The 144,179-nt window shown below is 42.7% G+C and overlaps 1 protein-coding gene across 4 annotated transcripts; it reads left to right on the top strand.

Annotated features, from left to right (window-relative positions):
• The first annotated feature begins 47,755 nt into the window (after positions 1 to 47,755).
• LOC147451301 (uncharacterized) lies at positions 47,756 to 132,619 on the top strand. Of its 4 annotated transcripts, none has more exons than XM_086520283.1 (6): positions 47,756 to 48,023; positions 48,414 to 48,550; positions 131,133 to 131,237; positions 131,393 to 131,518; positions 131,668 to 131,790; positions 131,881 to 132,619. In XM_086520283.1, the coding sequence occupies exons 1-6, from the start codon at positions 47,771 to 47,773 to the stop codon at positions 131,950 to 131,952; spliced, it is 816 nt and encodes a 271-aa protein (XP_086376409.1). In that variant the 5' UTR covers positions 47,756 to 47,770; the 3' UTR covers positions 131,953 to 132,619. The 4 variants fall into 4 exon arrangements, 2 of the variants coding, with proteins under 2 accessions (XP_086376409.1, XP_086376410.1); XR_015189216.1 differs by having other exon boundaries at positions 47,762 to 48,023; positions 131,393 to 131,550; positions 131,881 to 131,937; XR_015189217.1 differs by having other exon boundaries at positions 47,762 to 48,023; positions 131,393 to 131,550; positions 131,699 to 131,790; positions 131,881 to 131,899.
• Positions 132,620 to 144,179: the final 11,560 nt, after the last annotated feature.

Below are 144,179 nucleotides of genomic sequence, written 5' to 3'. Positions count from 1 at the left end.
AAGCACAACTGCTATATTCAATCAACCAAGCATAGACCAGCGACCCATAAGCCATAGGGCATCGATGAAATTTAAAGAGAAATTCGACGTAGACCATGTTAAAAAAATCCATCTCTTTGTCTCTTGCCTCACCATTATAGATGACATCTCCCTCCCTCCCCCCCGCCCCTCCCCTTCTCTCTCTCTCTCTCTCTCTCTCTCTCTCTCTCTCTCTCTCCATATGCCAGCCTCTAGTTTTTTCCATTGGGCAAACTGCGAGCATCTTCATAGATTCTTACTAATAGAAGCACCTCAAAAAAATTTGTACCCTCTAGCTCTACCCTACCTCCCCGGCTTGCTCTATCAAGCGATGCCACTCCTCACCCCGCTCATCACCTAATCACCATCACCTATAGGATGATCTACTCTAACACAACACCTTGTCATCGTCATCTCCATGGTCGTTGCATCTACCACTATAGAAAAACGAGAGAGAGAGAGAGAGAGAGAGAGAGAGAGAGAGAGAGAGAGAGAGAGAGACAGAGAGAGAGAGAGAGAGTGCACTTCCATCTGCAAGTATAGGGTCATGCCCACAAGCATTAGAGAGAGAGAGAGAGAGAGAGAGAGAGACAACATGGTTTGCACCACATAAGCTAGACAACACGACGTGCTTGTCATTTGAGTCATGATATAATATTTAACAAAATCTCGTTTGTCCTCCCTAGTCGCTATGTCCTCTTGCAACGGCTTGGTTGTATCCCACCAGTTACTTGGCTTTCTTCTGCCTACCTGTTCCCATGCAGTTTCCTACCAGCTACATGCCCTGACATCTACTTCTTTGTGTGCTCGTCTGTGAGTTGCACGTGCCACATGAGGCAGCCTATATATTTCCTTTTGTTCCAATAGTTCCTACTATGCAATATATGGGTCTCTTTTTTTCGTGCACATTGCACCACACTCAATTTAGTACTCAATTGAAAGAAATATTTAACAATTGTAAGGGGACATAGCCCTAACGAAGCACTTAAGTTGATATACGACTATTTCTATCATGGCTTATATTTATCTCCATGAGTCATCACGACCTTTTACACATTAAGTGCCTTGAAGTATTTTACTAACTTATATCGTTGTTATCCACAAAAGATGCATTTTGATTTATTGATTTCCCCATGTATGTTCAATATTAAAAATGTTTTATAAGGGAATTTTTTGTGAATATGTTGGTATATGTGGGCACATGCCTGTGTGTGTGAGAGAGAGAGAGTGAGAGAGAGGTTCCTTTATCGTTCTCAGAACTCAAATACCCTATGGGACCAAAAGAAATGTATTATGTGAGAGTGCAGAGCTGATTTTTAGTGACTCTCAATGCTTGTGTGTGTGTGTGTGTGTGTGAGAGAGAGAGAGAGAGAGATAGATAGATAGATAGATTTTATTATCTTCCTCGGAGGTCAAATATGACCTATGGGACCAAAGTTACATGTGATGTAGTATGTGTACGGCTGATGAGTGACTCTCGATGCTCCAAAATTGTAGTGATGAGAGTCGCAATGGAGAGCCCACACTTTGGCTGGGAGAGGAAAGTGTGTAGGTCTAAGTTATGGCTGAAAATGTGAGAGAAGCAAGTTCGGATGTGATCAAAAGCTGAGCACTCTAGTAGTGTGTGGTACTCAGACTCTCGAACTTGCAGTGAGCATAATGTGCACAATCGATTTGACTCTTCTCCATTGCCCCAACGCCCTATCTCGCATCGAAGGAAATGGGAGCTAAGCCGAATTGCTGCGATAGTGCATATCGCGGACAAGGGAATAGGCTCAAGCATGTAAGTGTGAGTACGGTTTCCTCTCTCAGCGAAGAACATGGTTTTGTAGTTGGGGGCAATATAGGTGGTGTAATGTATGAAGCGTGACCCACCGGATTTCTCCCAAGCCGTAATACATTGGCGTTGTAGAAAAGCTTCATTCACTTGAGAGTCAATTGAAGCATCATGTAGCAAGTGTAATGCATCCCATCTCCCAAACCACTTCTTTATGTCTTGTATCCATCCCGTGCTCAAGATTTTGCTTTTATGCGTCTTTTGAACTTTTTTGCTTGCTTCCCATGCAATTGTAGGAAGTCGATGTGAGGGGTTTTGACGCATCTTTATCATGTACTCCACAACCCTTTCCATGCCCATAACCTCAATTGGAAGAGATCCCGACTCAAGAAGTAGGAGCATATATGGTGTTTGTGTCTTAACTTGGAGAAAGTTTGTAAGAAAACGCTTTTGGGCATTCTCAAACTCTTTCCAAGTAGACTTTGAGATGCTCCCACCCCACACTTCAACTCCATAAAGAAGAACCGGTGTCACCAATGCATCAAAAAGATACTTCTTGAGAACCCAACACTTGATGTTTCCCGCATTACACATGTTCTCAAATGCATAATATGCTCTCTTTCCCGCTTCCAAACGACGCATAGCACATTCATACCACTTGTGATTGGATGGAACCTCAAGGCCAAGGTACTTAAAGCTCTCAACAACTTCAAGTGTCTCGTTGTTGTACACAATGCATGGCTTCTCCTTATGGTTGGTTTTCACAAGCATAACCTTTGTTTTGGATTCATTTACAATCAGCCCACTATGCAAACAAAAGTTCTCAAGGACAACCATAAGCTTTTGTGCATCTTCTAAAGTGTGTGCTAGAAGCACTACATCATCCGCATACAACAAAAGCATGATTACCGCATTGCAAATAGTGACCTCTTCAATGCCTTCTTCTTGCATAAAGTCAAGTACCATTTGTTCCAATTGATCGATGCATAGACCAAAGAGAGTTGGTGACAATGGACATCCTTGTTTAACCCCAATAGTGCTTACAAAAATTTCTGAAATTTCTCTTCCCATGCGCAATTGACAAATCACCTTCTCATAGATTCGAGAAACCGCAAGCATAAACTCACTTGGCATTTGGAGTTCTTCCATCCTTCTCCACAAATTGTTACGTGGAATCATATCAAAGGCTTTTTTAAAGTCCACAAAATAACAATACAATCGCTTGCCTTTCAACCGACTTTCCTCCATGAGAACACGAAGAGTGACAAGATGATCAATGGTACTATGGCATCGACGAAAACCCGCTTGTCCCTTTGCACGTTTGTCATTCTCTTCAGCCCAATCACTCAATTTCATCTCCATTATGCACCCAAATAACTTTGCCATAAGAGACCCAATCATTATAGTCCGGTAGTTGCTTACATTCTTTACATCCCCTCCTTTATGCAAAGGCTTAACCCAATTAGTACTCCAATCATAAGGCATACCATGGTGAAGTGCAAGGTTGAACATATCACACATCCACTCATGGGTAAAATCTCCCGTCCATTTGATCATCTCCGGCTTGATACCTTGAAGATCTCCCGCTTTGCAAGTGGCCAACTTTTCAAGCCCACCGCATACATCCTCAATAGTAAAAAAAGACGGCATACATGGGAGTGAACCATAAAATGGCATTTTTTCAGTATTTTCTTGCTCATATAATTGCCTACAATGTGTGTACATATCCACTAGACTCAAGTTACCAAAATTCTCAACCCGCTTGCCTCTCAAATTTCTCCAAAATCTTCCACATGCATGTGCCTCTTCTTGGACTTGAAATTCTTGTTGCTTTACTTCCCATCTTCTTCTCTTCTTTTGAATCAATGCCTTGTATGTATGCAAATGACTTTGATAGTTGTCTTTGTCCATAGTTGCATCAAGCTTTATCAAGGACTTTCGAGCATCTTGACATTCTTTATCAAACCACCTTTTGCGTGATCTATCTTTGTTAATACCATGGAGATGCTTTATGGCAAAGCATTCTTCCGCACAAGAACAAATAGCTTTCTTGAAAGCTTCCCATTTAGTTTCCAATGGTGCATCACATTGAAGCTTTGTCATCCATAATTTTTGCTCAACCATTTCAATGTACATTGGTGCCCGTTTGAAATCCATACATAGTGATAACTTCTCTTTCCTTTGGCTGAGATTATCATGCTTAGTTGCTTCTCCACATGAAAGGTCAATACATAAGGTGCGAGGGTCAGATTCCGGGGTCCATTGACCAAACATAAAACTCTTTATGCGATACATGATGGCTTCAGAGAGTAGCATATAGTCAATCACACTATCCCCATTATGTCTTCTACATGTAAATCCATTGGTTCCACTCCACAAAGATACACCATTGGCAATGAGCATACCCGTGCTATTACACATGTGTAAAAGTAACTTTCCATAGTGATCCGGCTCTTTCTCATCCATTGAAGTACGATCATACAAGTGAACTTCCTCCAACTCCCTTGAAATGTATGGCATATCAAATTGTTGAGTATCATGTTGCAATGTTTTTGTGCGAGCATTCATATCCCCAAATACAATAACATCACCTTCACCTTTGAAATAAGCAATGTCCTCTTCCAAATCAAAAAATGGTTGATCTCTATCCATGCAAGCATAAAAGGGAGAATCATGATGAGGAATGTAGCAACAGGCTACAAAAATGGGTGCTCTTTTTGGTGTCATAATTTTCAGCCATACATAACGTTTGTACTTGTCATCTTTCACAATTGATACAAAATCTTCCAATTCTTTCTTAACCATACATGCTAACCCTCCTTGTCCTCTTCGTTGCTTGAGATTCTTTGACCACATCAATGAATGTACATTGTAATCCTCCAAGCCGTTAATCCTTTGTGTATCATGCTCCCAAGTTTCAACAAGAAGTACAACATCGGCTTTGCTTGTTAGTTCATCAATGCCAACCCCCGCATTCCATGGGTATCCATTACAATTCCAAAAGCATATTTTCAATTGTAACTCGGTCTCATAGGTCACGCATCCCTATTTGCTTGAGAGACTTGCCTCCTCCTTGGGCACATTTTCTTCATGAGAGATTTCCTTGTTTTTATTATTCTTTTCCTCATATGCCTTGCGACGCATATTTTGTTGCTTAATAGTGCGATCTTCACATACAAAACATTTTGTATTCCTCAAATAGATCCAACTATTATCAAGGATAATCTTTCGCTTGGTCTCATCCGGCATGGTGCATACAATTGGCCGTTCTCCCGAGCGAGGAGCTCCTTGCTTCCCCACTCTATGTGCTCCATAGACCATAACTCCGGACATGCCAAAGTGGGTTTTGAAGAAATCTTCAATAACAATGGCAAGAGAAGGAGGTGTCTGTAACTTCTCTTCGGGAATTCCACGAATAACAATGTTCTTGGAACGTCGCTCCCGTTCCTTCAACTCCTCCACATCTACATTCTCAACATTCTTTGTTTGAACCATAGCTTGCATGAGTGAGGAATTAGAAACCACATTGCTACCACATACATCAGCCCAAGACTTGTTTGTGCATACATTTTTCATGTCGCATACATCCCGGCTCATAGTGTCAAATTTCTCCTCTTTCAATACATGGTCATGCTCTACTTTGCTCATCCGCTCCTTCAAAGCATTCAAGTCCACAAGAGAGCGTTTACATTCCTTGACTTCCTCTTCAAGTTGCATCAAACGTGTTGTTTGCATCTCAAGTGTCCTCTTGAGATTCTCATTCTCAACCACAAGTATCCTTAGTGTGCCATTCTCCATTGCAAGTGCTCGTAAGTCTTCGCCTTGTTTGTTTACGGTCTCTTGCAATGATACCAAGTACGCCATGATCATGGTTTCCAACGTCGTTGGTTGGGTGTTTGTGTTGCTATCTCCACACTTAGGAGATTTTGGATCATTTTCCACAATGGTTGTGGACCTTGTTGAAGAAGAAGAACCCTTGCGAGTGCCGGAAGACATTGTATGTAAAATAGAAGATGAGAATCAATTTTGTTGAACTTGTTCACTTCGGAAATGCTGCTACAGAAATGCCTTCCATAACTCTGAAAATTTCTGTCTTTGCATCAATGCATAGAGGACTTTGTGCTCTTCGATTGAAGCTATAGATCACCCAAATCGGAGTTCGGATGAAGAAGTTATGATCAAAAGAGTGGACTGCTGTCTACTAGGTCAAAAAACGGCTGCACTGAGAGAGAGAGAGAGAGAGAGAGAGAGAGAGAGAGAGAGAGAGAGAGAGAGAGAGAGAGCCGTGTGTGTGTATATATGTAGGAAAGAGAGAGAGAGAGAGCGGTGTGTGTGTGTGTGTTTGTGTGTGTGAGAGAGAGAGAGAGAGAATGTGCCCACCTATAAAAGAATTTGGTTTTTCTTACATATGTGCGGATGCTTCTAGAAGTAGAGAAATATAATGAGCAATTTTTATAGTGTTTGCTAACTTTATGAAATTTCACATTAAGTATTGTTAAAATGTTCCAAGAGTGGATAATGCTATGTATGTTATCCTCTTTGATTGACAAGTTTTGCTCGATTTTTGGTTCGCTCGAAAAATCTTGCTCGGCTTTTAGAATTTCTTGTAATTTCTCCGAAATCAGAGCTCTTTTAACTAGGTCAGAGCAGACCCTTCATTCTTGCAGTGAGTTTTTCAGTAACCTGGTGGACAAAAGAATAAAATAGTGAAATGACAAGGAAAAAAGGTCGTTTTTAGAAAGAGAGAACAAGAATCTCTAGTATAGAATGGAATGGTCATGCTAGCAACCTTTCACCAGTCAGGTCAAAGGGGACCAGTGAGACTGTGTGATAGCACCTTTGCCTATTAGGATATAATAAATTATATTGTAATAGGTGTTAAGAACTAGAACTAAAATCTGAGAGAGAAAGACAAGTCAATCTCTCTTTTGTGTTTATTGTGTGTGTAGAAGTTCTAAGTAGATACATACACGCAAACGAACACTACTTGGTCATAGGCCAGTAATTCTAGGCAAATACAATGGATTTGTGCAATAATTTATGTGCATTTGAGAATAAATTTTGTTCAAGGTAATGAAGATAACAAAGTACAACATGGGAGAAAGTAATCCCAAATTCTAGGGTGATGCTGTTTCAAGGTAAGAGATACGCCATAAGTCGTCAACCACATAGAACAAAATGTTTTTATCAAAGAAGGTAGCCCTCACTTGCATCCATAGCCACAAGAAAACAATTCGTTAGCACGTGTCTGTACGCAAGTGATGCTGGGCATCCCACTTGTTATCCATGTCGCAATGAAAAAACAAACAGTTCTCTACTTGTATTTTGTTTTTTTGAAAACAGAATAAGAGTCCTTGGTTTTTAGCCAATCTATCCTAGAGAGTGAGATTCCAACAAAGCTACTATATATCAAGTTAATTCCATATTTATTTTATAAAAAATTTCCGATGCCTAGCCTTAGTTTCAAGAGCTTTAAAGAGATTATCAAAAAAATAAGTTTTTTTTAAAAAGAATCCCAAACTCATTCTTTAACCAGATCGGGGAGATATTTACCCCATAGGAGCAAGCACAAGTTAGCTCAAGACCTATAATCCTACACTAGATATTAGCTTTTCAATGGCTAAAACACCTCTTGAAGAGATGAAGGACAGCCTAGTTATGTATGAACGAAGTTAGAGCTTGATTTTATTTCATTTACAAAGCCTAAAAGGCCTCTATAGCATATTAGCGAAAGCCAAACCAACACACATCATAACGACACAGTAAGGTACAGGACCAACAGACCAACCAGAGGAGTCTGAAACATATGTTTGGATTTTTTCGATCTATACCACAACAATAATTAAGAACCAATTTAATCCTTTCAAATGCCATCATTATTAACAGTTGATTCTCTTCCTATGTCATAGTCGACATAATCTTCCATAAAGCCAGTAAACAAATTCCTATTTTTATCCTTGCTAACCAAGTACATATTAAAATCAATCCCATCAGTTGTTTACCCAATATTAAACAGAAATTGCAGATTTTTTCTTTTCATTATGGAAAAAAGAGCAGACAAATTAGAAAGTATGTTTTTATAGTGCAGGCCAAAGGTGCCATTCTCTGAAACACAACCTGCACAGCTGGGCAGGTCATAGCATCAAGCGAGAAAAGGGCCAAACAGTAAAATCCAGAGATATAGTAAAAAAACCAGAGATCAGCCGAAGTATTTTCCCAAAGTCATCCTCTCACTCGCCAAAGAGTAGCCATAATACCATTACCCCATGTTAAATGTCTAATATGTTCTGATAATATCACAACAAAACCAGTCGGGAAGGTCTAATCCCTAGGAAAAAGGCATTCAGCCAAAACCAAAAAAAAAGGCCAGAGACCATCACAGGCTTAGTCAAAGACCATCTCTCACACTAGAGAGTACCAAATATACCATCAGCCCTTTATAGATATCTACACACTAGCTAGAGATAATCATTTTTATACTCTTTTTCACAGCATCATGCGGGTATGCAATCATCCTCCTATGCATTGATATAATAAGAGCAAGTAAGGGTAAGTTTTAAAGGAGCAAGGCCTAGATTAATTTAAAGCCGGTGACCCAAACCATAACAGGCAAGATGTATCTAGTACCCATATGTCAGCAATATATACAAACCGCAAGTGGTGATCAAGCGGGTAAGTGATGTAAGAAGGCAAAAGTATTCAAGCTTAAACAACATAAAAAACACTACATTATTCGAGTATGTGATGCTCAACATCCTCTACAAATCTTTTCAATAATTGGCAGCACCTTAGTAACCAGAAGTTATATGACAGTGAATATTCTTATTTTTTAGAAACCTGGCAGCACCTCAGTAACCAAAGTTTATACAATAGTGAATTTTCTCAATTTCTTAAGAGATTTCAGCGGAAAAAACTTCCCCGACAGAGCATCATATTTAATCAAAACTTTGTTTCAATTAGCCAGAGTTTAAACAAACAAAGATTACTATTTACTCAATTTAAACACATTCATTTAAGCCAAACCAGTCCAACCCAATTTTCTTAAAGGCTACATGAGTGCCGAACAGATAAATAACATGTAGACTTGGAGAGGATGACAACTCCACCATAGTTTTCTCCATACTTTTAAGCAGGCTGAAGTCACAATAGCTTACAAGTTTTGAACGCACAAGCTGTAATCACAGAACAAAGATGCTAAGTGAGTATAGTACTCACCTGATGTAAATCAGTGAAGGTTTTATAGATGATGATGCCCCGCCGTAGCAGAAGGGACTCGAAATTTGCCAGGCATTCCCGTAATCAAGGTCGCCCTTAAAGACCCTATTTCCTGGGATTTGTTTTAGCACAAGATCCGGTCAAGAATAGCAAGTGTTGAGTCATAAGCGCTGCAATCGCGCATCTATGGACACCCTATATGCATGGAGAGGGTAGCGTGCGACCAGGCCAATGAAGGAGAAGCATTGCAGAAGATTACTAAGAATACATGCAATACAAGTGTTCAAGAGGTAAGGGATTTTTAGGGTATTGAAAGGCTAAAAATAATGACAAGCTTTGAACAATTTAAAAAGAGGCTACCAAGAAAATCCTTTATGGGCATCAATATTTTTGTAGCAGTAGCTAGTTTGAAATTTCTAGACTACTTTAGCTAAGTTGATACACGGCACTTAGAATTTCTTAAGAGGTATAGCCTCTAACTTTGGATTGTCACAGACGAAATATTACTCATAATACCGACTTATCGGTAAGATAGCCAATTGGGTAAGTTTCTAGAAGAAACATATGTCAAGCACATAGAGGTGAGTTAATGTAAAATTGGACCCAATAAGAGATGGCAAGTCGCGTGGGCTATTCGTACATATATTCATTAGGTTCAGGTAGCTATGTAGGTCTATAAAAGATAGGCATTTAAAACTTCAGAGTGCATTGTAATAGCCTTGAGTAAATTTTAAAGAGTTTATAGCCAACTGATTACAAGTTCCTTCAATAACTTGTCTTAAGCTGTGTTAGACACTTTATCTGCTATGACTTATAATCAAGATCAGGTAATAGAAATAACCATTACTCATCTTCAGTAGTCAAATGAGTCCATCAGGAGAACCACTATACTTCGTTATGAGCGTCTTTTATTCCCCCAATTAGGAACATCGGTTACGTAGACAAAGTGGTGGACATATCAGAATAGAGTGACGCGGGTGACCCTTTGGGGTTGAGAGCACTTCAGGAACATCCGTCTAGCAATGGTAATTGAAGCCCTGGGCTTGGCCTCAGTATTATTATGTGGAACATTTAATGAAACGTGGATTTTTTGAGCGGTTATACTTGCTAACGCAGTTTCTTCCACACCATAAGATTTTTTTGTATCGAAGTTTTGGCCAACCCCTCAGAGGATATTTTAACCACACACCCCGCACCAGGGAGTTTGGTGTAATTTTGGCCAACCGTATCTTACCTTTGGCTGAGCATCCAAACACGTGTTATTATTCTGACAGCTGCTTGTGTGATCATGTAATGGATGGTTTAATGGAGATCTAAAGGCGAAGGAAAAAAGGGGTTTTTTTTAATTATAAGCCAAGATTTTTCAGTCCAATTTATGTAGTGAAGCATGAGAAAGGACTCATGTAATTTTGTGTGTGTGTGTGTGTGTGTGTGGCCCACCTCCATCCTTGAGGAGAGGATCCACAAGGTGGGAGGTAGGGCCCACCATGTGGAACCCTACCCCCAACCAAATATGAACAATTTAGCGACAAAGATATCCAAATAATCAGTATGAAGTGTCCAAAGAGGCATTTATCATATGGAAAGACGTTACCATTTTGGTAAAAGTGGTGCCAATAGGGCTAAAATATATATTGATCACATTCCTAAAACAGCCCACTGATTGAGTATACTTTTTCAAAGTCAAAGAGGATCTGCTAGTCTAAGGCAATAGAACTATATGATACATGTGCTTGAACAAATTAGGAGCCGTGGCTGCAACCCATCCCTTTGGATTAGGTGGGTCAAGTCAAAAAAAATTATAGCAGATCTAAGCACATTGTATGGTGCTAACCCGACCAAAGGCTATGTAGAAACAAGTGTACGTGTGTTTAAGAATGATTTATTCAACAATAGTTTGATTTTACAAACTATTGAACCATACAATGGGACTAGAGACCAATCAAAGTGTAAATAACCAAACCTTATGTATACATTAGATAACAAGTAGATAAAGTTAAGACTACTATTGACATTTAGACTTCATGCTGACATATAGTGTCTTACATGTTATTATCAAAGAATCGTATACAAGGGTTATCCATCACTAATAAAAATAACCGAACAGTGGATGATCTTCTGTTATTACTGCAGTTTTCGTTGTAATCCACCATCCAAGAAACACAAGCCCGTCAAAACTGACATTACTTGGGAAGACAGGTGTCAACGACTCCCTCCCCTTGTTATTGGTGTCAAAATTACAACAAAAACTAACAACGTAACATAAATCAAATATTAAGTTTAGAGAAGGAGCCATTTATTTATGATAATAATTACATCATTTAATTCCAAAAAAGTCGGACAGCATCTCCTTTGTAAATTGGATCAATTCTCAAAAATCCAGTCTAATGCCATCTCATCCGAGACCCCACTTGAGGATTAAGTCTCTTTTAACCATCTTTAGACAAATTTCAAAATAAATTACAAACATTTGTTTTTAAAAATTATGCATTGATCCACCAAGAAAGGATAGCATCAAAAAGTAGTTTACAATTGTGAATTCACCACTATATACTTTCCTTCATCAAAAGTGAGTCCTTGCATATAAAGATATATCTTTATGGTTAACATCACTATTACTCCAAAATGGATAGGTTAGATCATCACAAAGCGAAATAAATTATGCCTCAAAAGATATATTTGTAATATTCTGTAGTCGAGCCTGAGTAGTCATCAAGTTGATCAATAGGCCAATAGAATCATCTCGTAAATATGACTATTTGCAGAGTTCCCATAATATAATTATAAGTGGGCAATACCTATAACATCAAACGGCTATTCATAGGTAAAGTAAGTCACTTCAAGATGATAGCAAAATAGCAGGATTAAAAAACACACAATGTTAAGTAGGTATCAATACCATCCCACAATCTAAGGCCAGCAATACTAGCCATACTTAGCAAGCTAAGATGCCTGCATGACGGCAAGTAGAGAAAATATCAAATCTTACTAAGACAACATGTGTGCACTTTCTCTGTGTGTGTGTGTGTGTGTGTGTGTGTGTGTGTGTGTGAGAAATCTCACCACCGTAGTCTGATATGTTGCTATGTCATGATAAATTTACATACACAAGTTACTGCGATGGTGGCAATCTGATCTGAGCCTAACATGCCAAGTTTCTCGACATAATATTCCTTAAATTAAGCACAGAGGATCCAATTTGTTGTGTGGGTGTTTGTGTGTGGTGTTGTATGAATGAGAGATTATGCATGCCTTAGGTAGCTAAGCCAATCAAGCTAGTGATCATGAAGGGGTAGGACAAAAAGTTTAAGAAAACCTCGTCATGAGATCCATCCCACATGCAAAAAGTGGATTAGCAAATCATTGGTGGGCATAACTTCATTTTGGAGTACCCATTTTCCTAAGGTTAACAACCATTTATAAGCTAAACTATGTACATAAAATTTTTTCCAGCATTTCCTTTGTATCTGCTCAGTCATTTTAAATTAAAAAAAAACCAGTCAATTTCATCTCCCATGAGTCCCTCACATGAGGTTGTATGCAAATCAGGCAATTCCACAAACAAAGGGTGTTTTTTCTTTTAGCTATCCAGCCTTGACAGATTCATGTCAATTAATTGGCCAAGGGTACGATTCAATCTCTATAACATTTGTCATAACATGAGAAATAAAACCCTCAATTAACATTAGTTTCAGCTGATTTTAATTAAACGTCAAAACACAAACAGTGTACACTTTCTCCAATTCATGAGCAGTAAAGGAATCTACCCCAATGTCAAAAACAAAGACCATAAATGTAACCCAAGAGTACTGAGTAGGTGCACTTGCTATGTTGTTGATGCTGGTATGTCTGGCCGGTAATTGCAAATGTAGATTTCAAAAAAGCCTCAATAAGTATACATGATAGCCAACTGTTTCTCAATCCCATGCCTGATGTTGATGAGGTCGATATTGTGGCTGATGAATGTAAAACCCATGTGCTTTGCTACATCTTGCTAGTATGGGAAAAGAGAGTGAAAACAAAATTCATGAAGAGGTTTGTTTAACCAAACAACTCTGTAGATAGCGTCAATCTCAGGAGGAAAGCTAAACATCAATTGCCATCCTTCAAGCACCTGTGTGTATGTATGTGTGAGGAGGGGGGGGGGAGAGAGAGAGAGAGAGAGAGAGAGAGAGAGAGAGAGAGAGAGAGAGAGAGAGAACGTGTACTTTGTAGATAGCGTCAACAACGAATAAATTCAAACATTAATTGCCAACTTTCAAGCTCCAATGTGTGTGTATGTGTGTGTGTGCGTGTGTTCCAGACATAAACACCAAAAAATTATTTCAAATTACAAAAGACATTAGATACTATGTCAATGAAAATGTGGTATAACTCCATTCATAGTATAGAACAGACTTTATACACAAGTCTAAGAGATTTAACACTAGAATGGTAACCTAACACGACATAAAAGTGTCCTTTCAGGGTTTTGGGAAAAAATTCCAAAACCATAGTAGATCCACTCATTTTGAAAAATCCTTTCATGAGCTTATAGTTCAATAATACTACATATGGAAAAAATGAGAAACTTGTAATTTTCTCATCCCTTGGTCACTACAAGTCTCCAAAGTTGATGGACCAGTGCATTTTGCCCAAAACAGCAATTTCTTACGGTTGACTGCATATAAATAAGAGTGGGGATTTTTGTAGGACATGAGATAAAATGCCCCGTTAACTTCAATGGGTTGGTGACCAAAACATATGGTTGCTTTTACCTCACTAATGTTTTTTTGGGCAAAAAAAATAGATACAAAAAAGTTGCATTTTTGCCATTCTGCGGACCTATCATCAAAGTTTCTATAGTCACGCTCAATACAGATACTATATACATGTTTTCTTAGTTCCCTTCGGGCCTTTGGATTCAAAAGGAGCCATGGAGCATGTCAAAAGGATAATGGATATCTTACAATTGGAACCTTGGGGGCAATGATAAAGTGCTAAATACAGCAAACATGAAAAAACTGGGTTTAGCATTATGACCTCTAGAAACCCATAGAAACTACTCAATATCTAGCCAAGTTTGTAGTCTATGATTAGATATGGTTACTACCTACAAAATACACACAATTGGCCTAAGAAACTAGCAATATTGAGAAAGTTATACTTGCTACTCTAAAATGTATCATATTCTTCAACAATCAAAAAACTCAACCATCATCATATACTATGCTATATAGCATATTAGGTCCCCAAAACTCAAGGAAGATTAGCTTTATGTCATACATTACACTTACACAATCAAAATTGAATTTGGATATCAAGAAAGCCACCAAAAAAAACATAAAAGTGCTAATTTTGGCCAAAAAACAGGATTATGCAATTCTTGTAAATTGGTCATAACTTTCAATTTTAACACTTAGCTCTCCCTACAAGCATCAAAACATGTTGAGAACTATGAAGGCCTAACCTCTAGCCATCTAAACCTCACAAACATGAAGTTTAGAGTGGTATAGTTGCCAACAATTGAAAAAAATCCAAAAACAGGACCCGTTTTTTCACACAGTTTAGGTTCAAAAATGTTGTGCAAGAGTAAGGTTAATGGTGAGATCGATACTCCAAAAGAAATGCTAAGTTTTTTTCAGATCATAAGGCAACTTTGTGGATATATAGCACCTAGAAATTCAATTTTATACTCTTCAAATAATTCAAGCAAAATGGTCACTTACCAGGACACAAAAGTGTCCAAGGACATAAAAGTGTCATGTTACCATTCTAGTGTTAAGAGTCAGAAGAACGTTAAGTCTGCCATCTTCAAGCTAGGTAACTTTGAAAACCATAATTGAGAAGGTAACCTTAATCTCCACCCATGGAAACCACACAAATTTCAGTTAGCATTGGCACCATATGCAGGTGATGCATGGGTATCCCACATGTTATAGATGTCACCCAACTAAAATGCTTTCAAAGAAAATAATACAAAATGTAAAGCTACTCAATTATTCAGAGATGGTATCATTTACAAGGCTAAACCCAATTAGAGCTCCTTTTACTTTGCAAGCTCTCATAAGATAAGGACGGAGACAAGTTTTATGAGGCGATTTAGCCCCGAAGTAAGCCACATATCCCTATTTTTTTACTTTGCAGAGTTTGGCATTAACTGCCGCTATTTTTTTAGGGTCAGTGATAGTTTTCATACGTGCAGTCAATCTATATGTTGGAGTCACCTGTTAGAAAACAAGATGTTAGTAAGTCCTACACATTCCAAGACAGTGTTGCAACACATATACGGTAGTAGGTATAAGAGATACAATCCTAAATCCAAGCAACATATCATAGGAACATTTGGTGGTACCAAATATCATCCCCAACTAGGAGACTAGTCACCAAGGCCCATATCCTTGATGTAGTGACCAACTACTTATACTACCATGGGTTGCTGATTGCCATTATCATCCGTAATCCATACCTTTACACAACCATACCCTCCACCATGTTCAGCCATGGTTAATAAAAACCAGTCCCCCCAACCAAATAGTTAACCATGTACGTCGAAGTAGAGCAATAATACACGGGATTACAAACCTAAGCCAGCTACAACCTTATTTGAGCAAGAAGGGACAACTTAAGGCCAGTAGTTCTAAATATATACGGCCACTTTGAGTAGCTACCAAAGGGAGCACAATCCTCAGACATCAAGGTCCTAATAGAGCAAGACTAGTAAGCTCATGATCAACCACAAAGCCCCAACCAAGACTGGCCAAATTGAGCAGATTTTTCAAGCAACCACCATACTAAGATGGCATCTACAATATTAGAGCAAGCATAGTGAGCACGGCATCCAACCCAGAAACATATCAATAGCGGAATACCAGCTGCATCATTTATTCAAAACACAAAAACTAATAGGTAACGGTATTCAACTCTCCAAAGGGTCAACCACATCAAGCATTTTTCTTCTTTTGTGCTAATGACATTACTCATCATATCTTAACTTAAATAAAGGCCCAAGGTAACAACTTCCAGTATTGCAAGAGGAAACCTTTTTTAAAAATCAAGCCCATGGCAGGTGCCAAACTATGCCAGGCCAAAGTTACACACCAGACAAGTACGTCACATTACCATATGGTTTCCATGACCAAGTGTTATGAAGAACATCACCCTTATTATTTAAGCTTTATAAGGCGCCAAACACCCAGCATAATAGGCTGCAATCCCCCCCACTTATGTTAAAACTACCCAAGCCAAGGATAGAACCGAATATGTGTATCAACAAAAAAAACCTGCACTTATGAAAGGGACACACAACCAAGGCCGCGGATACAGCTTTGAACCTCAATGTTTTAACAATTGAAAGCCTTCTTATAGGAGCATAAACCGACCAAGCCACATAAAAGGCTTGGCATAAGTGACATAACAGACTAAGTATGAGGAATAGCACCATCACTTCAAGTCAAGCAAACCTTACCATTCGGACATCAGTGAATACTGAAAAGATTTAGCATGAGCTTCCATACAAGTCCTCTATGTGCATGAGAAACCAATCAGAGAATAACACCATCATACTGTCATACAAGAATCCATTTTAATGCCAACATTCACCTGAGATTGAGTCGGCGCAGCCAGCTCCATAATGGCCTGCTTCTCCTTGCCCTGTTACTAGAGCAGCAGTGCGCCGCCATGTACAGAGGTAGACAGGGGGAGAGAGAGAAAAGGAGGGGACTATGGAGTAGGTGGTAGCCAACCACCGGTGCAATACAGCAGGCCCCTTCACTAGAAGTGGAGTTAAACCACGCCACATGTACACAGAAGGGAGAGAGCACGAGAGAGAAAGGGAAATGAGATATTAGCATAGAACTTCTAGGAGGGAGCCACCGTGGTTAAAGCAGAAAAAGCCAAGTAATGCAGAGTCATGAAACCCGCCACACTCACATAACCTCAATTAACTACACGATTAGGTACCGATATGGTCCCACCTTAGTAAATACAAGCCCTTATTTCAAAGCTTATCCTAGCACGGCAAAAGGTCCATCCAATTTTACAAGATATAGATACCATAAAGTCCTCAAAAAAAAAAAAAAAAAACACGAGCCGATAGTACACTTAGGGCACCCCCGGCTAATAGTTCCAACAAAATAAAATTTAGGAGATTTCAATCATGCTAGACCTAGCCATAAGTGTGTGTGTGTGTGTGTGTGTGTGTGTGTGTGTGTGTGTGTGTGTGTGTGTGTGTGTGTGTGTGTGTGTGTGTGTGTGTGTGTGTGTGTGTGTGTGTGAGAGAGAGAGAGAGAGAACGAGAACGTATACACAAACTGCCATAAGGAGCGGACTGAAGGATATGGTGTACAGAGGTGCAAAGAATCAGCACATAGCATCAATTGCGCAAAAATGGGGCTTGAGAATGAGTGCAATTCATACCATACTACGCTCTTAGAGCATAAGAACAGTCATTGGATACACATTTCAGAGAGACGATCGACATGTGTGTGTGTGTGTGTGTGTGTGTGTGTGTGTGTGTGCGCGCGCGTACTGTTAAAGCCTGCACAATCCTGTCGGTGTGGGTGTGCCCAATACTAAGGCCTGCTTGATGGCATGATGGACATCGTTATGGCGAGTAGAGAGCTATAGAGAGATTAAAAGGACCCATACCTGCCAAGGAGGATAAGGTCCCACGCGCGCGCGCGCGTGTGTGTGTGTGTGTGTGTGTGTGTGTGTGTGTGTGTGTGTGTGTGTGTGTGTGTGTGTGTGTGTGTGTGTGTGTGTGTGTGTGTGTGTGTGTGTGTGTGTGTGTGTGTGTGTGTGTGTGTGTGTGTGTGGTCGCGCATTTGAATCCCCACCACTACAAGGCAAAGGTAGGTATTGAGCTCACTAAATGGAGTCTAAGCTGGCACAAAAAGTTTCTGAGAAATTCAAGGGCAACTTTCCATTACTGGTGTTTCTTTATACCATATAGATTGTGCCTCATACCTACATGCCACTAAGCCCAATTGAAGACAATACAGAGTGAGTATGGCTCATATCCAGATATCACCATATCTAGTGCAGTAGGTATAGACTTTAGCAGATTCCATCGTTGATATAAATGCGAGATAGCATTACGAAACTACATATATTAAATTTCCAAGAGGGTAGCGGTGTTAGATCACATGCCATTTTTTGGCATGCTCCCAAGGGTAACACATAGAAAGAGATGGAGAGAAATAAAGGTGAAACCCAAATGACTCAATCAAGTTGTGTGTGTGTGTGTGTGTGTGTGTGTGTGTGGCCCTCCCCCATCCCAAGGGTAGGGTCTACATGGTGGGAAGCCAATCCCTGTCAAGGATACTCAAAATGAAAATACAGGATAGGGATTTCGAACAAGAATTTGGAATGACACAGAAATCTCTCATCAACTAAGGGTAAAATCAAATTGTCATGTTTAAATGTGTGTGTGTGTGTGTGTGTGCGCGCGCGCTAAGAAAAAGAGGAAAATGGTATAACCTTTCTATCACCCAATGTGGTAGATTGGTTATGCCATTTCCCTCTTGAATAACACGTCTTGAGTTTATGCCATTTCGCTCTTGAATAACACGTCTTGCAATAGTTTCCTATGACGTTAAAAAGATCTTATTCTTCTTCTTCTCGCTCGCTCTCTCTCTCTCTCTCTCTCTCTCTCTCTCTCTCTCTCTCTCTCTCTCTCTCTCTCTCTCTCTCTCTCTCTCTCTCTCTCTCTCTCTCTCTTCGTTTTTTTTTTGTCTCTTCATTGCTACAAGGATGACACAAGAGTTGCCTATCCAAATTGGAGGAACCCATTGGCAGTGAGGGAAGATTTGACAACACATGGTCCTTGACCTTGCACAAAGTTCTCTCTCTCTCTCTCTCTCTCTCTCTCTCTCTCTCTCTCTCTCTCTCTCTCTCTCTCTCTCTCTCTCTCTCTCTCTCTCTCTCTCTCTCTCTCTCTAAACTATGGTTGTCAAAGTGTCTGACATGAATGACATGTAGTGTGTACCCGTGATGATCATACTCATGTGCCTATGTTGGAAATAGGGTTACGAGAAACACACACAGCTTGGAGAAGATGAAGAAGCTCAAGGCACATAATAGAGAGTAGTATTGCTTAGTACACAATGGAAAGATAATTTAGCCCTAGAGTGATGGGCGTATATACAATGCACGGAGGGGAAAACCTCCTAGTGAGGGAAAAAATGCCCCGCCGGTCCTAAGTGTGTTCACACACATTGCTACTACATATGTATGGTAACAAATCCCCCCTGGGAGTGATGCGGAGAATGAGAGTTGGCACATAGTCTATAGGGAAGTTCCATGCCTTGAGTTCATGGTCAATCCACAAAGGGGAGTAAGCCCAAAGCTTTGCAAAAAGCTTTGAACTCCTCTAGAGGCAATGCCTTTGTGAACAAATGTGAAAGGTTGTCTAATATTGGGACATAAGCCAAGTTGATCTCTCCTACTGAGAGACTCTCTCTGACATAGTGATAATGCATCTCAATGTGCTTTGTGCGAGCATGAAAAAGTGGGTTCCTCGCAACTACTAATGTGCTCTGACTGTCAGTGTAGATGATGTTGGTAGTGGCATGTCCAACACCCAAGTCGTCCATAAGACGTATGTGCCATACACACTCAACCGTAGCTGTGAAGACTACCATGTACATAGCCTCACAACTGGAAGTGGCCACAATAGGTTTCTTCTTGCTCAACCATGATAAGCATGAGATGCCGAGCTTGAAACAAAAGCCACTTGTGGACACTTGCGTGTCAAAACAACAAGCCCAATTTGAGTCCAAAAAAGCATATAATATGTCAGCAATGACCCACCCTCGGGATAAAACAATCCAAGATGCAAAATGCCACTCAAGTAGTGAAATATCTTCTTGATAGCCTGCCAATTCTTAGACCCTGGGCTATACATAAATCTGTTGACCTTTGAGGCTGCAAACTAAATATCAAGCCTCTTATTGTATACATAAAGAAGGCATCCAATGCCAGTTTCATAAAGAGTGACATCAACAGGATCACCAACATCATGATAACTCAATTTTAGAATCGTTTCCATGGGAGTAGCAATAGGTTTGCAATCCTCAAGTCCAAACTTACATAGCATTGTTTCAATGTAGCTTGTTTGGAACAAGACAATACCACCATCACACTACTTAAATTGTATGCCCAGGTAATGATGCAATAGCCCCAAGTCTTTCATCTTGAAAATAGCATTCAAATTAGCCTTAAATTCAAAAATATGTGTCTCATTTGGTCTAATGATTAGCAAATCATCCACATAGAGAACATCAATGAGAAATACATCACCCTCATGCTTTACATACAAAGTACTTTCTGTTGGACTATTACAAAAGCCTCATTTAACCAAATGAGTGTCAGCTTTCTCATACCAAGCATGAGGAGACTACGTCAACCCATACAAAGATTTATTAGCACTTTATCTTCTTGTCCTTTTATGACAAAATTGTGAGGCTACGTTACTTTAACTTCCACAAATATATCACCATTTAAGAAAGCAGTAGCAATATCTGATTGATGTACATCCCATCCAAAATGATGTATCCATGCACATACAAAATGCACAATAGTCATACGACAAGTGGGAGCAAAAGTCTCTTCATAATCTATGCCTTTTTGTTGTGTATAACCTTTTGCAACAAGTCGAGCCTCACAGCAATCAATCTCACCATCCGGCTTATGTTTTAACTTGTAAACCCAACTTCATACCAATGGCCTTTTTTCCAAGAGGCAAATCACATAAAGGCCATTTTTTATTTTCTATAAGTGCATCATATTTTGATTGCGTGGCAATCATCCAATTTTTACAATTCTATGCTTCATCAAAAGACAGAGCTTCCTCTACATCACATATACTAGAAATAGCCAAAGCATAACAATCTGATGCATAAGATGCATGGCAAGAACCTAAACAAGTATGACTAGACAAAGGTGCATCCAATTTGCTGTCACACAAAGTATGCACCATCCATTTTGGCATACTTCTAGCATGTTGATTCTTAGTCCTTTCCACATCAAGTACATCTTGTACATCTGCATCAAAAATAGGTTGATCCATAGAATTTTTTGAACCCCCATAGGTTGTACAAATTGCCTCATTGCAATTTACACTCAACTTTCCACCACTGACAAGAGGCAACAAACTATCATAAATGTCATGTGAACTATATTGTTGTCTCTAGTACATGACAACAAGGGCTAAACAAAATCTTCCACAAACACAACATCTCGTGAAACCAAGATACTTTTTGCTTGCGGATGCTACATCCTGTAACCTTTGCTTTCAGTACTGTAACCAACAAAAATGCATTAATAGCCTTATCATCCTGTAACCTTTGCTTTCAGTACTGTAACCAACAAAAATGCATTAATAGCCTTATCATCCGATTTTTTGCACTGTATTTGTGGCACCAAAGCATAAGCTAAACAACCAATAATATGCATGTGATCAATACATGGCTTTCTCTCATGCCATGCTCCATATGGAGTCATAGATTGCAAAACTTTTGTAGGATACATGTTGAGTACATTTGTAGTACACATGATGGCCTCAAGCCTAAACGAATGTGGAAAAGCTTGACTCTTGACCATATATCGTGCCATCTCCGTAAGTGACATGTTCTTCCTTTCAGCAACACCATTTTGCTGAGGTATATATGGCACTGTACATTGGCGTTTTATCCCAACTCATGCTCCCCCCCTCGATCTGAACGGAGGGTGTCCATAGTAGATTTTGAGACATTTTCACCCATAGCCAAAAATCTCTTGAAGCGCATGAACTCTTCAGACTTAGCTTTAAGTGGATATACCCATGCATGCCTTAAGTAATCATCAATGAAAGTCACAAAGTATGGGTAATTGCCTAAGGACATAGTTTGCATAGGCCCACAAACATCACTATGCACAAGCTGCAACCTGCACATAGTCCTTACTAAACCATCCTTTGAATTTTGATCGCTGCATCTTACCCAAAATACATCCTTCTACACAAGTGCACTCTACACAAAATACGATCATAAGTGCACTCTACACAAATGCCCGCTCTGCGTCTACATCAGCATCACAATCTCCTTTCATAGAAGATTCTACAATAGATGCACTTGTAGTGGAACCAACCTCTTTCTTCTTGGCCTCTTTTGCCTTCAAATCAGGACACTACTTAATCAAGTGATCATTGGCCTTGCAATAATGGCAACACATCTTCTTTTTTCCCTTTTCACCAGAATTCCCCGATGAAGTTCCGCCAGTAGAAGCATTAGGAACAAGTGATTTTCCATTCGCGAAAGAACCATGAGAACTGGTTACATTGTTGTTACCACTTTTTCTTTAACAAAAGGCTATTCAATTTCACGATGTTTAGCCCTGTTATTTCTTGAAAGTGACTCTTGCAACAACAACGTGCATAATGCATCAAACTTGAAAACATTAGGATTTCCTTAGGTCATAAGTCTCCAGGTACTAGCAAGAGTCTAGTAATTGTCATATATCTACCTATCCCAAATGATTTTCTCATATTGAACTGATCATTTAATGTGGGGGAACAAGAGTTAGAATATAGATATGTGCTTTTAGTTCTATCTCAGCACAGGACCAAAGGGAGAGAAGTCTACATCTCATTGAGGGTCCAAAAAGGAGATGGTCTACCAAAGAACAATGAGCAAATAATGGAGCCTAAAAGACCTTAGGGTTAGCTTCATAAAATACCTCCAAAGGTAAGCGCTAAAAGTCCTCATACCTAGGACCTTTAGGTACTTTAGACCTTGGACAAGCTAGGCATGTGCTTGAGATGCTTGAACTGACTAAGGTGCTTGGGATGCTTAATGACTCACGTGTTTGAGGTGCTTGATGACCAAGGTGCTTGAGGTGTTCAAGTCAAACATGAACCCTACAAAGGAGGGGGCAAGCCCTAAAGGTAGGGGATGAGAGAGAAAACACACACACACACCCAAGGCAAGCCCAAGACTCAAGGGGCATAAAGGACACATGTCAATCCCCTAGCCATGTTGCCCTCATAGTGTGCCTGAATCCTATTGGATGGCCTTTAGGGAGGTCCAATGGGAATTTAGATCCATTTAAATAATTAATCAAGCCTCTCTCTCTCTCTCTCTCTCTCTCTCTCTCTCTCTCTCTCTCTCTCTCTCTCAAAAGGGGAAAGAAGGACACTTGTCCAAATGCTATCTCTATTGCTAGTTATGACCGCCTCTCTCTCTCTCTCTCTCTCTCTCTCTCTCTCTCTCTCTCTCTCTCTCTCTCTCTCTCTCTCTCTCAAAAGGGGAAAGAAGGACACTTGTCCAAATGCTATCTCTATTGCTAGTTATGACCAAAGCCTTTGATTGGCCAGGCCCTGGCATGGACCAATGGGGTGCAAGCTAGAATAAGGAGAGAGAGGGGTCAACCAAGGCAAGGAGGAGCTCTCCTTTTTTCACATTTTCACACACACTCACACATTCTCTCATATGTTGAGCAAGAACTTAATCTCCTTCTCCAACTTGAGAAGCAGAGAGCCTACACCAACACCTCTTGGCTATGGAATGCAAATCCAACCAAGAGTCAAGCTTCAAAGCAATGCTTATCATCGTCTTCATCTCCATTACAATGATATGCTATGCTCTAAGAGTAATGATATGTGAGGAGGCTACTTCTTTCTCGTAAGAATACATCTTCTTCTCTTCACTTCCCTCACTCCCTACTAGCTCTCTCCACCTGGTGTTTGAGGTCTTGGGATTGAGGCCGAGGATAAGTTCATGTTATTTGCAAGTTAATTAGGGACATAAAATTGGTGCATGAAGCTTACCTTCTTCATAGCATCAACAAGGTTTCAAGAAACACAGAGAATGTATTATACCAAGTTTCTCTTATGGGAGAATCTATAATACAAAAGCCTTTTGGAGGGGGGACCGGCTCCAAGTAAATTCGGTCCTCAATTGTTGTCAATTTCTCTAATTCTCTCTCTCTCTTTCAAGTATTGTTCATACCAAGCTAACTAGATATAATGTTTATTTTGCTACCTTCAATCAAGTACTCTCTCTATGTTCATTAAGAATTTTCTTAAGGAAATGCTCACTATTGTCACTCTAATTCTGCTACAATCAATGTTATCAGTCATAATCCTTTGCAGTAATAATCTGGCAATGCAACAAGGGCTGTCTGCAAAGGGAACTATCTGAAATGACTTCGCTTGCAGAGATGAGTTGCTTATTTATATCCTTGATACCAACAAGAGAGTTTTCATGTCATCTTCCTCATGCGTAATCTTCGATTCCAACTCTTTACGTAGCAATGCAATTTTAGCCTCATTGTGACTTGCATAAAGACCAGCCAGAATATCCCAAGCATGTTTAGTTGATTTAGCTGAGGAATCCCAAACTCCGAGCGAACTGTTTTGAGCAATGATAAAATCGAGCGGCTTAAATAGAGGCACTTTATGAAAACACACATAGTCAAGAGTTCCTGAAAGTCAATCATTTATGTAAGCCATTCATTTCTTCACTTGAGAGACTAAATAAATTGGCCCTAGACCTTCTAAAGATGGAAATTAAATTTAAGAATGGATATGCTAAGCAAAGGTAGGTGCTAGCAAGAATGACATTGAACTCCCAACTTAAGCATTGGTACCCCATAATAATGATGTATGTAGCCTACAAAATTATTGCAAAAGTTGCAGCCCTTAGGCTCTCCCCCCTTCTTAACAAAGTTCTCACCCCCCACCAACATGGATTCATCAAGGGAAGCTCAATCTATGATAACATCTTGGCAGCAATGGTCGGCATCAAATATGCTGCTTTCACTAAACAAGAGTGTATCCTACTTCAACTGGACCTTCATAAAGCCTATGATAGGATTACATGGTCATTCATTGAAGATGTCATGAAGTCATTAGGCTTTGGGCCACGGATATGCCGCTTAGTCAGCACTCTAGGTGCTAGTAGCCAATCAAAGCTCCTTTTTAATGAGAGAATTGTGGGTGTCTTTGAGGTTAAGAGATCCATAAAACAAGGATGCCCACTTGTCCCTCTAATGTTTGCCATTGAACCCCACCCCCTAGTTACATTACTGGAAGGCAGTGCTGCTAAAGGAGAGATTCAAGGTCTCTCTTTGCCAAATAATGAACAATTGTTGGCAAAGCTGTTTGCGAATGATTCCTTGCTCTTTCTTAAAGCCCGGAATTTATCAAGAAAGCTCAGAAAATTGTGCAAGTGTTCGCCTTAGCCTCAGGGTCAAAGTGTAGTATTGAAAAATCAAGGTTGATCTCTCTCTCCGAGAACGACTCGTTTGATCTGTCTATGTGGACCAGGGAGATAGTGTCAAAAGGAAATATTTTCAGACACCTGGGAGCCCCTCTGGAGGTGGACGTTAACCACAAGTAGAGATTCTTGTGGGTTATCGAGAAATTCAAGATTAAGATGCAAAGATGGGAGTTCGTGCTTCTACCCTTCCCTAGTAGAGTGAAGGTTATCAATTCTTTCATGCTACCGTATATAGCCTCAATGGTTCGCTACTTAAGCTAGCTAAATGCAACTGGAAAGAGTTCTTGAAACTAGTAAAGAGATTTCCATGGAAGAACAACATGAAAGACATAGTGCCCTGGCAGTGAGCAAAATCGGAGATGATTGTGAGACCTAAGGAGCAAGGTGGCTTGGGCTCCTTAACCCAAGCACTCATGCGGAGGCTCAACGTGCCAAGTTTGTGGTAGCCCTCGCTAAGCAACACCAGGCTTGGGCTATTATGGCTAAGGATATGATGGACAACTCCAAAATACACTAGCAAGGGGGGCAATGGAAAGGGAGAAAGGTGCATGACAAGCTATTGGCCCCATAGTGGGCCATCCTGCAAGTTGGGGGTGCGACATGTGAGCTTACTCAAAAACGTAACAGAGCAACGGTATCTTTGGAATGGGGAGAGGTGTTAAGGTACTTCTACAACTCTATATCTCAATGGTCCCCTTGGCTCTCCAAGACTGGAGGCATCCTTCTAACCCCTCTTTGGAGGGAAGTTGCCAGAAAGATTAATAACAAAGGAATTAGGCGTATAGGCCAATTGTGGGACTACATTAGAGGTTGTTGGAAAGATACAGATCAATTAGCTTTGACTTTAGCTTCAATGGGTTAGAAAGATTGTTGATCAACGGAGCCCTTGAACGGCTCGCTAGGTGGTATCTATCGGACTGTGAATCCAAGCTCGAGCGAAAAGCTTGGCACTTGCCTGTGAGACAGACACTTCCTTAAACCCCAAACTAAGGATGTTATCTTGCCCTTATGGAAACACGTGATTGGTTCTCCCCACTTAATAAATAGGGGGGGGAAAATTGGCCAAGTTCAAGGTGGAAGATAGTCGTCAAGAACATATGGTCCCCTAAATGGCCGGATGGAATGAAGGTCTTCCTATGGAAGGTGCTATGGGGAGCCATGTCAACTGGAGTAAAGGTCCTTGTCAATGGAATTGGGCCAGATAGATGCTTTCAATGTAGAACGGCTTGTGAAGACCTCTCTCACCTATTCAAGAAGTGCTCGACGATTTTGGTCTTGCAGACAAGATTTGCAAATGGGTCCAAAAGACCTAGAAAATAGAATTCTACAAGAATGATCTTTTATTAGGAGGGAAGACGTTCAAGAACCATACACTGCTCATTGCTACACAAATCGTGAGGTACTGCTACTTTAAACACATTTGGAAGATAAAAAACAATTGGATCTTTGAGAACTCCTAGAAGTGGCCAAGTTTGCGGAGATAGTCCAAGAAAGCAGGGTAACGATCATCGCCATTGGAAAGCAAAGAAACTCAGAGGAGTGGAAGAGGACCTTGGGGGCCTCAATCACATACGTGCAACAGCGATAGTGTAGGCTCATCTTTGATAAAGGGGTGGCTCCCTCATCATCCGATGTATGAAGTGGTCATGGCTTGTTACGAGCATGGCAGGAATATGTAATTTATTGGATCTATCAATATAATCCACTGACCATTGTGAGTTTTGTAATAAAAAAATGACATTGGACAACTCTTGAGCTTGTTCTTTCTTGTGTCTTTCGCTCTAAAATAAAAGAAACCTCATAGCTTTTCTATTGCCCGAAGGAATTTGGTAAGTTTGTGAAAATCAAATTGCTAATATGCTGTCTATAGTCCTTCCTATGCATCAACGCTAGACCTTGCAAACAACCCCCCCTTCCCCCCTACTTTTGCACTAAATTTGACTAATTTTCAAGTCTTTGCTTAATTATAGCGAACCTTAGTATTTTCAACTCTTTGATCATGGGGCAACCTTATTAGTCAACTATCATAAATATTTTAAGGTGCTGCAAATTGAGACCGTCGCCTATTTTTTTACTATTTGTTGACCAATATCAGTATCCTTGTTGGTTTTATTTAGCTTTTATGAGAAATCTACCAAGATCCCAAAAGATAAAATTGAAGGTCGATTGTAGGCAAGAAGTTATTGTTGCATCGATTACTGTATGCTTGTCTCACGATGTTTCTTGAAAGGGAGAATCTCAAAAAAATCCATTAAGATTTTGTTTGTCCACTTTTTCTAATCCCTCCCCCTCTCTCTCTCATTGTGCATGCAAAAAAAAAAAAGACCCCAGAGTCCAGACCCTTTGCTTGCATGCAAACAACCTCTCTCTCTCTCTCTCTCTCTCTCTCTCTCTCTCTCTCTCTCTCTCTCTCTCTCACACACACACACACACACACACACACACACACACACACACACACACACACACTCAGAATGTGCAGTCTATCTTTGATAACTAAGTAAATTCATGTGGAGTCTTACCGAGCACCGAGCAAACTTTACCGAGCGAACATAAAAACCGAGCGAAATCCAAGAGAAATGAGAGAGAGAGAGAGAGAGAGAGAGAGAGAGAGAGAGAGAGAGAGAGAGAGAGAGAGAGAGAGAGAGAGACCCTTAATTAGCCTTTCCGATGCCCCACCCTTAACAAATTATTCTCTCATTTTCATGTCCACATAATTATGAGGACTGGCACATTTTGACATTAGTTGAGGGTGGCCATTGAGAAAGACTCTAAAGCCTACAATGTACATTACATCTCAGCACCAAGACATCCCTCTTGAGTCTTAACCATACCGCGTCAGCGTGGAAGCATTTATGGCAATGTCCCATCCTGAAAACGGATACTTACTCTCAAAATTGTATGGCACTTGAAATGTAAACAAGGCCACAAATACAATAAAGGTCAAAAATTGGAAGAAGTCATTAACAAAACAAGACATTGAATTTACCTATCCCACGTTGACGCGGTATGGATTAGAGCCATGTCCCAAAAGGATTATGTGAATCTTTTGTTTGCTTTACAATTCCACAGATAACTAGTTTTTTGCACTTAACACTCCCACGCCACTGAGGCAATGTCCCATATGATGCTAAGTTCTCTTTGCAAGCTCAACAGATTGCATGTTTTTCAAGCACTTAACACTCCCACGCCACTGAGGCAATGTCCCATATGATGCTAAGTTCTCTTTGCAAGCTCAACAGATTGCATGTTTTTCATTTTTATCCCTCCCACGCCTATGCAGTACTAAGTAGGGTCAAGTCCCACACGATGCTTAGTTTGCCTCTCTACTCCAAAGGCATTGCTAATTTTTTTTGTTTAATTGATGACTTCATCAGTGAAGACACTTTCGTTAAACTATACACTTCTATTCTAAATTTGAACATTGGGTCCAATGTGTGGGAAAAACGTGTCTTAGCTTATTATGCGCCCTCTTTGGAATTTGAAAATACCGATTGAGAGCATGGAGAAAAGGACATACACCATCTGTAATAGCAAAAAATAGTGTAATTTTTTATGAAATCATGCAAAAACCTCTTAAATTTTCTCCTTGGAAACAAGGTAAGGGACTAATGTATGTTCCCTAATACAAAACGAAGAGTGGTGTGAAGGTTACTGTAGATGTATTATTATAATCCACTAGAATCTCACAAGATCCCTTTGCTCCTCACCTTTTGATGCAGTTTTCAAAAACCTCTGTGCAGTGTTCGAACACGGGTGTTGGATAATTACACTTAAATACACCAAGCTGACCATTTGATTGTGTTTGCATGATGCCAAAAATTCCACTTCTTTAATTCAGAATAACAGAAAGCTGTCACAGGGCTCCTCTTGCTCTCACTTTTTGCATGCATCCTCACCATGCATCGTCGGCACTCCCGTCTTCCTTGTCATCGCTCGCGTCTCGTCCTGTCGTCCCTCATCTGGATGCGACGGGGTCCCTTGTGTTTGGTCTCATACTGAAATTGGAGGTCATTGCCTTCCTCGCCCGCCGACGACTTGCATCCGGCTCAATGGCCATTCAAGCGGCCTGCAATGCCGCTCGCGTCCTTGACACAAGCATGCGAATAGCTGTCGACTCACCGAGGATGAATTCTGTGAAGATTTCCATTAATCTGAATTTCACTAATTTTTGTAATACACACTATTAATTTTGATAAAGCTAAGAGATCAAGTTTTTTGCCTTTTATCCTCCCGCACCGACGCGGTACTAATTAAGGGCACGTCCCAGGGTTATAACTGGCACTAGTTGTACCTCCTCTAGCCGTGCATCACGAAGATGGATTTCTACAAAGAGCATCTTCTCCAGCTTATGGAGCACGACTTTGAGGCCCAGATACATGGACACCCTTTTGTCTCAAGGGACACGATGTGTTATCAAGCACATTGCACTATTATTTTTTATAAATCTATATGTGATCGGGTTTTCGTTTTCTGCCGTTCACCCTCCCACGTCGACGTGGTACTAGTTAGGGGTATTAGTTAGGGGCACGTCCCGATGATATAGGTGCAAGCACATTGCAGTATTGATTTTGATAAACCTAAGAGATCAGGTTTTCGTTTTCTGTCCTTTACCCTCCCGCGCCGACGCGGTACTAGTTAGGGGCACGTCCCGGCTTTACAGGGGCAAGCACACACAGTTCCAACGCCAAAATCAAGGCTACCATCACGAACGTAAGCTCTGACCTGGTTCCACCTAGGCGCTGTCTGATCAAAACATACACGTAATCTTGCGAGCTACTAACCTCCGCGCACCTGATCAGTGGCCAATAACGGTGGCATTAATTCCTCAGCGCCCATAGCAGGTATATTATTACTGCCACTACTGCTAGCATTGCCTATGAGCTGGCCGGGTACGTGAACATTTTAATCCTGTCTCTGGTGATAATTCGCAGCTCCTGTCTCTGGCCCTAAATGTCCCGCGCCAACGCGGTATGGACAAGGGTCATGTCCCTGGAGATTAACGATGCGGAGCGCGTACCTAAATCTCGGCAGAATATACTAGCGTCATCCGTGCTTCAGCTCCCTAAAGAGAGAGACTGAGAGAGAAGGAGACGGCAGTGGCCACTGCTGTGCCGACTGCTTTTCATAGGTTTTCGAAACACTGTGAGGAGCAGCTACATCAGCAATGCGGCCCTCCTGCAAACAAAATCTTTTGTGTGTCATCGCTAGATTAGTATAGTCTCAGCCCATTCTCTTTTTGTTTTTCTCTTACATCCGCTGTCCCTCTCTCTCTCTCTCTCTCTCTCTCTCTCTCTCTCTCTCTCAGCCAGCTGTGCTGGCAAGAAAGCTGGGCCGAGCAAAGGCGAATGTTGTTTGGACTCCTTTGGAGTAAGAAGGCTAGACCCCAATGGATTCTAGCTCAAGCTGCCGACTGACTACCTGCCGCACATGATCTGGCAGACACTTTCCCTTCAGAGTGATCAGTGTTCGAGAAAAATCATTTGTTAAACGTTACACAATTCCTTCCATGGGTTTTCTAAAAGGAAAATTTGAAAAATCGAGTTAATTTTTTCTGCTGCTCTCACGTGGCATTTTTCAATTTCAAAGCTTCACGAATGTAAGCTGAGACACTTTTCCCGAACAATGCCAAGGGTCCCTTGTGCAGAGTAACTCTAGCAGTGTCCTTCCTGATTGCAGGCTAGGCTGCAGCTCCTTCAGCTCCACTATGCCTGTTGCTCCAATGTGAATAGCCGTTCCTTCTTAATTAGCGGAGACTCTAGCTATGTGATTCATGCTTGCTTGCTCAGGAACGAGTCCTTGATTTGCGCCTCCAAAGCCCTCGCACTTCAGCAGTAGCAGCAAGCTCTGTCATACATGTCTTCAGGTCACGTGTGTGTGTGTGTGTGTGTGTGTGTGTGTATATAGAGAGAGAGAGACTTTAAAGCACCTTTAATTTATTTTATTACCCTGCACGTTTAAGAGCCCAGTCTCACAAAATACTAGTGGCATTATTGGTTTTTATTCTTCTTCTTTTTTTTGGAAGAAGGTAGAAATGTATTAAAGTAAAGTAGAGATGAAAGACAGAGGACCGAGGTCCCACAGGTAGCGGGTGGGACATCCCCAAGTCCATGAAAAATATTACAACAATTGAAACATTGATCTATATCTGGTAAAATGGTAAAATTTAGGGACAATGGTACTACACTGCTTCCATCTGGTAGCCTTTGATGCAAGATACATTGAAATCTTCAGAGAGAGCATCTTGTGCTTTTCTACATAGCCTCAGAGCAGATTGTTTAAGCTCAAACATAAGGAGCCAAGTAGGGTATAATGAGGAATGTTTGAATACAAAGGCATTTCTTTGCATCAAAGAAAACCATAGTGTAAGACCTCTCTAGATATTCCCCTATTGATATTCCACAGAGGAATATCTAGTCCTTTGCAGTTTCCCAATATGAGATCCTGGTATTTCACAGCTTGAAGGTTGAGTTGACTGGTTGCTTCTTGAACAATCCTTATTACATCTGCATTGCATCTACAATTGAACCATAGGTGAGCACAATCTTCTATGGTTCTAGAGGATCTGGTGCATATCCCATCACTAACACCTGCTTTGAGAGCTTTATGGCCACTCCAAATACCCTGATGCATGATGAGACAGAAAAGAAAGGAGATAATTCCCGTAGTCTTAGAAATCTTGCAAATACCATGCATTTTGTGAGTATTAGCTGACTCTTTGGAAGACTAATGAATGAGAAACATTGAGAATGCAAAAACAAAAATGAAGGTCTTGAATCCTTTTTTTAAGGAAGGGAAGATTGTGCAACCAATGGGTTTTAAATTTCAACAGGTACCATGACCATGTGACAAAAAATTTACACTTCAAATCTCACTAAATGTCTTGATCGTATGCAAGAGTTGGCTCTAAGATAAAACATGGTTTTCTTCATGTGCCTAGTCCTTCCCGTGATAAATTCAGAGATGGAAAGTATGTAAGATGGAGGTCAAAATTTACTAAAGACTGCAGCATAGCTAGTGAGAGAGGTTATATTGGAGCCTAATGCGTCGTATGTTTTTCATGTTAGCACTCTTGTCTTCGTTCAAAAGGGGGTGTTGAATGATGTGACCATTGCAGACTTTCCTTGATGTACTTAAGAGGATTTTCACAAAAGAGACAACCAACACCTCTCATATGTGCCTTGCAAGCACATATACTTTGTGTATTTTTGTGTCCTTGGGTTGGACTCTATAGCTCATGAGTTTGTGCATCAAGCAACACTAACAAAAGTGGAGTTTTTCTAGGGATTGGGTGGGGTCAGAATTTTAGGGATTGGGTGCTTGGAGTTTTAATAGCTCATGTTACTTAATCAAATATGAATTTATATTATAGCAGCAACAACAATCACCTTCATGCATTGGAGTTTTCAATCCTCTATGGATTGACCATTTTGTTGGATTGCCTACACTTGAGATTATGATTGGGCTTAATCACAAAAGCAAGTTGTGTTACAACTCTCTTTACTTTCGCTTAGAAAAGTTACACGCTCGGTTTTTTTTGCTCGGTGTATGGATTTCCTCATTCATGTGATGTAGCCTTCACATAAAAAGACCTTGCTCCTTCTCAACAAGGTTAAGTGTTCACCACCATATCCACATCTAGTAGTGCCACCACCATCCTTAAGTGCGAAGATTGTTGGAGGCAAGGGCTATAGCGTGTTTTTTTTTACAGGCAACTCTCTCTCTCTCTCTCTCTCTCTCTCTCAATGTGCTTCTAGAAAACCTATGATGAGTAGGTGGCGGGAAGTGTTTCCATCCAATTCTTAACAGAGTGTGACCTTACTGGAGAGGTAGGACAAGATTGTTGTTGTTGTTTTGCGTAACACAATGAGGCCTTGCTAGTTGTGGGCTACTATTGGTGAAAGATAGGGTGAGGATCAAATTGCTAATCATCACCAATTTTCATTAACAACATATGTAGTCGTTTAGTTCAGCTTTCAAGGGAGAGAGAGAGAGAGAGAGAGAGAGAGAGAGAGAGAGAGAGTGTAAAAAGGAGACTCTATTCATTTTTTTAATACTCACAATAGTGAGTAGTATATATATTAAGTAGCAAAAAGAAATACATAAAAAGCCATGCTCAAAATGAGCCATGGCATCATGGTAGCACAACAAAGCAACAACCAGATCACGACCTTTTACATGGAGGCCTCACACGACCTTTTACATGGAGGCCTCACAGAGAAATACATAAACAACTATGATAACTATAGATGACCCTTAACAAACTAGGTAGAACATGGGAGGCCAACCTAGAACAAACAAAAAACTAATCCACATTGCATGCCAAGAGGGCAAGGCCCACAATCCCCATCACTAGTAGAGGCATCTATAGTTGCCACCAGGATGGCGCATCTACCACCGACGAACCGCCTACTTAGACGGAACCTTCGAATAGAGCCAACATAGTAGCTTGACCAACAAAAGCCACACTAGGGGCAGCAGTTGAACAAGATCCGGACAAGAGCACCTACAATGCCGCAAAGCAAAGTAGACCACCTCGAACTTGTAGTCTGTCGAGACCACCATGAATAACAGAGCCAATCTGCATTGGTGAGTGCTGGCGCAAATTCTTTAGCAATCTTTTTTGTAGTGAATACAAAGTGCTTGAAGATTTTTTATAAAAAAAAAGATTTTGTAGTGAATAAAAGTGATCAGAGAGGTGAATACAAAGTGCTTAGAGAGTTTTTTTTTTTGGGGGCAAAACTCACACATGTGAGTGATATTATATTAGATATGCCAAAAAATTACATTACATGCTTTGCTCACAAGCCGAGCCAGAGCAGCCACGAGACCATCAGTATCATTAAAAACCAAAACATAACCGCCTAGTTTTGAAGGCCCAACATGACCAACAGCCACCCATACGCATTGTATCCGAACCAAACCTTCCACACATGGTGAGCCAAGCGCTCTCCTGCGACACCACCCTGGCTACCATCCAATAACCGTACTCAAAGAATCCATGGCAAGCTCATCTCATCTAAGAGAAGGGTGGCCAAGCCCGATCTGCAAAAATACACCTTCAACTGAACCGCAAACACCATCAAGTGGGGAGCCAACAATTGGGAACCCCTGGCAAAACATCGCCTCACTCGTCCGCCCAATCTGAACAGAACCTAGCCCACCTCGACCACACGAACCACCTACGAGCCCCCCCAACCCAACGTTTGAATGTTGAGGCCATCGCATGAGCAGAGCAAGCTAGGAATTTGGGGAGTCTTCGCTCAAGCCATGCGCAAAGCAGATTTGCTACAAAAATATTTCTTAGTGAATTCAAAGTGCTTAGAGAGTTAAAAAAGATTGAATCAAAACAAAAAAAAGCCTCCTAAAGGATTTTTTTTTCTTTGAAACTCTCTAAGCACTTTGTAACAGGGAGGGCTATTTTAATTAAAAAACTCAATCTTTTTGGTAGTGAATACAAAGCGTGTATGTGGTGCAAACGATTTTTTGTGAGGAATTTAAGGGAGATGCCCTCCAATTTTGTTAGACCAAAAGTGAGAAAAGTCTAATTGAGTTGACACGGTGGGAGAGAGAGAGAGAGAGAGAGAGAGAGAGAGAGAGAGAGAGAGATTTAATTTTGATAGAGTGTAAGAGAGGTAGATTTTTTCGATGTTGGTGCACATTTTGTCAACTCGATGAGGGTCCAGGGGCCATACAACCTTGAGGGTGGTCCTCATCTATAGGGGAGGTTGTGGATGCAATGTTTTGCTCTGTACGTAGAGCTTGCATGACAAGCTCACACATGCTCTCTCTCTCTCTCTCTCTCTCTCTCTCTCTCTCTCTCTCTCTCTCTCTCTCTCTCTTTGCGTGCGTCGGACTGTAGACATGAAAAAGCTACAAGGCAAGGTGCATCCATGTGGGCACATCCCTCTTCTTTTGAGTATGATGTTGTTGCAACGGGTGGTGGGGGCAAGGAGCACATGCTTGCTTGTGGTCTGCGTCTCTCGGTCTATATGTTAACGATGGCGGTGCTGGAACGAGCCATCTAGCAGAAGGGAGGAGTGCTCACGACGGTTGTAAGAACATTCTTTCTTAAGAAAATGGCAAAGACAAAGGTGGGGGATAGTGCTATTACAGGTACATTCGTTTCGGATCGAGCAAGGACGGTGGTGGGACAAAAGGTATGAAGGAGGTTGGGAGCTCTACAATGAGCTAGAGGAATTGGAGGGGAAGAGAGGGAGGTTGCACTAGATGCATATGGGCGTGACGATGATGCAGGAAGCCCTCTTCTTTGTCCAGCCCTTTTCCATGTTCCGCACTATCTCCCCTCTCTTTGCACATATCTCATGTTAAGGGTAGCCCTCCAATACAAACTTTGAGGGCATTTTCTTCTTGGAGATGTCATTCTCGAAGCTCCGTTTTTACACAAGTCTCCACTTTGGACTCGCACCTCGAGCATGACAAGACGTGCTTTGAGGTCACGGTTTTCTTCCAAAACTTGATCAAGAGCTGCCTGAAGTTGCCCGGTGTGATCCGTTTTGCTTGGAGCTGCCAAAAGGGCAGCAAGCTTGGCCGAAGGATTTTTGGGGTGTTGATTGCCCTTGAACATCATGTTGAAAATCGGTGGTGTGATTGCACTCTGTGCTAAGGCCAATCAATAAGGCAGAGTATGACTCTTTATGTCAAAGAAAGTCTATTGTGGGGCACTAGTCTGCTGCCAATTATCTGTAGACCCTAATTGTCGTTGTACAGTAGCGCAATAGGTCAGCAGATCCATCTTGAGCGCCACACAGGCGACTGCGGCTGCAAACAATGCAGGGTTAAGTGCTCGAGAAGAGGGGAGGGGCAGAGCTGGTGGTAATACCCCCCCACAAGGATGCCCTTCGCCCAGGGGGAGGCTTTCTCACCTGCGTAGGGTTTGAAAGAGAGAGAGAGAGAGAGAGAGAGAGAGAGAGAGAGAGAGAGAGAGAGAGAGAGAGAGAGAGAGAGAGAGAGAGAGAGAGAGAGCTAAAGAAGAAAGCTATAGTCATGGTCCCTAGGTGGCATGTCCCCCTCTACTTCATCCTTGATGTTGAGGATGGGGCTCAATCACACCGCATAAGACAAGATGGGCCCATGTCATATAAATATTCACTCGGATTTTGGTTCGCTCGGAAAATGTCGCTGGGTGTATGGTAAGACTCGATTTAGTCGAGAAATTGTGAGATTAATAGTGTGCTTCACAGATAATGCAATTAATGCATGAGCATGCGCATCTTTAACATCCCAACAAGTCTGCTCTGTTGTAGGCAAAACAGCTCTAGCAGCAGCAATCCTGTCACCAAAACCTGCAACATCCTCAACAGTGCCTACATCCACAGGATTATGACGTACATCAATGCCCTACACAACATTCCAAATGCCCTTTGACACAAGAACATGTTGCATCATGTAAACCCACATTGGATAATTGTCCCCGTTCAATCTATCCTCAACAACAAACATCTTGAACACATTTGTGTTGTTGTTAGCCATGGCGAGTGCTTGCACCTAATGTGAAAACTGCCTGAAAAGAGGAGAAATGAAGCGGGATTAACACATGCTATATAGAACAACCTGAAGAAGACTGTAAGAGACCTGTTATGCAAAAAATAGCATTGACAAAAAATTTGCACAAAAGGACAAAATTGCCTACGCAATACTACTTGTAGTGAAAATGGAGGCTGAAATGAGCCCTAATCTATTTTGAGCATACCAAACTCTTTGAGCCGACCCGAAGTATTTGTTGATCTGCTGACACTCACCATAATCTGAGAAAGTGAGCATGATTGTGTTGGCGATTATAACTTATCCAACCTGGCTGCCTGCCTTGTAAGCAGGACCCTAACTACTTGTTCTTCCATGTGAAACCAATTTCTTGAGAGCTGTCCAACAGATGATCAAGTAGCACCTTGGTGCTTTCTCATTATCATTTATAGCCTGACCCAAACAATTAATCTTGTCTCAAATATCTTCAACCATGTTAAAATCTCCTACAAGGAGGCAGGGGTTAGGAAGGTTTTTAATTTCTTGGCAGGTCGTGGCCCTATCAATAATGGATTTGAAGCAGAAGTTGAAACAACAGTAAAGTTAAAGGGCTATCAGAGTGTAACAACTACCCAACTTCAATCAGTAGGTTTGAACTCTTTGGTCACAAGGTTGACATATTTTACATCAATCCCAATGGCAACACCTCCTCTTTCTTGAGGATGATTTGTACAAAACCATTTATAGCCACTTCCTAATCTTTTAAGATTGGTTATCAGGTTGGGACCTAAGACTTTAACCTCCTGCAAGCAAATAACATCAGGTCGAAGGTTAGTGTCAATGAGCCAATTCTTTTATGACATATGCCCTTGCTGTATTTGAAAGTCCTTTACAGTTAAGGCTAAATCCTTTGGAGGGAGGGCACTTCATGTTTTAATGTACTTTCAATATTTAGCCACAATTGAAGCTCTTGTGGGGTCCTTTGAAGACTCCTTCTTCCTCTTAGATTTCAATGCAATTGGGGTAGGGAGTCTTTCCTCTTTTGCTTGAGTCATCAGGATGTCCAAAGACTGAATAGGATCCTCAAGAATTTGGGCTTTAGTTTCTTCATCTTGAGCTGTCAATTGCTCAAAAAAGGTGGCTCCACTTGAGGCCTGAAGGCTGGGAGGTTGAGAGTTGGGAATGGATTCACCTTCACTAATCAGAAGAGGGGACATTTATGGCATCATTTTCGATGTTTCTCGGACTAGACAGAGGATCCTCTGTGTCCCTATTTCCATTGGAGATAAGTTCTTTAGTTGAAGGAGCTTGCTTACTGTTTTCACCACTTGGGCCCGCTTCATCCTTCTCTCCCTCATGATATGAGGGAATGTCATATTAGAAAGGGTCACAGACATCCGCTAGCAGTGAGCTAAAGCTATTTTTATTCATGTTCGAAGTTCCTAGATCCCTTGTTGTTTTTAACTATGTTTCTTTTTTAGACTGGCTGAAAGCTCTCAAAATTTTTCTAACAAGGTTCTTCACTATTCTCATAGGGCTTGAGATCAGGACAATCTTTTAAGTGTCCTTGCTTCATGCAATGGAAGCAGACATTAGGAAAATTCTTATAGGCTGCTCTTTGCAAGTGCAGGAGTCTTCCAATTGGGTCTCTAATAGGTACCTCTATCTACAATTTCTCATTCAATTCAATTTCACATTCCATTTGGATTTACCTCCCCCCCCCCCCCCCCCCCCCCCAAGCCCTCTGGACTAAAACTCTGCCTATAAAAGCCCCAATCTGTTTTAACTAGGCATAAAAGTCTATATGGAAAATCCACCCAAACTGGGGGTGTGAAGGGCTTTGAGCCCCTAGGGCTAAAACCTTTATACCAATTAAAGACTGATAAGGGGGTGTTTCTGATCAACCATTGTCCCTGACTCCACATTTGAAGGGCAGCATTTCCATCCTCACATAAATACAAATAATAATTATTTGGCAAGTATTGCACTTGCAACACTTCAATGTTCCTATTTTCCCAGTTTTGAGACATCCAATATTTGAGGGTTTCCAAAGAGGGCCTCACCCCATGGGAAAAGACCTATGACAATTGTCTCTTGAAGTTGCACATGCCATTGTTCAAATTCTTAGATAGGAATGATGACTCCTTCTTTAATAGTTTTCGACTCAGAGTGAATGCATAGGGGCTTGCATGTAATGGAATTTGCCTATTCAATTTGAGAATAGCGGAATTTAATGAGAGTACTTTCAAGAAATGATTTTGTGAGCATAGATGGTAGACATAATTAAAGATAGCAACATAATCATAGCAATTAGTTAACTTGGTATAGACAATAGTTTTGCAAGAGAGAGAGTTTAGAGAACATGACAACAATTGAGGACCGGATTTATGTGGAGCCGGTCCCCCCTCCAATAGGCATTTGTATTATGATTTCTCCCATAAAGAGAGACTTGTTACAATACAGTCTTTGTGTTCCTTGTGACCTAGGTGATGCCATGAAGATGGAAGGCTTCATGCACCACAAACATAACATAAACTTGAAGAAAGCTTTAACTATCCCAAGCCTCAGTCCCAAGACCTCAAACACCTTCGAAGGTGGAGAGAGCTAGCAGGGAATGAGGGTAGGGAAGAGGAAGAAGAAACATTTCGTAGGAGAAAGAATTAGTTCCTCACTTATCATACTCTTGTTGCTAGCATACATAATAGCATAGTAATGAAGAAGAAGGAGATGGAAAGCTTAAGCATTGAAGCATGGCTCTTGGTTGGATTTACACTCCATAGCCAAGAGTGTTGGTGTAGGCTCTCAACCTCTACTTGCTTGGAGAGGGAGCTCTTGCATAGCACACAATGAGAGTGATTGTGAGTGTGTGTGGGTGAGTATACCCCTCAAGCAAGGCCCTAGCTAGCTTGGGTCGACCCCCCCTTGTAGCTCATGCTTGAAGCTCATTGGACCCCTCCAGGCCTAGCCAATCACAAGCAGGATCCATTACAAGCAACATGGGTAGCCTTGGGACAAGTGTCCCCCTTTCCCCTTTGAGAGAGAGGACTTGATAAATGAAAAATCAATTAGATAATTCAAGTAATCTATCATTGGACCCCTTTGAAGCTTAGCCAATAGGCTTCAAGCAACACATGAAGGTAACATGGGTAGGGGCCTGACATGTGTCCTTGCTGCCTCTTCAAGTTGGGGCTTCCCTTGTGTGTGTGAGTGGGTGTTCTCTCTCTAGCTCCTAGGAAAAGGGCTCGCCCCCCCTCTTGTAGGAATGATTTTGACTTTAGGTGATCAAGCACCTTACTCATCAAGCATGACAAAACACTTGAACTAGGGGGTGTTCCCACAAGCATCTCAGGCAAGCTTCTCAAGGCACCTCAAGTACCTTAATCATGCAGCAAGTCAAGCACCTCAAGCATGGAGCCAGTCAAGCACCTCAAGCATCTTAATCAAGAACCTCAAGCATGACAAACACCTCAAGCATGAAAAGCACCTCAAGCAGGACAAGCACCTCGAGCTTGGGCCGGGTTCCCACCTCAAGCTCAGCCCTAGCTTACTTAAGGTCAAAGGACTTTTTACATACATTTATTGGAGGTCTTCAATGAAGCTAACCCTAAGATCTTATGCTCCATTGGTTAGCCTTGCTCTTTGATAGACCATCTCCCTTTTGGGCCCCTTTACCATTGGCCCCGTGTTGAGATAGATCTATAAGCACACACCTATATCTTAACACTTGTTCCCGTTTATTCTCCCATATTAAGTGATCAATTTAATATGAGAAAATCATTTGGGTTAGTTAGATATTAGATTTTATGACATTACCTCTCTCTTGAAATCATAGTCGTCCTCGACTATGAGGTAGAATAGATAAAGTCTTAGTCATTAGTCAATCGTACTTAGCGGGTAAAGGATCCCTTTTTACCCTACGACATCTTTCCAAGATGGATGACTAATCCATTTGGTGTTTGGGAGACATAGCTGCCGCAAGCATGTCTGCTCTTTTAGTCCATTTCATTCTCCCATAGTAGAGTGACAAATTCTACTTGGTGTTTGAGAGACGTCGTCATCACAAACATGATTCTAAGCATGCATACTAGTTAAATTTGTGCACAATTAAAAAGAGGACTAGTCATATAAGACAAAAACATGAGTTATTTAAAAGAAATTTGCACATTTGCTTACTCTAATGTAGCATTGTAAGCATTGACAAGGTTCATACTATCCTTAAGTTGTACTCCTTACATCCATTTAGCGGTGGTCGGTTCGTAGAATAAATGGAGTCCCCAATAGGTAGTGCTTCCATGTGTCTAGGGCATGTAGAACAGCTAAAAGCTCTTTCTCATAAATGCCCAAGACTCGTTCATCACCATTGAGCCTTCGGCTCTCATATGCTATGGCATGCCCTTCTTGAAGCAAAACCGCTCCAAGGCAATCACCACAAGCATCACATTGGACTTCAAATGGCTTTGAGAGATCCGGAAGCACGAGGACTGGTTGGGAAGTAAGCTTCTCTTTGAGTTTTTCACAAGCATTTTGCTCCTTAGCAGTCCATACAAACTTAACATTCTTCTTGGTTAAGTCGTGTAGTGGTCCTGCTACTTGAGAGAATTTTGCTATGAAGCGTCTATAGTATGCACACATACCAATAAAGCTTCTTAGCTCATGTAGATTCCTTGGGTTAGGCCATGATTTTATTACCTCTAACTTTGATGGATCCATACGAATACCATCGTGAGAGATAATATGGCCTAGGTATTGAATCTCTTGAAGGAAGAATTCACTTTTCTTTTGGTTGAGAAAAAGTTTGTTCTCCCTCAAGGCTTGAAAAATCACTTGGAGATGTTGCTTATGTTCCTCCAAAGACTTGGAGTAGATGATGATATCATCGAAGAAAACTCCAGTGAATTTTCGATATGGTCTAAACATTTTCTCCATCAAACGATTGAACGTAGCTGGTGCATTAGTCAAGCCAAAAGGCATGACTAGATATTCATAAAGACCAAATGTTGTGCGAAACGCGGTCTTTAAGATATCCTCATCCACTATCCTTATTTGATGATAGCCACTCTTAAGGTCAATCCTACTGAAGTAGGTAGAGCCTTGTAGCTTATCAAACAGATCTTCTACCCGAGGTACAGGAAATCTGTTTTTGATAGTGATATGGTTTAGTGCTCGATAGTCCACACACATACGGTATGTACCATCTTTCTTTTGCACTAAAAGGACTGGAGAACAAAAGGGAGAGGAACTAGGCCTCACCATCCCTTTGTCTACCAGCTCTTGTACTTGCCTCATGATCTCCTCTTGTTGAGCTTGTGAGACTCGATAAGGAGGTTTGTTAGGCGGTGAGCTTCCTGGAAGGAGCTCAATACGATGGTCATCATCCCCTCGTTTTGGAGGTAGGTCCATAGGGATATCATCGATGAACACATCTTGGAATCCTTTTAGAAAAGTAGACAAGTCTAACTCTTCTTGATTCCTATCATTTTCATTTGATGAAACATTATTAGCTTTTAGAGACTCTTTGATATAAATCATGTACGCAGAAACTGAGCTCTTCATTGATTTATCAAAAGAAAGAGGATTTACAAGTGGAATAGTGCGACCACGCTCACTAGCATCTATATACATGTTCTTTCCCCTGTAGGTGAAGTAAATTCTCCTTTCAGGGAACTTCATGTTGGCAGCCATGCGATCAAACCATGGTGCCCCTAGGATAACATCCTGATGTTGGAGGGGAGAGATGAAGAAGTCTTCTTTGTCGACATAGCTTTGGACATGAAGCCTCAACTTCCCAATCAAGGGAGTAACGGAGGCTTGTTGTCCCTTGAAAGCTGCATCAGCTGTTACTATATCTCCCATCTCAAAAGCTTGAATGCCCAACTTGGTGGCCAACTCTATTGATATGAAGTTGAGAGTAGAGCCAGGGTCAACAAGATGAGGGCATCATGCTCTCTTACCTTTCCCCAAGCATAGGAGAGTGATGATCCTTTGCAATGAGCATCCTCTTTTGGAGCTTCGATGGTGGAAGCCCTAGGAGTCTCATTGCGAGTATTCTTCTTGGGGCAAGAACAATAGCCATGTCCTTGCTCCCCACACTTGAAACACTTATGGTCCTTGCGAAAAGCTTCAAGCTCTTCAGGAGAGAGTTTGTTTTTACCTTTGTAAACTCCCTTCTCCTTGGACCGATTGTTGTTGTTGTTGTTGTTGGAAGTGCCTTGGGAATTATTTTGAGCATTGGATTTCCCCTTTGCATCATTTTTATCTTTGTTTTCCATGGGCTTGACATTACGTCTAGCCCCTTGATGGAAATTGATGCGTGAAGCAACCATGGTGTGGTGGATTACTTCGGTAATAGTACCGGGCCGTTGAGAATTGATATATTCGGCCATCTCTTCAGGTAATCCCGCACAGAATTGCTGTCTTTGCTCGGCAAAGTCTATCTTTTGAAAGACAGTAGCTTTGAGATGTAAATCCCAAAACTTATCTACATACTTGTTGATAGACTCATGAGAGAGGAGCTTCAAGCCGCGCCATTCGGTAAGAACTTTATCTTTAGTATCGCTTGGAAGAAATTGCTTCATGATGGAAACTCGTAGAGTTTTCCATGTCTTTGGGGCTTCTCCATTGCCACGGAGGCTAGCCCACCATTGACGAGCTGATTTTTGGAAGTGCATAGCTACATGGCGTAGCTTGGAGGACTCTGTGAAGCCCTCGTCCCCAAAGGCCGCATCAAATTGCTGGATGAAGGCCAACACTTTGTCGGTAGCACCAAAGGTGCCATCGTAGGTGAGAAAAGAGATACTCTTTCCTCCCTCCTTGAACTTCTTTAGCTTTTGTGACCTTCGCCATGCAGGAAATGATTTGCGATGTCCTCCCCTCTTGTATTCTCTAGGAGAATAGCCATAACTTTCATCGGAAGAGAAGGAAGGTGAAGAAGAAGGAGAAGAGGGTGACCTCTTCCTAGCCCTTTTCTTCCTTTGTTTCCTCTCTTGCCTTTGAGAGTGATGAGGAGAAGGACTATGGGTTGCTCTTTTCCTCTTGGGAGGAGTAGGCGATCGTCTAGACCGCCTTCTTCGTGGAGCCACATCTTCAGAAGAACTTAGACTTTCATTGCTTTCTTTCTCTTTGGATTCCTCCTCTCGAATGGGAGAGAGTCTTCTTTTGGGGGTCTCTTCAAGAGGCCTCCTAAGCTCTCTCTCCTCTTGGAGAGGAAGGGAAATTCCATAGGCACGAAGTTGTTGAGTAACTTCGGCTTGCAAGGTAGGGTTGCCCATAGCTTGTTGCAACCTAGTCACAAGATAATTCACAAACATGGGAGCATCATCATTAGCACCTTCATGTGCAAAGTCAAAGCTATCAATGTTCATTCTACTCTCTTGATTATTGTCATCCATGTTAACAAAATTTTATGTATGTACTTAGTGTATGCTTTGGCAATTCAAAACCTTAGTTGCCACTCCTCTTAGCCTTTGAAAATCGGCTCTTAAGTATCTACACCCACGGCTCAAAGTGGTTAATTATAGAGAGTAGAGGAGTAGGTCTAACATAGCAGAGTTGCCAAGGGCTAGCTCCTTTCGGACTTCTTATGGCTCAATAATGGTAAAGCCGTAGGCAAGTCTAAAAAGACTCCATTATTAAGTCCAAAGCTCCCGAGGTGTGCACCATCCCCCACATAGTGGGCTTAACAAAACCGATATTAGATCCCAGTTCCACTTACTCTATTATAATTAACAACATCAACCATTTATAGGCTACTTAAGGACCTCTCTTCTTAAGCAAGAAAAGAGAAACCAAATGCTCTGATACCAATGTAATGGAATTTGCCTATTCAATTTGAGAATAGCGGAATTTAATGAGAGTACTTTCAAGAAATGATTTTGTGAGCATAGCGGGTAGACATAATTAAAGATAGCAACATAATCATAGCAATTAGTTAACTTGACATAGACAATACTTTTGCAAGAGAGAGAGTTTAGAGAACATGACAACAATTGAGGACCGGATTTATGTGGAGCCGGTCCCCCCTCCAATAGGCATTTGTATTATGATTTCTCCCATAAAGAGAGACTTGTTACAATACAGTCTTTGTGTTCCTTGTGACCTAGGTGATGCCATGAAGATGGAAGGCTTCATGCACCACAAACATAACATAAACTTGAAGAAAGCTTTAACTATCCCAAGCCTCAGTCCCAAGACCTCAAACACCTTCGAAGGTGGAGAGAGCTAGCAGGGAATGAGGGTAGGGAAGAGGAAGAAGAAACATTTCGTAGGAGAAAGAATTAGTTCCTCACTTATCATACTCTTGTTGCTAGCATACATAATAGCATAGTAATGAAGAAGAAGGAGATGGCAAGCTTAAGCATTGAAGCATGGCTCTTGGTTGGATTTGCACTCCATAGCCAAGAGTGTTGGTGTAGGCTCTCAACCTCTACTTGCTTGGAGAGGGAGCTCTTGCACTTTGCATAGCACACAATGAGAGTGATTGTGAATGTGTGTGGGTGAGTATACCCCTCAAGCAAGGCCCTAGCTAGCTTGGGTCGACCCCCCCTTGTAGCTCATGCTTGAAGCTCATTGGACCCCTCCAGGCCTAGCCAATCACAAGCAGGATCCATTACAAGCAACATGGGTAGCCTTGGGACAAGTGTCCCCCTTTCCCCTTTGAGAGAGAGGACTTGATAAATGAAAAATCAATTAGATAATTCAAGTAATCTATCATTGGACCCCTTTGAAGCTTAGCCAATAGGCTTCAAGCAACACATGAAGGTAACATGGGTAGGGGCCTGACATGTGTCCTTGCTGCCTCTTCAAGTTGGGGCTTCCCTTGTGTGTGAGAGTGGGTGTTCTCTCTCTAGCTCCTAGGAAAAGGGCTCGCCCCCCCTCTTGTAGGAATGATTTTGACTTTAGGTGATCAAGCACCTTACTCATCAAGCATGACAAAGCACTTGAACTAGGGGGTGTTCCCACAAGCATCTCAGGCAAGCTTCTCAAGGCACCTCAAGTACCTTAATCATGCAGCAAGTCAAGCACCTCAAGCATGGAGCCAGTCAAGCACCTCAAGCATCTTAATCAAGAACCTCAAGCATGAAAAGCACCTCAAGCAGGACAAGCACCTCGAGCTTGGGCCGGGTTCCCACCTCAAGCTCAGCCCTAGCTTACTTAAGGTCAAAGGACTTTTTACATACATTTATTGGAGGTCTTCAATGAAGCTAACCCTAAGGTCTTATGCTCCATTGGTTAGCCTTGCTCTTTGATAGACCATCTCCCTTTTGGGCCCCTTTACCATTGGCCCCGTGTTGAGATAGATCTATAAGCACACACCTATATCTTAACACTTGTTCCCGTTTATTCTCCCATATTAAGTGATCAATTTAATATGAGAAAATCATTTGGGTTAGTTAGATATTAGATTTTATGACATTGCACAGCTTCCACCATTGATCTCAAGGGTGTCATCGCAACTACCGCAACATAAGAAGACTGTTGTGGTAGTGAGAAATTTGAAGCACTTCTAGGGTTCATGTTGTGGACCCTGACTGGAACAGGGGGTTGGAGTCAAAGACATTAGCCAGTTGAGGGGGTTGACTAGAGATGGTTGAGGTGGTAGTTTTGCCGCCCTATGCCATTTATGAGGGCGTCTTGAAGCTCCATATCCCTCCCTCCTCAACGGGGGAGGGGGAAGTTGGCTAGTAGTTAGCAAACTTAGGATGAGCACTGTATGTTGATACTCTCAAGGCGATGACGACAATTGGATGTGAGAGGCCTTTGCATCACATTCACTTCCACTCCTCTCACGCACTCTATGCCTCATGACTCTTGCAACGTGATCCTACCAAGAAAGAATTGTTGATGCTATATTGCATAACATTATCTTGGAAAATGTAGAAACACTAATGTGAGGCTTAATACATGGAGTGTTGATACAAGCGTGTGCACTAGTGTTGTAGTGGTTCTCTCCATTCATGTCCTGCTTTGCAAGCTCTTTTAAACATTTTGCCACACGTGAAAGCTCTTAAGTGTGTATTCAATTTCTCTTGTTTGTCTTCAACGTCGTATCACAGTGAATGTGATAGTTTTCTCCATTCAAGTCATGTTTTGCAAGCTCTTTTAAACATTCTATCACATGTGAAAGCTCTTAAGTGTGTATTCAATTTCTCTCGTTTGTCTTCAACGTCGTATCACAGTGAATGTGATACTGAAAATTTTACTTTTTCATAAAACTCTGGAATAATTCAATGCACATAGTAGACCCATAGACACTCGAGCTTTGAGAGCCTTCACATAGACCCGACAATGGTGTTTTAAGAGGGCCTTTTAAGTTAAGAAAAGAAGTCACATAGACCTCCACCACCACATTAAATAATGTGCACACCTTGCCTCAGGATTATTTGACACCACTTGTGTTAGGTGGGATCAATGGTCGCTATCGAATTGGGGCGGCGGGATTGGTTTTGCGCCGTCCGATGGCGAATTAATCCTCAAGTGATCGCCATGTGATCACAATCGAAGTGAACCCCAAGGAAACTCAATGTGAACATCAAGTGATCGCCAAGTAATCCCCGTGTGATTCCCAATTGTGATGTGATCACCCTGTGAACCTACCTATTCCAAAGTGATCACTGTGTGACCCCAACCATTCTAAAGTGATGTCCAAGTGATCATAGTGTGACCCCAACCATTCCAAAGTGATCTTCAAGTGAACACCGTATGATCCGCACCCCGTCACTTTTGACATATCATACTGTATTCTCACCCTTTTTTCAAGTTGCGCACGATAGCTTAATGGGAGCTCTGATGTCTCTAGTGTGGGAGGTGGTGGGTTCAAAATCATTGGGGCAAACCGGTCGAAATCTTTTTATTCTTGGAAATAATCCCACCTGACAAAGTGGTGTCAAATAGTTCAGTGGCACACCTTGGAGCAAGTCAACTCCTATCAAAAGTTTTCTTTTTGTCCTCATTTGGCAGCTCCGATAGGACCCCACCTATCCACCTGCTAGGAGATGATTGGACCCCACCTATCTACCTGCTAGGAGATCAATGAACACCTATGAGAATGCACAACCTTCAAAAGGTCAGCCTTCCAATTCGGAAGCCCTCCATTTTGGAAGGCCTATGTGCAGGCGCTCTTAAGGTTCCATCATCGATGGCTCTCTGCACTTCACCACCGCAAGCAGCTACAGCTCCCGCTCGCAATTCCCTCAATACTGCGAATGTTAGTCGAAAAGCGTGGAGCCGTCAGGTGGGCGCTGTCTTCTCGGCACGGCGAAGCGCGCCCATTCTACGGGTTCGGGCCAGCACAGGTCATTTTTTATGTTCCAAGCTTTGAAATAGAATTGTGTGTGTGTGTGTGTTCTCTTTCATACGCTGTGTGCAGAAGCGCAGATTCCATATACTCTCTTTAGCACTCACCCCTATGCATGTAATTCCTCGTGATGGCTTGTTTTCCCAAGCTGAAATTCATTTGCTTGCTTTGTGCGTCAATGCTGACATTACAAGATGTCTCAACATGGTTTTATTTGAATCGCCTTGCTACCGTTGTTTTTCACATCCACAATGTGGCGAAGAAAGGTTGTTTTCTGAGAATGGTTTGTGTGCTGTGCGTCCACACGCTTCTGCCTCTAAATTGTTAGAACGCTTTTCATTGGTTTAATCTTTGTGGCTGGTGGTGGTCATGTGTCATCATGGAGCAGATGCCATAGATGAGCCCGAGAGAGATACTCTTGTAGCAGAATTTATGCGCTACGTGAATGCTTCGAATCAATCTTGGCCAAACGAGGGAAGAAAGCCTACGGCTCTTATGCCCCCAAACACAGTTGTCAAAGTGCAGGTATGTCACCCACAAAAAAACTTATAAGCACATCAAGTTGGGTGAAAGATAAGGATGCGCACACACGCGCGCGCACGCGCACACACACACACACACACACACATCGAACCCTCCCCTCTAAGACCCTAGTCCTCACCACTCCATGTTGCTACCCTCCATGCCCGTGTTAGATTTTTGGAGGTCATCTCTTGGGTTTCCGGGTCTGGTTCTAGTGAGTGAGGGCTTCTTTGTGGCTGTGCACGGCCTTGTGAGGCTTTTCTAGATTCTATGATGTGTAGGGTTTTCTAGATTTTGTTCAAGTTGACCATTTGTTGGCCGTTGTGTTGGGTGTCCAATTTTTGACCCGACTTTTCATTTATCTCACATTTTATAGGTAATGGGGTTTGAGATGTGGGTCAAGCCTTTTCCTTGGACCCCTATGTAGGGGACAGGGGGTGCCCCTAGTCTGGCATGTGTTGTACAAGGCCTTGTACCTCTCTTGTGATTGTAGAGTTGCCCTTGCAAGGCTTGTCCACTCTCTCCCTCCATGTTCTCTCTCTCTCTCTCTCTCTCTCTCTCTCTCTCTCTCTCACACACACACACACACACACACACACACACACACACACACACGCGCGTGCGCGTGCACGTGCGCCCATTTTAAGTGGGGGAACCTGGCCGGACTTAAGCGTGGTTGTAAACTCCATTGAATTGTAACGGCGGGGCAGTAGGCGGCTGAGCACGCGCAAAAGTTTTTTTTTTCTTTTTTGAAGCCAACAGGGTGCCTGCTGCTCCCGCCTGCCCGAAGGGTTGCCCGTTGGCCCGCGTTGCCCGGCATATACTGCCCCCGCCTGCCTGTGCTGCTCGGCTCCGTAAGCACCCCATCCCGCGGCTAAGGCCTGCAGGGATCTACCCACTTGGAGGAGCCATTCCCACGGTGCAGTCACACACCATTGACCGTTAGCAAACCCGCCTTCCCACGGGGCAAAGGTTTTAAGATTGAAGGGTGTTCCTACCTGCATCATCAATAGAACCACTTGTTAAGGGCATGCTCCCATAGCTAGCCAACAATAGAAGATCAAACAACACCAAAGATTAAAGCAAAGGCAAGCTCCCCATCGAGCGTTCAAAAGAATTTTTCGAGCTTCAAAGGGTTCCTCTTCATTGTAGTTTGGAGTTTTGATAGTTGTGAAGGGGTGCTTCTTGTGAGAGAAGAGTGACTTCACACGCACCACGTGCCAACAGAAAAGAACAGACTGAACAAACTTTTAGCACTTCAATAACAACTGAACTACAAGAGAGAGAGAGCACACGCGACACGGAGTGGCGGAATTCCACCCTAGAGAGTTCTGGCCCCAAACCTTGGCGTCCCTTTCGGTATTTCTTTATATTACTTGAACTCTGTACAACGCCGATACTCCATTCTCTGCACCTTCTCCAGGAAGCATGCCAGAGAATGAGCCCTTGGCTCATCTTTAAAGGCCCTTGACCATAAAAAGTAGTTACATGAAAATCTTTCAAACTTAGAAGCAATTGGTCTAAAAGCATCTTGTCCAAAAGTTGCCAGCGCAAATTACAGAAATCCGTATAGTGCCACGTTAGCACCTGTCAACGCAAATTACGAAAATCCGTACACTTCCACGTCAGCACCTGTCTGTGCAAAATCCGGATGTCCATACAGTTGCCACGTCAGCATGTCATCATAAAATGCGGGATTCTGTACAGCTCTGCCACGTAATCAATCTTTATGCAATTCTCCTGCTGCTTCTTTTTAGGGTTTAGTCCCCTCGACCGGGATCTGAAGGTTGGCTCTGTTCTTCAGTGGCTTGACACATCAACAATTTGTGACATTCCCCCCTTCTTGAAAGAAAGTAATCGTCTACGATTATAGCATATCTGCAAAACAACTCAAGCTAGCTCAAAAATTTTCGAGAGTCAGTCCGAGGGACAATCAGTTTTCTCATTCCAAATCAGAGCTCTTGATTTCTTGGGTCGTTGACTTCCCAGAAGAATCTCTTTTAATAAGGAGTCTCATTGTCAGATTGGAACTCTTGATATCTTGGGTCGTTGACTTCCCAGAAGTATCTCATCCAATAAGGAATATTTAGTGGTTGGCACATCACAATGCAACACAATTGCTCACATATGCATGCTAGAAGACATAGAAACATTAAGTCGCTGATGAACACTTCTCCCGCATAACCTAACAAGGTCCGGGCCGAGAGATTGTGACAAACATGGACACCCCAAGTCTAGAATCTGTTGCGACACCAGAGAGCATCACTTAAAATACTTCACAACTTTAAAATCACGGTTCAATTTGAGACGACACGGCCCGGCGTAGTAAGACTGGCGCCCCTTTCGGTATTTCTTTTTATATTAATCTTTGAGCAAAGTACAAAAGCAACCGGCCCGCGGGTGCTCGCTCTCAGACTTTGCGTCCAGATGCTCTGAGAAGTGAGCCCCCTTAAGTCACTTATAAAGGTTTTACAAGGGTTGCTAGAAGCAGAGCCTCAAAAGCATTAAACTTCAAAAGCCATGTCTCCCAATTTCCAAAAGCTAGCGCTGCCAAAAGCAGCCCACGGAAATCGAAGAAATCGCGGACATCGATACAGTTTGCCACATCAGCAGCTAGTGCGTTTTACGACAGTTCGTACAACAACCACGTCAGCATGCTCTTCGCTTCTTATTAATGGCACCTAGGCTCCTCTGTAAAGGTCCACAAGTTGGACATGCCACGTCATCAGTTTGTGACATACCCCTCTTTTGAAAGAATTGTAATCGCCCTCGATTACACATGCAAAATAGATAGAGGCCATAAACCAATTCAATAGACACTGACTCTTAAGTACCGACGCACTAGACACGACACATCTAGCACTTGTACAAAGACGACAATCACATCACAAGACATCACAAGACATCATACGACAGCACAGGACATCACATGACAAATCAATCACAGAAAAAGAAAAATTCATTCTAAATCTCAGACGATGACTGGAGGGTGGGAGTGGCTAATAAGTCTTGGGTCAAGTCCCAAAGATACTTCAAAATCAATTCTTCAATATCAATTTCCAAAAATTGTGCCCAAGTGCTCTGTCTCCTCTTTGATAGGACTGGTGTGCTTTGAGAAAAGCACATGCCTGATGCTCTGATACCACCGTCACAAACTTGAACACCCCAAGTCTAGAATCTGTCGCGACACCAGAGAGAATTACTTAAAATACATCACAACTTTAAAATCACAGTTCAATTCGAGACGACACGGCTCGTCGTATTTCCGTGCCCAGAGGTATTGGCCCCAAAGACTGGCGCCCTTGTCGGTATTTCTTTTTATATTAATCTTTGAGCAAAATACAACTGGTCCGCGGGTGCTCGCTCTCAGACTCTGTGTCCAGATACTCTGAGAAATGAGTCCATTTGGGTCACTTATAAAGGTTTTACAAGGGTTGCTAAAAGAAGAGCCCTAAAAGAACTAAACTTCAAAAGCAATGTCTCCCAAAAGCTAGCGTTGCCAAAAGCAGCCAACGGAAATTGTGGAAATTGAAGAAATCGTGGAAATTGATACAATTTTGCCACGTCAGCAGCGAGTGCATTTTACGGTAGTCCGTATAGCAACCATGTCATCATGCTCTTTGCTTATTATTAATGGCACCTAAGCCCCTCGTCAAAGGTCCATAAGTTGGACATGCCACGTCATCAGTTTGTGACACAGAGATTCAACGACTCCCTCATCACTCCTCCTGCAAATAACCTAAAAAGGTCCGGGCTATGAGTTCAGAGGACTAGTTTAACCAAACGCTCCCTAAACCGCAGCCTAGGTTGCTTGGAGGTTCAAGCATACAACCAAACGCTCCCTAGATATCCCGTCTGCGTTGTTTGGAGGTTTTCTAGCATACAACGAAATGCTCTCTAGATATCCCTTCTGCGTCGTTCCAAGGTTCAAACAATACCAAAACAACATTTCTCACTACTCGACCCGGCAGTATAATCACCAATCATTGACTACTATTAAAACTAGAGTCAAACATTTCAAATCGGCACCAAGACAGGTTCAAAATAGATACTATCTATTTCAAACAATCCTAACATGGTCACCAAACAAGTTCAAACAGAACTTAAACTTAAAAGGCAATCTCGACATCAGTTAAGCTCGAAAAGTCGACTGACTTTTCATCCTGAAACCTGCACCAAAAATTAGGGTTAGATTCCTTCCATAAGGTCGTAGCCGACCACAGCATGGTCCATCAACTCTTAGATAGATAATGTTCCTTTGGTGGTGATGGTAGCCCCAAGACATAGCAGTCACACCGGACCTCCAAGGTTATCAGCTCGAGAAGAGGCACCTACTGAGAGATGTCGAGAAATTTCAAGTTATAATCTGCTAGGGTTTCCATGGCAAGCATTTCAAGATACCCCACTCTGCTAGAAGTTGCACTCTGAGGGAAGATGTCAGAAACCATATAACTTCGGGCAAAAATTTTCTTGAAAGCTTGCCAATTCTTGGAGTGTGCGGCTTGGTAGCTATAGACTTCCACCACTGCATGGCACTGTATCTGAAAAAACAAGCAGCTCAAAACAAATCTTGGATTTTTCTCGTGCAAGTGATCTTTATGGCTTATGCCCTGTAAGAGAGAGCGATGAAGACGGGAGCGCGCTTGATGCGCAATGAAGTAAGGGTGGGAGTGCCTAATAAGTCCGGGGTCGGAGCACGAAGATTCTTCAAATAAAATTCCAGTAGCCTTGGGAAGCGCCGGTTTTCTCTGTCTTCTCTTTTGTAGGACCGGTATGATTTCAGAAAAGCACACGCCTGATGCTCTGTTACCACTGAACAAGATGGGCACCGCGTGCCATCGGAAAAGAGCAGACTGAACATACTTTTAGCACTCCAATAACAACTGAACTGAAAGAGAGAGAGCACACGGGACACGGAGTGGCGGAATTCCACCCCAGAGAGTACTGGCCCCAAACCTCGGCGCCCCTTTCGGTATTTCTTTATTTTACTTGATCTCTGTACAACGTCGATACTCAATCCTCTGCACCTTCTCCAAGAAGCACGCGAGAGAACGAGCCCTTGGCTCATATTTAAAGGCCCTTGGCCATAAAATGGAGTTACATGAAAATCTTTCAAACTCAAAAGCAACTGGTCCGAAAACATCTTGTCCAAAAGTTGCTAGCGCATATACAAAAATCCGTATAGTGCCACGTTAGCACCTGTTTGCACAAAACGCGGAAATCCGTACACCATCACGTCAGCACTTGTCAGCGCGAAATCCGGGCGTCCATACAATTGCCACGTCAGCATGTCAACATAAAATGCGGGATTTCCCTCGACCGGGATATGAAGGTTGGCTCCATTCTTCTTGAAGGGAGCGCTTGCAGGAGGAGATGGTAGCGATGGTGTTTTCTACAAATAACTAGCGTGAGAGAGAGAGGGAAAACGTACGCAGTGTTGGGTTGCGCGTTGAATTATCACATGCCTTTTTTGATGTTATGTTTTATTGTATAAGTGTACAAGTGTTAGGGTCACTTAAATGACCCTAGGGTTGGTTCACACCCAAAGAATAAGAATATGTACAAGGGTTGCCAGAGGGCCTTTAGACCCAACAACCTCCCACTCGAAGGCCCGATGTGGTACCTTTAAGTAACTCCCACTAAGTGTAAGCAATGCTGATGTGGTGTCTTAGCAGGACACTTAGTGAGAACATTTGTGGGGTTATCCTTTGTTTTGCCTTTGTCAGTGTGACAAGGCCATCATCCAGTACTTGGCGTATAAAATGGTACCTCACATCAATGTGTTTGGTATGAGCATGGAACATGGCATTGTTAGCCTGTCATACAACACTTTGACTATCATAACCAAGCACTGGAGCATGAGTTGGAAGACCAAAAGTCCTCACAAGACGGCCAAGTCAAATGGCTTCCTTTGAAGCCTCTGTGACTGAATTATATTCAGTCTTTGTAATGCTCAATGCAACAATCTTTTGCAATCTTGAACACCAAGAAATAGCTCCACTAGCTAATGTAAAGACTTAACCATTGGTAGATTTCCAAGTGTCAAGATCACCTGCCATGTCCAAATCAGAGAATCCCCGCACAGACAATGTACCCTTTCCATAACATATGCATGTGTCCTATGTACCTTGTAAGTACTTGAAAATGCTCTTCACTTCCTGCCAATGTGGTTTGCCATGGTAAGACATAAACTTGCAATATGCTGTTGCGTAGCAACCATGACATACATCAAAGAACCACAGGCTAATGCATAAGGAATACCTTTCATAGCATGGGCATTTGCATCATCTTTTGCGCAATCATGCTTGCTAAGCTTTGTGTGTGGAGGTAAGGACACACCAAGAGGCTTAGCATCAGCCGTATTAAATCTCTCGAGCACTTTCTTGATGTACTTGTCTTTAGAAAGGAATAAAAGACGTTTCTTTCTATCCCTTTCAATACGCGTACCCAAAATATGTTCAGCTGTACCCAAATCTTTCAAAGAGAAAGCTGAATTTAACTCCTTTTTCAAAGCATTGAAAGTTTCCTTATGCTTGCCTGCAATCAGCATATCATCCACATATAGGACAAGCACAATAAGACTACCATCAAGAGCCTTTTCAATGTAAAGGCAGTGATGTGGATGACTGCGTTTGAACCCATGGTTAAGCATGAAAGTATCAAACTTTTTGTACCACTGTCTAGGTGTAAGGATTCTAGGTACTAATCCTCAATTAAGTACTTAAACTCATGATTAAGGCTTAAGAAACTTGAATTGTACTCGAGACAAGACTTAGAAGACTGTGTTTGATTGCTTGAATGTGTGATACAAGGGCTCCTTATATAGGAGACGAATAGACACAAATGAAAAGACACGTCTCTTGGTGAAGAGACATGACTTTAGACGTAAAGACACATCCTTTCGGCGAAGAGCTGCAACCATTGGGCGAAGAGTCGCACCCGTAGAGCGAAGGGGTGTGACCAGTCATCGAAGGAGAGTGGCTTTTGGCTAAGAGACACGTCTCTTGGGCGAAGGGGTGTGACCATCCAAGCGCAGGGGTCCTCCTTGGCATGGCACTTCGCGTATTTGCAACTAGGAGTAGATGTATTGCTGTTAACATAGTCACAATCGTGACATTCCCTCCCATTTAAAATGAGAGCCCGTGTCAAAGAAACGACTTCTGATGTTAATAGAACTTTGGAAAAGCATTGAATCTTCAAAAATCTTCAATGTTTGAGTTATTGGAAACCTTTGTCTTGAACCTTTGCTTCTTGCGAAACCTTTTTTCTTTGACTGCTAAGTCCCATATCATTGCATTGTTCAAAGACTTTTTAGAGGAATCTGGGAGGTTGATCTTCAAAATCTTTCGTGTGATGTAAGCCTTCTAGTTCAAAATCTTCCAATAACTGTGAAATATTTGGGGAAGAGGAAATCTTCTCAAGGTACTCTTCAGATGGGGTAACTTCAACTTTATGAATCACTAGAGAGGATTTTGGCTTGAGACTGTAATCATCTTCCAATAATGAATCCCAAAATTCTTCAGAATCATCTTCAAAAACTGTAATTTCATGACTTGTAATTGGCATATCATCGTCCAGTAAAGAATCAAAGAATGCATAGTCGTCTTCAGACGCGGAATCTGCAACTATATCTTTATCTTTGTCTTCATCAATTGATTCAGGAGAAGTTAATGAATTAAAAAATTCATCAATAATAATATCTGCATTTGCATCGGGAATCATATTCTCTTCATAATCCACTGTATCATGTCGCTTGACTAGTACACGTGAGGCTTGAAGTACTCTTCCGCATGAGAAAGCCCGTGTAAAGTCAATTCACGTCCATCTTTGAACAAATTGATAGTATGTCCTCGAAAGCTAATTGCTGGATCATATTGAAATAACCAATGTTGACTAAGAACCATGTCGTAATAAGATAAAGGCATGACTTCAAAATCCAATTGATCTGCATATGTTTGAATCTCGAACTGCAACTGTCGAATTGTCTGATCACAAGTCAAAATTGATCCATTTGCTAATTCCACATCATATAAGTGAGATGTCTTCTGAGTTGGTAAGTCAAGCTGTTGAACTATCTGAGTACTGACGAAATTATTCGAGCATCCGCTGTCCACCAAAATATTGATGGAGCGACCATTGAGTGTTCCAAGAAGGCTCAAAACTTGCTTTGAGAGAGGCTCCAAAACTAAAGAATTGCACTGAGCATGCTTCATAAGAATACTCGTATCCTGTGAGACACGAATCGTATTGACCACAGATTTTCCTTTATCCTTAGCAGAATCTAGTCGTTCAAAATTCGATGATGTTTCCGCGTTGGAATTTCTTTTCAAATTAGACGGATTTGGTCTCTTTGGACATTGATACCATCTATGGTCACCACTGCAAATTGTACATAATCCTTTCTTCTTTGAAGTCGAAGATCCATTTGACGAAGAGCCTTGCTGAGTATTGGATTGCCGATCTTGAGAAAAATCACGTCCTTTACCACGATCAAGTGGAGGAACATGTGAAAAAGATCTGCTTTTAGATTGTCGATCTTAAGAATAGAACCTTGAAGTTAAATAAGGTTGCGTTGCTTGCTGTCTGAACTGAGACTGATGTTGCTGACTTTGGCTATAGTTGTCTCTGCGATTGTGCTGTGAAAAGCGAGCGCTATTGAAGATCTGTTACCAGGGAGAAAATTCCGTGTAGGGCGTCGATTATCGCCAAGACGCTCCACATAGGCAATTGCAGCATCCAACGTGGTAGGGTTGTATTTGTGCACATCGTCCTTCAGGTTGGGTTCGAGTCCGTTGATAAAGCTGTGAAGTTTATCAGAGGGACTAAGGGTCTCTATCTCCAGAGTTAGTCTTTGGAACTCTGTCATGTACGTGGCCAAGGAACCTGTCTGGCTGAGGCGGCGAAGAGAGGACCGGGCATGAAAATCCGCATTGGCAGGTTCGAACGCCTTGCGAATAGCACGTCGGAATTTATCCCAAGAAGGTGTGTGTTTACCATCAGCAACCCGTCGTTGCCACCAAAGAAATGCTGTCGTTGAGCAGAGAACTAGCAAGTGCAGCTTTTTTTACTCTCAACCAAGTCTGTGTTTGATAAGTAAACCTCCATTTTGAACAGCCATTGGTCCAGCACGCGCTTGTCGCGGCGACCATTGTACGGTTCTGGCATTTTAATATCAAGCTTCTTCTTCTGTGCAGCATTAAAATTTTTATAAAGTAATTGAAGTTCGCGATTGTCTACCTCTTCAGTTGGATCTGGTTCGTTTGGTTCATCCACTGAAGCTTCGGAAGAATGTGTTGAAGATGCTGCATTAGTAGTCCGAGAAACAGCAGGTCGATTCGAGAAGTGTTTTCCGTGTGCATCTCATCCAAGCGAGTGTGAAGTGATGCGAGGCTTATGGAAAGTGTGGTCATCTGCTCCTTGATAAGAGTAAGGGCATCGTTAGATTGACCACCTCCGTCCTGAGAATTCGGCATGGTTACGCCTCAAAGGGAATAACGAACAGGTGCGGGAGCAGGTTCTGTGAACAGGTTCTGGGACGGGAGCACTTGCGGAAGCTCCGTTATAGGGAGAGGATTCGCAGGTACGGCTTCTTTGGGATCTTCATCTATATATGAAAGATAAGGGTTGGGTACATGGAATTCCTTATCAGCCATGGGTGCAGTTCTGACTGTGCGAAGGAGAGAAGCAAAGATCCAATGCTGGAGGGGCGGAGAGGTGGGGCAGCGTGAGACTTTGGCATCGCTGGGTTTGTTTGTTTTTAAAAAAAAAATTCTTGTACGCTGCTGTTATTAACCCATAAGGTGCACAAGTGATTATTTTATGTGATTTTGGGGCAGGCCGGTCAAGTTTGGCTGGCCACTTAAAACATTAAGAGTGAAGTTTTTATATATAAATAAATTGACTTGTGTTGCTGTCTCTTTGACGTAAAAACACTCCAGCGTTTCAGCCCAGCGATTGACTCAGCCATCGCTTCAATTGTTTGGGGAATTTCAGCGCAAGCAACTTTCAGGGCCAGCGTAAAGAATTGCAGCACATGAGTGTGTGGAAAGGGTGCAGGGAAGGGGCACACTCTATGTGCAACCCTTAGTGAAGCAGTGTCACGTGACACATCCAGCCCTATGTGTCCGTGGACAAGCTACACCATAACAGGGTTCCCGTTAGTCCAGTCAGTCTAGATTAGAAGTGATCTGGTACTTTTGTGAGTCTATTCGTAGACCGTTCATGCCCAGTCACTTAGTATAGATGCATATCCTCCGGTTGCACACAACATGATCATCAGTATTCCCTTCAGAATCCATCAGATTCAGTCAGGGGAATTTTCCAGTGCATTTAGCCTATTTTCCCTATTTTTGGTATTTTCACTTGTTATTTTTAAGTGACTTTCCAACAAAAGTAGGTAGGGCAATTTTGCTAAGTTAATATATAAGGAAACCCAAGTTAGCACTTTCTGGTAGAAGAGGCAGTAGGAGCACATGCTCAATAGGCACCTTCTCAGCAGAACCCCCCCAGTGACCTAGCGTTTTTGCATCTGCCAGCAACCTCAGCGTTTTGCAGATCTATCGCGACAGAATCAGCCCTAGGACCAGCGTTTTCAGTTTTCAGCAGTTAGACATCGCAGATCAAGTCCCGAACCTCGCAGACCTCAGCAGTTCCTTGCCGCACGGTCAGTTTCCGCAAGATTTACAGTTTCAGCCTGGAAAACGCAGATTTCAGCATCTGCATTTTCAGCGTGTCGTCGTCGCATCGTCGTCATCGTCATCGTCACCGACATAGAGTTAGAATTCAGCAGATAGAAGATTAGCAGATTTCACTGTTCAGCCCGTAGCGTTTTTGGACAGCAGTAAAAAGACCACAGATTTCAGCCCTAAAGTCGTCGTCATCACTGTCGTCGTCATCGGCATAGTCCCAAGTTGCATCAGTCCATTGCATCCGCATTGTACCACTTTGTGCAATAACCACTCTCGCCGACGAGAGTGGGGCCTTCGGAGGAGGGTTTTACGTCGTCACTGGTGTCGTATCTCTCTTCTCTCTCTATCTCTTAGTCTCATTCACTTGCACGCGCAGTGTCCATTCACTTTGTTGTGATCATAGCACTTTCCATTAAGAACGAAAGGCTCTCCCTTCCGTAAGAACTAAAAGGAACCTTGAGCACAGTTCGGAGCACTCATCTTGAGCAAAGCGCAAACAATCATTCCGTTGCACCTAACATTGGTATCAGAGCTTTGCCAGTGTTCTGTATCACTCAAGGAAAGAACCACAAGAATTTTTCTGCTTGTTAAGGTCGCACGAACCCAAGTTCGCTTGGGCGTGTCGATTCCTAATCGTGTTTTATTGAAGAGTGACAGGAATCCCAAGAAAGAAGGGCTTGTCCAGCCTCCCCTTGTGTCTCTTTTCACTCAAAGTCTTGACGAGTGGCCTATTTTTAAAGAAGAGTTCCCACCAACTTACGGGACTCCGTTCGATGGGGCCCAAGCGACATAAAGGCTTAAAAAATAAAGCAGAACACACTCAGAAGACTTTGGACAACAAAATAGGATGACATGGCATTTGTACGGACGTTTCGCAATTCGTGGTGGATTTTTATGAAAATCCTGAAATTGTAGGAAAGGGTTTTTTTGGGTCAGCTTTTCATATTTGATGCTTTTAGGCTTTGGGCCTTCAAATATGAGCCTTGGGGTCCCTTTCTGGCACTCTTTAGCGCGTAGATTGCAGAGGAGGTGCTCCGCGACTGTTGTACTTTGCAAATCAGCAATAATAAAGAAATACCGAAAGGGGCGCGAGCATTTGGGGCCAGTGCTCTCTTGGAGTGGAACTTTGCCACTCCCCGTCTCGTGTCGTGCATCTTTTTCACTTCAATTGTTATTTGAAGTGTTTAAAGTTTTTCAATCTGTTCTTTTCTATTGGCACGTGGTGCCTGTCTTGTGACAAGAGGAATAAGAGAACTTCACTTGCTTTCCATAGATACCATCATTACAAAATCAAGGCCAAGGCCTTTTACATCAAAGTTTCCTAAACAAGGAGAACATCAAGTCCTTTTTACTCATATGGCCAAGTCTTTTGTGCCAAAGCTCCTTGTGGGAGTGAACTTCAACTATAACTAAAAACTTGTCAGGTAATGCCTTGCAATGTAAGTAATAAAGAGTTCCCTTCTTGCTGCCCTTTACAATTAGCATAGAGCCTTTAAGCACTTTCCAAGAGCCACCACCAAACATAGTGTGAGAACCCTTGACATCTAGCTGTCTAATTGAACGTAGACTTTTCTTGATGCAAAATCAGCTCTCGACCATTTTTAAGCGCCAAGTGTATAGTGCCAACACTCTCAATCTCACATGCATGGTTATTGTCCAAGTAAACTTTACCCAGACTAGCTGCAGTGTGTGAAGCAAAAGACTCCAAAGATGGAGTAACATGAAACGAGGCACCATTGTCTATTATCCATGATTGTGGCAAACCATCTTGTGCTGAAGTAATGCATCAATTACCTCTGGTTTTGTGATATACATGCCACTGGCCGTTGCCACCATAGTTACCCGGAACGCGGAACGGGAACGGCAAGGGGATCCCCGCGGAACGGGGGAACGGCTAGGGGTCCGGAATGGGAACGGCGCGGAACGGGAGGTATAAAAAACACCCAAATAGTGCATTTTTTAGCTCCTTGTGTTGAAATACAAGGAGTATTAGAGTCCTTCGACTCTATTACTCACAAAAAACTCGTTTTGAAGACCATTCAACCTTACTATGACTAGATGATGAGAGAGAGAGAGAGAGAGAGAGAGAGAGAGAGAGAGAGCTTGAGAGCGTGAGATGGAGAGACTCCAGAGAGTGAGAGGGAGAGGGAGAGATTTGAGAGAGTGGGAGGGAGAGGAAGAGAGCTTGAAGGCTTGAAGCCTTCAGCCTTGAGAGAGTGAGTCTTGAGAGTGTGAGAGGGAGAGAGCTTGAGCCTTGAGGATTCGCTTGTGGAGAGAAAGGGGGAGGGGGGTGCATTTCATGAGTCCTTGAGGCCTTGCACACTTCAAAAAGAAGCCAAAACACTACCTCAATTTTTTCAATTTTTGCCAAATTTGTTTGTAGCCGTTGGCCGTTTCGGAACGTTCCGGAACTGTTCTGGAACGGTTTGCATTGACCACCTGGAACGTCCAGACGTTCTCGGACGTTCTGGAACGTTCGAGAAGGGAGCTGCCCCCCGGAACGCCGGAACGGGGACTAGGGGGCGTTCCCCGGTAACTCTGGTTGCCACACTATTATTATGAAGACATGAGTCAACAACAAGTGTATCATTAGTGTCAACAATTTCTTCAATGACAATACTCGAAGCAACATTGCCTTAGCAACTTCTTTGGAAGAAGAGTCATGATCATCACTTTTAGCATCATTAGAATCTTTCTTCTTCTTACCCTACTGTTTCTCTCTCTCAAGTTCCTGCTTGTAGTACCTACAATCGGGCTTTTTATGCCCTTTGCGTCCACATTGATAGCATGTAACATCTTGGGACTTACTCTTGCTCTTGCCTCTATTGTTTGCAGTATTCTTCTTTTCGAATGTGCCTCTTTCATTATACGCTGACCTGCTGCTTTTACCGCTGGCCTTTCTTTTAATCTCTTCAGTGAGAATAGAACCTCGTACACCATCAAATGTCAAAGCGGCATTGTTGCTCAAAAAGAGAACGAAGGCTTCCCAGTTGTCAGACAAAGTCATCAATAAGAAGATAGCCTTGAGCTTATCACCAAACAGCTGCAAACTAGAGTCTTACAATTGACTCAAGACACCTGTGAAAGCAATCAAGTGTTCAGATATAGGCTTAGACTCATCCAACTCCATGTTTACAAGCTTACGCATAAGATGCACTTGATTAACAGGAGTTGTATTCTCATACGTTTCTGTCAATTTCTTCCAAATAGCATAAGCAGTGTCAAGACGCTTAACATCCGTGTGCACATCATCAGACACAACCATCTTGATGTAAGCAATTGCTTTCTTGTTAAGCTTAGCCCAATTATCATCTGACAAAGCTGCAGGTTTCACTTCCAAAAGTGCATTGTCGCAATCTTTCAGGAATAGGATTTTTTGCATTCTATCCTTCTACAAGTCAAAGCCAGAGCTGTCAAACCTCTTGATTTCAAGGAGAGACTTTGATAATTGCTTGTAGACGCATTAGAGGCCATTTCGGTGCAATAAGGACAAAAAATTTACTAATGTAATTTTATGACAGTAGGCTGAAAACTGAGATTTTAGCCTCTTACAAGCTCAATACCCAGTGTAAAAGAGCAGGAGATGGTAACACAGTGTTATCGGCACTTTACCACAAGTATACAGCAGTAAAGAAGGGTGAATTTCAATAATAAAAGTTGAAATTTCATCACACAAAAGACATACAATCCTTGCATGAGTACTCCCACTTCAACAGTGTAACCAAAGTGCATATGCAACAACCTCAAATCTGCAAATGGATTAAAAGCTGCTGCAAAAATGTATTTTCAGCTATACAGCAACTCAATGGTGAGTATCCCGCATGTAAAATACATAAATGTGTGCAACATAAACTTTCGGATGCATATAAACCTACATTTTCTTGTAATTTCTTGAAAAACTCAAGAACAAAACTCAAATTCTTTGCTCAAGTTGTCACAAATTGCAATGCATCCACAAATGTCTGCAAACTAATGAAATTTCAACAAAAGCCCCAAATTTTGACGGTCTAATTTCTGAAATTTTTGCAAAAACCCCAATTTCTCTGAATGTGTAAGCGCAATTTCAACCTGGAAAGCATCAATATGTTGTGAAATTGCTGAAATTTCAGCCACATGTGAATTTCCTCTTTCTTCTGTAATTGATTTTGCTTGCTTATCCTTGGCGTGTCGCGAAAGCGAGACTCTTACAGTCTCAAAACTTCAGAAAGAAGCTATGGGCTGGTGAGAGGAGAGAGAAAGAGCGCAAGGCTGAAATTTGTAGAGAGAGAGAGAGAGAGAGAGAGAGAGAGAGAGAGAGAGAGAGAGAGAGAGAGAGAGAGAGAGAGAGAGAGAGATGAAATTGAAGAAAGAGAAGACCTGCTGCTTCTTGCCCGATGCAAAGACGTGCGTAAATTGTGGCTCTAATACCAGTTTGAAGGGAGCGCTTGCAGCAAGAGATGGTAGCGATGGTGTTTTCTGTAGATAACGAGCGTGAGAGAGAGAGGGAAAATGTTCGGGATGTTGGGTTGCGTGTTGAATTATCACACGCCTTTTTTGATGTTATGTTTTATTGTATAAGGATACCCATGACGCTAGGGGTGGTTCACCCCAAAGAATAAGAATATGTACAAGGGTGACAGAGGGCCTTTAGACCCAACACTTTTGTGGCTTGACACGTCAGGCAATTTGTGACACACTCAATTAATCTTTTTTTTGAGGATTTTTTTGCACGAAATACACTTTGATATGTATGCATTAAACTCCAAAATTCGCAACCAAGCACAATATTTTTCCATGTATGTTTATACATCTATCATCGAGAAGAATAATATCATCGTGTACTTGTATGGAGTTCAGACATTGGCCTTGGAGAGTCTCTAGTGCAAAGACCGCTCCAAGGCACCATGGGGAAGTTTAGGAATGGGGAGGGAAAATCGGCAACATCAGCAATAGCATTTGCATCTGTGTTAGTTTTTACATCAATGGTTTTTTAGCATTGCACTTATTTGTCAATAAAGCTCAAGACAAAGGGCTCTGGCGACATCGACATCATTGGCACCACCAACAAGTTGCAGCTAGAAGACTCGAAGAATAAAATGAAGAAAAAGGGGGGAGGACAGGCATGTTTCAAGAATCAAAGCTAAGGTTGCAACCTCTATACCTCTAGGGGAGGATTTTTTGTCATCCTTTGTGGATCTATCATCCTTAGTGGATATGTGTCACAAGACGGGCACCTCGTGCCAATAGAGAAGAACAGACTGAACAGACTTTTAGCACTGCAATAACAACTGAACTGAAAGAAAGAGACGACACGCAACACGGAGTGGTGGAATTCCACCCCAGAGAGTATTGGCCCCAAACCTTGGCGTCCCTTTTGGTGTTTCTTTATATTGCATCAACACAGGTACTCCAACTCTGCACCTTCTCCATGAAGCATGCTAGAGAATGAGCCCTAACCTCATATTTAAAGGCCCTTGGTCTGAAAAGCAGTTATAGTGAAAAGCCTTCAAAACTCAAAAGCTTCTCATCCAAAAGCAAAGCCAAAAAAAAGCTGTCAACGTGAATCACGGAAATCCGCACAGCCTGCCACGTCATCAGCCAACGCAAAACGCGGAAATCCGTACAGCCTACCACGTCATCATGCCAATGCAATTTTCGGAAATCTACCACGTCATCAGTTGCGCGCGCGTGTGTATAGGTCCTTCTTTATTTTAATCTTTGTCACTTGGGGCCCCATCGGATGAGGTCCCCATAAGTTGGTAGGACTTCTTCTGTTACTTGTTCTTCTTAGGGTTTAGGCCCCTCAGCCACATCTGTAAGTTGGCTCCATTCTTTAGGCTTTGACACGTCAGCAGTTTGTTACATCTCCCCTTCTTGAAAGAGAGTAATCGTCCGCGATTACAACATATTTGCAAAACAACTCAAGTTAGCTAAAAAATTTCCGAGGGTCATTCCGAGGGACATTCCGAGGGACAATTAGTTTGCTCTTTTTATTAAGGAGTTAGCTTCTCCTTTCTGCTCTTTTGATCAAGGAGTTAACCTTCTCCTTTCGGTTGTTTTGATCAAGGAGTTAGCTTCTCCTTTCATCCAGATCGGAACTCTTGATATTCCGGCGTAGTAAAATTAGCCATCACATCCAGACCGTATTGATCTTCCACGGGCGTTTTGATGCTCTAAAATTACATACCGAGGCAATCTCATCCAATTAATGATGGTGCCTAAGCTAAAGCGACAGTGGAAGAGGATGGTTAACCCAATGGAGAAAGCGGCAGAGAGAGGTTCAGTAAAGGTATTGGCAATGGATGAGCTACTAGACATTTGCCCAACAGTAGATGTGTGGCACAAAAGATAAAATCTGGGACAAGGTTATGTGGATGGCGGAGCCCAAATATGTGTCATAACATATTCATGCGTTGAGAAGATGGGTCTTACAGTGACTAGGGTGTCAGGCTTTCGGATCAGATTGGCAAACCAGCAGAAAGTAAAATGTTTGGGTGTTGTAAACAGCTTAGAAGTAGAGGCGTATGATGCAAAGGCGGTGGTTGATTTCCATGTGATGCCAGCGGGGTTAGGAGCATATCCTATTATACTTGGTAGACCATGGTTACGTGCAGTGGGAGCTGTTCAAGATTGGCGACGTGGTACGATTAGCCTCTATGGAAAGACAGGTGCCAAGAAGCTATATAATATGGACACAAGGAAACGATTGGAAGAGCTTTATAAAGATGAGGATGAGTCTAGTGATGAAGATTATTCCACAGTGACTGATGAGGACAGTGATAGTACTACCAGCAGTGATGAGGATGCTAATGTTGCATTTCTTTTGATGGATAAAGAAATCCAGGAGTCTGGTTTAGTTGCATTTGCAAATGAGGTTGAAGATGAAAGTGAAGGGCCTTATGAAGTGATTGAAGGGCTGATGCAAACCAAGGTTGAATTGTCAAAGAAGCAGGAATTGATGACACAAATGATCACTGGAGACCTCTCAACTATGGAGAAGGAGATATATTTGCACATGCCGGCTAGTTTTCCTGAATTGTTCATTACCTCATATGAAGAGATCAGAGGGTTCAAAGGAGAAGAGATGCATATAGAGCTGAAAGAAGGTGCTAAGCCAGTGCGGCAAAGGCTAAGAAGGATGGGTCAAGAGCAAATGAAAGCCTTGCGGGAAGAGGTGGACAAGTTATTGAAGGCAGGGTTCATAGTCCCAGTGGAGACCACAGAATGGGTGAGTCCAATAGTAGTCAGTCCAAAGAAGGATGGGAAGTGGAGGATTTGTGTAGATTTTAAGCCCTTAAAGGCAACCACTAAGAAGAACCCATATCCTCTTCCATTCATTGATGAGATCTTGGATTCAGTGGCAGGTTATGAGAGGTACAGTGTGTGTGATGGTTTTTCAGGCTATTTTCAATTGAAGATTGCTCTTAAAGACCGCGCAAAAACAACTTTCATTACGCCATGGGGTTGCTATTGCTATACGGTATTGCCATTTGGGTTGTCAAATGGACCTTCTTTCTATCAAGAGAGGGTAAATTGGGTATTGGAACCATTCATTGGTAATTGTGTTAAAGCTTTTATGGACGACTTCTGTGTCTACAGCAATAGGGCTGAACACCATGAGAAGTTGCAAATGGTATTGGCTCGATATGATGAATGTGGAGGACAACTAATGTCACAAAGCGATGACGTGGCGGACAGCAGAAACCCTAATTTCTGCCAAAAACCCTAAAATTCCTACAAACCCTAATTTCTGCCAGAAACCCTAATTTTCGGAAATCGCGGAGGCGTATTATTATTTTAATTATTTTATTTTTTTAAAAAAATTTAAAAAAGAAAAGAAAAGAAAAGAAAGATGAGCGACGCAAATTTTGCTTTTTCTCTACCTAATGAGAAAGAGAGAGAGAGAATGCTTTTGCTTTCAAGTTTTGACTCTCTGTGAGAGAGAGAGAGAGCAGCTGCTTTTGATTTTAAAAGCTTTTGGGCATCCCTTGTACCTTTAAAAATGTGGAGAGGGCTTCACTTCTCAGGGCATCTGGACGCAGAGTCTGAGAGTGAAACCCTAACCGCTCTCTTGTACTTTGATGATTGATTAATACAAAAAGAAATACCGAAAGGGACGCCAGTCTTTGGGGCCAATATCTCTAGGCACGGAACTCCGCCGGGCCAGTGCAAATCTATTGTGATCTGTGAATTGTTTTGAAGTGGTTATTTGGTGCTGTCGCGGTTGATTCTTGACTTGGAGTGTCCAAGTCTGTTACAGTGGTATCAGAGCACGGCCGATTTCTCTTCTACAGGAAATCCGATCCCCGATTTTTTTTTTTCCGCGGCACTTATGGCTTCAAGCAATGATCAGTCGACTCCCTCTGCATCTGGAGATGCGGGCTGGGATCACAACAAAGATTCCGGCAGAGAGTATGGCCCGCCTCGGCCTACTCAGGCGGAGCAAAGAGAGATGAAGCGTCGTCGATTGATTGGCGATGCAACAAAGATGATGCTCAATTTTGCCATGGACCCGAAGATGGCAAAATATGTGACCCAGACCTCTTTGGAAGAGGTACAGATGGAGTGGCAGAGAACCACAACACCACTGTCGAAACCCGCTCTCAAGAAACCTTTTGCCTCCAAGAAATATACGGAGAAGGAACTGGAGAACGTGGTTGATGCACGGATTGCTCAACTTTTTGACGCGCAAAAGAAAGCCAAAAAGCATGACAAAAAGCAAAAGAAAAGCACCGACTTTCCAAGTTATTTGGGTCGTCAGTCGACTTTTGACAAGGCAAAGAAACAGAAGAAGCGTGTTCGATTTGAAGGAGTACCCAGTTCTTCTTCTTCTTCTTCTTCTCATAGTTCTTCTAGCTCCTCGGATTCGAGCGAAGAAGACAGAAAAGGTAAAAAGCGAAGCAAGAAACAAAGCTTCGGAAAGGGCAAGAAGGCTACATCTCGCCCAGAGACTGACAGTTCTACTGAGGACTCGTCTACAGACAGCTCAGATTCTAATCATGGAAACTTTTATGCGAACAAGAAGAATTTTTTTACAAAGCCGACCAGTATGACTTTCTCGAAGATGAAAGCAAGAAAGTCCGAGAGTTTAAGGAAGGTGGCCACGCGATCAAGTTTGATACTTGTCAGGATACTCAGATGCTTCGAAGGCTTTGTCTTTTATACAGCAGTTTGACATCGCTTTCGCGGGAGGACGCTATTCAGAGCGCTCCAAAATTCGGAGAGCTACCTCTTACCTTAAGGGGAATGCTCGTACTTGGTGGTCCACGCTTCTTTTAACAAGAGTGCGCCAGTTAAATGGCTGAAATTTAAGAATCTTTTTATTTCTTCTTGGTTGACGTAAGAATATGAACGAGATATACGAGCTGCTTGGAACCATCTTCGGATGACCAAGAGCAATACAGTAAATACTTACTGTGAAAGATTCTGGAGCTCTTTTCTACCCGCCTCTTCATTCAAGAAGATCTCGTTCAGAGAACAGATTGAACGGTTTACCTTGGGTCTACCTACAGAGATTCGAGATCACTGCTTGGAATAGAAGTCGGTTTCTTTTTAGGAGTTGATGAGTCATGCGAAGCGGGACTTTGCCATTCACTCTGGCAATCTGACCTACCCCACAGATAAGGCCATGACACAACGAGCCGAAAAGACTTCTCGGAATGAAAGTAGAAAGAAAAAGAGCAACCCAGAGAAAAAGGATGCACGACCCAAGCTTACTCCTGAGGAGAGAGTTCGCTTCATCAGAGAGGGGAAGTGCTTTGGATGCGGGGAACAGGGACATATCTCCGCGAAGTGCCCTAAAAAGGCACAGAAAGAACAGAATGATAAAGACGACGACAGGCCTGAGCGTTCGAGAGCAGCTGAGGAATGTGGCAGAAAAGGCAGATAGAAAAGCAGAACTGGTACCACATGGCGTGGGACATTCACCGAATTTAATGAATGAAAGTACAAACTTTGCCACTTTTGGGGCAAAGTGAAGGATCAGGAAGCTCTTTTGAAGGAGCCAAGGCCAACTTCTTTTCACTTGGAATTGGCGGCTCGATTTGGAATTATGCCTGACAGACTGACGCCACAGGCGGAGGTAGTTCGACTGCACCCGGATGGGATGTTGCCATTACATCGAGCATTGGCAAACTTTGTTTGCAATGATAGGGGTGTTCAGGGCACGCGAGTGACGTTCTACTCAGGATCCCTTGGTACCACAAGAACTACGCCGTGGTTGACTACCGGGCCGAGAAAGCGACTTTGATAAATGAAGGGCTTAGAGATTGTACTTGATGAACTTCAGTTTCTTACTCATTCTTTTGGGAGAGAACTGAATGTTGGATAAAGGTTGAAGATGTTTTGACCCGATCAAAAGAACGCCAAGATTTTTCTCCACACTCATGCCGATTGCTTTTCAGAGGGCCTGAAGATCACACCATTGATCTAATACCTGGAAGCACGCCACCGAATCGGCCACCTTATCGTGTGAGCCGAGTACAGAATGAAAAGATAATGAACCCAGTGAAAGACCTCTTGGAAAAGGGTCTTGTCCAGCCTAATACTTCACCGTATTGCTCTCCAGTGTTGTTGGCTTTGAAGAAAGACGGATCTTGGAGAATGTGCATCGATTATAGCACTCTCAACGAAATCACCATCAAGAATAGATTTCCGATTCCTAGGATCGATGATATACTCGACAGGTTACAGGGATCCTCAAGCTTTAGTAGGATTGACTTGAAGAGTGGATATCATCAAATAAGGATAGCGCCTAGAGATGTCTACAAGACAGCTTTTCAGAAGACTTTTGGGTTATTTGAGTTTTTGGTGATGCCTTTTGGCTTAACCAATGCTCCTGCGACATTTAACCGGATGATGGACAGGATTTTTCGAGAGTACAGGCTATTTGTTGGCACTTTCTTTGACGACATCGTTGTTTTCTCCAAGAATGAGGCAGAACACAGAGATCATCTGCTTCAAATCTTTTAGGCATTACGCGATCACACGCTAGTGATTAATGCAAAGAAAAGTGAATTTTTTCTACCAGAGATACACTTTTTGGGACACATTGTGTCAGCAGCAGGAGTGCAAATGGACCCGGCCAAGATAGAGACTATCCGTGATTGGCCCGATTTGAGGAATGTCCATGAAGTTAGAAGCTTCTTGGGATTGTGTTCGTACTACAGGCGGTTCATACGAAAGTTTGCAGAGGTTGCTTCCCCTTTGCATACCTTGACACAGAAAGGAGTACCTTTTTCGTGGGGACCCACAGAGGTGACTGCCTTTCACACATTGAAAGAGAAATTGACTACGGGACCTATTTTGACTTTGCCGGACTTGCAGAAGTCATTTGAAGTATATTGTGATGCTTGTGGTCGTAGTCTGGGTGCGGTCTTGATGCAAGAAGGCCATGTCGTAGCTTACGAGAGCCGTTTGTTCTCTAGGCCGGAGATGATAGCACAGATCTATGAGAAAGAGCTTTTGGGGGTTATCCACGCTCTTACTCAGTGGCGGCATTACCTACTCGGAGCGGATTTTACTGTCTTTACAGACCATCAGAGTTTGCGCTACTTGTCACAGAAGCAGCTTTCGGAAAAGCAGATGCGGTGGGCGAACCTCTTGTCACAGTTCCACTTCCAGATTGTCCATGTGAGGGAGAGAAGAATGTGGTGGCAGATGTTTTGTCTTGGAAACCGTTGGTTCTGTCTATTTCCGCGATACATCATAGGAGCTTCGAGGATATGGTCGATCAGTATGCCACAGATACAGATTTTGCAGATATTTTTCACACGGATACGGGATGGGGAGATAGTAGCTGGATACTCCCTTCGGGAAGGCTACTTGATGAGAAAGACTATGTTGTGCGTTACACAGCCGTTGAGGGATAAGGTTATGACTGAATGCCACTGTCCACCTTTTACGGGTCACCGCGGCATTGCTACCACCATGAAGGGGGTAGAGAAATACTTCTTTGGGCCGAGACTCAAAAAGGATGTGGAAGAGTTTGTGCGCAGTTGCTTGGTATGCCAGAAGGTCAAGTTTCACAGGCATACATGGATTGTTACAGCCTTTACCCATACCCACCCGCCCCTGGGAAAATATTGAAATGGATTTCATTTTTTTGATCTCCCGAGAACACAGAATGATCACGATGATTTTCCGATTACATGGCACGTCTGAGACGATTGTCTTCGACAGAGACCCCAGATTTATGAGTTTGTTTTGGAAGGCAATTCGGGAGAACATTGGCACGCAGTTGCAATTCTCGTCACCGTTCCACTTGCAGACTGACGGGCAATTTGAGATTGCCAATTCAGTGATTTTAGATTTATTGAAGTCTTGTATCTCGGATCAGAAACTCAATGGGAAACGAACTTACCTTTGATGGAATTTGCCTACAATAACACGATACACTCTTCGACGGGGAAGACGCCATGTGAGATTGTTGAAAGTGCTTCGAAGGTTCCATCCTTCCTGAGCACGAAAGATTAGATATTGGAAGCGGATGAATATTCGCGAGATTTGGATACGGCTTTTGCCACGGTTGGCGAGACTTTGCAGAAGTCTCAAGAACAATAGAAAAAGGCAGCGGATCGCCATCGTCGCGACTTGAAACTGAAGGAGGATGATTGGGTGCTCTTACTTTTGAGAAGGCACGCCTACGAAAGAAAAAGGGAAAGGAGAGGCTTTTTTCCAAAGCTTAGTATGCGATACTACGGACCTTTCCAGATCACTGACAAGATACATGATGTCTCCTTCCGATTGAAACTGCCAGATACTTGGAGGATTCACAATGCATTGCATGTGAGTCTCTTGAAACCTGTTAAGGGTGATGTGCCTGATGATGGGGAGCCTGATGAGCAACCCGAAGTGGAAGAAAACGAGGAGATCCTTGTTCATGAACAGATTTTGGTACATTATGATACGAAGAAAGGTAAAGTCCGAAGGCGGTTCTTGGTTAAGTTCAAGAACTTTTCTGCATTTGATGCGAAGTGGATGGAGGAGGAGGACCTAGTAGATACTCCTCGGATTGTGAAACTTTACCTTGATGTTTTGGTTTAGCATAGTCTACTCCAAACGGAACCCAGAAACTCAGCTTGGCCGAAGATCTGGTGCAGTGGGATGCACAAGAGGGGAGTTACTCCGCTCCTTTGTCAACGAATCCCTTGATTTTGATACTAAAGTCACTGATGTCTCTTTGAGCTTCAGGGATACTGAGAGCTGATAGTATTCTGTTGGATGACTTTATGAAATGGAATTCCTGATTATGATACTGATTTGTTCTTGACTTCTTGTGAGTGCAGGAACTGATAGACGAAATGAGTGCAGCATTTTGGTCTGATTGATCTCGAATAGACATGGTTGCAATAGGGGTTAGTCAATCGGACATCGATGAGGTCCCGATTGGACCGAGATGTGATTGCTAGTTACATTGCCGATAAATCATGGTCTAAGATCCGAATGAATGTTGAATGTCATGTGATGTCCTGTGATGTCCTGTGATATCGTGTGATGTGACTGTCGATTTCGTACATGTGCTAGATGTGTGTTCCTAGTACGTAGGTACTAACAGTCAGTGTCTGCTAAGACGGTTTATGGCTTTTGTCGGTTTTGCAGGCGTAATCGCGGTCGATTACAATGCCTTCAAGAGGGGCGTATGTCACAAAGTGATGATGTGGCGGACAATAGAAACCCTAATTTTTGCCAAAAACCCTAAAATTCTTGCAAACCCTAATTTTCAAAAATCGCGGAGGCATATTATTATTAAATTTTTTTAATAATTTTATTTTTATAGAAAGATGAGCGACGCAAATTTTGCTTTTTCTCTACCTAATGAGAAAGAGAGAGAGAGAGAATGCTTTTGCTTTCAAGTTTTGACTCTCTGTGAGAGAGAGAGCAACTGCTTTTGATTTTAAAAGCTTTTGGGGCTCTGCTTTTGGGCATCCCTTGTACCTTTAAATATGTGGAGAGGGCTTCACTTCTCAGGGCATCTGGACGCAGAGTTTGAGAGTGAAACCCTAACCGCTCTCTTGTACTTTGATGATTGATTAATACAAAAAGAAATACCGAAAGGGGCGTCAGTCTTTGGGGCCAATATCTCTAGGCATGGAACTCCGCCGGGCTAGTGCAAATCTATTGTGATCTGTGAATTGTTTTGAAGTGGTTATTTGGTGCTGTCGCGGTTGATTCTTGACTTGGAGTGTCCAAGTCTGTTACAACTAAATCCAAAGAAATGTCATCTAGCACAGCCAAGGGTGAAGTTATTGGGCCATATGGTATCAGAAAATGGCATTGAGGCTGATCCAGACAAGGTTAAGTCTATTATTCTTCTTCCATCATCTACGAGTACAAAGCAATTGGCAACCTTTATACACAAAGTAAAGTACATGGCGAGGTTTATTCCATTGTCTTCGCAGCTCCTTTATCCATTACAACAAGTGGCAAAGCATGATCCATTGCAATGGGATGACAAGTGTGAAGAAGTGTTTCAAGAGGCAAAAGAGGTGTTAGGGGGGTTGTCAGCCACGCAAGCTCTTGATTGGGAGCAAGTGTTTTATGTAAATCCATCAGTGGGGGATGATGCCATTGGAGCCATGCTATTGCAAAAGGGGGAGGGCAACCATTATATGAGGCTAGTGTATTGTGCAAGCCGAGTGAAGCTGGTAGCAGAGAGAAAATTCTCGGAAGTAGAGCTAGTGATGGCCAACGTAATATTTGCTTGTCGAGGATTCAGTCATTACTTGCTACCACGACCTTTTGTTTTCTTGACGAGTTATGTCTTTTTGCCACAGTTAATTAATGGCACTAACATGTCAAATGTGGTGAAGAAATGGGTAATTGAACTGCAAGAGTTCGAGTTCTCTTTTTTAGTGGAAGACAGTACAAGGGCTACCCTAGCTGATTTGTTGACTTACAAGGAGAATCCCCTTCTTGTTAAGGAAGAGGTGGTGAGAAAAGTAGTCGAAGAAGTGCCACAGATCAGCAATGCACATGTGTTGTTCTTTTATGGCTCATACAGAAAGAGCCATGATGCGGCTTCAGGGGGTATAGCACTTTATGATCCAGAGGGGAAGCTAGTATGTAAGAGAGGGTTCAAATTGGATGCTCATAGTAACAATGAGGCTGAATATGCTACTTTGGAAGCCGGATTACACATTTGTTTGAAGCATGGGATTAGAAGGTTGAGCATAAAAGGTGATGCCTTGTTAGTTGTGAAGCAAGTGCTGGGTGTGTGGAAGAGCAAGAACACCTCATTGAAGGAAATGTGTTTCAGGATTAAAGGCCTGTTAAAAAGGTTCGAAGCATGGAGCATCAGGCACATTGAACGTGCTCTAAATGGAGAGGCACATGAAGCAGCTCAAAGCATGATAGGGGAGCTATTTGTGTTGAGGACCAATTTATCTCTTTATCATGGCCGGGAAAGTTTGGCTCAAGAAGAGGAGTTTTTGCTAACAGGAATCATTCCAAATGACATTCAGAAGTCTAAGAAGTATGGCTTTGTGCGTAGAGCATCCATGTACAAATTGATTGGTGATGTCTTATACATGAAAGGGGCTGATCTCGTGTTGAGACGTGTACCTTGGCGGAAGGAGCTTTAAAGAGTGTTGGAAGAGAATCATGAAGGCGCATGTGGTGGCCATTTTGCTCTAAAGATCACCTTGCATAAGATCTTGCAAGAGGGGTATGTATGGCCTAGTTTGCACAAGGATGTTCACCATTGGTGTAGGTCTTACAATAGGTGTCAAGCATTTGGAAAGAGAGTGTTGAAGCCAGAGCTACGAAAAACCATTATGGCGTTTGATGTGTTTGAAAAGTGGGGGATAGATGCAATAGGCCCATTACCTATCACAAGCAAGGGCAAAAGCTATATTTTGACTCCAGTGGACTATCTCTCTAGATGGGCAGAGGCTATAGCAGTAAAACAGATCACTGCAAAGGATGTGGCAAAATTTGTGTATGATGAAATATGTTGCAAGTTTGGGGTGCCATTAGAGCTACTTTCGGATAAGGGGCTAGGATTTAGAGCTAAACTGCTAGACTTCTTATGCGCGAAGATGAAGATTAGGCATCAGCATACCACTCCTTATTATCCGCAGTGTAATGGATTAAATGAAAGATTCAATGGTGAGTTGGTACAAATTCTTTCAAAAGTGATAGAGCACCAAGGAAAAAATTGGGATTTGGAATTGCCTAGTGCATTATGGGCTTATCGTACTTCAGTGAAGACAAGTACAGGGTTTACTCCATTTCATTTGGTATATGGAAAGAAAGCACTATTGCCAGTGGAAGTAGAGTTGCCTACAGTAAATATGCTAGAGAAGTTGCTTTGGGCCGCCTAGTGATGCATTGAAAGAGAGGCTCTTACAGTTACAAGAGGTTCAGCTGGATAGGATGAGTGCAATGGAACATTATGGGCAGATGCAGGATAAGGCTTTGGCAAGATAAATGAAAAGGTCCAAAGTAAGGGTATCAAGAAGCATGACTTGGTTTTGCGCTACAACAGTAAGTTGGACAACACCTTCCAAAAGAAGTTTCAAATTAAGTGGGAAGGCCCTTTTAAGGTGGTTGAGTGTTTTTCAAATGGTACATATCAGTTGGCTAACCTGGATGGGATTTTACATAAGTCAAGGGTAAATGGATTGCGTCTTAAATTATATCATGCCAGGTTAATGATGGTGGAGCAAGATGAGCTGTCTGTGGATCAAGCAGTGTTGGTGAAAGATGAGGAGACTTGTGACGCTGCGAGTCTCATATCACTTTTTGTTGCTGCTGATCATGAATGATCTAGCAGGCTAGGGGATGGGCAAATTATGTCAGGAGTTTTTTGGAGCAAGGGATCGCGCATATGTACATACACATGCATAGTGCATCAAATAAGGAATTGCCCATTTTCGAGAGCCAGGTGGTTACGTGGGGCCCATATGTGTACATGTAGGACATCATGTACATAGTGCATCGATTTTCACTATCACCAGTACCAATGTGTTTTTTGTATAATAATGAGGAGTTGGTAGCGTGTAAAACTTCTCGAGGAAGCTATCCGCGGGCCGACGACATGAGGTAAGCAGGTGCGTCAGATGGCATCTAGTGGCGTTAGGAGGTCGAATGGGGTCAATACTTGCACGTGGATAAGTACGGGCACAACGTGGATGTTTTCTTGTGATAATTATGCAGAAAGGTCATCATGAGCACCATATTTTGGGGCTACTTCACGTGGTTGAGGGATGCATTATGGAAAAAGTTGAGTGTCAGGTGTGCGGATGGATGCAGTAGGGTGACAACTATGCACTGTGAGGTCAGTTTTTGGCCTGTTCGGGGTCCATTTGAGGTCAACTAAAAGGCCAAGGGTGCCCAAGTAATAAAGCTAAGTGTGGGAACTGAAAAACCTGAGAGAAGACCAGAAAAAACGTGGAGAGAAGAGGAGGAACAGCCGCAACTGTGTTTTTGCTGTTTTTGGAGCCTGTTTTGGCCATAAACTGCTCATCCGAGGTCGGATTTGAGCACTTTGACATTGTAGACTGGGGTTTGGGCCGTTCCGGACGCGATGGCGTTGTCTATTTTGCCAAATTCCTCACTGTTTTTCTGCTGTTTTGGTTGTGTAAGTTTCTCCTATGAGCGAAGCTTCTGCTCTTATTTGTGATTGTATCTGGCATACTTTACCCATATTGTGTGAGCTATTTGCCCCATTGGTGTTGGCCCAAGCTCAACTATATCTAAACATAAGAAATTCTCCTCTTTTGAGTTGAGTTTTTTGGGTGTGTAGGTGTGTGTGTCTCTCTGTGTGGAGTGGGTAAATGGGTAGTCTCTCTCCTCTCACTCCATAGGTGTGTTCCCTGTCTCGGCTAGGTGGGTTGTGTAAGCCGAGTGGTGCCCCATAGTGTGTGTGTATCATCCCAAGAGTGTGTCGGGTCGTTATAGAGGCGTGTGTTTTCATCTCACTCACAACGTACGGTCACGTACGACGGGTACACGTACGAAGACGTGCGGTACTAATCGAACTAAAAAAAATTAGACGTACGGTGACGTAACGTACGATGCAAAAAAGAAAATCATGCGTCTTACGCAATACAAGACTAAACCAAGAAGTTTTCAAACTCAGAAGTTAGAACATGATAGATCATATGAGTCATGACATAGACCTTAGTACTTAGTACTAAATACTTGTAACTTAAGTCTTACAAGTTAGAACATGAAAGATCTGTCCATGGACATTGGAAACGACAATGTCCGAAGAAAGAAGAATCATGATCTCCAAAGTGGTGGCGGCCATAGTAGATACGCTACCCGAGCCTCGCCGCACATAGGTCATGATTGTTTGAGCCAATGCAGCCATTGGGCTCTTGGTCAAATGCAGTCGAGATGCAAAACAATCCCACACCACAAATTGCCCGCGCCAAAAGAAAAAAAAAAAAGGACGAGTCATGTACGGAACGTACGAGTCGTACCGTACAGTACGGAACGTCCCGTACGTCGAACGTGGACAACCCTGCCGATGTGAGAGGAGTGTAGGGCTGAAAACACAGATTTCGACGATGCCGATGATGGACATCAATGGATCACTCAATTCCGGGGAGAGAATGGCCGAGGGGAGGGCTCAATGGGATGTTGAAGTATTGGACCGCATGTGCAAGGAGTAACGTTAGCAGATTTGGCACCACCGTGACTGCGACGGGCTGAAAACTGTTGGCGCTAGGGTTGATCCGGGGAGGAACTGCAAAATGCCAAGGCGGAAAACGTTGGCCTGATCTACTGTAGAAAACGTTGGGCGGGACTGCAGCCTTATGCTAGCACTTGGTGAATATTAAGGCTTAGCTAGGGCAAGTTGTCCACCAGACCCAACAAAATAAATCAATAAATTGATTTATTAAAAATTGAGCGGGGGGGGGGGGGGGGGGGGGGGGGGGGGGAGGGGGGCCGAAATTGTTGCATATCTACTGACCTGGGAATCTAATCGACGCGGGGAATGGCTCGTTGGATTCCTCTAACTTAGAACTATATGCACGTCATGCCAGATGCTCACCGTAGTGTAATAACATGTATCAAAACACGTGTACAAACCATTTATGCAAGAGGGTTTCAAAGCTGAAAAACCTAATCTAATGGACTTGTCTGGACATGCAGGTCCTGCGAATAGGCTGATAAAATTTTCGGTAGTAATCCTCCTAGGATTCTAGACACTCCTATGCAAGAAGAGGAAAACTGACTCTAGAAGTCGATGAAGCATGTCCACGCGGCGCACAAAGCCATGTGCATGTGACATCCCCTCTTGCTTAAGGTGAGGTACATGTATCGATCTGCATGGCCTCCTTGTATGAGGCTAGCAAATCTGGATAGTGGATGAAAAAGTTCTCGTTCACCCAAGCATCTACATCTGGTCCTCGATCATTGAATCTGAGGAAACGTTGCTTGGCTTCTCTTATTGCCAAACTAAAATGGAAGCATTTGAAAATGCTTCGACTTGGTGACAATGATCTCCGGTGGTTCTTCTTTTGGATTGCTCCTTGGAAGTCCACCCTTGTGGCGGCAAACTCGACAGGTCCACTTGGAAACTCCAAAGGAACGTCCCTTGTGCCTCCTATAGACGCTCCAAAGGAACGTCCATGTGAGGTCTCGGCTTCCGCAATTTGACCATCCTTGTCTTGATTGCCTGAAATCCACACAAAATTTAAATGAGTTTGGTTTCTTACAAACAAAGAGAACTGGTAACCCAAAAGACTGTACCTTGGGAGGGCGAAGCCTCCTAAACAAGAAAAACCTAGTTTTGGCTTCTCTTTATCCGGTTGAGAATTTTTTTTACCTACGTGTTCCGTGGCATGCAATTGGTCGGAGTCAATGTCCATATGTCGATGGGAATGGTGTGTAGGGGAATGATGATCTTGGGAAAGTACGGCATTGACCTTGAGAAACCCTTCACTATACCTGTCAGGAATATCCAAGTTCCTTGATGTGGGGTTGACATAGATGACTGTCTCTTGGGCTTCTCTAGAGTCCACATAGTTCTCTGTTTTCTTGGATGTGAGAGATGAGAGGGAGAGAGGGAATACCCCTCACGCCTCCAATGAGGATGGGCTGCGGCACATTATCTTTGATGAGAAATGTGAGCTTCTCCTAATCAATAATGGGCTTTAACCTGTGAAACCACTTAATGCCCAAAATAATATCACATCCTGCAAGTTTAGAGACTACAAAACGAGGAGTGAATTGAGTTTGTTGAATGATCAATTTGACATCATGACATTCTTGAAAGATTAAAGCGTCCATGCCTTCAGAAAACCCCTGCACCAGGAGGGTGGGGATGAGAGAAGACTGAAGATGTGTACGTTTCACAAGAGATTCACTTGCCTTTCATGTAATTGCTTTTCATAGACGAAGGGCCTTGAAATACGTACAGAGGGCTCATACTCTGCCATGCTTCAGTGTGGAGGTGCAGAGCTTGGAGTATCGGCATTGTACTGAGTTCAAGCAATATAAAGAAATACCAAAAGGGGTGTCAAGGTTTGGGGCAAGTGCTTCCTTGGGGTCGAATTTCACCACTCCTTGTCTTGTGTGTCGTGCATCTCTTTCAGTTCAGTTGTTATTTGAAGTGCTTAAAGTTGCTCAGTCTGTTCTTTTCCGTTGGCACGTTGTGCTCGTCCCCGGACAATGGTATCAGAGCTTTAGGCGTTTGCTTTTTTGAAAGCATACTGGTCCTAGCAACGAGCAGACGGAGGAAGATGGCACTTCCAAGTTGTACATGATATTTTATGAAAGAATCTTCGTGTCCCGAGCGTGGACTTATTAGCCACTCCCACCCTTTACTCCATCGCGCATTGGGCGCACTCCTGTCTTCATCGCTCTGTCTTACAGGGCATAAGCCATAAAGATCACTTGCAAGAGAAGGATCAAAGATTTTTCAAGCAGCGGTTTTTCTCAGAGGCAGTGACATGTAGTGGTGGAAGTCTATAGCTACCAAGCCGCACACTCCAGGGACTTCGCAAGCTTTCAAGAAAATTTTGCCCTAAGTTACATGCTAGAATGGGAGCTGGTCTCTTCAAACAACTTATTCCAGTGTTAAGAGTTCAAAGCTACTGATTATCTAGGCAGTTCAGTTAGTCAGGACTGAAACAGAGTACTGGACTGAAATAGAGAAATGAACTGGAATGATGTACTGAAATGGAAGGCACAACTGGAATATGGGAAATGGTATTTGTAGATTCAGACCAATAGCTCAAGGAGAACCAGTACAATGTACAATAGGCTTAAGCTCAAATGAAGTCTGAGAATTGATTACATGACTAAATGATTACATGGGTGAATCTAGAAGCTAAGAGCTCGTAAACTAAAAGTGTCAGAAAGCCAAGAGCTTGGTTATAGTGTAGCGGGTTCTATTTATAGCTCTCAAGAGTTACTACAATGACTGCGTACAGTAACTGCGGTAATTACTGCGAGTGTAGCTGTTCTCGCTTCCCGTTGGTCGGCCTTCTAAGGGATAGTTCTTGCTTGCTGGGACTGTCCTCGCCTTCTACATCCTTCCCTCCTTTCTTGAATTTTGGTATAATCCAAAATTTCTTCTGATTGGAAAATGCCACCAAAACCCTGAACCCTAAACCCCTTTGGTTTTCTGAGTCGGCCAATGTTTTTCATGATAGTACTCTTTTGGTATTGCTAGCTTTATACCATACTTCATGCTTGTTGAGTGCTTGACACCCATATAGTTGTAATTCCAAGGGTGTCAAGCCAAGGAGATTCCAGTGCCTACTGGATGGTTGGAAAAATTTACGGTCTGATTTTGAGATGGAACTACCCAGTATCCTTCCACTGAACCCGCTTCCTCTTGCCCTTCTTCTTCGTTGGTTCCTCAGAATTCCCAGTGCCAGCATTGTCCTTTTGCATAAGTCTGTAAATGGCCTCCTGCTCAAGCTGATCCCGTCTTTTAGTGGACATCTCAAATTCATAAGACGTGAGGGCGTTGTAAGTTTTGGTGTCGGGATCATATAAACTACGTTTTCCCTTTGTCAGACGGGTTCTGGCCAATTTATGACAATACGAGGCTGTGTAGATCCATCCTTGCGGGAGAGGCTGATTCGTCTTAATTTTAGCTTCAAAGAGAATCTCAACCATTTCTCTGTATTGTGGTCCCAGTCCTAGTTTGGCAGTGATATCCTTTTCAGGAATCTTGGAAGACTCCACAGTCAGTTGAAGTAACTGATTTGTGATCTTCGTTAATCCACGGAGCTGGATCTTCCAGTGTCCATACAGAGTTTGAACTTTTGCATTTCTCTCTGCAGATCCATAACAGTGTCCATTTTGAGGGCGTCATTGACCAGTGATTGCTAGGCTTTCTATTCCATAGTGGCTCGCTCATACCAGTCGTGGAGCTCATTAGTGATGCTGAAGTAAGTGAGGGGATCTACTGGTTCTGGATGATGAGGATACAAGGCTGGGAAGAACCAGGGCAGTTCAGCCTCCTTAGCAGGTAATGTATACAGGAGTACTGGAGAATCAGGCACGAACTCCAGAAAATTGAGAACAGCTTGGTTCTCTTGCTGCATCATCTTCCTAGTAATTCAGACCAGTTGAAAGAGGTTTCGGAGAGTAGTTACCTATTCTCCTACTGTCATTTGGGTTCGGGGTCCTTTACTGTTGGAAGATTGATCTTCAATGATGGCATGCATCCTTTGATCCAAAACACCTCTGGCAATCTGCATCTGAAGCAAGACTTCTTTCAGTTGAGTTTTGACCTCCTTCATACATCTGTATGTAGGTCTGTTTCCTAGCAGTAGATCCAATTTAAGAGCTATAGAGTGGTGATCTGCAGTGGATTGTCTGTGCCAATGTGGATTGACTGTCATATCATCAGAAGTCAGTGTCCACTCAGGTCATAGTCACATGGGGACGGGGACGGGTCTCGGGGACGTGACGGGTCTCGGGGACGTGGCAAAACAAGGGATGGGGGACGGGTCAGGGGACACGTGTTAAAACACTTGTTCTATACTAGACAACACTAAGAGCACAAGATTGCAAAGAAAAAGTGGGGTTTGCACTCATTAATACCAAAATATAACATGCGGTAAGAACGCGGCGAGCACGCGTCGCACATGTTGACGTGATGATCAATCATCATACTCAAAGGGGAAAAAGTAATGATGTACAAGTGAAGAGTGGGTTAGAAGAGTGTGGTGGGAGACATGGCATATAGCTCAAGACTCTGAAAAGCCTAAAAAAAAGGGTGTGGGGTCCCCTGTCCGCGTCCCGCTTGCAAGTGTCACCGGGGACCCGTGTCCCGGGACGCGTCCCTTTGCGTCCCATGTGAGGGACCCATCCCCGTCGCGTCCCCCGTTGCGTCCCTACCAAAAAGGGCCACGTCCCCGGGTCCCCTGTTTCTATGACTCGGGTACCCTTTCCAGTAGCTGGATACTACTGGGATACACAGGTAATTGACAAAGCTCTTGATCATGAAAGGCAACCGACTTCCAGTGCTGAATTTTCTCTGGTTCCTACATACAGCCTTTGGAAGCGTTCCAAATCAGAGATAAGAGTGTCATCTTCCAAATACTTTCTAGTAATAGGAGCTTGCTGATATCTTAATCTCTTGTTGAGTGTGATGAGCCGTAAGGAGTGTTGCTCATCAGCCTTAAAGGATGCAGTCACAGCTTTGGCTTTTCCTTTGCTGTCTGGAATGTACCGTGACCGGTGTATTGGAGAATCTCCAGTGTTGCCCTTATTGTGCTGGCCATTGCCTTGCTGCTACTCATCAGACTGCTGGTCTGGCTGGTCTTTGTTGGGTTCACTGCCCCTTGTGGTAGCTGATCCTTCAGCTCCAGAGCTTGAAGGTGGGGAAGGAGGAAAATCATCATCATCAGGTTTGTCCTCTGGCTGGTTATCACCTTCGTCATCTTGCTCTTCTTCCCGCTCAGACTCTCGTCAGTAGCATTTTGCTTATTGATATAATCCATAATGGCCTGATTTGCTAAGGCTGTGTTGTATTCAGAGACCTTATCGTGTAGATCACTCTCAATAGTCCCCATGAGTGCCTTCAAATTATCCATATTCAGGGTTACATTGCCTTGTGGATTCAGGATATCAGCAAGGTTATTATAGATATATCTTTTTGCAAGGGAAGCCTTTAATGCAGTATGGGTTGTCAGCAGCTCTCTGAAGTCTTCACGCTTCACTCGTAGCAGAGTCTGAAATCTGTCCGCATCTCTCAAAGCTGCTGCCTTCTCTTCATGCAGTTGCTGATTTTTTGATTCCAGTTTCAATAGCTTTGTATTCAGGTCATTTATTGTCTAGTGGATTGGTTCTCAGCAATAGCATGCCTGAGAGATTGTGCAGCCACATCCTTTTGAAGTTTCTGAATCTGCTGCTGGCTGCTTCCCAATTCTTCTTTCAGCTTAGCCACTTCTTCATTGGAAGCTGATGCATCCATCATCTGTCCTAAGGAATGGACAATGGTGTTCCATGATGCTTGGATAAGCGTAGAGCAGCCATCAGCTACTGTGCTGAGTCAGATTGAACTGGTTCATAATCTATGACAGGAGCTATATATGGCAATGCTGCCAAATCTGGTTTTTAAAGAATCAATCGGCCTTTGAGAGGGTTATGTTGTAATTGCTGCAATCGATCCTTCTTGGCTATGGAGAAAGCCATTTCGCTGAAAAGAGTTTTGGTGGCCAGGTTGGCAAGTGCTGGGCCCTTTTCTTTGTCAGTATTACCTGCCACCTGTTTAATGCTTGTTGTCTTGCTGGCCTTTTCCAGTGCTGATTTCTGTTGGAGTCTGCTCTTTGGGCATCGTTGAAGTGTGGCATGCTGAGGATTTTTCAGTGGGTAGGGGCTGGATCTGGCTCTCCAGTTGCTTTAGTAGAGCAGTACTCTTTGTCAATATAATCCTTGGTTTCTTTGAACCACTGGCCTCCACCTGTGCGGCCTTCCTCTTTTGTCCAGTTGTGGCCAATTGATTGCGTGGATCCTCTTCATCTGAGGATAACTCTACATTGTTATTGACTGGAATGGGCTTCGGACTCCAAGCCATCTTTACCTGGAAAGAGGCTTCTGGAGCAGTAGCCCAGTACAAAAATTGCCAGACATACCAAGCTTTGAATACACTCCGAGATTTCAGCTTGGTAGTCTGCTGTAAAACATTGTGAGAGAAGATCTGGCTCAAATTGAGTTTGGCGTTAGCATTTAGCCTTTTTGCGAGCAGCATGGAAAACACCTTCTCTGACACATATGTGGGATTGTTCTTCAAGCTGACAGTCTCAGCAACAAACCTATAGGCTGAGGGGACATCGAGTCCTGCTTAGTGGAACCCCTTGTGTTTGAGCCTTCCTTTTCTTTTTGGCTGCTTCATCCTCCTTCAGAGCTAGACTTATCTGCTCTGCAGATGTTTGTTGGCTTTTTCTCGTTGGGCATTTTGAAAGCGTAGGCAATGTCTTCAGGTATCGCTGTATTTTTACTCCATTAACAATGGCACTACCTTCCTCAACATTAAAAGAATCAAGAACCTGCTTGATAATGGCTGTGTTAAAATCCAACTTCTTAGCCTGTACAACCACATGTAAATCCCATAACTGCAGCAGCGATTCTGCCTGCTCAGTAAACACATATCTGTGTATCTTGCTATGTGGGATAAGTGGTAGGGAGGCTTGAAGAGAAGTGATGACTGCTGCGTTTTCAGCCATTGTATCCTGCATCTTCTCTGACACTTTCTTTCTACCCATGCACTGCGAGGACGACAAATCTGTAGAGGAGGAAGACTTACTTGTATATTCAAATCCGCAGCAAGGTGTGTCAGGTAGGGACAAATAGGGACCAACAGTCTTCTGACGAGGAAGTTTTCGGTTGTAGTAAAGAGTCTTGAGAGCTTTGTGATGGCGAGTGTGTAACAGCAGGTAGTCGTCGTGCAGGAGACTTGTGAGGAAGAATACCCACACGCCTTACTGTTATACGCGTACGCGCCACTACTTACCGTTCCTAGAGTTGTGTGCGCCGTTGGCGACGTGGAACACATGCATTGGCCATTTTGTTCCATAATCTCTTTAATGATTATCACATTCATTCCCATTGGCCCTTTTCTCCATAGGAATGGTCTGACTTTGAAACTCTACTGGCTCTGTCATTGGCACTGGTTTGTCACTCTGAACTTTACTGGCACTGTCACTGGTTCTGGTACTGGTTTTACATGGAAGAGATTTAGAATGGCTGGGTCTGAAAGTCCCTGGTCATCAGTACCCAGAATACCAGTATCATCTCCTCTGGAGGTGTCTTTTTCATTAGAATAATATAACTTGATCTTGGCCCCATTATAAACACCTGGCAACAGTAATCTAGATAAGTCTTTTAACCTTACTGTGCCATTGGAAAATACCCAATCGATTTCATACGGACCAAGCCCAAGCTATCTTTAAATTTGGTTTCTTAGGGCCCAGTTTGGACCGATAAAGAAAAACTAAGCCTCCCTTTTGGAACTCTCTAACCTTGATTCTTCTATCATGCGAGTACTTTCTGCATTGCTGAACAATCTCTTGTTCCAGCATGGCTCTTTGTTGTAACTCATCCAACTTCACTAATTTCTCCAATCTATGTTTAAGATTATGATTAATATCTAATCCATATTTCACCGCTTATCTGAGACTGAGAATCACAGATTCAATAGGCACTACAACTTCAATACCATACACCATTCTGAAAGGTGTCATTCTAGTGGTGACTTTATAAGTTGTTCTGTAGGTCCATAGAGTAATCTGGAGCTTGAGATCCCATTGGTGTGGCTCGTTCCAAACAATTTTGGTTAGAATATTTTTGATGGTTTTGTTACTGCTCTCTGCTTGACCATTGCATGTGGGATAATACGAAGTTGATTTCCTGTGGTTAACTGAGAGCATTTCCATCAGAATTTCCATTGTATCATTGAAGAAATGTGTCCCTTGATCAGACACAATCTCAATGGGGCATCCATAGCGCCAGATAATGTTTTCAAATAGGAAAATTGCTGTGGACTTCGCAATATTATCTGGAAGAGCCTTGGTCTCCACCCATTTAATGACATAACAGGTAGCCATAAAGACATATTGGTTCTTCCTTGGAGTGACCTTCTTGAATGGTCCCATGGAGTCCAGATCCCATTTCATAAATACTCCCAGTGGTTGAATTGGAGTAATTAGAGTCATATCAGCTGTTGTCGGTCTGCCCATTCTCTGACATATATCACAAGTTTTGCAAAAACTTCGGACATCCGCTATCAGAGTTTGCCACCATATTCCAGCTTGCAAAATCTTCTTATAAGTGTTATCAGTGGAGAAGTGTCCTCCAGAATCCCCATCGTGTGTTTCAGAGATGACTTGCATCCTTCTTTCCATTGGCATACACCTTCGAAGAACACCATCGTATGCCCAATTTATAAAGTAATCCTCCTATTATGGTGAACTTCACACTCTTAATAATCAGAGCTTTCTTCTGATTCTGAGTCCAATTTTCTGGGAATCCTCCTCTTGAAAGAAACTGATATATATCATACCATTCCGGATCTGTATTTTCCTCAGCTGTTGCCTGGAACAACTCTGCATCTACTGGCTCATCCCTCAAGGATATTTCAGAGTAGCCTTCAGTGCTTGTGGAAAGAAAATCAGCACCATAATGAGATTTATCGGGCGTTTGGAATATGTGGAATTCGAACTCCATTAGGAACATCATCCATCAGATTAATCTTCCTTGGATAATAACTTTGTTAATAAAAAATAAGAGTGCGTGATGGTCCACATAGAAATGAAATAATTTGCCCAGTAAGTAATGCTGAAACTTGGTGGCACTGAAAACCATTCCTAAGGCTTCTCTCTCCGTGGTAGTATATCCTTGTTCAGCTTGACTGAATCCTCAATGGGCAAAATACAGTGGATAATCAGTCCTCCCATTTGGTTGAGCCAGTATTGCCCCATTGCCAATCTCGAAGCATCGAGATGTACATGGAATATAACATCCCAGTCTGGTTGTCGAAGTATCGACTTACTAATAATGGCATTTTTAAGATATTGAAAGCTTTCCTCACATTCAGAAGTCCAGATGAACTTATTGGTTTCTTGGTAAGCTCATATAAAGGTAATGCCTTGGAAGCAAACATGTGAACAAATCTTCTATAAAAATTTATATATCCCAAGAATGAACTTAATTCAGATGCTGTGCGGGGTGCGTTGGCCTGTTGGACAACTGGATTTTATCATTAGCCATCTCTATGCCATTCTTAGACACTATATGTCCCAGTAATTGTCTCTTCCAGACCAGAAAAACAGACTTGAATGGATTCAAATAGACCCTCTTCTCCTTACATCGTTGGAAAACCATTTTCAGAAACAGTAGATGCTCCTCCTCGGTTGAGAATACAGTGAAGTCATCCATAAATATAGCTAAAAATCGGTGCAAGAATTCATTGAATATCTCCATCATGCAACATTGGAATGTTATTGGAGCATTGCAAAGACCAAATGGCATGACTAAATACATGAATGCGTCCCATTAAGTAATAAAAGTGGTTTTTCTTCGATCTTCAGGAGCAATCTTTAACTGATTATAACCACTGTAGCCATCCATAAATCTATATATATCATGGCCTGCAACTCATCAAGAAGCATATCCGTAAAAGGTAATGGAAAAGGATCTTTGATGGTTTGACATTGAACTTTCGGTAATCCACACAGACTCTGAGTTTTAGCCAATCACTGCTGGCGACTTCAGTGATGAATCCAGCCTTCGGAAGGTTGTCAATTTCCTCTTTGACCTTCTTAGCATAGTTTGGATTCATTCTGTGTCTCTGGAGACGTACTGGTCTGGCATTTGGCTTCAGAGGTATTGTGTGTTGGCAAACCTCTGGATCTACACCTTTTAAATCAGTATGTTCCCATGCAAATACATCTTTGTATTTCTGGAACATAAGTTGGGCTTTTTCTTTCATTTCGTGGTTCAGATGCTTATTCACTTTGATCAATCGAGGACTTTCTTCAGAACCTAGATTCCATTCTTCAATTTCTTGATCATCTGGAAGCAACCAATTCGGTCCACCTCCCTTCCTTTTGTTGACTCCTCAGCATAATCCCAGGACGGACCTGTTAGTTCTAGATTCTCATTCTGAACTCCAGTAACCTCTTCAGTGTACACCTCTTCAATGTGCGTCGATGTATTGGAATATGAGCATTCTTCTTTGGAGTCAGTTGGTTTCTCTGACCGTCCAATCAACTGAACTGGTCTTTCTCCAAGATTCAGTTCAGTGAATTGATTTGGAAACTGCTTCTCTGTTTTTCAACATGATTCTTGTCGAAGAATACTGCATTTAAGTCTATTTCAGCCAATGGAAAAATGTTTATGGCTGCAAGCATCCTTTCAATCTTTTTAACCCCATACTTCTGGCAAAGCTCTTCTGTTCGAAGTGCCTTCTTCTAGCTTCTGGTGTTATTTGTCTGGACTTGGATTCTCCTACTGGTTCCCTGTATTGTTAGGGTCTGATTGGCATAATCATGAACAGCCTGCGCTGTTCGCAGCCATGGCCGTCCCAAAAGCATACCATATGCTCCTTGAACATCCAGTACCAGAAAGCTGGTTTTGTATTTTGTTTTACCCACCCTAATCTCCATATTATCGATCATACCAATTGCGTGAACAACTCTATGATCGGCAATTTGAACCTTAAAGGGTGTTGGTTTTAAATCTGTGATACCAAGCCTTTGCTGAAGATGTGTCCCAGGATATTCACACTTGTCTATCCATCCAGTATAACCCCGGATAGCGGCTCCCATTGTTTCGTGTGACCTTGTAGTCTACCTAGATTACCGACACTGCATCACCTCTGACAACCGCCAATTCAACTGCTCTATCATCGGCTTCAGTCTTTTCCTGCTGTTGGATGAATTTTGCTGCTTCAGGCAAAGTCTTTGTGATATCTTCTAGTTCAACTCTCATTGTTCTGGTGTCTGCTCTCCCTAATTCAGTATTTCCATTGCAGTCAAATATGATTTGACGTGCCCTAGATCTTCCACCAGTCCTTGCACTGCAGCAAGCTTCGTCTCAAAGATTCCAGATCCTGACTTATCTGACTGCCTTTTCTCAAAAGACTGGACTGGTACCTTCTGAATAACTCGAGCATCAGAACTCTCTGGCTGCTCTGGTAGCTTCTTAGCTAGATTTTTTGTGCTCTTAGTTGCCAGTTCTCGTTGCTCTTGCCATTCATCGACTACCTTCTCCTTGTCCTTAGCCTTCCAGACTTCTCTCAGTTGAGTCCATTTGTTGGTTTCAGGACTGATTGGTTTCACATGCTCATCTGGGATTTCTTCTATAACCACCCCTTTACTACGAGTGAGACTGCTTGTACTGGAACTGGTTTTGGGGCTTTCATCTCAGTAGCCGCAGTACTGGGTGCTTCTGGACACTGAGCTACAAAGTGCCCATATTTCCCACAAGTATAGCAGTTAAGACTTCGGTTTTGGAAATTATCACGACCTCGGTCCCGGCCAGTACCCCCTTGGTATGTGCCGTGCCCAGTACCAGTGTCACTGGTACTTGATTTTTCCTCTTGAGGTACACTGGTCGTCTCTACCTTAGGTGATTCGGCATTTGGAAATGCAACTAGAGACAGATCCTTACCCTTCTTGAAATGATGGATTTAAATGCCACAGTTGTTCCACAGATGGCCATACGCTTTGTAGTATGTGTACTGTGGGTATTCATTGGAAACATGATCTTTGGATTTGCATTTGGAGCACCAGGTTTCCATTCTCCTGATTGGTTGTCTGGTTTGGCTGATTTCAGCAATCTGCATGGCCATTTCATCAAGGTTTCTGGACCAAGACCCTTTCTTAGCCTTGTCCTTGCTCTTTTCGTCTGAACTGCTATCAGAGCTGCTAGAAGTCTCACTAGAATTGGGATTCTCAGTAGAAGAGCTGCTACTGCTAGACCTCCGCTTCTTATGGCTTCTCTCCTTCTTGGCTTGCTGCTCAAGCTTCAGAGCTCTCTGCACAAAGTTATTAAACTTCTTTGTTGGTGCAGGTATTTCTTGCTCTCTCAGCTTCTTGCTGCGGAACCCATTCAGAAACCATGCACGCAGCCTTTTTTTTGAAGGTGGCTCCTACAATTGCCTGGTTAACTCCTTGATCTTTTCAACATAGCTTCTCACATACAATTTTCCTTGTTTGATCTTGTCCAGTTCATAGAGAATGTCTTCATCACCTCTGTTATCTGAGTACTCAAGTTTGAAAGCCTTCATCAGTTTATTGTAAGACCTGAGCTGTCAAGCTGGATAGTGGTAATACCATTTCCTTGCCGCATCCTTCAGTGTTTGAGGAGAATATTCTTTCCAATTATCTTCATCAATATTCTTTAACTCAGCATATTGCTCAAAAGCTTGAATGTGAACATCAGGATCATCTTTCTTTCCGCCTTTGAGCACTGGAAAAGAGATCTTTAATGAAGCAGTGTAATCATGCCGGTCGGTATCGTCTTTGCTTCTTCTAGCTTTGATAGCCTGAATGCGTCTTGAGGACTTCCTATAATGATCAGTGTCAGCATCCCAGTTACCTTCCTCTTCAGTTTCAGTCTCAGTCTCTTCCTTGAATTTCTTGCTGGTACTGTGCCGACTGCCTTTGCTACCCTTGGTCTCAACTGCCTTGTGTCAGGACAACAGCAAGGCCGGACTAGACAAGGGCAAGGCCGGGCTAGGCAGTGTGGAAAGGGAGTTCAACTAGGGCAAAGGGCTAGGAGCCATGCTATATAGTGGGTGGTTGGGAGGTGGATTGTTAGGTTCTAGTTCCCCTTGTCGAACATTGGTATGTTTCTAATTTTGGGAAGGCACAGCCGTGGTGTTGGGGAGCCACACAATTCTTGCATGCTTTTGCATGTCGGGGTCAAGGAGGCCGTGGAGCTTACCCCCTGTGAGGAGGACGAGGAAGACGACGGCGTGGGCAAGACCTCCTGCGAGGGGAAGCGACCGAATTGCGCCCTCTCGGGCTTGACGGCATCGCGCGACCCCGCTGACCACTTCACATACTTGTAGCAGGCGCCCTTGACCACCATACAAGGCGGGTTGAGCAAAAGCTCCCCCCTCGTGCTGTCTGTGGGCCGCCATAGCCGGTGAGCAGTTGTTTTTTTCACACCCGGTGGGCGCCCAATCCATTTGGGGTTAGTGGCCACACGTTTTTTCACCAACCAAGGGACGGTACCCACAGTGGGGTACCCCCCCCCCTCACTCTTGTGAAGCTTCGGATGAAGCTAGGAAATCCGACAGAGCCAAGCAAGGGCAAGGCCGGGGAAAATCAAGGCAAGGTGCTATTTTCTGCTCTTGGATTTTCAGGTTATGAACATGGAGAGGGCAGACGTTGTGCTTGGTAGGGAATTGTTGCATAGCCTAGGACCGTCACTGAAGCGTATCTATGAGCACAACATCTTGATGTTCGAATCCCATGGCGCACATGTGTTGTTGTTAGGAGAGAAGGATGTACCTTCTTTACCATTGATATGTACAGCTGAGCTTATGCAGCTCGTTTCTGATAATGAAATAGATCAAGTTTTCTTGTGTTACTCATTGTCTCATTTTCTCTCTAACATTGAATCTGTTGAACATTCCTCAATGCCGCATGCTTCTCTCTCATCTCTTCCACCAATGGCTACTTCCAAACAAGCAAACGTTGCTAGTGAGTTACAGAAATTATTAAAGGAATTTCAAGATGTTTTTCCTAATGATTTGCCACCATGATTACCGCCGACACGATCGGTGCAACATAGCATCGATGTGGTTGCAGGCAGTAAACCTGTTAGTAAACTGCCCTACCGTATGAGTTACTCTGAAGCTGCTGAGGTGGAACGTCAGCTTGCTGACTACCTTAGCAGAGGGTTTATCCAACCCAGTTCTTCACCATGGGCTTCTCCTATCCTATTAGTGAAGAAAAAAGACGGCAGTATGCGCATGTGCGTAGACTACTGTGGCTTAAATGCGGTTACGGTTAAGAACAAGTACCCATTGCCACGAGTAGATGAGTTGTTCGACAAACTCACTCATGCTTGCATTTTTACGAAAATAGACTTGCGGTCAGGTTATCACCAAGTCCGTATTCGACTTGCTGATATACCCAAAACTGCATTCCGAACAAGGTTTGGACACTACGAGTTTTTGGTAATGCCCTTTGAGTTAACCAATGCGCCCGCAACATTCATGACACTTATGGATCGTGTCTTGAAGCCGTACTTGGACAAATTTGTCATCGTTTTTCTCGATGACAGTCTAGAGTGCTTCTGAAGAAGAACACTTACAACATCTGAGGCAGGTGTTCGAATTGTTACGAACAAATAAATTATATGCAAAGGAATCTAAGTGTGATTTTCTGAAAGAAGAAATTCACTATTTGGGGCATGTTATTTCAGCTAATGGGCTATATATGGATCAATCCAAAGAGGATACAATCCGGCAATGGCCTTCTCCTAAAAATCTCAAAGAGTTCCAGATTTTTTTAGGATTTGTAGGTTTTTTATTGTAGGTTCGTTAAAAACTATGCTAATATTGTTGTTCCCATGATGGATCAACTGAAAGGCTAAGGCAAAAGCTTTTCAGTGGGGACCCGCTCAACAACACAGTTTCGATACGCTCAAGGATGCATTAGCTACAGCTTCCATACTAGCTATTGTAGATCCTTTGAAACCATTCGTTTTGGAACGGATGCCAGTGATCGTGCTATTGGAGCAGTCCTGTTACAAGACGGACGACCAATTGAATTTGAAAGCAAGAAGCTTGATGCAGCTTAGTAGAACTACTCTGCTTATGAGCGCAAACTCTATACAATAGTGTCTGCCTTAAAAACATGGCGGTATTATTTGTATGGTGCTCAGTTTGAGATTGTGTTGACCATGAAAGCATCAAATGGTTTACACAACAAACGGATTTGAAGGGTCGGAAAGCCAAGTGGGCCGAGATTCTTCAGGGATATGACGCTAAGCTCCAGTATCGTAAAGGACGATACAATGTGGTGGCTGACGCTCTAAGTCGTATGCCGGAGATCAATTCTCTCTTGTTCACGGAACTTCGTAGTGAATTTTTGGATTCTCTCAAAGGCAAATATGAGCATGATGAAACATATTCCAAAGTGTGGAGCCATGTACAAATGAGGGATCCTTCTCACTCCAATGATGGTAGTGTAATGTTAACCTCCACACCTAGTTCTCCTCTATCGAGTGATGAACTACAGCGATGGAAGCATTTCACCATCAACAATGGGTACCTACTCCATAAGGGGAGAGTTTGTGTACCGACGGACACAGACATTCGGCACCAAATTCTTTATGAATGTCATGATAGTTCAAGTGCAGGGCACCCGGGTATTAGAAAGACTTATGCTCTCGCACGACGACAATTTTACTGGCGAGGTATACATGGCTTTGTTCAAGCTTATGTCTTGCATTGCCAAAAATTCAAGTTAACAAAGCAGAGCGCCTGAAAGCAGGATAACTCTTACATCCTTTGGAGATTCCCAATGGAAAATGGGAAAGTATCTCTATGGACTTTATTGTGGGTTTACCAACCACTGTCTGTTAGGTGCAGCGGAATGATTGTTTGCGCTTTGCTCAAGATGAGTGCTTCGAACTGTGCTCAAGGTTCCTTTTGGTTCTTATGGAAGGGAGAGCCTTCTGTTCTTAATGAGAGAATGCTATGATCACAAACAAAGTGAGTGGACACTGTGCGTGCAAGTGTATGAGACTGAGAGATAGAGGGAGAAGAGAGATACGACACCAGAGACGTTGTAAAACCCTCCTTTGAAGGCCCCACTCTCGTCGGCGAGAGTGGTCTACTTATGATTGCACAATTTGGTACAAATGGTATGCATGAGACTGATGCAAGTTTAGGCTATGTCGACGATGGTGATGACGAAGTCGACCTAAGGGCTGAAATCTGCAATCTTTCTACTGCTGTCCAAAAACGCTATGGGTTGAAATCTGCGAATCTTGTATCTGCTGAATTCTGACTCTATGTCGGTGACGTCGTCGATGACGACGACGACACGCTGAAAACGTAGATGCTGAAATCTGCGTTTTCCGGGCTGAATTTGTAAACCATGTGGAAACAGACCGTGCGGCGAGGAACTGCTGCGGGAAGGTGAGGTGTGCGAGGTTCGGGACTTGATGTGCGAAGTCTGACTGCTGAAAACTGAAAACGCTGGTCCTAGGGCTGATTCTGTCGTGATAGATCTGCAAAACGCTGAGGTTGTTGGCAGACGCAAAAACGCTAGGGCTGAAAATGGTGTTTCTGTCGTCGAGGTTCTGCAAATGCAAAAACGCTAGGCTGATCTGCTGTGGTCTTGTCGCCAGGGATCTGCAAGGGCAAAACGTTGGCTGATCTGCTGTGTCTTGTCCAAAAACACTAGAAGCCTTTGGGGTCCTGTTGAGAAGGTCCCTGTTGAGCGGTGCTCCTGCCGCCTCTTCTGCCATTTAGTGCTAACTTGGGTTTGCTTGTATATTTTCTTAGCAAAATTGCCCTACCTACTTTTGTTGGAAAGTCACTTAAAAATAATAAGTGAAAAATGTCAAAAATAGGGAAAATAGGTTAAATGCATTGGAAAAATCCCCTAACTGAAACTGATGAATTCTGAAGGGAATACTGATCATCATGCTGTGTGCAACCAGAGGATATGCATCTACACTAAGTGACTGGGCATGTACGGTCTACGAATAGACTCACAAAAGTGCCAGATTACTTCTACTAGACTGACTGGACTGACTGAACCCTGATCATGCTGTAGCTTGTCCACGGACACATAGGGTTGGATGTGTCACGTGACATCCCCTCCTTTTCGAAGTGAGGTATTGGTACCGAACTGTATGGTGTCGAGGGAGATCGCCAATAACATCCGGAATCTTGGAAGGGACTCTTCGCCGGCCCACTCTGATGCGTGGGTTGTGCGGTACTTGAACTTCATAAAGGTCTGCAACGCTTGCTTCTTTGGGCTGCGTCGAAAGCGACACAAAGTCTTCTGAGTCTCCTTCAATGCTTCAACTTTGTCTATGGACGTAGGTCCATCTTCTTCAAGAATCTCCGAGGCTGAAAATTCCTGAAACCACTTCCAACACAAAAACATGAACATACCCATTCCATGTAAAGTGAGTGAAAAAAATCTTGTCTTCGCTAAAGACTGTGTATGCAATGTAGATGAACATAGAGACGGAGTGACAACCCGTTCATCAAACACATGCAAACAATGAGATCGAATCTTTCTCTTATGATCTAGAGCAATCAACTGTGGCAAAACACAAAGGAAATGCCCACGCTTGGTGCTCATACTTTCATGTGCTCGTTCGGAAACTGTGTCATGCCAAGGAAGAGACATGGAATGTGACTTCCTTACATACATACTTTTCAGATTTTCATGAAAAATCCGCATACATTCGTGCTCATCCATGAGAGAAACGTGTTGAACATACAATATGTCATGCCTAGGAAAAGGGATCACATAATGATGCTGACTAAAATACAAGAAACGATCACGAATGAAACATTCGAACAATGCGTGTGTATCAATCATGCGAACACAATATACTTCCTGTGAGGGTTCTTCAGACCTAGGCTCGAGAGCCAAGATCGATCCTTCGTGATTGATCGAACTTGCAACGAGGTTAGCTTCGCTAGAAAAAGCATCCACTAACACATCGTCCTGGTGAACAATCACAGCTTCTTCATGCAACTCATCATGCTTGTGAGAAATCACATCTTGATCATGCAAATCATCATGCTCATCATTATCATCCAAATCATCATGCTTTTCACAATCATACAAATCCTGTGTGTCATGCGTTGGAGAAGAGACTGAGAGAGTCTCCTTTCCCCAAATCTCTTGCATCTGTGCCTGAACTGAGAAAAGAGTCGCTAGAACTCTTTGTTTTGTCGGTCGCTCTGTTCTTGTATTGCTTTCAAGTCGTACTGACGTTGTATGGCTGCCATTCCTTCTTTGTAGTCACGATCTACGGCTGCCTTTGTTCTTTGTAGGCCTTTCTTTCCGCTGCTCTTTCTTCGCGTTCTAATTGCCTTTCTATAGACAACTGCTTCAACTCCTCCATAGGAATTAGTGCAATCCTTGATGTAGATGGGAAAGGGGGAGGGTCGGAAAAACCTCCTGGTGGGGAAAATTCTTCTTCGCCTCTCTCATGCTCATCACCTCCAAGCGAAGTATCCATGCCGCTTCGAGTGATGACCATTCTGAAGTCGTGGGTTCTTGGGTTCTTGAGGTTCTTGAGGTTTTCTTTCGCTTGCAAATCGCGTTTGAGAAGGATCTTCTCTTCACCCGAGTTCTACTCTTTTCCGCGGGCGCACCCCTTGGCGGCCTTGCGCTCACACCAAGGTTGCTTTTTCCCACCTCACGTCGATTGGCCGGCCGCTAAGTGCACGGTCCGCTCTCAATGAGTGAAAAGAGACACAAGGGGAGGCTGGACAAGCCCTTCTTTCTTGGGATTCCTGTCACACTTCAACAAAACATGATTAGGAATCGACACGCCCAAGCGAACTTGGGTTCGTGTGACCTCAACAAGCAAAAAAATTCTTGTGGTTCTTTCCTTGAGTGATACAGAACACTGTCAAAGCTCTGATACCAATGTTAGGTGCAGCGGAATGATTGTTTGTGCTTTGCTCAAGATGAGTGCTCCGAATTGTGCTCAAGGTTCCTTTTGGTTCTTATGGAAGGGAGAGCCTGCCGTTCTTAATGAGAGAATGCTATGATCACAAACCAAGTGAGTGGACACTGCGCGTGCAAGTGTATGAGACTGAGAGATAGAGAGAGAAGAGAGATACGACACCAGAGACGTAAAACCCTCCTCCGAAGGCCCCACTCTCGTCGGCGAGAGTTGTCTACTTATGATTGCACAATCTGGTACAAATGGTATGCATGAGACTGATGCAAATCTAGGCTATGTCGACGATGACGACGGTGATGACGAAGTCGACCTAAGGGCTGAAATCTGCAATCTTTCTACTACTGTCCAAAAACGCTATGGATTGAAATCTGCGAATCTTGTATCTGCTGAATTCTGACTCTATGTCAGTGACGATGTCGATGACGACGATGCGACGACGACGCGCTGAAAACGCAGATGCTGAAATCTGCGTTTTCGGGGCTGAATCTGTAAACCTTGCGGAAACAGACCGTGCGGCGAGGAACTGTTGCGGGAAGGTGAGATCTGCGAGGTTCGGGACTTGATGTGCGAAGTCTAACTGCTGAAAACTGAAAACGCTGGTCCTAGGGCTGATTCTGTCGCGATAGATCTGCAAAACGCTGAGGTTGCTGGTAGATGCAAAAACGCTAGGGCTGAAAATGGTGTTTCTGTCGTCGAGGTTCTGCAAATGCAAAAACGCTAGGCTGATCTGCTGTGGTCTTGTCGCCAGGGATCTGCAAGGGCAAAACGCTGGCTGATCTGCTGTGTCTTGTCCAAAAACGCTGGCCAAGCTGCTGTGGAGCAAAAACGCTAGAAGCCTTTGGGGTCCTGCTGAGAAGGTGCCTGTTGAGCGGTTCTCCTGCTGCCTCTTCTTCCATTTAGTGCTAACTTGGGGTTGCTTATATATTTTCTTAGCAAAATTGCCCTACCTACTTTTGTTGGAAAGTCACTTAAAAATAATAAGTGAAAAATGTCAAAAATAGGCTAAAGGAAAATCCCCTAACTGAATCTGATGAATTCTGAAGGGAATATTGATGATCATGCTGTGTGCAACCAGAGGATATGCATCTACACTAAGTGATTGGGCATGCACGGTCTACGAATAGACTCACAAAAGTGCGAGATTACTTCTACTAGATTGACTGTACTGACTGAACCTTGATCATGCTGTAGCTTGTCCACAGACACATAGGGTTGGATGTGTCACGTGACACTGTCCGAGGTCATGACTCGGTATGGGTGGTCGTAGACCGGTTGACTAAACTATGTAAGTTTATTGCAACCAAATCAACGGTTAAGACTCCAAGTTATTTGTGGACAATCTATACAAGTTGTATGGTTTGCCAAGTAACATTGTCAGTGATCGTGATCCCAAGTTTAACAGTCATTTTTGGAGGATGTATGCTCATGTGTGTGTGCGTGTGGTGTGTGTTGTGTTGGGGAGCATATGTTAGTACCTAGTTCTACACCCACTATTGGGCACTGATGACGTTAGTGGGGATGTCGTGGTATTTAGTCAATACTATGCATGATGGAGCTGATGGTTATATTGTCTTGTGGGTGACTACCATGGGGCTATACCTTGCACTTTCCTTCAAGGGTGAATCTGGGCTTATCCTGGATTCATCTAGGTATTTTCTTTAGTCGTATTGCGGACATGCAGACTTCACATTGTGAAGTTTTCGTCCGAGTTACGACCAGTTGATATTGTGCTAATTCTTTCTATCTTTTGTGGTGCGTATGCCCTATCAACTACCTCATTTTTGTGCTAATTTTTCCGATTTAATGCTTCTTTTAGTGCTAGGCTTCATTATGGCTGAGTCTTCCCTTGATCTCCGGAGTCATGACAGAAACTCAGCACTCTGAACTTTGTGTTGATGTATGCTCATGTGTGTGTGCGTGTGGTGTGTGTTGTGTTGGGGAGCATATGTTAGTACCTAGTTCTACACCCACTATTGGGCACTGACGACGTTAGTGGGGATGTCGTGGTATTTAGTCAATACTATGCATGATGGAGCTGATGGTTATATTGTCTTGCAGGTGACTACCATGGGGCTATACCTTGCACTTTCCTTCAAGGGTGAATCTGGGCTTATCCTGGATTCATCTAGGTATATTCTTTAGTCGTATTGCGGACATGCAGACTTCACATTGTGAAGTTTTCGTCTGAGTTACGACCAGTTGATATTGTGCTAATTCTTTCTATCTTTTGTGGTGCATATGCCCTATCAACTACCTCATTTTTGTGCTAATTTTTTCGATTTAATGCTTCTTTTAGTGCTAGGCTTCATTATGGCTGAGTCTTCCCTTTATCTCCGGAGTCATGACAGAAACTCAGTACGCTGAACTTTGTGTCGATGTATTCTCATGTGTGTGTGCGTGTGGTGTGTGTTGTGTTGGGGAGCATATGTTAGTACCTAGTTCTACACCCACTATTGGGCACTGACAACGTTAGTGGGGATGTCGTGGTATTTAGTCAATACTATGCATGATGGAGCTGATGGTTATATTGTCTTGTGGGTGACTACCATGGGGCTATACCTTGCACTTTCCTTCAAGGGTGAATCTGGGCTTATCCTGGATTCATCTAAGTATAGTCATTTTTGGAGGGTTGTGTTCAAACGATTGGGTACACAACTAAATCTCAGTACAGCCGATCATCCAGAAACAGATGGTCAAACTGAACGAGTTAACCAAGTGCTAGAGGATATGCTAAGAGCATACGTCAGCAAAAAACAGTCAGACTAGGAAGAATACTTACCTATTCTCGAGTTTGCCTACAATAGTGCTAAGCATGTCACAACTGGATTTAGTCCTTTCATGCTCATGTATGGATTTCAACCTAGGTCACCCGTTACGGTGGGGTTGGCAACCGAAAAGCTCCAACAGGTTAAGGATTTTCTCCAAGACCACATGGATATACTAAAACTCGCTCGTCAGAATGTCCGACAAGCGCAAGATCGGTATAAGAAGTACACTGATGAGAAACGTCGGCAAATTATCTTCGAGGAAGGGATGGAAGTATTTTTACGTGTGCCAGAAAATTCAGAAAGTTTGAAAACTGGGCCAACACCTAAATTATCTCCCCGATATTGTGGGTCTTTCAAAATACTCGAGCGAGTAGGTGATCGTGCCTACAAATTATTGCTACCTACACATTCTCGTATTCATCCGGTGTTTCATGTAAGCCGTTTACGTAAGCGGTTACATGGAGACAACAATGTCATTGACCAACAGATTTTGGTTGATTTCGTTGAACCTCTTATCTTACCGCATGAAACCTGAACGTATTCTCGACTATCATGAGTTACGTACGCATCATCATGTACGTCAACAAGCCTTAATCAAGTGGAAAGATTGACATGAGGAAGGTGCCACTTGGGAAAACATTAGTGTTCTTAAGAAGAAGTTCCCCACTTTTGTTTTCGAGGACGAAAACTCTTCTTTAAGGGGAGAGTAATGTCAGGACAACGGCAAGGCCGGACTAGACAAGGGCAAGGCCGGGCTAGGCAATGTGGAAAGGGAGTCCAACTAGGATAAAGGGCTAGGAGCCATGCTATATAGTGTGTGGTTGGGAGGGGGACTGCTAGGTTCTAGTTCTCCTTGTCTAACACCTTGTGGACCGAGAACTTTGAGTCCTGGTTTTGCGTTCCTCACGCTCAGCCCTCCTCTTCCTTGAGTGACTGGAATGCTGAGAGTCTCTGGCCTCTTCAGCATTACTTTGCTCCTCCTGAGCCTCAGTTGCACTCTCGAGGTCCTTCTTAGTATCAGACTCTCTTTCTGACACGTCTGGAATAGGGTTGACATGGGTGGAATTAGTGCGCAACTAGGTTGACGATTTTTGACCACGACTGACTTTGGGCGGCATGTTTGTAGCTGAGAATTTTATCTGGAGATTGTCACGAGGACGTGGCAGTTATTAACCATGTCACAGAGATGTGGCAACTGCTAACCTTGGTTGTTGGTTTCTTTCCAATGGGGTTTATTTTATTTGTTTAAGACCCTTTTTTTGAAGTAGCAAACGGTCGGACATTGTATGGCCAATGTGAACGGTAGATTCACCCGCAGATGGGAAGTGGTCGGCCTTGGAATTCGTATGGTAAGAGGATGTCTAGGCTCAGAGCAAGATCATATAGGTCCCCCCCGTTGCACTTAGCAAGTTGGTGGATACTAGGAAGTGAACTCAATTAAGGCGTAAAGTCAAGGTGAGACTACCAACAAAAAGTATCCGACAGTTGGGCCACATTGCATTTTTGGATGCGGTCCCAATGAGGATAGATGGTCAGAAGACCAGTGGGAGCCCAACGGAAGCATCTCCTAAAATTTAGGGAACTGCTATTTTGGGCCGTGAAATGTGTTCGCGTCATTACCTCCGGTATGACTAGGGGAACATTTTATAACTCTGTCGTGAAGTCAACTGGGCAACCGGTCAGGATATTTTTAAGCGGCGAACCCGAAACGGGCAAATGCTTGTAAATGCGCCAAGTGTCGAATTTTCATGCACTTTCCTCTTGCAGAAAAATGGGCGCTGATTTTTAAGCTGGGAGAGGCCTCATTTGCAACCTGTCACAGGTTAAGAGCTATGGAGTGCTTCCTTTCCCTCTCATGTACAGTGTGGTGCTAGGAGTGATGCCCTGCACACTACACACTGCTCTCTCTCTCCCCTACGTGCAGTTATGTGATGCCCCACAAGAGGGCTACTCATTTGACTGATGTACAGTTGTGTGGGTTCATGCTTTTGTGCTGAGGCAAGAGCCTCCTTGAGCAGGAACAGGGGTAGCTAACTGTTGCTCCAAAGCAGGCACTGGTGAGGGTCATAACCTCACCGTACAGGTGCAAAATCAGCGCTGTGTATGCGCTGTAAATTCACTGTTTTTCAGCCGTACTGACGCCAGGATCATTGGGAATCGTGCCCCACTGGCAAAGGACAGTTAGGGGACTGTTTGGGGCTGAAAACAGGGCAAAAACCAGTAATACAGCGTGCTAAATTTACTGTTTTTGGACACGAATCAGAGGGTATACGCCACTGCAAGCGAGTTCCAGCAGGGGAATTGGTTTCGCGCAAGTTTTGGGGTTGTTATGTTGTCGAAATTTGGCCAAATCAAATGGTATCTAGGTGGATACACGTGAAGGATTCCCAGGACCTTACCTTGTAATTTACCCTCCTAAAGAATAAAGAAATACCGAAAGGGGCACCAATTTTGGGGCCTACAGGTTGTCGGCGTCTGCTCGGAGCATTCTAGCTGCCGAGCCGTGTGTGTATTCAAGTGTTAATTCCCGTCGCAGGTTCTCTTTGTAAAGTGCTCTGTGTGTAAGTCTAAAGTAAAGAATTTCGGGTGAAAGCCAACGCCTACCGCCCTACGGGCCGGTTTCATGGTTCCGTTGCCGGGACATCAATCACTTTTTCCTCAAAGAGTGAGCCTGGATTGGTCAGGGTAAAGACACACAGTGCAGGAACACGGGGATTACACTATGGCCGACAAGGGGAAGGGAATTATGGAAGAGGGTTCCTCTTCAAAGGACAGGCAGGAGATTCCTATGGTTTTTGAGATTGGTGAGAGCTCACGGCCACGTCAATCTGTACCTCCTGTCAACGTGAATGTCCCTCCAGTAGTACAGGGCTTTATGACAAGGCAACTTGAGGATGATGCGTTTAAGACTCAGTTAGTTGCCGCGGTGAATGTCTTTTCGCAGCTGGTGCAGAATCCGAGGTTTATGGAATTCTTGCAAGCGCAATAGCAAAATAGGCAAACCTACGCCGTGTACGGAGCTTGTTGAAGCTCAAACCCAGGTACTTCATGAGGCGCAGGAGGAAAGGGAACACTCGCATGTTGCGGAGTCGGGGGCTCCAAAGCAGGTTCCTCCCGTGCTTGAACAGGTGGCTAGAACGCCTATTCCACAGGTTATGCCAGTTCAGCCCGCCACCTTTTACAGCCAACATGCTGTCTTGAATGGACAGGGAGCTGGATACCAGGCTATGCACTCAGTTTTTCCACCACCCACGGTACATCGTGGGTATTTCGGGGGTGGATCAGTGTTCCAAAGTATGGCTGGTTATGCGTCTGGAAGTCAGCCGTACATGCCAGGAACAGTGTTCGGGGGTATGCAAGGCATCATGCCAAACCCCATGTATGGTACTATCGGCATGCAGCAAGGTTTCCACGGCAACCAGGGCCAGTTTGGGGTGCCACAGGGTCATTTTGGCATGGCTGGTTTTTCTGGACAGCAGCCAGATATCGCACCTCTGACGCAAAATGTGAATGGCCAACACGTGCCGATCATGCCTAGTACAGTGCCCATGTTGCAGACCATCCCGTATGACAACTTGGGGGCACTAGAGAAGCCGAAGGCTTACAAAGAAGGTGGTGCAGCGGTAAAGTTCAGTACCTTCAGTGGTTTCGAGGATAAGACAAAGGCACTCACTTTCCTCCAGCAGTTTGATACAGCTTATGCGGGAGGGAATTTTACAGAGGCCTCGAAGGTTAGGAAAGCTGCCACTTTCTTAAAGGACAATGCACTTACATGGTGGACGACATTGTTAATGCAAGGACAGACACCCACCACTTGGGTTTACTTCAAGCAAATGTTTGCATCTTCTTGGCTATCAAATGAATTTGAAGCTGATGTCCTGACAGATTGGCGCCAGCTTACGGCAGCTTCGTGCAAGAGCTTGCTGGAGTACAATAGGAGGTTTTGTAAAGCATTACTCTCAGTGACCTCCTACAGATTTGTGCCATTGACAGAGCAGATAGAGAAGTATTGTTGTGGGCTGCCTAAAGGGCTTCGCGATTACTGTACAAAGAACAGAGTGGCTACCCTTACTCAGCTTATGGAAGTTGCGAACACTGGTCTTGCCCTGTTGAAAGGAGAGGACAATGGATTTCCGAGCAGTGATAAAGGAGGGCAGCAAAAGAAAAATTCAACGAAGAAGCCCTTTGTGAAAACGGCTCCTGATGCGTCACAGGGGTCAGAACAAGTCACCAAAGACAAGGATTTAGCTGGGACTTCTGGAGCGCAGGCAAAGAAACAGAAAAGGAAGCCTTTTGTGCGCAAGTCGCTCGAGGAAAAGAAGGTCCTAATGGCTGAGAACAAATGCTTTATATGCGAGCAGCCTGGTCATATTTCTATAAATTGTCCACAAAGGAAAAGGCCAGTTGACTCAGAGGATAAAGAAGACCAGAAAGGCAAGAAGCCTAAACCCACGGCAGGTTTAGTGCCAGACATGGTGGGTGACAGGCCCAGCACAGATGCCAGTGAGTTATGCAGGGCATGGGGTAAAGTTAGGGATCAGACGGCACTCATCTTTTTTGATCCAGGTGCCAAAGCCAACTTTATCTCACCAGAGTTAGCTATGAAGCTGGGCATCAGAGCTGAAGAGATGGGGTACACCGCAGAGGCAGGGTTGGCATGTCCTGGCCACTCAGAGTGTGTTACTCCCATCATTGGAAAACTGCGTCTGCATATTCAGTCGTATGTGGACACTGAAGAGTTTTACATCATGCCGCTGGAAGGTTGTGACGCCTTGTTGGGGATCCCGTGGATGTTCCGAGTGCATGGAGTCTTGGATGCCTACAACAAAAAGATCACTGTACAGCATAGGGGCAAAACTCACATCTTGGATGTAAAGCTTAAAGGAGAGTCAGTCCCTATTGTATCTGCTTCTGCTATCACTTCTGTAATAAAGAATCATCTTTCTGTGTACTTGATTTTTGCACATGATGTCTCAGATAGGGATCAGTCAAATTTATTTGTGTTAGATAAAGAAAGATCAGCATTTTTGCAAAAGTTTAGTGACTGTTTTTCTGATTCATTACCGTCGCAATTGCCGCCAGAGAGACCTGAGGACCATCAGATAGATTTGGTGCCAGGGTGTAGCCCACCAAATAGACCTCCCTACAGGGTTAGTGCGGCGCAGCAGAAAGAGATTATGGGCCAAGTTGAGGAGTTATTAGAGAAGGGGCTGATTCAGCCTAGTTCTTCACCCTTTTGCTCCCCAGTGCTCCTAGTGCAGAAGAAGGATGGCTCATGGCGCATGTGTATTGATTACCGTGCGTTGAATAAGAATACCATCAAGAATAGGTTTCCTATTCCTCGCATTGATGATATTCTCGATCGTTTAGAGGGTGCTGCAATTTTCAGCAGGATAGACCTGAAGAGTGGGTACTATCAGATTCGTATAAGCCCAGAGGATGTGCACAAGAGTGCGTTTAGAACGACATTTGGTCTTTATGAGTTTCTAGTGATGCCGTTTGGGCTAACAAATGCTCCTGCCACGTTCAACAGAATGATGGACCGGATTTTCCGCTCGCATCAACAGTTTGTTGGAACATTCTTCGATGACATGATTGTGTATTCGAAGAATGAAGAGGAGCATAGGCGTCACTTGACCATTGTGTTCGAAGAGCTGCGCAGTCACAGGTTACTTGTCAATCCTAAGAAAAGTGAATTCTTCCTTGAAGAGATCCACTTTCTGGGCCACATAGTCTCAAAGGATGGTGTTAGAATGGATCCTGCAAAGGTCGAAGCTATCAAGACATGGCCAGACTTGAAGACTGTGCACGATGTCAGAAGCTTCTTGGGATTGTGTTCCTACTATAGAAGGTTTATCAGAAATTTTGCAGAGATAGCATCGCCTCTTCACGCATTGCAAAAGAAAGAGGTCACTTTCAGATGGATCCAAAAAGAGATTTCAGCTTTTAAGGAAAAGTTGACTTTAGATCCAGTTATTGTTTTGCCATATCTCAGGAAGTCATTTGTGGTCCAGTGTGACGCGTGTGGCAGTAGCATCGGAGCAGTGCTAATGCAAGATGGACGGGTAGTAGCCTATGAAAGCCGAATTTTGCAAGGGCCAGAGAGGACTATGCAAGTCTATGAGAAAGAGCTCTTGGCCGTTATTCATGCGCTTTCTAGCTGGAAGCACTACCTCTTAGGTGCTGATTTTGTTGTCCAAACAGATCATCAGACCTTGCGATACTTCTTGACACAGTCAAAGTTATCCGAAAAGCATATGTGATGGGCAAACATTCTTTCCATGTTCCACTTCCAGATTATACATGTGGAAGGCAAGAAGAATGTTGTGGCTGATGCGTTATCAAGAAAGCCACAAATTTCAGCTGTGTCAATTCCTTATCATCATGAGTTAGATGACATGAAGGAACAGTATAGTGCTGATGAAGATTTTGCAAGGATCTTTGAACAGTTACAAGAGGGGCAACATCACGAGCACTACCTCTTCAGAGATGGTTTTATGATGATGCATGGCAGACTTTGTGTCACTAGGCCACTGCGACATAAGGTCATGGAAGAGAGTCATGTCCCACTGTATGCAGGGCATCGTGGCATTGATGCAACAGTTAAAGCGGTAGAGACGTTCTTCTATTGGCCTACCTTGAGGAGAGATGTGGATGCCTTTGTGCGAGCATGCATAGTTTGCCAAAAGGTCAAGTTTGACAGGCAAAAGGCACCAGGGTTGTTACAACCACTGCCGATTCCGGATAAGCCATGGGAAAGCATTGCTATGGACTTTATCTTTGATCTTCCAAGGACGCCAACAGGGAATGATGGTGTATGGACCATTATCTGCAGGTTCAGCAAGCAGGCCCATTTTATCGCTGTCAGGAAGAAGATAAAATCTGATCAGATGGCACGCTTGTTCATGTACAATGTGTTTAAGTACCATGGTATGCCACAATCGATTATCAGTGATCGTGATCCTCGCATGACCAGTTTGTTCTGGAGAGGATTGTTTGAGAACATGGGTACTACGCTCAAGTTCTCGTCTTCGTTTCATCCACAAACTGATGGACAGTCAGAAGAGGCCAATTCTACTGTCTTAGATCTGCTGAAATGCTATGTGTCAGATAATAAGGGCAAGTGGGAACAGTATTTGCCTATGCTTGAGTATGCATACAATAATACGGTGCATTCGTCTACTAGCAAAGCACCTTTTGAGATTGTTGAAGGCGGCAAAAAGGTTCCTCCCATTTTGCACACAAAGGACAAGATCTTTGAGGCAGATCGATATGTTGAGAACATGGATGAGATGTATAAGAAGATTAAAGTTGCCTTGGAGAAGACTCCGGCAAAACAGAAAAAGGCTGCTGATCGTCACCGTCGTGAATTGTTGTTATCACCTGGTGATTGGGTTCTACTAAGGTTCGAAAAGGCAAGGTTAAAGAAGATGAAGGGCAAGGAACGGCTGTTTCCTAAGCTCAGCATGCGTTACTATGGGCCTTTTCAAGTGCTTGACAAGATCAGCGATGTGGCTTACAGGCTGAAACTGCCAGATGCGTGGAAGATTCATAATGCGTTTCACGTGAGTCTTCTAAGACCCTTCGTGGGTGATGTGCCAGAAGATACGCCAGTTGAGGAACTTGATGAGATCCTGGTACCTGAGCAAGTTTTGGCACATAAGGACAGAAAAGTTAAAGGACAAGTTGCAAGACGTTATTTGGTGAAGTTCAAAAACTATCCGCCTATGGATGCAAAGTGGATGGAAGAGCATGAACTGTCAGAGTCACCAAATGTATTGCAGCTTTACCTTGAAGCCTTTGGGTTACAGCCTACTTATGCCCCAACCCCACGTGTGCAAAGGAGGGGTAATGATAGAGCTAGTACATCAAATGTACATATGAATTCAGTGCCATAGATGGAAATGGCAAAAGTATGAAGGCCTCATTAAGTCATTTGTATCTATGTATGTTACGACCTTTCTTGCGGATACATGCGATGATAAAAGAGTGTTAATAGCACAAGATCATCAGTGGCGTGTATTTATGGTATGCAATCGAGGATGTTTGCGATTTCAAGAGGGGGGTATGTCACGAGGACGTGGCAATTATTAACCATGTCATAGAGATGTGGCAACTGCTAACCTTGGTTGTTGGTTTCTTTCCAATGGGGTTTATTTTATTTGTTTAAGACCCTCTTTTTGAAGTAGCAAACGGTCGGACATTGTATGGCCAATGTGAACGGTAGATTCACCCGCATATGGGAAGTGGTCGGCACTGGAATTCGTATGGTAAGAGGATGTCTAGGCTCAGAGCAAGATCATATAGGTCCCCCCCGTTGCACTTAGCAAGTTGGTGGATACTAGGAAGTGAACTCAATTAAGGTGTAAAGTCAAGGTGGGACTACCAACAAAAAGTATCCGACAGTTGGGCCACATTGCATTTTTGGATGCGGTCCCAATGAGGATAGATGGTCAGAAGACCAGTGGGAGCCCAACGGAAGCATCTCCTAAAATTTAGGGAACTGCTATTTTGGGCCGTGAAATGTGTTCGCGTCATTACCTCCGGTATGACTAGGGGAACATTTTATAACTCTGTCGTGAAGTCAACTGGGCAACCGGTCAGGATATTTTTAAGCGGCGAACCCGAAACGGGCAAATGCTTGTAAATGCGCCAAGTGTCGAATTTTCATGCACTTTCCTCTTGCAGAAAAATGGGCGCTGATTTTTAAGCTGGGAGAGGCCTCATTTGCAACCTGTCACAGGTTAAGAGCTATGGAGTGCTTCCTTTCCCTCTCATGTACAGTGTGGTGCTAGGAGTGATGCCTTGCACACTACACACTGCTCTCTCTCTCCCCTACGTGCAGTTATGTGATGCCCCACAAGAGGGCTACTCATTTGACTGATGTACAGTTGTGTGGGTTCATGCTTTTGTGCTGAGGCAAGAGCCTCCTTGAGCAGGAACAGGGGTAGCTAACTGCTGCTCCAAAGCAGGCACTGGTGAGGGTCATAACCTCACCGTACAGGTGCAAAATCAGCGCTGTGTATGCGCTGTAAATTCACTGTTTTTCAGCCGTACTGATGCCAGGATCATTGGGAATCGTGCCCCACTGGCAAAGGACAGTTAGGGGACTGTTTGGGGCTGAAAACAGGGCAAAAACCAGTAAATACAGCGTGCTGAATTTACTGTTTTTGGACACGAATCAGAGGGTATACGCCACTGCAAGCGAGTTCCAGCAGGGGAATTGGTTTCGCGCAAGTTTTGGGGCTGTTATGTTGCCGAAATTTGGCCAAATCAAATGGTATCTAGGTGGATACACGTGAAGGATTCCCAGGACCTTACCTTGTAATTTACCCTCCTAAAGAATAAAGAAATACCGAAAGGGGCACCAATTTTGGGGCCTACAGGTTGTCGGCGTCTGCTCGGAGCATTCTAGCTGCCGAGCCGTGTGTGTATTCAAGTGTTAATTCCCGTCGCAGGTTCTCTTTGTAAAGTGCTCTGTGTGTAAGTCTAAAGTAAAGAATTTCGGGTGAAAGCCAACGCCTACCGCCCTACGGGCCGGTTTCATGGTTCCGTTGCCGGGACATCAATCACTTTTTCCTCAAAGAGTGAGCCTGGATTGGTCAGGGTAAAGACACACAGTGCAGGAACACGGGGATTACACTATGGCCGACAAGGGGAAGGGAATTATGGAAGAGGGTTCCTCTTCAAAGGACAGGCAGGAGATTCCTATGGTTTTTGAGATTGGTGAGAGCTCACGGCCACGTCAATCTGTACCTCCTGTCAACGTGAATGTCCCTCCAGTAGTACAGGGCTTTATGACAAGGCAACTTGAGGATGATGCGTTTAAGACTCAGTTAGTTGCCGCGGTGAATGTCTTTTCGCAGCTGGTGCAGAATCCGAGGTTTATGGAATTCTTGCAAGCGCAATAGCAAAATAGGCAAACCTACGCCGTGTACGGAGCTTGTTGAAGCTCAAACCCAGGTACTTCATGAGGCGCAGGAGGAAAGGGAACACTCGCATGTTGCGGAGTCGGGGGCTCCAAAGCAGGTTCCTCCCGTGCTTGAACAGGTGGCTAGAACGCCTATTCCACAGGTTATGCCAGTTCAGCCCGCCACCTTTTACAGCCAACATGCTGTCTTGAATGGACAGGGAGCTGGATACCAGGCTATGCACTCAGTTTTTCCACCACCCACGGTACATCGTGGGTATTTCGGGGGTGGATCAGTGTTCCAAAGTATGGCTGGTTATGCGTCTGGAAGTCAGCCGTACATGCCAGGAACAGTGTTCGGGGGTATGCAAGGCATCATGCCAAACCCCATGTATGGTACTATCGGCATGCAGCAAGGTTTCCACGGCAACCAGGGCCAGTTTGGGGTGCCACAGGGTCATTTTGGCATGGCTGGTTTTTCTGGACAGCAGCCAGATATCGCACCTCTGACGCAAAATGTGAATGGCCAACACGTGCCGATCATGCCTAGTACAGTGCCCATGTTGCAGACCATCCCGTATGACAACTTGGGGGCACTAGAGAAGCCGAAGGCTTACAAAGAAGGTGGTGCAGCGGTAAAGTTCAGTACCTTCAGTGGTTTCGAGGATAAGACAAAGGCACTCACTTTCCTCCAGCAGTTTGATACAGCTTATGCGGGAGGGAATTTTACAGAGGCCTCGAAGGTTAGGAAAGCTGCCACTTTCTTAAAGGACAATGCACTTACATGGTGGACGACATTGTTAATGCAAGGACAGACACCCACCACTTGGGTTTACTTCAAGCAAATGTTTGCATCTTCTTGGCTATCAAATGAATTTGAAGCTGATGTCCTGACAGATTGGCGCCAGCTTACGGCAGCTTCGTGCAAGAGCTTGCTGGAGTACAATAGGAGGTTTTGTAAAGCATTACTCTCAGTGACCTCCTACAGATTTGTGCCATTGACAGAGCAGATAGAGAAGTATTGTTGTGGGCTGCCTAAAGGGCTTCGCGATTACTGTACAAAGAACAGAGTGGCTACCCTTACTCAGCTTATGGAAGTTGCGAACACTGGTCTTGCCCTGTTGAAAGGAGAGGACAATGGATTTCCGAGCAGTGATAAAGGAGGGCAGCAAAAGAAAAATTCAACGAAGAAGCCCTTTGTGAAAACGGCTCCTGATGCGTCACAGGGGTCAGAACAAGTCACCAAAGACAAGGATTTAGCTGGGACTTCTGGAGCGCAGGCAAAGAAACAGAAAAGGAAGCCTTTTGTGCGCAAGTCGCTCGAGGAAAAGAAGGTCCTAATGGCTGAGAACAAATGCTTTATATGCGAGCAGCCTGGTCATATTTCTATAAATTGTCCACAAAGGAAAAGGCCAGTTGACTCAGAGGATAAAGAAGACCAGAAAGGCAAGAAGCCTAAACCCACGGCAGGTTTAGTGCCAGACATGGTGGGTGACAGGCCCAGCACAGATGCCAGTGAGTTATGCAGGGCATGGGGTAAAGTTAGGGATCAGACGGCACTCATCTTTTTTGATCCAGGTGCCAAAGCCAACTTTATCTCACCAGAGTTAGCTATGAAGCTGGGCATCAGAGCTGAAGAGATGGGGTACACCGCAGAGGCAGGGTTGGCATGTCCTGGCCACTCAGAGTGTGTTACTCCCATCATTGGAAAACTGCGTCTGCATATTCAGTCGTATGTGGACACTGAAGAGTTTTACATCATGCCGCTGGAAGGTTGTGACGCCTTGTTGGGGATCCCGTGGATGTTCCGAGTGCATGGAGTCTTGGATGCCTACAACAAAAAGATCACTGTACAGCATAGGGGCAAAACTCACATCTTGGATGTAAAGCTTAAAGGAGAGTCAGTCCCTATTGTATCTGCTTCTGCTATCACTTCTGTAATAAAGAATCATCTTTCTGTGTACTTGATTTTTGCACATGATGTCTCAGATAGGGATCAGTCAAATTTATTTGTGTTAGATAAAGAAAGATCAGCATTTTTGCAAAAGTTTAGTGACTGTTTTTCTGATTCATTACCGTCGCAATTGCCGCCAGAGAGACCTGAGGACCATCAGATAGATTTGGTGCCAGGGTGTAGCCCACCAAATAGACCTCCCTACAGGGTTAGTGCGGCGCAGCAGAAAGAGATTATGGGCCAAGTTGAGGAGTTATTAGAGAAGGGGCTGATTCAGCCTAGTTCTTCACCCTTTTGCTCCCCAGTGCTCCTAGTGCAGAAGAAGGATGGCTCATGGCGCATGTGTATTGATTACCGTGCGTTGAATAAGAATACCATCAAGAATAGGTTTCCTATTCCTCGCATTGATGATATTCTCGATCGTTTAGAGGGTGCTGCAATTTTCAGCAGGATAGACCTGAAGAGTGGGTACTATCAGATTCGTATAAGCCCAGAGGATGTGCACAAGAGTGCGTTTAGAACGACATTTGGTCTTTATGAGTTTCTAGTGATGCCGTTTGGGCTAACAAATGCTCCTGCCACGTTCAACAGAATGATGGACCGGATTTTCCGCTCGCATCAACAGTTTGTTGGAACATTCTTCGATGACATGATTGTGTATTCGAAGAATGAAGAGGAGCATAGGCGTCACTTGACCATTGTGTTCGAAGAGCTGCGCAGTCACAGGTTACTTGTCAATCCTAAGAAAAGTGAATTCTTCCTTGAAGAGATCCACTTTCTGGGCCACATAGTCTCAAAGGATGGTGTTAGAATGGATCCTGCAAAGGTCGAAGCTATCAAGACATGGCCAGACTTGAAGACTGTGCACGATGTCAGAAGCTTCTTGGGATTGTGTTCCTACTATAGAAGGTTTATCAGAAATTTTGCAGAGATAGCATCGCCTCTTCACGCATTGCAAAAGAAAGAGGTCACTTTCAGATGGATCCAAAAAGAGATTTCAGCTTTTAAGGAAAAGTTGACTTTAGATCCAGTTATTGTTTTGCCATATCTCAGGAAGTCATTTGTGGTCCAGTGTGACGCGTGTGGCAGTAGCATCGGAGCAGTGCTAATGCAAGATGGACGGGTAGTAGCCTATGAAAGCCGAATTTTGCAAGGGCCAGAGAGGACTATGCAAGTCTATGAGAAAGAGCTCTTGGCCGTTATTCATGCGCTTTCTAGCTGGAAGCACTACCTCTTAGGTGCTGATTTTGTTGTCCAAACAGATCATCAGACCTTGCGATACTTCTTGACACAGTCAAAGTTATCCGAAAAGCATATGTGATGGGCAAACATTCTTTCCATGTTCCACTTCCAGATTATACATGTGGAAGGCAAGAAGAATGTTGTGGCTGATGCGTTATCAAGAAAGCCACAAATTTCAGCTGTGTCAATTCCTTATCATCATGAGTTAGATGACATGAAGGAACAGTATAGTGCTGATGAAGATTTTGCAAGGATCTTTGAACAGTTACAAGAGGGGCAACATCACGAGCACTACCTCTTCAGAGATGGTTTTATGATGATGCATGGCAGACTTTGTGTCACTAGGCCACTGCGACATAAGGTCATGGAAGAGAGTCATGTCCCACTGTATGCAGGGCATCGTGGCATTGATGCAACAGTTAAAGCGGTAGAGACGTTCTTCTATTGGCCTACCTTGAGGAGAGATGTGGATGCCTTTGTGCGAGCATGCATAGTTTGCCAAAAGGTCAAGTTTGACAGGCAAAAGGCACCAGGGTTGTTACAACCACTGCCGATTCCGGATAAGCCATGGGAAAGCATTGCTATGGACTTTATCTTTGATCTTCCAAGGACGCCAACAGGGAATGATGGTGTATGGACCATTATCTGCAGGTTCAGCAAGCAGGCCCATTTTATCGCTGTCAGGAAGAAGATAAAATCTGATCAGATGGCACGCTTGTTCATGTACAATGTGTTTAAGTACCATGGTATGCCACAATCGATTATCAGTGATCGTGATCCTCGCATGACCAGTTTGTTCTGGAGAGGATTGTTTGAGAACATGGGTACTACGCTCAAGTTCTCGTCTTCGTTTCATCCACAAACTGATGGACAGTCAGAAGAGGCCAATTCTACTGTCTTAGATCTGCTGAAATGCTATGTGTCAGATAATAAGGGCAAGTGGGAACAGTATTTGCCTATGCTTGAGTATGCATACAATAATACGGTGCATTCGTCTACTGGCAAAGCACCTTTTGAGATTGTTGAAGGCGGCAAAAAGGTTCCTCCCATTTTGCACACAAAGGACAAGATCTTTGAGGCAGATCGATATGTTGAGAACATGGATGAGATGTATAAGAAGATTAAAGTTGCCTTGGAGAAGACTCCGGCAAAACAGAAAAAGGCTGCTGATCGTCACCGTCGTGAATTGTTGTTATCACCTGGTGATTGGGTTCTACTAAGGTTCGAAAAGGCAAGGTTAAAGAAGATGAAGGGCAAGGAACGGCTGTTTCCTAAGCTCAGCATGCGTTACTATGGGCCTTTTCAAGTGCTTGACAAGATCAGCGATGTGGCTTACAGGCTGAAACTGCCAGATGCGTGGAAGATTCATAATGCGTTTCACGTGAGTCTTCTAAGACCCTTCGTGGGTGATGTGCCAGAAGATACGCCAGTTGAGGAACTTGATGAGATCCTGGTACCTGAGCAAGTTTTGGCACATAAGGACAGAAAAGTTAAAGGACAAGTTGCAAGACGTTATTTGGTGAAGTTCAAAAACTATCCGCCTATGGATGCAAAGTGGATGGAAGAGCATGAACTGTCAGAGTCACCAAATGTATTGCAGCTTTACCTTGAAGCCTTTGGGTTACAGCCTACTTATGCCCCAACCCCACGTGTGCAAAGGAGGGGTAATGATAGAGCTAGTACATCAAATGTACATATGAATTCAGTGCCATAGATGGAAATGGCAAAAGTATGAAGGCCTCATTAAGTCATTTGTATCTATGTATGTTACGACCTTTCTTGCAGATACATGCGATGATAAAAGAGTGTTAATAGCACAAGATCATCAGTGGCGTGTATTTATGGTATGCAATCGAGGATGTTTGCGATTTCAAGAGGGGGGTATGTCACGAGGACGTGGCAATTATTAACCATGTCATAGAGATGTGGCAACTGCTAACCTTGGTTGTTGGTTTCTTTCCAATGGGGTTTATTTTATTTGTTTAAGACCCTCTTTTTGAAGTAGCAAACGGTCGGACATTGTATGGCCAATGTGAACGGTAGATTCACCCGCATATGGGAAGTGGTCGGCACTGGAATTCGTATGGTAAGAGGATGTCTAGGCTCAGAGCAAGATCATATAGGTCCCCCCCGTTGCACTTAGCAAGTTGGTGGATACTAGGAAGTGAACTCAATTAAGGTGTAAAGTCAAGGTGGGACTACCAACAAAAAGTATCCGACAGTTGGGCCACATTGCATTTTTGGATGCGGTCCCAATGAGGATAGATGGTCAGAAGACCAGTGGGAGCCCAACGGAAGCATCTCCTAAAATTTAGGGAACTGCTATTTTGGGCCGTGAAATGTGTTCGCGTCATTACCTCCGGTATGACTAGGGGAACATTTTATAACTCTGTCGTGAAGTCAACTGGGCAACCGGTCAGGATATTTTTAAGCGGCGAACCCGAAACGGGCAAATGCTTGTAAATGCGCCAAGTGTCGAATTTTCATGCACTTTCCTCTTGCAGAAAAATGGGCGCTGATTTTTAAGCTGGGAGAGGCCTCATTTGCAACCTGTCACAGGTTAAGAGCTATGGAGTGCTTCCTTTCCCTCTCATGTACAGTGTGGTGCTAGGAGTGATGCCTTGCACACTACACACTGCTCTCTCTCTCCCCTACGTGCAGTTATGTGATGCCCCACAAGAGGGCTACTCATTTGACTGATGTACAGTTGTGTGGGTTCATGCTTTTGTGCTGAGGCAAGAGCCTCCTTGAGCAGGAACAGGGGTAGCTAACTGCTGCTCCAAAGCAGGCACTGGTGAGGGTCATAACCTCACCGTACAGGTGCAAAATCAGCGCTGTGTATGCGCTGTAAATTCACTGTTTTTCAGCCGTACTGATGCCAGGATCATTGGGAATCGTGCCCCACTGGCAAAGGACAGTTAGGGGACTGTTTGGGGCTGAAAACAGGGCAAAAACCAGTAAATACAGCGTGCTGAATTTACTGTTTTTGGACACGAATCAGAGGGTATACGCCACTGCAAGCGAGTTCCAGCAGGGGAATTGGTTTCGCGCAAGTTTTGGGGCTGTTATGTTGCCGAAATTTGGCCAAATCAAATGGTATCTAGGTGGATACACGTGAAGGATTCCCAGGACCTTACCTTGTAATTTACCCTCCTAAAGAATAAAGAAATACCGAAAGGGGCACCAATTTTGGGGCCTACAGGTTGTCGGCGTCTGCTCGGAGCATTCTAGCTGCCGAGCCGTGTGTGTATTCAAGTGTTAATTCCCGTCGCAGGTTCTCTTTGTAAAGTGCTCTGTGTGTAAGTCTAAAGTAAAGAATTTCGGGTGAAAGCCAACGCCTACCGCCCTACGGGCCGGTTTCAGGAGATAGAGCTCTCTGGTCTAAGAGCAATCAGCTCTAACTATCGTGATCGCCAAAATGGAACGGGAGTTAGTCTCTTTAGACAGCTTATTCCAGTGTTAGAGTTCAGAACTACTGATTATCTAGGCAATTCAATTAGTGAGGATTGAAAGAGATTATTGGACTAAAATAGAGAAATGAATTGGAATGATGTACTGAAATGAAAGACACAACTGGAATATGGGAAATGGTATTTGTAGATTCAGATCAATAGCTCAAGGATAACCAGTATAGTGTAAAACAGGCTTAAGCTCAGATGAAGTCTGAGGATTGATTACAGGGGTGAATCTAAAAGCTAAGAGCTCGTAAACCAAAAGTGTCAGAAAGCCAAAAGCCAAAAAGCCAACAGCCCGGTTATAATGTAGCGGGTCCTATTTATAGCTCTCAAGAGTTATTACAGTAACTGCGGTAATTGCTGCCAGTGTAGCTGTTCTCGCTTCCCGCTGGTCGGCCTTCTAAGGGGCAGTTCTTGCCTGTTGGGACTATCCTCGCCTTTAGACATCTTCTTTCAGAGTGCAGCTTTGGCAAAGTGGGGCAGCTTGGAATGCTTGCCACGAAAACCCTAGCAGATTACAACTTGAAATTTTTGGACATCTCTCACCAGGTGTCTCTTCTCAAACTGATAAGTGTGATTGCTATGTCTTGAGACTACCATCACCGCCACAAGAACACTATCTGTCGAGGCCTATTTCGACTATTCAAGAGCTTATGGACCATGCTGCGGTCGGCTACAACCTTATGGAAGAAATCTACCCTGATTTTGGTGCAGGTTTTAGGAAGGAAGCCATGTTGACTTTCAAGCTCGACTGATGTCGAGAATGCTTTTTTCAATTTGATTTAGCAGTTTTCTGAGTTCTGTTTGAGAACTTGTTTGGTGATGCTGTTTAAGATTTGTTTGAAATGGATGGTATTTGTTTTAAACTTGTCTTGGTGCCGATTTAGATTGTTTGACTCTGGTTTTATTACTGGGTTCAATGCTTGTTGATTTACTCCCGAGTGGAGTAGTCAGAAATTTTGTTTTGGTATTGTCTGAATCTCGGAACGACGCAAACGAGATGTCTGGGGAGCGTTTCATTGTATGCTATGCTTGAACCTCCAAATGACGCAGGCTGCGGTCTAGGGGGTGTTTGGTTGTAAAGGCGTCTATATCTCCCGGCTTGGACCTTTTAAGGTATTTGCGGGAGGAGTGATAGGGAGTCGTTGAACAGCTCTAGGCTCGGACTGTCACCAGCGTGTGACTACTATCTATCCTTTTTGTTGATTTCTTTCTTATTATCTATTTACTTTCACTTTTTGGAAGCACCCCTCGGGAAATCTAACTGCCCTGCATTGCATAGCTAGTGTGGAACTGTCCAGAGGGAGTCCAGGCCTCAGGGCAAGAGAGCACTAAGGTTGGACAAGGACTATGGTTAGCCAAGTGGGGTCATTGACTAGCCAAAGTGGAATCCTTTGCTACAGAGGCTACATTTCAGTTCTGGATGTGGCCGCAGTGTACAAAGAGGGTCGGATGACCTAGAAAGATACGATGGCAGCATCTCCTAAATTTTAGGGAACTGCTATTTTGGGACCTGAAAATGTGTTGACGTCATTTTCTCCGGAATGACAAGGGGAACATTTTCTTACTCTGCCGTGAAGTCAACTGGGCAACCGGTTGGGATATTTTTAGACGGCAACCCCGAAACGGGAAAATGCTTGTAAATGTGTCAAGTGGCACCTTCTGGTGCACTTGCCTCATGCAACAAGAAGTGGCGCTGAATTTAGGAGGGGGAGAGCCTCATTTTCAGATTTGTCACAGGTTAAGAGCTATGGAGTGCTTGCTTTCCCTCCTATGTACAGTGCGGTGCCAGGAGTGATGCCCTGCACGCTACGCACTGCCCTCTCTCTCCCCTTTGGCAGTATGTTATGCCCCTCTAGTGGGCTCTTCATTTGACCAATGTACAGTTGTGTGGGTTCATGCGCGATTGCCTAGGCAAGAGCCTCTTGCACAGGTACTGGATTAGCTAGCGGCTAATCCCCTCGCAGGCACAGGTGAGTTCGGAGAGGTTTCATGCCAGAAATCTCGTCCTATTCAAAGGGCAAGTAGCCCTACAGGTGCGGGAGCTCGAGGACTTGCTACGGATGCGACCGGCACGCGAAACGGAGCCCGAAACAGTGAATTACAGCCTGCTGTGTATTTTTGCAGGTTTAGGGTTTTGGCCCTAAACGGACCCTAATACCCCTAGGAGGTTCGGGGACGCAAGGGGACCGCTGTACAGGTGATCTGGCGCATTTTCAGGGCTGAAAACAGAGAATTCAGCATGCTGCAGATTCTCGCCAGGTTTTGCAAAGTGCCCGTATGCGTCGGGAAAGTCATTCAATGCGTGGGAATACTGACTGTGAAGGGTTCTAGTACAGTTATGTTGCCGAAATCAGGCCGGAACAGTTGAAATTCAGCCAAGTTTGTGCGGGGCAGCTTGTAGGGATCCACAACATTTATTCCCTCTTTTAAACAATAAAGAAATACGGAAAGGGGCGCCTAAGTTAGGGGCCAATCTGGTGTCAGTCTTCTCATACAGGCGCATTCTAGCATCTGTATCCTATTCCCCTCTCTTGTGTCACTATAGCGCAGGTATAATAGACGACTAATAATGGGTGAAAGCTAAATCAAGGTTTAAAGTAAAGTCTACCGCCCTTTTTGGATTGAACAGGCCGGTTACATGGTTCTAGCAATACTTTCCCATGGTTTATCTGGAATAGGTAGTGGTTGCAATAACCCTGGTGCCTTTTGCCTGTCAAACTTGACCTTTTGGCATATTAGGCATTCTCGCACAAAGGCATCCACATCACTTCTCAATGTAGGCCAATAGAAGAATGTCTCAACCGCTTTAACTGTAGCATCGATACCACGATGCCTTGCATACGGTGGGACATGACTCTCTTCCATAACTTTGCGTCGCAATGGCTTTGTGACACACAATCTGCCATGCATCATCATGAACGCATCTTTGAGAAGATAGTGTTCATGACGTTGTCCATCCATTAGCTGCTCGAAGACCCTTGCAAAATCTTCATCATTTGCATACTGTTCTCTCATATCATCAAGTTCATGATGATAAGGAATCGACACAGCTGAAATTTGTGGCTTCCTTGATAAGGCATCAGCCACAACGTTCTTCTTGCCTTCCACATGCACAATCTGAAAATGGAACATGGACAAGATATTTGCCCATCGCATATGCTTTTCAGATAACTTTGTCTGTGTCAAGAAGTACCGCAAGGTCTGATGGTCTGTTTGGACAACAAAGTCTGCACCTAGCAAGTAGTGTTTCCAACTTAAGAGCGCATGAATCACAGCCAGTAACTCTTTCTCATAGAGCTGCATGGTCATCTCTGGCCCTTGCAAAATTCTGCTCTCATAGGCTACTACCCTGCCATCTTGCATTAGCACTGCACCAATGCTACTAGCGCAGGCATCGCACTGGACCACAAATGACTTCCTAAGATCTGGCAATACAATGACTGGATCTGAAGTCATCTTTTCCTTTAAGAGATTAAAAGCTGAAATCTCTTTCTGTGTCCATCTAAAGGTGACTGCTTTCTTTTGAAGAGCATGTAAAGGTGAAGCAATCTCAGCGAAATTTCGGATAAACCTTCTGTAATAGGAGCATAGTCCCAAAAAGCTTCGGACATCATGCACCGTCTTCAAATTTGGCCATGACTTGATCGCTTCAACTTTTGCAGGATCCATTCTGACACCATCCTTTGAGACAATGTGTCCCAGAAAGTGAATCTCTTCTAGAAAAAACTCACCTCTTTGTAGGACAGTTGTAAGCAATGTGGCCAGGCTGCTCACATATAAAGCATTTGTTCTCTGTCCTCAGGACCTTCTTTTGCTCTTCTGACTTTCGAGGAAAACGTCTTTTCCATTTCTTTGCTGGTCCTTTTTCTGATTCAACCGTAGCTTTATCTTTCCCTGCGTTGGCTGACTCCTGAGTCCCTTTAGGAGCCTCATTGGGAACGTGCTTGGCTGAATTTTTCTTGCCTGATCCTGCCTTGACGCCAGTGTTAAATTCACAATCTTCTCCCTTGAGCAAACAGGCTCATTTTATTCCTGTCAGGAAGAAGATAAAGCCAGATCAGATGGCACGCTTGTTTATGAGCAATATTTTCAAGTATCATGGCATGCCACAGTCGATTGTTAGCGACCGTGATCCACGCATGACAAGTTTGTTCTGGAGAGGCTTGTTTGAGAATATGGGCACAACGCTCAAATTCTCTTCGTCATTTCATCCTCAAACACATGGGCAGTCAGAAGAGGCAAATTCTACTGTCCTAGATCTGCTGAAGTGCTATGTGTCAGAGCATAAAGGAAAGTGGGAGCAGTATTTGCCATTGGTGGAGTATGCATACAATAATACAGTGCATTCATCAACTGGCAAGGCACCTTTTGAGATAGTTGAAGGTGGCAAGAAAGTTCCTCCCATACAGCATACAAAGGACAAGATATTTGAAGCAGATAAGTATGTTCAGGACATGGATGAAATGTACAAGAAGGTCAAAGTGGCCTTAGAAAGGACTCAGGCAAAGCAAAAGAATGCAGCTGATCGTCACCGTCGTGAAGTGGTATATTCACTTGGTGATTGGGTGCTTTTACGTTTTGAAAAGGCAAGGTTAAAGAAGATGAAGGGCAAGGAAAGATTGTTTCCAAAGCTCAGCATGCGTTACTATGGGCCTTTTCAAGTATGCGACATAATCAGTGATGTTGCATATAGGCTGAAATTGCCTGACAGTTGGAAGATTCACAATGCGTTTCATGTGAGTCTTCTCAGACCCTATGTGGGTGATGTGCCAGAAGATATGCCAGCTGAAGATCAGCCGGAAGTCGAGGAACTTGACGAGATCTTGGTCCCCGAACAGATTTTGGTACACAAAGAAAGGAAAGTGAAAGGCAAGGTTGCTAGGCGTTACTTGGTAAAGTTCAGAAACTATCCACCAATGGATGCTAAGTGGATGGAAGAAGGTGAACTTGCAGAGTCACCAACTGTGTTATCACTTTACCTGGAAGCCTTCGATTTGCAACCTACCTTGACCCCTTGAGTTTCAAAGCTACATGGATTGTCAGTGTGAGAATGGCTTTTGAGACAAATGATGTACATGGTATTTAAAGTGAGCTCAAATGAAATACCTGTTACATGAATGTTAGAGCTGTACAGATTGTTAGTTTGGCAATTGCTCTTATGGAATGTCCAAAAGTTTGGTTAGTGCTATAGAAGTGAGTATTTCTTGTCGGTTTGTCAAGGATACAGTGATTGCTTCTATTCAAGAGTACATGTGTAACTGCATTCTTAAACTGTCGGTTTGGGTATGCTCGAAAGTGTTACGGGATCCAACGTGTACTATAAGACAGTGGCAAAATGTGCAGCTACCATTTTGTCATTGGAAAGTTAGTGACTCAAAGCAGTGGCAGAGTGCGAAGCTACCACTATGTCATTGGGACAGGGTTCACACGCAGGCAATACATGAGTCCACGAGGTGTTGAATACACCAGGGTTGACAATGAGCATGTATGTGTCGTATATGTGTCGACAGGTGTTGAATACATCAGTGTTGACAGTAAGCATGTACGACATAGATGCAAACTATGACAGTTGAGATTTCAAGAGGGGGGTATGTCACCAGCGTGTGACTACTATCTATCCTTTTTGTTGATTTCTTTCTTATTATCTATTTACTTTCACTTTTTGGAAACACCCCTCGGGAAATCTAACTGCCCTGCATTGCATAGCTAGTGTGGAACTGTCCAGAGGGAGTCCAGGCCTCAGGGCAAGAGAGCACTAAGGTTGGACAAGGACTATGGTTAGCCAAGTGGGGTCATTGACTAGCCAAAGTGGAATCCTTTGCTACAGAGGCTACATTTCAGTTCTGGATGTGGCCGCAGTGTACAAAGAGGGTCGGATGACCTAGAAAGATACGATGGCAGCATCTCCTAAATTTTAGGGAACTGCTATTTTGGGACCTGAAAATGTGTTGACGTCATTTTCTCCGGAATGACAAGGGGAACATTTTCTTACTCTGCCGTGAAGTCAACTGGGCAACCGGTTGGGATATTTTTAGACGGCAACCCCGAAACGGGAAAATGCTTGTAAATGTGTCAAGTGGCACCTTCTGGTGCACTTGCCTCATGCAACAAGAAGTGGCGCTGAATTTAGGAGGGGGAGAGCCTCATTTTCAGATTTGTCACAGGTTAAGAGCTATGGAGTGCTTGCTTTCCCTCCTATGTACAGTGCGGTGCCAGGAGTGATGCCCTGCACGCTACGCACTGCCCTCTCTCTCCCCTTTGGCAGTATGTTATGCCCCTCTAGTGGGCTCTTCATTTGACCAATGTACAGTTGTGTGGGTTCATGCGCGATTGCCTAGGCAAGAGCCTCTTGCACAGGTACTGGATTAGCTAGCGGCTAATCCCCTCGCAGGCACAGGTGAGTTCGGAGAGGTTTCATGCCAGAAATCTCGTCCTATTCAAAGGGCAAGTAGCCCTACAGGTGCGGGAGCTCGAGGACTTGCTACGGATGCGACCGGCACGCGAAACGGAGCCCGAAACAGTGAATTACAGCCTGCTGTGTATTTTTGCAGGTTTAGGGTTTTGGCCCTAAACGGACCCTAATACCCCTAGGAGGTTCGGGGACGCAAGGGGACCGCTGTACAGGTGATCTGGCGCATTTTCAGGGCTGAAAACAGAGAATTCAGCATGCTGCAGATTCTCGCCAGGTTTTGCAAAGTGCCCGTATGCGTCGGGAAAGTCATTCAATGCGTGGGAATACTGACTGTGAAGGGTTCTAGTACAGTTATGTTGCCGAAATCAGGCCGGAACAGTTGAAATTCAGCCAAGTTTGTGCGGGGCAGCTTGTAGGGATCCACAACATTTATTCCCTCTTTTAAACAATAAAGAAATACGGAAAGGGGCGCCTAAGTTAGGGGCCAATCTGGTGTCAGTCTTCTCATACAGGCGCATTCTAGCATCTGTATCCTATTCCCCTCTCTTGTGTCACTATAGCGCAGGTATAATAGACGACTAATAATGGGTGAAAGCTAAATCAAGGTTTAAAGTAAAGTCTACCGCCCTTTTTGGATTGAACAGGCCGGTTACATGGTTCTAGCAATACTTTCCCATGGTTTATCTGGAATAGGTAGTGGTTGCAATAACCCTGGTGCCTTTTGCCTGTCAAACTTAACCTTTTGGCATATTAGGCATTCTCGCACAAAGGCATCCACATCACTTCTCAATGTAGGCCAATAGAAGAATGTCTCAACCGCTTTAACTGTAGCATCGATACCACGATGCCTTGCATACGGTGGGACATGACTCTCTTCCATAACTTTGCGTCGCAATGGCTTTGTGACACACAATCTGCCATGCATCATCATGAACGCATCTTTGAGAAGATAGTGTTCATGACGTTGTCCATCCATTAGCTGCTCGAAGACCCTTGCAAAATCTTCATCATTTGCATACTGTTCTCTCATATCATCAAGTTCATGATGATAAGGAATCGACACAGCTGAAATTTGTGGCTTCCTTGATAAGGCATCAGCCACAACGTTCTTCTTGCCTTCCACATGCACAATCTGAAAATGGAACATGGACAAGATATTTGCCCATCGCATATGCTTCTCAGATAACTTTGTCTGTGTCAAGAAGTACCGCAAGGTCTGATGGTCTGTTTGGACAACAAAGTCTGCACCTAGCAAGTAGTGTTTCCAACTTAAGAGCGCATGAATCACAGCCAGTAACTCTTTCTCATAGAGCTGCATGGTCATCTCTGGCCCTTGCAAAATTCTGCTCTCATAGGCTACTACCCTGCCATCTTGCATTAGCACTGCACCAATGCTACTACCGCAGGCATCACACTGGACCACAAATGACTTCCTAAGATCTGGCAATACAATGACTGGATCTGAAGTCATCTTTTCCTTTAAGAGATTAAAAGCTGAAATCTCTTTCTGTGTCCATCTAAAGGTGACTGCTTTCTTTTGAAGAGCATGTAAAGGTGAAGCAATCTCAGCGAAATTTCGGATAAACCTTCTGTAATAGGAGCATAGTCCCAAAAAGCTTCGGACATCATGCACCGTCTTCAAATTTGGCCATGACTTGATCGCTTCAACTTTTGCAGGATCCATTCTGACACCATCCTTTGAGACAATGTGTCCCAGAAAGTGAATCTCTTCTAGAAAAAACTCACCTCTTTGTAGGACAGTTGTAAGCAATGTGGCTAGGCTGCTCACATATAAAGCATTTGTTCTCTGTCCTCAGGACCTTCTTTTGCTCTTCTGACTTTCGAGGAAAACGTCTTTTCCATTTCTTTGCTGGTCCTTTTTCTGATTCAACCGTAGCTTTATCTTTCCCTGCGTTGGCTGACTCCTGAGTCCCTTTAGGAGCCTCATTGGGAATGTGCTTCTTGGCTGAATTTTTCTTGCCTGATCCTGCCTTGACGCCAGTGTTAAATTCACAATCTTCTCCCTTGAGCAAACAGGCTCATTTTATTCCTGTCAGGAAGAAGATAAAGCCAGATCAGATGGCACGCTTGTTTATGAGCAATATTTTCAAGTATCATGGCATGCCACAGTCGATTGTTAGCGACCGTGATCCACGCATGACAAGTTTGTTCTGGAGAGGCTTGTTTGAGAATATGGGCACAACGCTCAAATTCTCTTCGTCATTTCATCCTCAAACACATGGGCAGTCAGAAGAGGCAAATTCTACTGTCCTAGATCTGCTGAAGTGCTATGTGTCAGAGCATAAAGGAAAGTGGGAGCAGTATTTGCCATTGGTGGAGTATGCATACAATAATACAGTGCATTCATCAACTGGCAAGGCACCTTTTGAGATAGTTGAAGGTGGCAAGAAAGTTCCTCCCATACTGCATACAAAGGACAAGATATTTGAAGCAGATAAGTATGTTCAGGACATGGATGAAATGTACAAGAAGGTCAAAGTGGCCTTAGAAAGGACTCAGGCAAAGCAAAAGAAAGCAGCTGATCGTCACCGTCGTGAAGTGGTATATTCACTTGGTGATTGGGTGCTTTTACGTTTTGAAAAGGCAAGGTTAAAGAAGATGAAGGGCAAGGAAAGATTGTTTCCAAAGCTCAGCATGCGTTACTATGGGCCTTTTCAAGTATGCGACATAATCAGTGATGTTGCATATAGGCTGAAATTGCCTGACAGTTGGAAGATTCACAATGCGTTTCATGTGAGTCTTCTCAGACCCTATGTGGGTGATGTGCCAGAAGATATGCCTGCTGAAGATCAGCCGGAAGTCGAGGAACTTGACGAGATCTTGGTCCCCGAACAGATTTTGGTACACAAAGAAAGGAAAGTGAAAGGCAAGGTTGCTAGGCGTTACTTGGTAAAGTTCAGAAACTATCCACCAATGGATGCTAAGTGGATGGAAGAAGGTGAACTTGCAGAGTCACCAACTGTGTTATCACTTTACCTGGAAGCCTTCGATTTGCAACCTACCTTGACCCCTTGAGTTTCAAAGCTACATGGATTGTCAGTGTGAGAATGGCTTTTGAGACAAATGATGTACATGGTATTTAAAGTGAGCTCAAATGAAATACCTGTTACATGAATGTTAGAGCTGTACAGATTGTTAGTTTGGCAATTGCTCTTATGGAATGTCCAAAAGTTTGGTTAGTGCTATAGAAGTGAGTATTTCTTGTCAGTTTGTCAAGGATACAGTGATTGCTTCTATTCAAGAGTACATGTGTAACTGCATTCTTAAACTGTCGGTTTGGGTATGCTCGAAAGTGTTACGGGATCCAACGTGTACTATAAGACAGTGGCAAAATGTGCAGCTACCATTTTGTCATTGGAAAGTTAGTGACTCAAAGCAGTGGCAGAGTGCGAAGCTACCACTATGTCATTGGGACAGGGTTCACACGCAGGCAATACATGAGTCCACGAGGTGTTGAATACACCAGGGTTGACAATGAGCATGTATGTGTCGTATATGTGTCGACAGGTGTTGAATACATCAGTGTTGACAGTAAGCATGTACGACATAGATGCAAACGAGGACAGTTGAGATTTCAAGAGGGGGGTATGTCACCAGCGTGTGACTACTATCTATCCTTTTTGTTGATTTCTTTCTTATTATCTATTTACTTTCACTTTTTGGAAACACCCCTCGGGAAATCTAACTGCCCTGCATTGCATAGCTAGTGTGGAACTGTCCAGAGGGAGTCCAGGCCTCAGGGCAAGAGAGCACTAAGGTTGGACAAGGACTATGGTTAGCCAAGTGGGGTCATTGACTAGCCAAAGTGGAATCCTTTGCTACAGAGGCTACATTTCAGTTCTGGATGTGGCCGCAGTGTACAAAGAGGGTCGGATGACCTAGAAAGATACGATGGCAGCATCTCCTAAATTTTAGGGAACTGCTGTTTTGGGACCTGAAAATGTGTTGATGTCATTTTCTCCGGAATGACAAGGGGAACATTTTCTTACTCTGCCGTGAAGTCAACTGGGCAACCGGTTGGGATATTTTTAGACGGCAACCCCGAAACGGGAAAATGCTTGTAAATGTGCCAAGTGGCACCTTCTGGTGCACTTGCCTCATGCAACAAGAAGTGGCGCTGAATTTAGGAGGGGGAGAGCCTCATTTTCAGATTTGTCACAGGTTAAGAGCTATGGAGTGCTTGCTTTCCCTCCTATGTACAGTGCGGTGCCAGGAGTGATGCCCTGCACGCTACGCACTGCCCTCTCTCTCCCCTTTGGCAGTATGTTATGCCCCTCTAGTGGGCTCTTCATTTGACCAATGTACAGTTGTGTGGGTTCATGCGCGATTGCCGAGGCAAGAGCCTCTTGCACAGGTACTGGATTAGCTAGCGGCTAATCCCCCCGCAGGCACAGGTGAATTCGGAGAGGTTTCACGTCAGAAATCTCGTCCTATTCAAAGGGCAAGTAGCCCTACAGGTGCGGGAGCTCGAGGACTTGCTGCGGATGCGACCGGCAGGCGAAACGGAGCCCGAAACAGTGAATTACAGCCTGCTGTGTATTTTTGCAGGTTTAGGGTTTTGGCCCTAAACGGACCCTAATACCCCCAGGAGGTTCGGGGACGCAAGGGGACCGCTGTATAGGTGATCTGGCGCATTTTCAGGGCTGAAAACAGAGAATTCAGCGTGCTGCAGATTCTCGCCAGGTTTTGCAAAGTGCCCGTATGCGTCGGGAAAGTCATTCAATGCGTGGGAATACTGACTGTGAAGGGTTCTAGTACAGTTATGTTGCCGAAATCAGGCCGGAACAGTTGAAATTCAGCCAAGTTTGTGCGGGGCAGCTTGTAGGGATCCACAACATTTATTCCCTCTTTTAAACAATAAAGAAATACGGAAAGGGGCGCCTGAGTTAGGGGCCAATCTGGTGTCGGTCTTCTCATACAGGCGCATTCTAGCATCTGTATCCCATTCCCCTCTCTTGTGTCACTATAGCGTAGGTATAATAGACGACTAATAATGGGTGAAAGCTAAATCAAGGTTTAAAGTAAAGTCTACCGCCCTTTTTGGATTGAACAGGCCGGTTACACGGACCCTTGTGGTTATATATGGGGGGAGTGTTCATTGGCAACTTTATGTTTTATGTCTTGTAACTGCATTTTGGGAAACCAACGACCCAGGATATCAAGAGCTCCAATCTGGAATGAGACTTTTTATTGGATGAGATTTTTTTGGGAAGCCAATGACCGAGGATATTAAGAGCTCCAATAGAATGAGAAAACTAATTGTCCCTTGGAATGCCCCTCGGAATGACTTTCGGAAATTTTTGAGCTAACTTGAGTTGTTTTGCAGATATGCTGTAATCGCAGATGATTACTTTCTTTCAAGAAGGGGGGATGTCACAAACTGCTGACGTGTCAAGCGACTGGAGAACAGAGCCAACCTGTAGATCCCCGGGCGAGGGACTTAAAACCTAAGAAGCAGCAACAACAAAAGAAGCAATAGCAGAAGGAGTTTTCACCAACTTACAGAGCCTTGCCGAGTGGCGTATTTTTAAAGAAGAGTTCCGACCAACTTATGGGGACCCCTCCGATAGGGTCCAACTGACACAAAGGATATTAAAGAAAAGAGTGCACAACCAGCTGATGACATGGCATGACTATATGGACTATCCGCAAATTATGTTGACAAGGGCCACATGGTAGGTGTACAGAATCCCGCGTTTCGTGTTGCACTATGCTGATGTGGCAGCTGTACGGATTTTCGCAAAATGCGTTGGCAGCTTTTTGGGCGCAACGCTTTTGGACCGGATGCTTTTGAGCTTGAAGCTTTTCATGTAACTGCTTTTCATAGGCCAAGGGCCTTTAAATGTGCAGAGGGCTCATACTGTGGCACGCTTCAATGTGGAGGTGCAAAGCTTGGAGTACCGGCATTGTACTGAGTTCAAGCAATATAAAGAAATACCGAAAGGGGCGCCAAGTTTGGGACCAGTGCTCCCTCGGGGTGGAATTCCGCCAGTCCCCGTCTCTTGTGCCATGCATCTCTTTCATTTCAGTTGTTATTTGAAGTGCTTAAAGTTGTTCAGTTTGTTCTTTTCCGTTGGCACGTGGTGCCCGTCCCCGTGACATTCCCTTTCCAGCCTATAAACCTCGGCTTCAGCTGCTAATCTACGTTCCTCTCGCTCCGCCGCTTCCGCATGCTCTACGCCTCCTTCGCTTCCATACGCTCTTGTGGTCAAGCTTCGTCTTGTTGCATCATCATGCGCATCATAGCATCTATGGGAACTGGTGGCAAAGAGGGAGGACTCATGGTAGGATCCGTAGGTGGGATTTGCTTGCCTTCTTGATTGGTGGTGGTCTCCATAACGCTACGAGTCTTGACCATGCAAGGATTTCTCCCCTTGGTTCAAGGAAGGTCGTAGATTAATCTTCGGAGACTATCTACCCCCTCGTAGGCGCACCCCACATGCAACACATGGTATACAATTGGTCGCTATTTTCCGATGCTTAAGGTGCACGGTCCTGCACAACAATGGAGCACTCAATTCTGGTGAGGGAATGGCCGAAGGGAGGGCTCAATGGGCTACGTAAGTACCGGACCGCACCTGCAAGGGGTAACATTAGCAAATCTCGCATCACCGCGATGGTGATGGGCTGAAAACTGAAAACGCTGGCCTGATCTGCTGTAAACTGCTGGCTCTAGGGCTGATCCGGCCAAGAACTGCAAAATGCCAAGGCTGAAAATGCTGGCCTGATTTGCTGCAAAAACGTTGAGCTGGCTTGCAGTCTTATGCTAGCGCTTGGTGAATATCTAGAAACGCTAGCCTCTTGAGTTCCTTTATAGGTGAGATTCGCAGGTTATAAACTTATTAAGGCTTAGGTAAGGCAAGCTGTCTGAAATAAAATAAATCAATAAATTGATTTAATAAAACTTGAGCCAGGGGGGGTCCAATTTGGGTGAAACTGTCGCACATCTACCCACCCGGGAATCCAATCGACGCGGGGATTGGCTCGTTGGATTCCTCTAGCTTAGAACTACATGCACGTTGTGCCAGAAGTTTGTAATTGGGATTTGCCCAAAACAACATATGATGTGGGTTCTTTTTTAGGTCTGCGTCAGGCATATAGCTCGCATATAGAGACTTTTGCACGCATTGCCGCACCAATGACTGATGTTTTCAAAGGGGTTAAGACTAGTCGTCAGCACGTTGTCTTGGCCGAGACAGCCGTTCAGGCTTTCGACGCTCTCAAGGTTTCGGTGGCTGAAGCTCCGTGTCTCATCCCCGCCTCTTGGGATGACCCCTTCGAGGTATGGACGGATGCGAGCAACGTGGCCATAGGAGTTGTGCTCTAGGAGCATGGCTGTCCAATTGCATTTCTCTGTAGGAAGTTAAAGAGTGCAAACAAAAAAGAACTACTTAGTGTACGATAAGGACTTCTCTTTGTCATTCAGTCTCTAAAGCATTGGAAGCATTTTCTGTATGGTAGAGGTTTTATTGTTCTTACTGATCATCAAGCCCTCAAGCATCTTCAATCTATATGCCTAGTGCACATTGGAGTGACTGCCAGGCAAGGTGGTCTCAGTTTTTTGAGCAATTTGATGGTTTGATTGTGTTGAAGTAGGCAACGGAAGATGCAATGAAGACAAGAACTTGCTCGCGATCCGGTGGACACCTCGACTCCGATCTATAACACTTGCAGTGCCACATAGATGAACAAGGGACACGAGTCACGACATCTGAGAATGAGAGAGAGGCTGTCTTTGGATTGATTTTAGGATTCGAAGTGCTGATACCTTATGTGTAGATCAAACCGTTTGGCCACTTAACACCAACATCCACGCTTGTTTTGACTCCAAAAACCTTCTATCTGTCGCAGCAAGTACCTCCCACATATGCGAGCACCTCTGGGCTGATCTGCTACTATGTAGGGGTATCAGATTGGGCGTCTTGGCTGGAAACTGCACTCTACAGGGCTGAACTGGACTTGGCTTCTTCTTGGCTGATAATACTTGTTTCTGGTAGCCACTAATGGCCTACAGATGGCTGATCCTGCTGGCTTGTCGGGCCGAGTCAAAAACGCAGATGGAGAGGACTGTTTAGACTTGTCTCTCATGACGAAAGGCTCTCAAATCTGGCCGCCTAGGGCTGTTTTCCTCTTGCTGCAGATCTGGGTGGAAAACGCAAGGAGGATGGGAGAACCAAGGGCATGTAGCTGAGCCCTGTCTGCTACTGGGATTAGCCCCCTTCTGAAGCCCTTTAGGTTGCTTTACTGACTGAAAATGCTTGCTGCTCTGAATGCAAGAGAGACAGAGAGATGGCATAATTTCCTGCAGTTTCTCCACCCAAAAATGCTAAGGTTGATGAAGAGGAGATTGCATCTTGTAATTCTTGTCTTGGAGATATGTTCTCCTGGTAGCCACGTGTCTCGGGTATGTGAAGAGGGAGATCCCTAGCATTTTTCTTGTGTTTTGAGAACGTGCTGTTCTGCTCATTGTAATTATGACAGGTAAGGAATGCAGATGCTGTTCATAAATCTATGGAAATCTTAAATTTACTAATGTGCTTCCTTGCAGATGGATGCATTGATGAGGAATGACTGGCCAGAAGAAGATAGTGGTGTAAGAACAGCCTTCCAGTTCTCTATGCCAGAGAAAGTAGAGGAAATGCTCGCAGGCCAGGTAGAATGAAGAGCACTTATAATTAAATGCAGGGAGTTGTAAGCTCTAGCCTTGAAGGCATAGTGAAGTTCTAGCATGGCACAGCTACCTAGGTATATCGAAGCTTAAAACAGAAGCTTCTGCCACACCATATAAACTTGAGCTTTGTGCTTCAGGTCCCAGAGTCTGTGTCTGTTGCACGAGCATGGGATGCAGCAGAAAGATATCTCACATTTTCTCAGTTCGCTGCTTTATTAAGGGAGCCTTTGTATGCACCTATTATCAATTGTTCAGATTGGAAGGTGAACCATTCAGACCTTCATCTTCATTGCTTGTGAGAGTCTCTCACCATTACATTCAATCATCATGGCTCATAATACAGCTGAACTCTGATTTTGGAGTTTGAATCAGTGCTTTCGATTGTTTTCAAAGTTCCCTAACTCGTTTACAGGCCACATCTCCTGTTGCCTTTCATGGACCAGGTGATATAAGGGCCCTGCAATGTGTAAAGGTTACATATCAATTGCCGGAAGCCAAGGAGGCTACACGTACTTATACCTTCTGTCTACAAAAGGTTGGCCTTTGCTCCTATAGACATCTTGTATTCCTCCTTGATGAATGGTTCGTTTTTTGTGGTGCTGAAGTGATGCACATTTGCGTGTAGGTTAAACAAGGTGCATACCGGAATTGCTGGATGGTAGTGGGAGTACGACTGGGAGATTATGCAAATGTTTAGCTACACACATTGCAATGGTAGACTCTCTATTGGGATGATATAGAGAGTAACCACAAGAGATATTGTCCTCTTGATTGCCAATCATGGGTTGTGCTTACAATAGAGATGCCCCTTTGGTGTATGTACCTTAGGACTGGCATTGTCTTAAGGTTAGCCAGGAGCAGCAACTTGGCTACAGGAGTCAATGGGATCATAACCTGCAAGTTAATTTGGATGTGGTGGGTGCGTAAAGACCCAGGTTCGATACTCAGCGGCATCTTTCAAAATCCAGTTGTAGCCCCCCCCTCCTGCCCCCCCACCAAGAAAAAAGAAAGCTTAGCTACAGGTCTTGTTGAAGTTTTGCATTTTGGCTGTGGGCTAGTACCAACCAGCGCTGAAATAAATGCCCGGTTACTACGTCGAGCTAGAGTGCTGTGCAATGGGGATTCACAATTCTTTAGACTGTGATTCTCTCCAATGTTTGTAGCAAAAGAAGTGCTGAAGATATGTGTGGTGAAACTTGGCATATCAAGGGTGACAATCTCTATTCTTGAAAATGTGTGCAAGAGCCAATCCATTGCTTTGTTTTGTGTAGTTTCAAGAAGTAAATATGCATGTGACAAACTTCGATCGAGGTGAATTGTAGAGTCGCTTACAGTCGCTTACAATGTGAGTAGCTGTTTTGGTATTTGTGTCGTGCATCCTTTTCTTTTACAAGAAGTGTTTTCATTGCTCGTCTACTTGCGGTTCAATAGGTTCGATTTTACATTTCATTGCATAACAAGTTAGATATCGTATGCCGTTTATTTTGTTTACAATAGAACTGGTAAGATCACCGAAGCATTGGCTTCAATTACAAATCTAGAGGGCAACTTTTGTAATTGAACTCATACGTGCGGGAAGATCAGCAATTGCCAGAACATTTTCCATTTGTTACACCCAGTGTGACAGCTGATTTGAATGCATAGATTGGCAAACAACTTGGATCTTAATCTATGACGTGAACACTGTTTTTTTAATTTATCCTGTAGTCTTCAATAATTGCACAAAGCATAGCTGAAAAAAGGTCCGGCTTTGCAGCATTTATTGTCGAGAGCCACCTTCATATTCTTCTGTATCCTGAAAAACTTTTGAAAGTGTTGGAAGTAGCTTCTTGCAATGGATGCAGCCATTTATTTGGGAACTGTTTTTGTGACAACTACGATGGTGTGTAGTAGCGTCCATTCCTTTTCATCCCTAACAAGCTTGACAATGTCTTTCATCCCTCCTCTAAAGCCTCTAGCCTCAAGGCTTCTCTTTCTTGACAGTTCTCTTCCCATGGTGGTTGAGTTGACTAAGGTCTAGATTGGCTTTCAATAGAGGTCATCTTTCTGTTATATGGCCATCACTTAAAATAGTTGGAATTGAGAGACTCTCGTAGCTATCCTCCCTTTTCTCATTTGCCATGGAGAACTAGAGAACATTGACCCAACAACCTTTAGTTTAAACAACAAACATGCATTTTGCTTGGAGAGAGATGTCTTGAAGCACTCACTTGTTGGTCAATAATTGCTCATCTTGATTTTCAAGACACATGGAAAGTGGCAACCCGTGTCATTTGCATGCCTTTTTTGTAATGCAAGCTACAAAAGGCTTGATGGGTGATTCTAGGGCTTGTTGACCTTGCCTGTTTTGAACATGACTTGTGATCTATGCACTCCAAGAAACAACATTGCAAGATGGAAGCTTGTGTAGGATAGTTTGTGCCTTAGGAAGAGCACCACACTTGTATAAATGTTCACAAGAGCACTACAAGCACAACACTATGTTGGAAGGAGCTCTATGTCAACACCTCATCATGAATTTTCTTAGAGGTCTTCAAAGCCTCCTCCTTAGCAAACTTCTTAGCATTTTTTGCCAAAGAAGGGAAATGCGGTTAATAAGTTGATATCCAAATCAAACTTTGAGGATTAGGTGATGGATCATGCAGAGGTGTCGAAGAAGTATTTGAAGAGGGATGAGAAACAAGAACTTTGTGTCTATATACAAGCCGTGGAGCCCTGTCCTTACATTAACACCTTCCAATCCCCATTTGCATGAAGTGTCTCTTGTTTTGATGTGTGCTGCCTCTGATCAAGAGATATCTTCTAATGGGTACAATCTGTAACAACATGGCCCTTCCTGCCACAAATAAAGACCAATGAAGAATACTCTTTGCAAAATTTCTCCCCCATGGATAGTCGGTAGAGAAATGAATTGCGGAGGATTCTTTGCTAAGGATGGGTAAAGAACATCCTAATGGTCCAATGGAGATTGGGTGATCCTCATGTTGGGACGCACATCGCCAACCTCAAACCCCATACATCTCTCAATTTCATTTTAAATGTGGAGCACAAAATTTGAAAATCTAATTGTAATTGCGATTCCACCATCAAGTGCATTGAGATCCATCCCTTGTGTCCATTTGGTGAGAAAATGTGCAACAAAATGAAAGTTCACAGGGCTCTGTGCTAAGACCTCTATGGCTTAACTCTAATTGCAATATGAAGAACCCTTTCCCAAGAGGGGAGTGAAAGGTCCCCGACCCATAGATTCTAAAAGTCGTGAAGGGGTTCTTGATAGGTCTCTAGGTCTAATAAAAACTAAAGTCCTTGATAGGTTTCTAGGCCTAATAAAAACTAGTCTCTAAGTATGAAAAATCTAGGAACATACCCTTACCATTGGGAATGGTTTGGGATTACAGCCCAAAGAAAAACCTAGTCCTGTCTCTCAAGTGAAAACAAGACAAAAATCTAAAAGACCTAAAACCTTTTCGGCCCTATAACCTCCACACATGGGCTAAGGAATCCTTTTCCAATGCTGTTTTCCCTCTACATGAGTGAAGGCACAGCCGCTAGTAGACTCCCTTTCCACTGAAGAAGTTTACTAAACGTTAATGGGTGGAGATGGATAGTTACCTAACTAATCGGGTCCGCCCGTCCATGATCGACAACCTTAGTCGATCTCCACTTATCACTTTGCACTTACACATGTTTCTTTATTTTAAAATTACTATCACATTCTTTGGACACTTAAAATAATGGCTCCTTTTAGTTTCAAGTAATAGTGATTCCTTAGAGCAAGTATTGAAAACATTCTTTATCAAACATCTTTAAACTTAAGGCAAGGTACTGTTAACAAAACATTGATCATAAAAACTTTGACGAGTACACCTCTTGTCTCAAGCACACCTATATATGGGTGAAAAACAACACCCTTTCTTTCATAATCTTGGGTGGAAAAGACATCACTTAAAAGTTCGAGGTGCCTATACGCTAAATCAACTGCTAGGCAACTGAGTGGCTCTCCGAGGATAAGAATAGTATCTAAGATATGTACGTACATACACATGCACAGAGTAAAGACTCTTCGTACGTTGGGGTAATCGATTTATCATTGGCTGAAAAGCTTTCATTGCTCATTACCTGAAGTGAAAATATTTCAAGGAACCAGAGGTGTCTCGAAACAAGTTGTCTTAAAATGATCAATGAGATATTTCTTGGACTAACCAAAACATTTTTTTTCCTAGTTTAACAAATAAATGCACGATATTTCATGGAAGGTATCCTTTCGTTCTTAGTCAATTTAATATTTTCTAAGTACTTATCCACTCCTTAATGGATGCAATGCTATACTTAAAAAGGACTTAGGTTACAAACTTAATCCATAACCAAGACCCACTTGTGATTGACTGGTCCGAGATCTGCTGAGGATCGGGGACACGGACACTCTTATCCGTCGGCCTACTTCTCGAACCGGCCTCATGGTTGTGAGTGAACATGGCCTTCTTTATATTAATACCATCCTTTGATTGCTGATTTGCATGACTTTATTTGGGGTCCATATTTTTTATCTTTATAAAAGGATGCTTAACCATTAGGTAAAGTATCAAAACTCAAAACTTATAATAAAAAATTTCACCAAAATTTTCACTACGTATTTTTATTAATTAATTTAATTTTAATTTTTTCACAGTCTAAGCCTTTCATTAGATTATAGTATTATAATTATTTTCTTTTTTTGTGATATCGTTATCATGGGTTTTCGATGCCTTGATTAGCTATAGGAATCCTTGCATATTTCAAAAATTCATCTTTTAATTTTTTTCTCCTTTGATTTATAGTCAAAAATTAACTTTTTGACATAGTAATTTCTAAACTAAATATCTAAGCAAGATACTTAGCTTCCTCATGGTGCACTTTAGCTCTATTAATTATCCTATAATATTTTGAGTTAATTTTTAAATTTCTTTCCTCTAATTATAGTAAAAAATAGATCATATTTTACTTAATAATCGGTAAAAGTAAATATTTGATAAACATATATTCATCTTAGCTTCTTAACAACGTATTCTAACTCTAAAAAAATATCTTAGAAGTTTTTAAGTTGATTTGCTAATTATTTTCTAGACTTTTTTGCTAAAAAACAATAATTAGAAAACTAATCAACTAATTAAAAAATAACTATCACGAGTTCCTAACAATGTAATATAGCTCTGCAAATTACCTCATCAACTTCTAAGATGATTTATTAGTTATCTCACTTAATTTTCTCTTAAAACCAAAGAATTTGAGCAATAATAATTAGCAAAAGTAATTATCTAATTAAGATATAATTATCACATCTTGTATATAATGTAATCTATCTTTAAAAGTTATCTCATTAAGTTTTAATCTGATTTACTAATTATCTCACTTAACTTTTCGCTAAAATGAGAGAATTTAAACAATACTAATTAGCAAAACTAATTATCTTATAATGATATAATTATTATAGATTCTTTACAATGGAATGTAGCTCTAAAATTTATCTTATCAATTTTTAAGCTGATCTATTAATTCTATCACTTAAGTTTTTACTAAATTAAAAAATTTAAGCAATAATAATTAGAAAAATTAATGTTCTAATTAAGCTATATTTATCAGGATTCCTAATAGTGTAATATAGCTCCAAAAGTTAATTAATAACTTTCTAAGGTAGTTTACTAATTTTTTCTTTTAATTTTCTAATAAAAACATAGAGTTTTGGATTTAAAACCAATCAACTAATTATAAGATAATTACCACGACTGACTAACAATGTGAAGCTTTATTGATAATTATCGCATGATTTAGTAAGCTACATTTTAAATTTTTCATTTATTATAGACTGAAGAACGAATAATTTTTGCTTTTCTAAATACCAACATTGGATTGGAAATTTTAATATATTTTCACAGCTTTCTAACAATGTGTAGAATCTTTGAAAATTAACTCATAATTAGATGAGTTATTTGGTTTATTTCTAACAATGTGTAGAATCTTTGAAAATTAACTCATAATTAAATGAGTTATTTGGTTTATTTCTCTTTATTTAAGGCTAAAATTAGGCGATTTCAGTCCTAAAATAGATTAATAAATAATTTTATTATTGTTCATAATTAGAGATTTATTATTAAATAGTTTAATTACATATAAGATGATAATTGTCAATAGAAAGAGGCTTAATATTTCTTAATTAATCATAAATAGAGCTAAATTAATAAATTTTTCACTGATCTAATGGGATTATGATGAATTATCTTAATTAATCACTTAGAGTATTTTGTTCTCTAGTGATTTTTGGGTAGACTCTCTTTAAGTTAGAGAGAAAATGCTAGGGTCTTTGAGTGTGAGAGAAAACGTGAAGGCTATGGTCCTATTTATAGTATTTCTGGCAACCAGGGCCTGCATTTTGAGGCAGTCCTCCAGCTCTTAAATCTGCTATCTTTAGTTCAACTTACTACTTCAAGTAGAAATATCTGGCCATGTGCCATGTGATAAAAATATATGTAGGCCATGTGAAAAAGCCACGTGTTTCAATAATTGTCAAATATCTCCAATTTTTTTAAATTTTATGACAGTGACCGTGAAAACGGCAAGGATTCAAGGATCAATTTCTATCCGAATTTGATTCAAGAAATTTTTGGATGAAGTAAAGCCGTATTTAAAATTCTAAAAAAACCAATTACGCTACTTTTAGTGAAGTTTTTATTGGTTTGCAAAATCAAGACTCTTTAATTTGCCTTGTACACCTTCTTTTTATTGCAGAAAAACTGGGAACCTTACAATCACTCCAACTTAAGGGCTTGAGATGTCCTCATCTCAACCTAAGTTGGAAAAATCTTTCTTCGTCTTCCCAAGTAGCATCTTCAGTGGGATAAGTCTTTCCACTTTACGAGATATTCTTTGATTATTCTATCTCTAAGGGTTCTCTCTGATTTAAAAGATACAGTCTGTTTGGAGCTCAAGAATGCCTTGCCTTTGTATTACAATTTGTTCATCATCCAAAGCATGATTGGGATTTGAGATGTAAGGTTTTAGAAGGCTAATATGGAATACATCATGAACTTTGATGTGTTCATGTTTTAATTTATAAGCTTAACTGAGTACTTTGATCACCTTGTAGGGGCCACAATATCTGGGACTGAGCGTTTTGAATTTCCCCAAGGATAGATTACTTCTTTTTGTTCGAGCTCAAAGAAATACTTTATCGCCTTAGTTAAAAATCCGGCCATATCGTTTTTGATCAGCATAGTGCTTTTGATGGTCTTTAACAATTTGAATATCTTATTGTATGTCCTCTTCCATCTCTTCTAACATTCTCTTCAAAGCTTCTACCCTTATAGTGGGGTCATAAAAATTCAAAGGTGATTTACACTCATGTCCATAAAGTGCATTGAAAGGTGACATCCCAATGCTCTTATGGAAGGAAGAATTATAAGAAAACTCCACCAAAGGTAGAAATTATATCTATTTACGAGATTCTCTACTGCAATAAGCTTGAAGAATGTCTTGAATCACTTGATTTACCCGTTCTGTATGTCCATTAGTCTGAGGATGATATGCTGAACTAAAACATAGCTGTGTTCCTAAAGCTTTGAATAGAGCCTTCCAAAACTTGGAAGTAAATTTCGCATCGCTATCACTTATAATTCTTTTTGGAAGCCCGGGAAGTCTAAAGATCTCTTTAACAAAGAGACGGCTTATATCTAATGTTGCATAAGTAGTCTTTACTGGTATTAGATGAGATACCTTGGTGAGCATGTCTACAACTACCATCAAGGAGTCATTGCCTCCTTTAACAGTGGGAAGAGTGGTTACAAAGTCCATGCTAATGAACTCCCATTTCATTTAAGGAATGTCTAAAAGTTGAAGCTTTCCACGTATACTTTATTTAAAAATCATATTTCTACAAAAGTTATATCCATCTTCTTTGCCTCATATTGAGTGTTGGTTAGGAAAAAATCCATTTTAGGCTTTGGTGGTCGATGATTAGCTCAAACTGACGTCCCAAAAGATATTCATCCAAATATTTCCAAAATATATCTTGCATGAGCCGATTAAAAGTTGTTCGAGCATTTGTAAGACCAAAGGGTAACTATGAACTCATAGCGTCCGTATCAAGAGTTGAATGCAATCTTATAAATGTCTTCTTCCTTGATTTGGATTTGATGGTATCCTGACCTGATATCAATTGTTTTAAACATTTCGGCCCCGTGTAATTTATCTAGTAGCTCGTCAATGCGAGGAATAGGGTAATTCTTTACAAATACTTGATTAATACATGTAGAGATGTAGGGATCCATTCTTCTTTTTTTGAAATAAAAAAGGTGCTCCCCATGGTGAAGTACTTGGTCAGATGAACCCCTGCTTAATAAGTTGTGGAAGCTCTTCTTTGAGCTCTATGGCTTTGGGAAGGACATTTTGCAATGTCTCTTAGAGACAGGTTTACTACCTGGAAAAGTTTCAATCTCGTTATCTATATCCCTTGGGGGAGGTAGATTCGAGAGATCATCTAGAAATACATTTGAAATTTCTATAAGCCACCATGGAAGTTGGTTGGCCTCTGAATCTTCAAATTTATTTAGTTTAATCACATAGATTTGTTGTCCTTTATGTAAACCCTTTAGAAGTTTATTAGCCTTACTAAATGAGCCCTTAGTTTCCCATTACATCCTTGTACTAATACTTCTTTTCCTAATTCATTTTTAAAGGAAAAACTACCTCTACACAATGGATGCGTGCTTGATTTTTGAATAACCACTCCATTCCCAAGATGTCGTCATAGATCCTTACTAGCACAATGCGAAAGTAGCATCAGGTGGGAGTCCCTTCTAATTCAAATTCTACTTTCTCGGTTGAGTATTGAGAAAGAAACTCTTCTCTATTTGCTAGTTCCACTACCAAATTTTTGACTGGATGCTGATTCAACTTTAGTTATCTTAAGCATTCGGAGAAAGAAAAGAATGTGGCGTATGGACGCCCTGAACTTTTAGGTGATGTATTTTCCACCCTGAATTATGAATAAGGAAAGAGTGTCGTTTTTCATCCATGTATAGGTGTTCTTGAGACAAGAGGTGTACTGATCAAGGTTTTTACGATCAATGTTTTGTTGACATACCTTGTCTTAAGTTTAGAGATGTTGATTGATAAAGAATGTTTTCAATACTTGTTTCAAGGAATCATTGTTACTGGAAATTAAAAGGAACCATTATTTTAAGTGTTCAAAGAATGTGATAGTAATTAGAACATAAAGAAACATGTATGAGTGTGGGGTGGTAAGTGGGGATCGACTAAGGTTGTCAATCATGGATGGGTGGACCCAATTAGTTGGGTAACTATCCATCCCCGTGCATTAAAGTGTAGTAAACTTCTTCAGTGAAAAAGGAGTTTACTAGCGGCTATGTCCTCACTCATGTAGAGGGAAAAAAGTGTTGGAAGAGGACAGCTTAGCCCATGTGTAGAGATTATAGCACCGAAAAGGTATTGGGTTGAAATGAGTCATTTTTTAACATTTGAATTGTGATATATATAATTGAATAGAAAAAGAAAAAGAAAAAGAAAAAGAAAGAGAGAGATTTTCTCCCATCTTTGTAGAAAGATTTTCATCAGGCTTATCGTCATAAGTTCAATGTTATGTTTATAAAAGCATGCACATCTAGACGCTATTCAATGCAAAAAAGTGTGATGAAATTTAGACATAATATTTTCTCCTTCTACTTGTGGGATCAATTGATCAGGTTCTGGTGGAATCTTTGTCATTGATGCAGGAGAGCTAGGAGGTTTTCTACAGAATATGAAGAGATTCAAATGGATTGAAGAACTTAGGGTTATTGAAGTCTACTTCTTCATTGGAACAGAAGGCCAGATGAAACCCTTACAATACATAGTGTTCAAGTATCTCAGGATTAGTGGGTGTTTGATCAAGTGTCTAAAGTAATCTACCGAGGTAGGATTAGATCCATGGGTGTAGGCCCCAATTTTAGAGGGCCAAAAGATGTTGTATTTATTGATCATATGTTTGACCCACCCGTAGTCTACAAGAGTCTAGTATAGGAATGTTGTTACTCTTGTACATGTTAGGATCTTCATGGTCTGCATGTGTACATACTATGGTTTTCAGGGGTATTGCATGTTATGAACATTTTGAATAAAGTTAGTTTGTCTACTGCTTGGCCATTGTATTCAATTAAGTGCAAAGTTTTGTGCAAAGTTTTTGAGTAAGAGATAAGTATGAAGTTATTAAAAAATTTGATATATTTTGTATTAAACTCTACTATTCAATCCTAGGGCAACACTTGCGCAAATAGCCTTCACACAATTACGCAAGAGAAGAAGCTATTATTAAAGCAAGTCCAACTCCCTACCTTCAAGAGAGAAGACCCAACTTAGAGCGTGATGCTGAAGCATGGCTTGATACTATGGACGATTACTTTTTGGCAGCGAGAACTACCCAAGAAAAACCCATACAACTGGGCGGCTCTCCTAGGATTAAAAAATGGTATCCTAAGATATGTATATACATACACATGCACATAGTAAATCTCTTCGTGCATGGGAGTAACCGACTTATCATTGGCTGAAAAGCCTGCATTGCTCATCATTTGAAGTGAAAACATTTCAAGGAACCAAAGGTGTCTTGAGACAAGTTGTCTTAAGGATGATCGATCAGATTTTTCTTACTTCAATCAGACTAACCAAAACACTTCTTTCTGACTTCAATCAAACTAACCAAAACACTTCTTTCTTAGTTTAACAAAAAAATGTACGATGTTTTTTGGAAGGTATCATTTTATTAGTCAATTTAATATATTCTAAGTGCCTATCCATTCCTTAACAAATGCAATGTTATACTTAAAAAGGACTTAACATACTTATAAACTTAATTCATAACCAAGTCCCACCTGTGACTGGTCCGAAATTTGTTGAGGCTCGGGGCACGAACATTCTCATCCATCGGCCTGCTACTCGGATCGCCCTCATGGTCGTGAGAGGCCCTAGCCCTCTTTGTATTGATATCATCCTTTGATTGTTGATTTGCACGAGTTTTTTTGGGGACAAATAGTCTTTATCCCTATAAAAAGATGCTTAATCATTAGATAAAGTATTAAAACTCAAAACTCACTATAAGAATTTTATGATGCATTTTTATCAATTATTTTAATTCTATTTTTTTCAAATTCTAAGCCTTTTATTGGATTATAGTATTATAAATAGTTTGTTTTTGTGTGATATCATTAGCATAAATTTTTGATACCCTGATTTAGCTATAGAAATTTCCACATATTTTTAAAAACTCATCTATTAATTTCCCTTTGGTTTATAGTAAAAAATTGTAACTTTTTGACATAGTAATTTCTAAACTAAATATTTGAGAAATATATTTTTATTCTAGCTTCTTCATCGTGTACTTAAGCTTTGATAATTATACTATAACTTTTTGATTTAATTTCCTAATTTTTCTCTTTTATTTATAGTAAAAAAGAGATCATTTTTTACTTAATAATTAGTAAAAGTAGATATTTGATGAAGGTATATTTATACAAGCTTCCTAATAGTGTATTCTAACTCTTAAAAATTATCTTAGAAGTTTATAAGTTGATTTGCTAATTATTAACTACTAAAAAAAGTAATTAAAAAAGTACTTAACTAATTAAAACATAATTATCACAAACTTCTAACAGTGTAATATAGCTTTGTCATCAATCTCTAAGCTGATTTACTGATTATCTCAATTACATTTTTGTTGAAATAAAAAAATTAATAAATGATAATAAATAAAATTAATTATCTAATAGGATATCAATCACAAGTTCTTTAAAGTGTCTTTTAGTTTTAAAAATTATCTCATCATCTTTTAAGCTGATTTACTAATTATCTCACTTAACCTTTTGTTAAAATCAGTGAACTTAAGCACTAATAATTAACAAAACTAATTATATAGTTAGGATATAATTATCATAGATTCTTTATAGTATATCTAACTCAAAAAATTATCTCATTAAAATTTAAGCTAACTACTAATTATATCACTTAATTTTTTGTTAAAATTAAAGAATTTAAGCAATAGTAATTAGAAAAACTAATGATCTCATTAATATATATTTTTCATAGGTTCTAAATAGTGTACTATAGCTGTAAAATTAATTCCTAACTTTCTAAGCTACTTTACTAATTTTTCCTTTTACTTTTCCATTAAAAATAGAGAATTTTGGGCTTAATAATTTGCAAAACTAATCAATGAATTATGATATAATTACCATGACTGATTAACAATGTGAATCTTCATTGATAATTATCTCATTATGTATTAGGCTATATATCTAAATTTTCATTAATTATAGACTGAAGAACATACAATTTTTGCTTTTATAAATACCAACATTAGGTAGGAAATTTTGATATAATTTTCATAGATTTTTGATAATGGTAGAAATTGTGAAATTTAATTCTTATTTCTACTTGAAGTGTAAATTGAATTGAAGATAGCAGATTTGATCACTTAAGTTGGGCAGGTGCTACAGGGGATATTCTGGACCTGCCAGAGTCAGATATAGCAACAGGGGGCATTAGGGGAAGCTGGAGGACTACCTGGAAAGCTGAAAACTACCAAATGCAGGCCCCGATTTCTAGAAAAACTATAAATAGGACCCTAGCCTTCACATTTTCTCTCAAACTCCGAGACCTTCGCATTTTCTCTCTAGCTTATAGAGTGTCTACCCAAAAATTACTAGAGAGCAAAAGATCTAAGTGATTAATCAAGGTAATTAATCTAATTCCATTAGATTAATGAAAGATGTATTAATTTAAATCTATTTTTATAATTATATGATTAATCAAGAAAGATTAAGCATCTCTCTATTAACAATTATCTTCTCATATATAATTAAACTATCGAATACTAAATCTTTGATTATGAACAATAACCAA

Source organism: Adiantum capillus-veneris, chromosome 9 (genome assembly GCF_014529385.1).
Source record: "Adiantum capillus-veneris isolate H3 chromosome 9, ASM1452938v2, whole genome shotgun sequence".
NCBI lineage: Eukaryota > Viridiplantae > Streptophyta > Polypodiopsida > Polypodiales > Pteridaceae > Adiantum > Adiantum capillus-veneris.
Note: the sequence above shows the minus strand (reverse complement) of the source record. Positions and strands in the feature narration are given on the sequence as shown.

What these genes read in the sequence shown, in the direction of transcription:
- LOC147451301 (XM_086520283.1), top strand. Translation starts at nt 47,771, where the DNA reads ATGAGAATGCACAACCTTCAAAAGGTCAGCCTTCCAATTCGGAAGCCC. An exon ending in ACGGGTTCGGGCCAGCACAG is followed by an intron (nt 48,024 to 48,413) that starts GTCATTTTTTAT and finishes ATCATGGAGCAG; the next exon opens with ATGCCATAGATGAGCCCGAG. An exon ending in TCAATTGTTCAGATTGGAAG is followed by an intron (nt 131,519 to 131,667) that starts GTGAACCATTCA and finishes ACTCGTTTACAG; the next exon opens with GCCACATCTCCTGTTGCCTT.